General features: G+C 35.4%; 2 protein-coding genes and 1 long non-coding RNA gene across 4 annotated transcripts; 2 read left to right on the top strand and 1 right to left on the bottom strand.

Annotated features, from left to right (window-relative positions):
- The first annotated feature begins 10637 nt into the window (after nucleotides 1-10637).
- On the top strand, nucleotides 10638-45214 carry LOC136029553 (coiled-coil domain-containing protein 97-like). Its single transcript, XM_065708029.1, has 5 exons — nucleotides 10638-10657; nucleotides 28866-29101; nucleotides 37561-37790; nucleotides 40767-41009; nucleotides 45023-45214. The coding sequence occupies exons 2-5, from the start codon at nucleotides 28877-28879 to the stop codon at nucleotides 45102-45104; spliced, it is 780 nt and encodes a 259-aa protein (XP_065564101.1). The 5' UTR covers nucleotides 10638-10657; nucleotides 28866-28876; the 3' UTR covers nucleotides 45105-45214.
- Nucleotides 45215-46576: 1362 nt separating this feature from the next.
- On the bottom strand, nucleotides 46577-90985 carry LOC136029552 (uncharacterized). The gene is made up of 3 exons (XR_010618066.1): nucleotides 90638-90985; nucleotides 57949-58160; nucleotides 46577-46806 (listed from the first exon to the last, which is right to left on the bottom strand). It is a non-coding gene; the product is annotated as an uncharacterized LOC136029552 (long non-coding RNA).
- LOC136029551 (homeobox protein Nkx-2.2a-like) lies at nucleotides 67244-117091 on the top strand. 2 transcript variants are annotated; one of them, XM_065708028.1, is made up of 4 exons: nucleotides 67244-68088; nucleotides 105988-106130; nucleotides 108293-108427; nucleotides 113726-117091. In XM_065708028.1, the coding sequence occupies exons 1-4, from the start codon at nucleotides 68084-68086 to the stop codon at nucleotides 114475-114477; spliced, it is 1035 nt and encodes a 344-aa protein (XP_065564100.1). In that variant the 5' UTR covers nucleotides 67244-68083; the 3' UTR covers nucleotides 114478-117091. The 2 variants fall into 2 exon arrangements, with proteins under 2 accessions (XP_065564100.1, XP_065564099.1); XM_065708027.1 differs by lacking the exon at nucleotides 67244-68088 and adding an exon at nucleotides 104263-104371.
- Nucleotides 117092-124765: the final 7674 nt, after the last annotated feature.

Genomic DNA, 124765 nt, shown 5'->3' with positions numbered 1-124765 from the left:
AAAATCTTAGACTCCCTCTACTAGCTTATGAGTGAACTAGTCTCTCATATGATGTTGCTGTTTCTCCGCATGAAATTCCCCTTCTCTCAATAATGAAGAGGATAATACAAGGTGGTATCTTGTCACTAATAGCATTCAATAACATTATTGTAAGGCCGTAATCAAAGTGTCTAATGACTTATATTCTGCGTGGTATTGATTTGTCTTTGATTTGTCTTTTTGATTGGTTGTGCGGATGATATACTGAGCCTGAGCGTCTTTGTAGCGGCTAGAAGCTAATGCCCGTGCATCCTAGCCCAGTTAGTTGACATGTATGAAAATCTGAAAGCGGAACTTAGACCTCCTCTGCTATCAAATAAGTGAACTAGTCTTTTATATGATTTTGTCTCTTTTCCGAGTAAAGAAAGGGGTACGGCAAGATGCTGTCTCGTCATCGATAGAATTTAATAACAGTATCGTAAGGCAACAATCAAAATCACTTATGACTTATATTCTGCGTAGTATTGATTTGTCTTTGATTGGTTATGCGGATAATGTACTAAGCCTGAGCCGGTATTTGCACGGACTAAAAGCTAATTTCATCAAGTTAAAACATGTTTATATATATATATATATATATATATATATATATATATATATATATATATATATATATATATATATATATATATATATATATATATATATATATATATATATATATATAATAGCTGTTGGGGTGGCGCTTCGCGCCACACCAACACGTGCCCCCAAGCCCCCCCCCGAACGCGTAAGTCGTTACGGGCCATATTAGTTACGCGCCATTGTAGATCCCTGTGTCCCACCTGTGAATATTATTTTATTTTATTTAAGAATTAACCACGCTTCTTGACTACTAAGGTCCTTGCGTCGGCCCTGCAGTGCATTCCTGCAGCGTGATTCGATCTCTGGGTCCCATATTACCAAGCTAAGGTCGAATCCACTGCGCCACCACAGGACCAGACGAACAACTTATTTTTATATATATAGATATATCTGGCAAAAGTTGAAATTACTGATAAATTTCATAATAAAACTTAAAGTGTTTGGGCCAGTGCGATGCTGGTTGTACTCAGTGGAATGGCAAAAGTGAGGATTGCCACAAGCACATATACTAATATGATTATTTGATAAAATTACTTCTAATGAAAGTAACGATGTGATTTCCATTGAAATACCTGATGTAGATGTTGATAGAAGCTTACATGACATTGTGGTAAAAAATACGATACATGGACCTTGCGGTGAACTGAATAAAAATTCACCATGCATGGACAAAGGAAGGTGCACACAGCAAAATCCTCGTCTTTTAGTACCTAACAAAATTACCGGCAATGATGGATATCCTTTATATAGAAGAAGATCTACCAAAGATAGCGGAAAATCAGCAATCATAAAGTCGCGTAGCCGTTACATCAAAGTAGATAGCCAGTGGGTCGTTTCATATTCACCTTCGTTATCGAAAACATACAATACGCACATGAACGTGGAATATTGTAACTCCGTAAAGGCAATCAAATACATATGTAAATACGTCAACAAAGGCAGCGACATTGCAGTTTTTGGCTTGTAGTCCGAAATCAGTGATATCGATGAAGTCAGACAATATCAGACTTGGAGATACATAATCAGTAATGAAGTTGTGTGGTGAATTCTTTCATTTCCGGTGCATGAACGAAGTCCAGCTGTTATTCACTTAGCGGTACATTTACAGAACGGCCAACGTGTTTATTTTTCGGAATCCAACGACCAACAGAGAGCCCTGAATAAACCGGATACAACGTTAACTGCTTTCTTCGCGTTATGTCAAAATGATGCTTTTGCAAAACAACTGCTGTATTTTGAAGTGCCTACGTATTACCCATGGAAAGGTAATAAAAAATCATTTGAAAGTCAAAAACGGGGTGAATTAATCGACGGCCAGCCTAACATCTTCAAAGAAACACGATAGGATGAATCTACACCATTCACCCAAATCAATATGAATGCTTTTTTCTCCGCCTGCTTTTGGTTAATTTACGTGGCCCGACGTCCTTTGAGCATTTAAGAGCTGTAAACAGGACTGTACATGACAATTATCGTAGTGCATTCCAAGCTCTGAATGACCAACACTTGGATAATTGCATCAATGACGCATGCGAAACGTCAACTCCAAGTCATTTTCGTGCATAGTTGGGAATCATCTTGACAACTTGCTCTCATTCATCTCCTGCAAAGTTAACATCTGAACAAAAAGGCATTCATGATCAGACAATGCATTGTGTCGATAACCAAGTTGGAAAAATCTTCTTCTTGGATGCACCAGGAGGTAATGGTAAAACGTTTCTAATTAGATTGCTTCTTGCACCAATTATGTCCAGAAACGATATAGCTTTGGCCTTTGCGTCGTCCGGAATAGCCGCAACGTAGCTGCCTGGTGGAAGAAGTGCTCATTCCGCTTTGAAATTGCCTCTGAATATGCAACCAACAGAAACTCCAACTTGCAACATTTCCAAATCATTTGGAATGGGTAAAGTATTGCAGCAATACAAACTTATTGTTTGGCACGAGTGCACAATGGCGAACAAATAATCGCTCGAGGCTATCGAGCCATCATTGCAATATTTGCGAGGAAATTCTAAACCCTTTGGCAACACATTAATATTGCTTGGGGTAGGTTTCAGACAAACATTACCTACTATTTCTAGATCGACACCTGCGGATGAAATTAATGATTGCCTGAACAATTCTTATTTATGGGCACACGCAAATACATTAAAATTAACTATAAATATGAGGGTCCGATTGCAAAACGATCACTCTGGTGAAACATTTTCAGATTAATTGCTGGCAATTGGAAATAGATTGTTCCCAGTTGACTCAATTTCGGGACGTATACAACTGCCTCCTGAATTCTATAATTTAGTGACGTCGAAAAACTATTTGGTTGAAAAGGTATTTCCGAATATTCTAACCAATTATAAAAACCGTAAATGGCTAAGTAAACGAGTGATTCTGGCAGCCATGAACAAAGACGTCCGCGAAATCAACAATATTATTCTGACCAAGATTCGAGACCAGGCAGCCATTAAAATTCAGTCAACACAGTTCTGGAATCAATTTAAGCGGTTATCTATCCATCAGAATTTTTAAATTCTCTGGATCTCCCACCACACGTGCTACAACTAAAAATAGGCGTAAGAATATTACTGTGCGAAATATTAACCTATCAAAGCTTTGCAATGGTGCGCGACTTGCAGTAAAAAAAAATTGAAAACGTAATAGAGGCAACAATCTTGACAGGGCCTTCCGAGGGTGAGGCTGTTGTTATTCCTTGCATTCCCATGATTCCAACGGATCTGCCTTTTCAATTTAAAAGATTGCAATTCCCAATTCGATTAGCATTTGCAATCACCATCAACAAAACTCAAGGGCAATCATTAGAAAAATGCGGTATAGATCTTAATACGGATTTTTTTTTCCCATGGGCAATTATATGTTGCATGCTATAGAGTTGGTAAACCGGACAGTCTATTTATATGCACAGACAATGGGACTGCAAAAAATGTTGTATGTCCACAAGTTTTACGCAGTTAAACATTAGCACCTTGCATACGCGTTGTTTTAGGGGGGTAGGCTGAAGGCTCAGAGAAAAACTACCAAAAGAAAGCGTGTCGATGTATTACAAGAGCATGTATCACAAGAGCAACGCAAAACCTGGCTAGCGGCTGAAAGAGAAATTAAAAAAAAAATGCGTGTCGAGGAATTGCCAGAGTATATCAGAGGAATTACCGGTTATATATCCGTAAGTTTTACTTGGTTAAAAATTAGCACCTTGCAAACGTGTTGCCGGGGCACGTTCCGGAAAAAAAAAACTAAAAATTAAAGAAGAAAAATGAAATAAAAAGAAAGAAGAAAAAAACTAATTAAACTAAAAAAAGGTAAACAACTGAAAAAATACTAAAAAGAAAAAACTAAAAAAAACAACAAAAAAACAAAAAAAGAAAAAATATTAAAGTTAGAAAACAAGGGAATACAAGAATTCAAAAACCTTAAAAAGCAAAAGAAAACTTTGAAGCTTAATAGATATCATTGTCAGAAATTTGACTTGCTTTAGTGATCAAATATCTTTGAAAAAAACTGCAATAGAACACAAGGGACAATGAGAACCCATATATAGAAGCCTGCCGCTTGCCCTGCTGGGGCCCAGGGGGCGAAGCCGCCGGGACACAGCTAGTATTACGTAAATTTTAAACTCGAGGACAACTGTCCTGAAAATGCTCTGTCTTCACTTCAAGCTTAATAGCTCTTTGATCAGATCAAACCAAATCTAATACTTCCATATAAATCGATTCAGGTAAAAATTACGTAACACTAAGTGCATAATCTACAACACATGGAATTGGGCCCTTGGAGGCACGTTTTGTGGTATTTTTAAACAAATTGGGACCAAATCTCGTAAATCGGGAATTAATTCATATGACATTTCAACCTCAACACCGCCATAAGTATTAAAATCTCCGATCAAAACACACTCCAGATCACTATAACTTTCTACTATTAGCGACAATACATCTTATAAAATTTCCCAAGTATTTTCTCGACTATACGAACTATTCTGTCGAGGGATATACACACCACTCAAAAGTAATTGCTTCCCACATTTAAAACAAACACGCAGCCAAAGTTAGTTTTTAAATCTAGTATTAACTCTTTCATAACCATCAATAGGCGATAATTTAATCAAAACCAAAATATCGCCATAATGTTTATTATTTCTTGATGGTTTTTGGACCACCTGTTCAACCAAAACCTGGGGAAAGGTTTTATAGGAAAAAGATAATTCCATGTTTCAATAAACAAAATCACATCAAAGGAAAGTAAATCATCATACACATCAGGCAACTTATCATGAAATCCTTGTATGTTCCACAACACAACTCAGTATATGGCCCTTAATTTCCTATGCGTCAACACTCTCAGTCATTGCGCTAACATGACAAGCCTCTTCTTGGAGTAGCTTGTTCCCAGCCCTTGTTGGGAAAAAGGCAACATGGTAGTACTCGGGATTGCGACTGTTATATCTTTTAACATATATCACTGCTTATTATAACAAAATCACTAGAAAATCCACTGCAAGGTCTTCTGTTAAGTCCTTTTTCTTGGAGAATGGTTTTCTCTGGGTACCATATTACGAATACCTTGTACGATGTAGGTTATTAGAGTTAATGACAGCACCGGCAGGTCTTTTAGTTACCGATACTGCCTTATTAATCTATCAATGGTGTCACTGTCTCGGCATCACTATCTAACCCCATCGGGATAGTATTTGGGCCATTCGGAAGAATAGTGCTAAGAGGTGGACCAGCGTTTTAAACTGGCATCAAGTTATTCTTAATCTGAATAACAGCCTTCGCATCTTACCTAAATAGTCGGCCGTAGATAAACAGCTTGTGACTTCATAACTTTGCATCACACCCGTCGTTCTGTGCAAGATTCGTAATTTTCTTCGAGTGTTTACGGTCCTCCGTTTGTTTAGCCGTGTAATCTGGGGCCACCGATAGACCTATCCTTCTTAAAAAATGAACTATTTTTTAAAATGTAGTCTCTGATTTCGACCGAGTTTAGCTTCACTATTACTAGACCAGATTTCAATCTAAGAAAATCAACTGCATCACCACGATTTAGTTTGAGAGATGGCATTGCATGATTTAATAAACCCATTATTTGTTTGTTCACAGCATACTCGCCAAGGTATTGAGGAATATAATTATATGTGATCAATTTTGTCTTTCGTATGTGATTACTAATTTTTTTTTCTTCTAGTTCGTATGTGATCACTAGGTCAAATTTCACATTTTCCAGCTCTTCTTTAATCTCTTCAACTGACTTAGCATTGCTAGATAGTTGTGTACTAGTCTTATTTATCTCTGCTTGTAAGGCAGCAATGCTATCAATCCAATTAAATGGCCAATTAAATGGTATTAAATCCAATTTGAAATTAATGTCTCACAAAACAGGGCAGTTTACATTTACTCGGCCTCTAGTATTCAGTCTGCCATTTTCACACTTTGAATCTTATCAATGTACAAAAGTAGTCCTGAGTTTAATCTAGTATCATTACCAAGCAATAAATTATTTTTCTTGTCTTCGAAAAAGATAATCACAATATTGGCACAAAGCCACACACAGGTAAAAATTGGGTACACAAGCTGTCCAGATTTAATCATGTATTTTATCCGATTGAAATGCTCTTAACTCTCTGAGCTCTGAATCAATACTATTAGCCTATACATAATTAGTCTACTTACAAAGGGCGTTTTAAGTACTTTCATAGTACTTAGAGTAAGTAAAGCAACTAAAGCGAATAATTATTATCCCTAGAGGCCAAACGAAAATCTTGGACCATCAAATGTGACAAGACCAATCCGATATAATCGGATCTGACCAATCCAAGAGGCCAAGGTAAAGGATTTTTAACAAAGAGTCTAAAGTAGTGATAAAGAAAAATGAGGATATAGTAAGAATACTTGGCGTCAGTGGAAATTAAGAGTCAAAAACAAAAGTGAAAAACAAAAAAAAATATTCGGTCCGAAGATATTCGGCAGCAAGAATTAAAACAAGTGAAAAACAAATATAAAGATCAAAGTAACAATTGGTCACAATACATTTGACAAAATGGGGTAGAAAAAATCTATATATATATATATATATATATATATATATATATATATATATATATATATATATATATATATATATATATATATATATATATATATATATATATATGTATATATATATATATATATATATATATATATATATATATATATATATATATATATATATACTTTTTGTTTGCTTGTTATGTTCGTTTGTTACAAACAATATATATTAAAAAAAGAAAAAAACTAAAAAAAAAGAAAACACCAGAAAAAAAAGAAAAAAAAGAAAACCGAAAAAAAACTAAAAAAAAGAAAATAAACTTAAAAAAACTAAAAAAGAAAAAAGAAAAAAACTATACAAAATTAAAAATTAGCACCTTGCAAACGTGTTGCTGGGGCACACAGCGCTACAGCAAGGCGTGGCAGGGCTGTTACAACGGCGTGGCAGGGGTGTTACAACGTGTTGTTTGGGCATGCAGCGCCACAGTAACGCGTGACAGGAGTCAATCCGCGTACAGACTGACCGGCTGACACCCCTCGTGGGGGGTTCGAGGGGGGGACTAGCTGACAATCCACGTGTTGCTGGGATGTGCAGCACCCCAGCAATGCGTAACAGGGGTCAGCTAGTATATATATATATATATATATATATATATATATATATATATATATATATTTATGTATATGTGTGTGTGTATTTGTAACATTCAAAGAGTACCTGAAATTTTTGGTATTGAACTGCTTAACGCTTAGCTAAAGAGAGCTCATAGCCAAAGCTGGAGGTAAATAGATATTTTCCTCAGTTCCTCTCTGGGAAAACTGAGATAATACAAATTTGGGAAGCTTCTCTAAACCAGATTTGAAAAGAGGTGTGGAATGAGTTTTGATCCATTAACTGGTCCAATAAGTAATTTCGACACAGTTACAGCATTTGTCCACTGTTTTGTAAGAAAGTTTAAGTCAAACACATATTTTGGGGTGATAATCCAGTAGCTGCTTGACTGGAACCATCGTCTGCTTTTGAGCAGGCCACTTCCTGATAGATTTGGGCGTCTCTGTCTTGTTTTTGTTACTTGACTCTTGAGAAATATATTTTAACCCTTAACTGGCAAGGTGGGGTCTTTTAAACCCAGCTCACGATGCTTTGTTGATCTCTTACCACCAGGTATAGGTAGGAGGCTGATACCACAGATATTCTTTGGACCAGTTGAGCTCTAATTCGAAGTGAAAAAATCTTGAATTCGCTCGCAGGTACGTAGATATAGGGCTTTGGGGTCTGACAGACCTTACTTTGCAGTTTTTGTGACTTAGCAGATAAACGAATTTTAATTTGTACAAGCTTTTTAGAGAACAATTGCTTCCGTTTTAAGTTGTTTAAAATAATTAAAGTACTAAAAGTAAGTACTGATCAACAAACCTTATTTTTTATTAGAGCCTAAACTTGGACTAACTTTAGCTGATGCAACGCCCTTTCTTGGTCCGTGTGACTATTTTAATTTCACCTAAAAATGTTTTTCTTTGGTTTTGTGCCAAAATTCTATAATTTCTCAATTTGGGTAAAATAAGGAAACCAGATGAAAAAAATGGCGACTCTTCAATTGATAAAACCAAAAAAGTTTTATAAACATAACATAAAACATAACATAAAAAGTGTTATTAATGTAAACAACCTTAAACTATTTGTAAGCCCTTTAACACAATATCATAACAAAAGGAAGATAAAAGCAGTAAAATAAACAAAGGACCTAAATCATTATGAGCTCCCTTGTAAAAGTGTCCTGATTGTATTTATCTTAAAATAATAAAATTGGTCTTGCTAATTGACTTAAGACCATTGGCAAAATAAATTCCTTTGTTTTCAAACACATCAAAACCTAATAAAGAGTTATTTGATTTAACAGTCTCTACTGTGATCTTAACTATTTTTTTTTTTTGCAACACTTGGATCTCTCCCCAAAAATTTGGGAGTCATAATGAGTCAGAAGATGTAAATATTTTCTACCCAATCAATATCACAGTGTCCAAGTCAGTCAGTGAGAATCGGGAAAGGTCTCTTTGTAGCTGATGGAACTCTGCGGGGTGTTTTTCCACTATCATGAGCCCGCAGCAATTCCTGTATTTGGAAAACTATCTTTGGCTTAATAATAGGCACACACGCTACAAAAGAGGTGGATCTCTAGCTCATGTGAAAGAGTTTTTTGACCGATTTGTTGCAAAATACAAAGCAAATCACCCACCAGGCAAGTGCTTGATAATTGATAAATTTCTAATGGTCTATAGAGTATGATGCAAAAGTTGCACTTTCCCTTAAGACCCAACAAAATAAGGAATAAAAATTCAATGCCTATGGGTCTTGACGACATTTTTATTTGTCTAAAATCTTTGTTTACGAAGGAAAGAGAGCACTTATGGTTGAAATCCATAATGCTTCAATTCCAATATGAACTATCATCACCCTTGTCACTCATTTGAAGAGTACGAACTGCTACATCGCAACCAACAACTGGTTCACGCTTGTAGAGCTTATAGAAATGCCTAGACCCTTGGGAGTTACCTAAGTAGGCACAGTGAGAAAGAACAAACAGAAATTCCACCCATCTCGCTAGTCATTCAGGGGATTCCAACTCGTCCATTTTTGGGCTTATGGACCATCTGACCCTAGTGTCATTTGTTCCAAAGAAAAGCAAACAGTAATTCTTGCTTCACCGATGCACTTTTCATCAGATAGTAAACCAGATAGTAGCCTATGAGAGTAGTAAACCAGATATAATCATTACGTACAGTCTAACAGAAAGTGCAGTAGACTTTCTAAATCATAGGTGTTCTAATTACATGATTAGCTACCACATGAGAAGATAGTCTATGGCGATGTTCCATCATGGACATAGCGGGAGTCAATGACAAAGTTATCCTGAGCTACTCAAGACCCCAAGAAAATGAATAGACCCAAAAAAATGCAGATAAATCTAGGACAATGTTTTATCGACGAGCAACTACATTTTAGTATTTCTAATTAATATATCTGATTGTGTTGTAAGGAAAATGGAAATAAATTTAAAACAGTATTTTGTGTAATTTTTAAAAACTGGGGTCCAGCAGACCCCATCCTGCAGCTAGTGTAACCTTTTTTTCACCCTGCTAGTAAAGGGTTAATCTTTTTACTTTTCTGGGCATGCAGTTTTCCCCTTATTGGTTTCATGTAATGAGTGTTTACATTCTGTGTGCTAATTAATCATATTAAACGACAGATTAATTCTTGATAAAACTTAAAATTAACAAGGGCAAACTCAAACAAACTTGCACGCAGACAGCGCATAAAACTTTTGTGTAAAAAATCGAAAGCTGGCAAGATCCTAGTAAAAGAAAACTCTTTGCATTCATGGCCAAAATTTTAGGTTCTTAGTGTTTCCAGTGTGTTTCAATCTCCACTTCTAGAGCTTTTGATGATATAAGGTTTGTTTCAAAATTACGGGATTGTCATCTAGTACTTTTGACAACGTGCAAATTTAAAATTAATTGGTTATTTTGCTTTTGCGAAATTGCCAAATTAAGACTTCGTGTTCATATTTTAATTTTACTATATCATTGTACAATGTGTTTATTCAAATAAAAAGCAAAAAGACGGTTGTTTTTCTGGGGTTAGAGTTTGTAAATTTGTTTTACTGCCCCTCTGACATCCAAGGTAGTCCAATAGTAGTAATAATCTGTTCATCTTAATATGCACGCATTCAGGCCTTGAAGACTAGAAACACTGATTATAAAACTAATTACATATTTATTGTTCGTATGTTTCAAGCCAAGACAAAAATCTTATGTGCCTGGCAAGAAGGTTTTAATCTAGAGTCGGCACTAGATGAGCGGGTAAGAAATAGGGGAAATCAGTAAATGAAAAGACTGGTTGTAAAGTTAAAAACTTTTTACTGACAATGCTGTAAATTATGATTCAAAACTCTAAAACGTGAAAATTACAAAATATAGGATATCCACGAGGGGTATTGTGTGGAGTACAAGTACAGTTTCTCTATGCTGATTTTTCTCTCATGACTTTAGTACATAGGGTAAAATTCTACTTTAGTGACTTCTTGCTATCTCAGAAAGGGGTTAGGTTAGGAAAATGAAACTTTTGGCAATGGGTCTACAGGCCAAAGTAGGCTATAGGCTATCCTGGGAAGGTATTTTAAAGTACCCACCTCCACTCCTTCTACCTCTAGAGAGCTCTGAAATTTGCCTATACAACAGGTCTACACCTATTAAAATTTTGACAAAAAGCATTTTACCTTAGTTTCCAGTTACAAGTTGCTTTTTCTCTGCCTTAAGTTCTGAAAATGCAATTTCTGTTATTGGAATAGAATTCTGAGCCATATCAATAATTTTTAAAAAATTAGGAAATGTATTTGAATAATTTTAAAACCTTATAGCCTATAGCCTATTGGGATTGTGCAAAGTTGTGAAGCTGAAAACAATTTTGCTGTAGGCTACTTCATTCAAGCAGAAGATCTATTTTGCAAGGTTTCACTTTTATAACAGACATATTTTTAAAGGTCATGAAAGGTCAGGACCCTCTAGAGGGAGAGGTAGGTACTTCAAAATAGCCTACTTTCCTGGGACAAACCTTAGCCTGTAGACTCATCCCTGAAAGTTTCATTTTCCTAACCTAACTTCTTTCCAAGATAGCAAGAAGTTACTAAACTAGAAATTTACTATACATAGGCTAATAGTCAAATACATAAAATTTTAGTCCTGAAGCTTCTTGTTATTTTGGAGAGTATTTGAGTTAGGTGATTAAAACATTCAGGAATGTTTTTTTCTTCTAAGGGCCTGAAATGGACACTGGGAGGACATTACTAAGCTACTCTGTCCACCCTGTCCCTATGTCTTTATAATAGAAAGTTGTTTACTTGGCAGGTCTGTACCATATTTTACCTTAATTTTGAGTTTTCAACTTTTTTGATTTGCTTTTGGCTCTTAAAAATGATGTTAAAAGCCTTAAATGAGCTTCATATGAGAACTGACCTAAACTAACCTATACCCTCCCCCCCCCCCCAAATTACTGTGCAAATATATAACCCAACTAACACAAGCTGTCTAAAGTGTATATTACTGCATATAAGCATAGCAACATTCTGATGATTACATACTGTGTCTTTGTCATTACTAGAAAAGGGCATCCATTTTTTGGCTTTCTAAAATCCTCCTCCAATGAGTCTAAAAAGATATAAATTGGGCTTGCTTACAGGTAACATTACCATAGAGCAAATTATATTAGTCCATGAGCCCTGCAGGTAGCAGGATGAGGTCTGTATCCTATATTTATTCAACAAGGAGTGATAAAGTATCACTTTTTACTAAAGTATCATTGTTTAGCTTTCTAAAATCCTCCTCCAAAGAGACTAAAAAGATATAAAGTAGGCTTGCTTACAGGTAACATTGCCTATAGAGCAAAGCATATTAGTCCATGAGCCCTACAGGCAGCTGGGTGAGGTCTATATTCTACATGTATTCAACAAAGAGTGATAAAAGTAAAAAAAAGCTCAAACAAAGTTTATTAAATAAATATAGAATACAGACCCCTGCTGTCCACAGGGCTCATGGACTAATATGCTTTGCTCTGTAGGTAATGTTACCTGTAAGCAAGTCCATTTTATGCATTTTTAGTTTGCCCCATAGAGGAGGAGGGTCAACCAGAAATGGCTGCACTCCTAGATTTAGCATTTCTAAGTATTATAGTATAGAAACTTTGCAGCATAGTTTCCAGTTTAGACAGCTTGTGATGAAACTAAACATTTAAGTGTCTAGTTTAGACAGCTTGTAACATAACTAAACATTTACCACATATGCTATTTTGATTGTTAATACAGACAGATTAAACTGCTTTGGTCTTTAGTATTATTAAATAAAAAAAAACAAGTTTTTTCAACTGAAAGTAAGGAGTGACATCAAAACTTAAAACGCACAGAAATTACTTCGTATATGAAAGAGGCTGCTTCCTCATCAACGCCCCGCTCTTTACGCTAAAGTTTGACTCTTTCTCTCAATTCTTCTTTCTAAAACAGTAAAAAACTTTAGCGTAAAGAGCGGGGCATTGATGAGGAAGCAGCCTCTTTCATATACGAAGTAATTTCTGTGCGTTTTAAGTTTTGATGTCACTCCTTACTTTCAGTTGAAAAAACTTGTTTTTTTTTTATTTAATTTCTGAACGTTTTTGAATCAATGCATGTTTTGATTTTGGCTCTCCACAGAGGAATAATCAAAACGAAATTTGTATATTTTTTTTTTTGGCTCAATGGCTTTCTCATAACTTTGATTGAATGATTTTGAGAAAAAAAGAGCAGGGGACAAAGCCTAGTTGCCCCCCGATTTTTTGGTTAATTAAAAAGGCAACTAGAACTTTTAATTATTTACGAATCTTTTTATTGGTAAAAGATTTATGTAACTTATAAATTAGCTTACGTAAAGAACTTTTGTATTATCATGTTTTTATTACATATATGAGGGGATTCGCCCCATCGTCAGTACCTCGCTCTTTACACTAAAGCTTAAATTTTATCCCAATTCATTAAGAATGACCCCCTGAATCACAAAAGCCGTAGAATAAGTAGTTGAAATTACCGAAAATACTTTAGCGTAAAGAGTGAGGTATTAGAAGGAGGTGAGCCCCTCATATGGGTAATAATTTCTGTTTGTTTTAAGTTTTATTGCTGTTCCTTACTTCCAGCTGAAAAAGCTTTTTCACTTTTATTTTTTAATTGTTTTTTTTTTAAATAATGCTAGTAAATCCTGCTCTCCCTTCATGGAAATTTTCTTCTCCCATTACAAATTCTCGAAGGAAAGTTCCCAAAGCATATCCCCCTCTTCTCAACCCCTCCCCCAAATCAAAAAAATCCTCCTGAAAACGCCTGTATACTTCCCAATAACCATTACTATATGTAAGCACAGGTCAAAGTTTGTAACTTGTTGCCCCTCCCACGGGGACTGTGGAGGAGTAAGTCATCCCCAAAGACATAGTTATAAGGTTTTTCGACTACGCTGAATAAAATGGCTATCTCAGAATTTTGATCTTGACTGTGGGAAAATAATTAGCGTTGGAGGGGGCCTAGGTGCCCTCCAATTTTTTTGGTCACTTAAAAAGGGCACTAGAACTTTTCATTTCCGTTAGAATGAGCCCTCTTGCAACATTCTAGGACAACTGGGTCGATACGATCACCCCTGGGAAAAAAAAAAAAACAAAAAACAAATAAACACACATCCGTGATCTGCCTTCTGGCAAAAAATGCAAAATTCCACATTTTTGTAGATAGGAGCTCGAAAGTTCTACAGTAGGGTTCTCTGATACGCTGAATCTGATGGTGTGATTTTCGTTAAGATTCTATGACTTTTAGGGGGCGTTTCCCCCTATTTTCTAAAATAATGCAAATTTTCTCAGGCTCGTACCTTTTGATGGGTAAGACTAAACTTGATGAAACTTATATATTTAAAACCAGCATTAAAATGCGATTCTTTTGATGTAGCTATTGGTATCAAAATTCCATTTTTTAGAGTTTTGGTTACTATTGAGCCGGGTCGCTCCTTACTACAGTTTGTTACCACGAACTGTTTGATACTGCATCAAATTGTGGTATGATTGGATTTGTCATTCATAACTTTTCCTTAGTACAACCTTCTTTTCATAAAGATTGTGGCCCCTCTCCTCTGCAGGGAATAGTTAATTATCATAGTTAACAGGGAATAGTTAATTATAATGGAAACAACCCCAAAACATAATTCATAAAAAATTATATTTTATAGCTGAAAGTAAAAATTCAGTTATTATTTCCAGATTGTTTTCTTGTAAAGTTTTATATTATTTTCAGACTTATTTTTGTACAAAATTTAGTCTTTATTTCTGACCTTGCTATCCAATATATTTGTTTGAAGATTGATCAAACAGTTTGTGGTAATTATCTTAAATTGCAGATTGGAGTAATCTAAGGATTTCTCCTTGTAGAGCTCTAGAATTGAAAATTTGAGTTGAATCCAGGATTTCTTAGTGACCAGGTGCATTGTTCTGATCCTTAGGATCCCAGTTGAGTTCACACTCTCTAGTTGACCTTTCAGCATTTAGTCTTTGTTTAAAGATGTCCACAGATTTAGCAGTAACAGTTTTTTAAGAGAGCCTATTCTAAGTCTTTATGATTCTGGAAGAAAAGAATAGAGCATAGACTCTGGTAGGGTTGGCTGCCTAACATGTTTCAACTGATGACCTCTAGTTCTTGAGTTAGGACCAATAGTGGGAAATGATGTTGGGAGTGTATTAGCCTTCATTAACTTATAGGTTAAAATGGCATCACATCTGCTAATTAGGAAGGGGTTCAGAGAGAATATTTTGTATTTTACAGCTTAGGATCTATCTGAAAGAAAACATGTGTAAAGTTTACTTCAAATTTATTCAGTGATAAATGAATTACTGTGTTGTGATCAATCAAGTCAAATGCTTGAAAATATGAACATAGGATGAGGCCAAGAAGCATTTCCTCAGATGATAGAAAAATCTAGCATCAAATCAGTAAAACTACAATTTTAAAAAATCAATGTTTTATTCATATGAAATATTATTGTACATAATAATTGTCAAAATCTCTCATTGTTGAGAAAGTACCTGTAAATTTGACAAGTATGTTTTTGTCAGTAGACCCTTGAATTTTGATGCCATCTGTTTCTCATCTGTTTTATATGTTCAGTGAAGTTTCAGCAGAGTCTCCTATATTTTGACAGGGCCTTTTGCTATCTGTCAAAAATTTCAACAAGTTGCTACAAGACATTCTCAAAGAAATGAATCTTGTAATAGAAGCCAATATCTACATGTGAATTTGACTGAAGGAACATTTTAGTTTGTCTGGTATTCCATTAAATCAGACAAGAATTTCCAACACCTGGAACATAGTTTTATCAATATAATATTAGCTGCCATTTTAACTTAATTTTATCAAGAAAAAGCTAATATGGCTACATTTTACAGAAGATCAGATGTATCTTGATGCATTGGTACTGATCCCAACTTTTTTTTGAAAAAAAAAAACAAGTAGTGACAGTTTGAATATTACATAGCTAAAAAATTGTTGGGAGCTCATTTTGTGTTGAAAACAGAAACTGATTGAATTGAATATTCTTTTCTTATCTGAGTGTCTTGGATATAGTGTCCACTTTTTTCATTGTCAAAATATAACAAAGTCTTCAAGAGATGGTGTTCCAAGTCATGACTAAGCAGAGTTATCTTGTTTTGAAGGAAAATTTCAACAGTGGTCCCACTGTCAAATCATTGGTGCCTTTACCCTATAGGTCTTTTCTAGTGAACCATATTGTTCATTAACAGTGCTGACCAAAAATTAAAATAACATATTTTTTGATTGACAAAACTGGATCAACAGTGAACTCTGCAAGAGCACAAATTTTAGATTAGGCTATTATTGAGAATAAATGACAGTATTTTTCAAATTATTTTGAATATTGGGCTATTATAGTAAAATAACAAACATAATATTAAACTGTTTAATTCAATCATGTTTAATGGGATATTTTCACTGTTTTATAATTTCATAAATTTTAAGTTTTTTATAGACTTGCAAGATTTTTTGAATCAAAAGTTGAGTACTTTTTGGAGAGGAAAAGGGTGGATAATTCAAAAGAAATTATTAAAGTTTTCTAATCTTTAAGACCAAATAAAAATATGTCCCAAAATGATTTGGCTTGGTAACACTTCTTGCTTTTTATCATGGCTGTATGTGTATTCTTTGAAAATGTTATTTTTCTACTCCAAAGTTTTCCCAAGGATATTAAAGGACAATGTCTTTTAGAGGGATGGGGCTGGTGGTCTATCATAGGCACCACAATAGCACTGCCTAAGTAAAGAGCAATATGGCTACAATGAATTACTTATTTATTTATTCATTCTTTTTTGGTCTTAGACCAGGGCACTTTATATTGAAGGAGTTGTTGTTGGAACTTCAAAAAGGGTTCATTTGATTGGAAATTGAAAGGGCTATTGCCCTTTTTCATAGTCAAAAGTGATTAGAGGGCATTTAACCCCCCCCCTCCCATGTCCCTAATTCCCTAAACACATCCAATCAAAATTTTGAGATAGCTATTTTCTTCAACCTAGTTGAGAGGTCCAGGAATCATATATTTGAGGATGACAATCCCTCTTCCTTATAGCCCTCAGGTTAAGGGTTGTAAGTTATGCCCTGGGGGCATATACAATTTTTTTTAAGTGCTATTGTAGAAACTTCAAAAAGGGCTCATTAGATTGAAGTTGCGAGGGCTAGTACCCTTGTTGATAGTTGACAGAGATAAAATGATGAATGTTCCCCTCCTATGCCCATTATCACCATATTTATTTCTTATCGAAATTTTGATATGGCCATTTTGTTTCAACCTTAAAGTCCTAGGGGCATATAAGATTTGTATAGAAAACGTTGTTGCAGACATTTCAAAAAGGGCTAGGGCCCTTTTTAATAGTTGAAAGTGAGAGGAGGGCAAATCCCCCTCCAAGCTCACCAATTAACCCAAACGCTTCTAATGAAAATTTTGAAATAGCCATTTTTTTCAATACAGTAGAAACGTCTGGAAATTATGTTTTTGATGATGATGCCCATCACAGTCCCCAGGGCAAGGGTTGTAAGTTATGCCCTGGGGGCATATTAGGTTCTTACAGAAAGATTGGTCATATTAACTAAGCAGGGGGCTCATTGGATTGGTAATCAGAAGCTCTAGTAACCTTTTTAAGAGTCAAAGTGATCAGAGGGCAACTGCACACACACACACACACATGTTGTATTGTCCCAAACTGCATTTAATACAAATTTGAGATGACTATTTTATTTAAAATGGTCAAGCTATTGTATAACAAAGCCCTTAAAGTTGAAACAAACCCCCAGTGCAAGGGGCCAAAGGTTATAAGCTATCCTTGGTGGGCATTTAAGGTTTTTATGGAAAGGATGGTTATATAAACTTTAGAGGAGGCTCACATGGTTGAAAACTGGAAGTGCTAGTTATTTTTTAAGAGTTCAAAGGGATGGAGCACAACTAGTTCCCTCCCCTTGACTACTCTTTTCACCAAACGAATCTGATTGCAGTTGTGAGATATTGATTTTGCTCAAAATAGTCCAAAGAACATTTAACAACGCCTCTAGGGCTGTCACAACCCCCCAGTGCCCTGGGTATAGGGTTTTAAGTCATGCCCTGGGGCATATAAGGTGCTTATGTACATTTGATCTGATTTAGCCCAAATGACCCATCAACTCTGGCTGTGTGCTCAGTCAGAGTAAAAAAATTGGGTACCTGGAGAAATCTGGGGAAGGTAAGCAGGAAGAGTGTGTTAAAGTACAGGATAGTTGGCCCCCAAATTCCGATTGTAATTTCTGACTAAAGGGCCACAAAACAGAAATCAGCATCGTTGGTTTGGACCTTAAGGTTTTAGTGTTGTCTTACTTACTTACTACATTTGATTTGAAATTAGAAGCTATAGTATTTTTTTTAAGAGTCAAAAGCGATTTGAAGGCAACTAGGTTCTTCATGCTCATCATTTCCCCAAAGACATCCAATCAAAATTTGGAAATAGTAATTATGTTCATTGTTGTTGAAGGGTTAGTTTTTGAGGAGGACATCCCACAACTGCACCTCTCAGGGAAGGGTTTTAAGTCATACCCTAGGGACATATGATTTATATAAAAGGATGGTTGTATATACTTCAGAGGTGACTCATTAGATTGGTAATAAAAATTTCTAGTTCCAGTTTTAAGAGTCAAAGGGATCAGAGCACAGCTACTACCCCCCCCCCCCCCTTCCACACACATACACACACAAGTTGTATTTTCCCGAAACATATCCAATAGAATTTTTTTGACAGTCTACTTATTCAACATAGATGATCAGGTAACATGTTACCTCATCATTTTGTTTGAAGAAATAATGTTACAGCTTTCAAAACAGCTTTGGTTAGAACCTGTTTTTATGGAGGGTAGTATATAGAACCATAATATTTATGATGTTTATAATTTTTTTTTTACTTAGTGCCCCTAAAAAGAGTTTAATGAATTTGTCTCCATATGTATTCTGGTGTATTTGCTTATTTTTTGTAATTTTTTCAGCTCGTAATATTATTACTTATTGTTCTGTTTTCTGTTAATTTGTAATAAGACAGACCTGTGGCTTACTCCATTTTTTGTTTAAAAAAAAAAAAAAATAGTCCAAAGATCATATGACAAGGCTTATGGGGCTGATACAAACCAACAGAGCCTAGGGGTGAGGTTTGTTAGTTATGCTGCTGGGACATTAAATGTTTATCATGGAAGGATGGTTATTTAGCTTTAGAAGAGGCTCATTTGGTTGAAAATTGGAACTTCCAGTTCCTTTTGAAGAGTCAGAAGTGATGGAGGGTGTTTACCCCCCCCCCCCTTTCCCCAATAAACTCTCTTTTCACCAAACACATCTGATTGGAATTATGAGATAGCGATTTTGTTCAAAATAGTCTAAAGAATATATAAAAGCACCTGTACGTTGACACCCCCCCTAAACTTCAGATGGGCCTTATTTGATTTGAAATTGTATGTTATTGTGCCCTTTTTAAGAGTCAGCAGTTTGAGAGCCCCCCCCCCTTATGCTAATCATTTCTCTTAACATCTCCAATCAAAACTTGGACATAGCAATTTTTGTTCATTGTAGTGGAATGGGCTGATAACCCCCATGCCTTTTCACGACAAGAACATAACTTGTGTTTTACTGAAAACAAAACACGTTTTAAATTTTTTCTCCTTTTTTTAGTTTTTTAAGTAAAGAATTATCAAAATTTTAAGGAATAAATGTCAGCACATGTAAATTAAACTGACTATTCACGGCCATTTTTTTTTTTTTTTTGTATCTTTTTTCAGTAAAGTACAAGTTATGTTCTGGTCTTGGGAAGGAATGGGGGTTATAGCCCTACTCATGTTAAGTTTTGCTCCTTTTGAGTTTGACATGGCTATTTATTGTAATTTCTGTTTGTTTTAGTTTCATTTTCTTATTGACAGGGATTTTTGGTAGTTTTACACTTGGAAGATTATTTGACTCTATTTCTGCTCTTTTTTGGCTTTATGGAGCTCTTACTTTATCTTTGAAAAACTTGTTTCGTGGAAAAGTTTTTTAAATTAATTCTTTAAAAAGTCTTCTGAAGACAAAATTTGGCACATCTGCTAACATAAGTGCAGTGCTTTCCATGATTGGAATAATCCTTCCCTTCAAATGTTTGCAATGATTTCTCCTTATTTTTCAAGTGAACAATAAGATTACTGAGTTATCCTTTATGGCAATTTGAAGTGACATTTCTCAGACAGAAAATTACTGCAATTTCCATAGAGTTTCTACAGTAGAACTTGCACTCAAAAATAAGAAAACTTTAATGAAAAGCTTGACATGGTCTTTTGCAGTTGACAATGGATATCCAAAAAGACTAAGTGTAATAAGGTAAAGCTTCTGGGTAATGCAATCACTTTGGGTAATAAGTAAAAACTTTCGAAGCGTGTTGAGGAGGATGCTAAACTAACCAAAAGGTACCGTTTGCATACTACTATTTTTCTTACTAAAACTAATCCTGGTATTACAACTACTGCCACTACTGCTATAAGTACTACTCCATCTGAGGGTGTTGATATGTAACTTTCAGGGGATGTTGAGAGCAGAACATAAATCAAAACACGCTGTGTGAAGGCTTGTTTGTCAAAAGGACATATCAACATATTGCAGGAATGGCTTATGTAATTAAGGAGAAACTTTCAGAGAATGTTAAGGAGATGAGGAACAAGACCAACAGATACTATGTGTATGCATGTTCTCAAAAGTGTTTATCAGCAGTGTCTCAGGAACAACTGAGGCTATTAAGTTGAAACCATCAGCACAAGTTGAAGAGGATGTTGAACTAACCAAATGGCACCATGTGCATACTACTGCTGCTGCTATTACTACTAATACTAAGGATAAGGTTGTAAGGGTGGAACTTTCAAGGAATGTTAGGGGGGATGTTAAACTAAATAAAAAAAAAACTATGTGTATGCAGACTGCCAAAAAGGCGAATCAGCAATACCTCACAAATGGCTTGAGACAATAAATTGAGTCTTTCAAGGTATGTTGAACTAGCGAAAATGCACCAGGTGCATACTATTGCTACTGCTGCTACTGCTAATAATACTTCTAAGTCTAAGGGTATTAAGATGTAATTTTTAGGGGTGTTGAGCTAAATCAGAACATACTATATGGATGGAGGCTGTCAACAGGGTGCAACAGTTATAACTCAGAATTAGCTTAGGGTACTAAGTTAAAACTTTCAGTGTTTACTGAGAGGGGATGTTAAACTAATGAAAAAGTGCTGTGCATGATACTACTACTACTACTAATACTAAGCCTAAGATTACGAAGGTGAAACTTCCAGGGAATGTTGAGGGGAGTCATTGAACTAAATAAGAACACATATGTTCATACAGCTTTTCAAAAGGACATCTCAGGAACAGCTTTAGAGAATTGAAACTTTCAGGGCATGTTGTGAGGAATGTTGAACTAACCATAAGACAATATATGCATACTACTAGTAGCACTGCTATTTCTACTGCTATATCAACAACTACTGTGACTGCAAATATTTCTGACTTCAGCTGCTAGTAATTGTGACTGTGACAACTTTCGTTGATGGCTAATTGTGACTAAAACTACTTGCAATAATGATTAATAATGGCTTAAACTGTGACTACTTGTGGCTGCAGCTACTTGCAATCATGACTACTATCTGCTTTGACTACTTGTGACGTTGTCTACAGCTATTTGTGACTGTGGCTACAAGTGACTGCAGCTGACAATACGTCGACTGCTTGTGACCGTGACTTCTTGTGAATAGGAATTCTAACAATTTGCGACTTCGTGCGCCTGTGACTGTAATTGGCTGCAGCTAACTGCTTTGTCTGTGACAACTTGTGATTCTGATACTTGTTGCTGTGACTACTAGCAACTGCAAGTACTTGTAAATATGACTGAAACTACTTACTACTGTGACCGCGACTACTTGTGACCATAGTGATGACTACTTGCTATTGCCATTTAAACTACCAGGTGATTTTAACTGCAACTATTTGCAATTACATCAAATTATAACTGCAATTAGCTGTGATTGTATCTACTTGTAACTAAAATTACTCGCTACTATGATGGCGATTACTTGCGACTGTGATTGTCATTGTTTGCAACTCCAGTCAGTTGTAACTGTAACTGCAACTACTTGTGACCGCTAATACTTATTAATGTGACTTAGACTAATCGTGACTGTGATTACTTGCGACTGCAACTGCTCGTGACTATGACTACTTGCTACGGCAACTTCTCATGGCTTTGACTACTTTTACTGAAAGTGCAAATACTTTGGACTGCCTACGATTTTGACTGCTTGTGACTGTGACTACAACTACTGCAATTTCGATTTCTACTCCTACGTAAATCAAAACAGATCAATTGCATTAATGTTGTGAAAATGATGCTTTGATGCAATATCTGAGTAGCATGTTAGGATATCAAGTTGAAACTTCCAAGGAAAGTTAAGGGAGCTCCTGTATCCAGGTCGTAGACAGCATCTCTGTACAATATTGTAGGAAGAGCTTCTTCTTAGTTAGGCGAAATATGGGCTGTTCAGTCAAGACTATTCAGCCCTCTTCCTTCTATCTCTTTATAGGATGTGTTAAACTATTATATGTAGCTGCTAGTTGTATTTCTGGAGGGGCTCTTTGGATTTCAAGTGCTGGATAGTTGTGGTGTATGTTCCAAGTTTAGTACTGTTTGTGTAGGTTGGTTCTTTAGAGCTAGCTGCTCATTATGTATCTTGAAGTAGCTTTTTGGATTCCAGGAATTATCCAGATACATACTTCAAGTTCAGTGCTTTTTGAGCAGGTTATGTCAGCCAGGTTTTGGACTGATGATGAATTTTTTTGGGGTTTTAAGTACATTAACAGCTTGCTTTGAGAGGTATAATGTGCTGGTGTTAGCATATTACGTTCAAGTAGACAATGGTCAATTGTTTCATATCTTATATTGCAGCATATGCAAAATAGGGAGGAGGGATTTTGATCTGTTGAATTTGGAATTTGATGGGAGAATGCAGGTTTAGCCAATTTATATGATAGATATGAACTATATGATAGATTTTGGCATGATATTTATTTGAAAAAAAAGTTAAATTTTGTGCATTATTTGTCAAATGGGCCTCTATCTCTATTGATATATGTCTCTGAGGGGTGTGGGTCTCCTACTTGGCTGGTCATTATTTGGCAATTTTTTTTTTGCAATTTCATCAGCACAATGATTACCCACAATACCTAAGCGGCTTTGCATGTGCCTAAAATTTGTCACCTTTGGAAGTAAGTGTTCTGATTTAGTTCAACTTTTCCCTCAATATTCACTTAAATTTTCACCTTTATACCCTTAGTTGAGGTGGTAGGCTACTAGTATCATAGTAGGAGTAGTAGTAGTAGCAGTTACTGCTGTAGCAGTAGTATTGGCTGCTATAGTAGTATGCACATATGACCTTTTGGTCAGTTGGTCATGCCCTTTTGACCTTTTGGTCATGCCCTGGAAGTTTCAGCTTGATATGCTATGCTGTTCCTAAGATATTGCTGATATGTCCTTTAGATAAACTTTATGCACATAGTATGTCTTGATTTCGTTCAATTTTCCCAAAACATTTCCTTGATTTTTCACCCCAATAAACTCAACCATACTAGTAGTTGCTAAAAAGTGGTAGCTGTGGTAACAGTATTAGTAGTATTGACATTAGTGTTAGTGTGCAATTATTGCCGTTTTCATCAGTTGATCATCCTCTTATCATTTCCTGAAAGCTACAATTTAACATCCTCAGCCATTCCTGAATTATACCTTTTGACAACCTGTATGCACATTGTGTTATGGTTTTCATTGCCCAATTGTCAAACCAGACACAAAAACACACATCTCTCTCCAAATATCTTGAGCTTTAGACAATGGGAACAGAGAACTTAAGAAAAGCTTGATTCGGTGTTGCACTTTTATTTGGAACGATCTTCCTGGGGACTGTCCCTAAAAGTTTCTCTTTTGACTCCTTTAAAAGAATGTTCAACGGTTATCTAAAACTTCGTGATGGAACAATACAAAAGATTAGTGGCAAATCAGATACTTAAATATAACTGGTGCAGCGAATTTAGAAATAAAAGAAAAAATAAACAATTTGAGGTTATTAAGGTTACTTTAAGAAATGTTCCTAACAGGTACACTCCCCATTATGTTATCAAGTAAATGCTAAAAAAAATATAGAAGGCTCCCAAATTGTACTGAATCTAAAACTGAAAAGGACTGGAGTATCAGAGGCAACGCTCTAGTGTTGGCTGTAACAACCTATTAAAGAACCGTGAGCATTCACTGTATTTTTTCCCTAGGGTCACTTTGTATCTAAGTGATGGTCGATGGGGGCTCATTCGATTGGAAATTGGAAGTTCTAGTGTACTTTTTAAGAGCTTGAAGTGAATGAATGTCGGCAAGCCTCCTCCCATCACTTGCCCTCATTTGTACCAACCCTCATACCATAACTTTCAAAGACCTTGAGATAGATAAATCTTGAGATAGCCATTTTGTTTAAATTAGTATATAGGTTCAGTTAATTAGTCCCTGGAGATGACACGACACACACAGAACTAGGGCAAGGTTCGAAAACAATGCAAAGTGGTAATTATTCAAAATTAAGCTGTATAAGGAAAGAGTGGTGTTTTTACAATATCTCAGGAAAGGCTAATTGCATTAAGTTGAAACTTTTGAGGAATGCTGAGGGGCAATGCTTAATTGAGCTAAATGAAGAGACACTATGTACATTCTGGTTTTCAAAATGACATATCTGCAATATATCAGGAAAGTTTAAGGGTATTAATGTGGGACTTTCAGGGAATGGTGAGGGGGACTTTGATTTATATCAAAAGACACTGTCCCCCCTTGTTGTCAAAACGTTGTATCTGCAATATCTTAGGAGCAGCTAAAGTTATTTAGCTGAAAAATTCATGGCATGTTGAGAGGTATTTTAAACTAAATCAAATGCCGCAATTTTCGTCTCTAATGTTAACAGGGCATAACTGTAATTTGTCAGCAAAGGATGGGTGTATTAAGTGGAAACTGTGAGGGCATGTTGAGGGGTATTCTGTGCTTAATCAAGAGATATTATTTATATCCAGGCATCAAAGTGACACAAGTGCAAAATATCAAAAACAAAGAAGTGGGGAACTGAATAAAAAGTCACTGCAATGCTTCCAGGCTGTAAAAAGGGCGTGTGTGCTGTGTGTGTAAAAAGGGCGTGTGTGCTGTGTGTGTAAAAAGGGCGTGTGTGCTGTGTGTGTAAAAAGGGCGTGTGTGCGTGTGTGTTGTAAAAAGGGCGTGTGTGCTGTAAATCAGGAACACCTAAGGGTGTTATATCGAAATTTTTAGGGAATGTTGAGGGGGATGTTGAATTGAATCTTTAAAAACTATTTACATCAAGGTTGTCACAGTGACAATATTGGAAATATTCATAATAGTACTAAAATTGACCGGTGAAAAACGAGCAGGAATTAATTTGAAAAGAAAACCCTGCAGAACTGAAGTATCAAAGGAAAGTAATGCTATATGAAAATCCAAGGCAAACAAGATAAAAGATACTAATATGAATAAATAAATCTTTAAGCAAATAAGAATTAATATTGGTAATAAGATTAAACTCAAAACGGACAAAATTGCAGAAGGGACCACAAAAGTAGTGGTACTGTCCCTCTTTAAACTATCTAAACGTTATAACGTCATTTACGGTTTATAAAAATCGAATGTATTTTAAAACATTTTCTTTATAATTGCAATATTGGAAAACCAACCAAATTCAATCTCAAACTGTAGAAATTCTTAGGATTGTTCATCATTATAAGTTATACATTCATTTTATATTCTTAGTTTTCCCAATCGTCGTTTTGGAAAGTGAATTTCAAAAATGCATACTTTTTTCCATAAAAAATACTATGTGTAAACAATGAACGAATCGCCTCACTTACAGCCCTTGTTCTGAGGACTATGGGAAGGCTGAAGTCCCCAAAGACATAATTACTGAACCTTTCAACGATGCTGAACAATATAACTCTCTTAAAATTTTGGCCGGACGTGTTTTGAGAACTGATATGCTTATGGGGGCTGATTGCCTCTATTCACTTTTGACTCTTAAAAAGGGCACTAAAACTTCTGAATTCCAATCAATTGAGTTACATCCGATCCAAAGTTTATACAAACACCCGTTCCATAAAAACCTTATGTGCCCTTGGGCATAATTTACATTTTTGCCCATCGGCTCTGGGAAATTGTATCCCACCTCTAAGACATTTTTATATGATTTTTGGACTATTGGTAACTAAATGGCTATCCCACAATTCCAATTGAATGCGTTTTGGAAAATATAGTGTTGGGGAGGGCTAGTTGCTCTCCATCATGTTTGAATCTTGGAACAAGAAATATATCCTTCCAATCAAATGAGCCACTTTCGTAGTTCCAAGACCACCCATTCCATAAAAATCTTATATGGCCCTAGGACTATAACTTAGAATCCTTACCCCCCAGACTCTGGGGGATTCTGCCAACCTCAAAGGCCTTGCTATATGATCTTTAGGCTATTTTTGAGAAAATGGAACTCTCAAATTTCTATCAGATATATTTTGGGAAAATACGACGAGGAATGGCTGCCCCCCATCACTTTGACTCTTAAAAAGTGAACTAGGACATCTAATCTCCAACCCAATGAGCAAACTCCGGAAGTTATACGACTACCCTTTCCATAAAAAACCCTATTTGCCCCATGGGCATAACTTACAACCCTTGTGCTGAGGGCTTTTGGGGGGGATTTCATCCTCAAAGATATACTTTCCATACCTTTTAACTTTCTTACTTTAGACCTTAGATCCCCCTGTGCGTCCAGAGGCGCTTAGGGCGTCCAAGAAGAGTCGCCAGTCATTTTTCATCGCTATGACCGCCCAGACATCTTCCCATTTAACTTTCAACTACGCTGAACAAAGTGGCAGTCACAGAATTTTGATCAGGCGTGTTTTAAGAATTGATGGTGGTGGGGGGGGGAGAGTTTATTACCCTCCAATCTCTTTTGACTATTAAAACTAGCCCTTTGAATTTCTAATCGAATGAGTGTTTTCAATTTTTTTTTTTACAACAAATAGCCATCTAGAAATTTCTATAAGATGCATTTCGAGAAAATACGAGGTTTGGCGCGGGTATCCACCCTCCGGGTACTTTGAATCTTAAGAAGGGTGCTAGAACTCCTGATTACCAATCCAGTGAGCCCCCTCTGAAGTTCATACGACCACCCTTTCTATAAAAAAAACCTTATATGCCCCTAGGGCATAATTTACACCCTTATTCTAAGGTCTGTGGGGGGGGGTGGCTGTCATCCTCAAAGACATACTTTCTGGGTCTTTTAACGACGCTGAACAAAGTGGCTATTTCAAAATTTTTATTGAATGCGATTGGGGAAATGGTGGTGGGGGTTGGTTGGTTGCCCTCCAATCACTTTCAACTATTAAAAAGGGCACTAGCCCTTTCAATTTCCAATGAATGAGTCCTATTCAAAGTTTCTACGACAACAAATGGCTATCATAAAGTTTCTATCATATGCATTTTGGGAAAACATGAGGTGTGGGGGGTTGTCTATCAGATGCATTTCGAGAAAATACGAGGTTTGGCGCGGGTATCCACCCTCCGATTACTTTGAATCTTAAGAAGGGTACTGAACTTCTGATTACCAATCCAATGAGCCCCCTCCGAAGTTCATACGACCACCCTTTCTATAAAAAATCTTATATGCCCCTAGGGCATAGTATACACCCTTATTCTAAGGTCTGTGGGGGGGCTGTCATCCTCAAAGACATACTTTCCGGGTCTTCTAGCGACGCTGAACAAAATAGCTATTTCAAAATTTTTATTGAATGTGACGTGGGAAAAGTAATGTTATATGAAAATCAAAGGCAAACAAGATAAAAGACAATAGATACTGATATGAATAAATAAATCTTTAAGCGAATAAGAATTAATATTGATAATAAGATTAAACTCAAAACGGACAAAATTGCAGAAGGGACCACAAAAGTAGTGGTACTGTCCCTCTTCAAACTATCTAAACGTTATTACGTCATTTACGCTTTATAAAAATCGAATGTATTTTAAAACGTTTTCTTTATAATTGCAATATTGAAAAACCAACCAAATTCAATCTCAAAATTTAGAAATTCTTAGGATTGTTCCTCATTATATGTTATACATTCATTTTATATTCTTTAGTTTTATCCAATCATTTTGATTATTATGGTGATTGTTTAAACTATTATTTTTTGCTGTTTTTTGTACAAGTTAAAAACTGGTCCAATATACATGAAGTTTTCAATAATTCGCAAATTTCGCAATAGCCTTCAGGGGGGCAGTAGCCTACTCCTTTTTGTTCTAATTACTGTCCGTTCGAAGTTTGACTTGATTATTCATTTCGTTTTTTACCTGTTTCAGGATTTATTTATTCATCTATATTAGTATCTATTATTTCTATGTTTGTTATGATTATTCTTTATAATTTCTAGTAATTGCAATATTTAATTATTGTAGGGCTATTGTTGTTCATCTTAGGTTTTCAAATGGTTCTTGAACATCATTCTTGATTTCTTTTTTTTTTAATCATTATATTAAAAAGTTGTGCAATAAATCTAATAAGTGTCATTTCGAACAAACTGGAAACATGCTGAGATTTACTAAGGTTCAAGGTTCAATCGGGTTTAATTAAAAAAAGGAAATAACTAAACTTAAAGTACACTGCTCTGTGACAAAACTCACGTTGAGACCCATAGTACTGTTCTTCAATATGTAGGTATTCAAAAAGATAATGGAATTATGTCAGCGTGTTGCTTCAGCAGTTTGTTTCTTTATTGCGGACAACCCATCATGTAACCAGCAGTGATTCACGCTGATATTATGGTCGGCATTAATATGGGGTATTAAAGCATGATCGGTATTACTACGGGGAATTTTCTGGGGAGGGGAATTTTTCTTAAATTTCCTATCTTTTGAGAAATAAAATCTCAAATCGGAAAATAAAATCTGAATTTGACCAATTCACTCCAAGCATTCTTCTTTTAGAAACATTGGACATGGACTTTGAACAAGCCAAGAATTCAATTATTGGCCATGTTTCTCAGATTGACATACCTCTGAAAAGTCAGCAAAGAGGAGAACCTGACTTAACTCCTCAGGAAAAATGGGGAATCATCCAAGAATTGTTGGAACAGAAACCAGCTTTTTTTCTCAGCAGATTTAGTCGTTTTCTATCTTTAGAACATTTGAAGTATTTTGAAAAACATGCTGATGACTATGAGGTAAGTTTTCATTGCTTCATTTGAACTTACTACGCCAAGTTAAATCTATTCTTCCTTCAATAGTTGTGCCTTTAATAAAACTTGTTAATCTTTCATTTAAATATGTTGTTCTTCAGAATGCTCTCAAGCGTGCTCAGATTATTGTTCTGTATAAAAGTAGACCAAGAAATGATCCAGCAAATTATCAACCAATTTCAATTTTATCAGTATTTAGTAAAATCTTCGAAAAGGCTATGCTTTCTCGTCTCTTTCCTTGTCTAAAATCTCAGAAATTTCTTCACGATTTTCAATTTGGTTTTCGAATGAAGCACTCCACTGAACATGCCTGTATAACCCTTTTTAATTTTTTACATTCTGCATTAGATTCGGGATCAGTTCCGGCTTCTATATTCCTCGATATTCGTAAGGTATTCGATTCCTTAACCCATGAAATTCTTCTATCGAAGATGTTTCCTTTTGGTATTAGGGGTAATGTATTTTCTTGGTTTCAATCGTATTTGAATCATAGGTTAATTTCTGTCGATCCACTTTTCCGTTCACCGTCACAAGTGAGTTTTGGCGTCCCTCATGGATCAGTTTTAGGACGTGTGCTATTTTTGATCTATGTAAATGATCTTTTTATGCAGTAAAAAAGCAGAAACTCATTAATTGCTGTATATTCTGTCATCATAAGCCTTCCCTTGCCCATAGTGCCAACTATAGTTCGCCATCTTCTGATGTCCCTGTTTGTTTTGCTGATAACAGCACACTTGGCACTTCGGGAAATTGTGAATCTGAGCGTCGATTAAATTTGGAAAATTTGGTTGAGAGAGTAATTTTATGGCTTGATGCTAATTATCTTACCCTAAATTTTTCCAGTTTTTTGATAATTTCGCATGTTTCTCAGATTTATCCCCAGTTATCAGAAATTCATCAGCCAAATGGGATAATTCATAGATCTAAAGATCGATACGTTCGTTTTTAGGCATTCTTGTTATGAAATCTTTCAAACGACACATTGATTTGATCAAAATGAAGACATGCAGGAGTCTCGGTATTTTAAGGAAACTTAAACATATTTTCCCTGGATCAAATTTGAAGATCCTTTTTCACTGCTTGATCCAATCTTACGTTTCTTACTGTCCACTAGGATGTCACAGTTGGTTGTCACAGGATGTCACAGATGTCACAGTTGATTGACATCCAGTATGGATGTCAACCTTTCCTACATTGTTAAAACCACTCCCTAAGGTTTACAATACAGCTAGAAACCTCATTAAGGAAACTAATCGTTCAAGAGGTGTTCCATTACTTGATCTTGAGTCATTATATATTCTTTTGTGTGCACTTTTTACTTTTCTCAGCTTTACTGTGACCTCCCCCACCCCCTAAGTGTTCTGCCATCTTTTACCTCTGATCAGAATAATTATAATCTTCGCAATACAGAAAATCATATTCAAGTTTCTTTTGCTCCTTGTGTAAGGTCATATTTTAATCCTTTAATTGCGAGTCATATTTTGTGAAATATTTACATTTTCGTTTCTTCTCCTTTTTGCTCTTCTCTCTATGACCAAGTGATTATTTTTTTCCTTTTTTTTCTCTGACTAAGTGACTCGTTTGTCTTCCCCCTTCTTTACAGGCCAAAGAGCCTTTGGGGGAATAGTAAAATGTAACAGCCTATTGTATGTGCATTTCATGATGAATAAATCTTATGATTAATATGATTAGTATATGATTAATGATTAATATGTGTTCGTAAAATACTACTTTCTCTTTCAGTAGCTTTATGTTACTGGTAAATGGCTCTGATTAGTTGAAAGTGATGTCAATCGATCATTTACGTCCAATCAAAGCCCATTTCACAGTCCTTCTGTGAAACCATAGCACTGACTTAGAAAAGAATATTGTGTCTCATTTATTAATATTTATTTTATTTTTGCTTGCAATTGGAGGGGTCATCATCTAGAATGGCTTGTTGAATATAGTTTGTAAAGTGCTCAATTGATTGAGAATTATAAGTTCTAGTGCTCTTTTCAAGGGTCGAAACCGATTGAGACACCACCCTTTGGTCATTGTGTGGCCCCACACGGCACTATGTCAAAATTTTGAGACAGTCATTTTGATCTAATCCGTCAAGATACCTAAGAAAAGTATCTCCAGGGTTACATGATAAATACGGCCCGAGTGATAGGGGCCCTGCCTAAAATATGCAACTAGGCAATATAAAGCAAAGGCTTGTATATAGGCTTAGTAAAAAAAGAAGACGTTTTACACATTTTTGTGGTTGAAGTTGCATGATTTACCTGATCAGAGGGTAAACTGACCCAATTTAACTCGTTATATCCTGCTGGTGCCTGTGAAGCCTTGCGTGTCGTGAGACAAAATTTTAATAATAACCATAGTAGTTGAAATATTCAAAAGGTAAAAAAATACTCTTTTGGAGATGACTTGATAAGTGATGGCATAGCCATAAGTACATCAAGGTTATTTAAATAGTCCACGTAAAACAGAAGATTTTTGAATGGATTTTGACTGAAAAACCTTGGATTTTCATAGGAAGATGAACCCCAAAGTGATGTCTTTGGCCCCTATAGCTTTCCCTCTATCCCCAAATTTATTACGAGGTCCTTTTGTATCTTCTTTTCTTCCCTGATCCCTTGGAGACCATTCGGTCAATGATGTGAAAATTCGGTCTCTAACCTGCTCTGGTAAACAGCGCGTACGCTCTATCTCTATTCCCATGTGGTGAGCAGTACATCTGCCCCATTTTTAACCCCCTGCAATAAACAGTGTATACAGTCCTCTGTTGATTCCCTTCGGTCAACAATGTTTACACGATATCTCTGACTCTTTCTGTCAGCAATGCATAACCTGTCTCCAGCCCCTTTGGTAAACGATGTGCATGCTCTGTCACAGACCTCTTCTCGTAAACAGTGAGAATTATCCCACTCTAGCCACATTTGGCTAGTAATGAATATATCTCTGACCCCTGACCAGTAATGTCCGTGATCCCTCTTGGTCACCAGTGCAGACATTGTGCGAAATCACTTTTTTCAAGCTAAATCACCATTTGTCATCACATCTCACTTTTCAATAATTTATGAAACATAAGCTGGCTACAGTAGTGCAACTTTACGTTGATTCATTACCAGTAAATCTTAGATTAAAATCAGCAAAAGTGATTGACATCCCCTGCCTTCATAGTCTTTTTGTGTCTCATTTTGGCCTGTCTTAAATACTTTGTATTCTAAGACACTCCCAAATAAATGAAGTTTTTTGGACACTTGTTCTTGGTAGACTCTAAAACTAAAATTTAATTTTTCTATATTCCATGGCAGATTAACCAATGGAATACTTATAAACTGGCTTAAAATGGGCTTTCGTCTAACTCGCTTAAAAATTTCATTCTGGAGAACCAATCAAATTTTTAATAGCCTAGCCTAGGTTTTTTGTTCAGCATTTTACAGTGAACTATCTTGCCCACTCACAACCCATCCAAAAAAGTTTATAGTTTTGCTTTAAAGTTCTTATGTTCAGCTATTTCAATTGCTAAATCAATTGGTAAATTGTGTGGAGGAGTGAGACCATCTGATGATTGGTCTGGTAGTAGTAGTGGTGGTAGTTGTAGTAGCATTAGTAGCATGCATATATTGCCTTTTGATCATCTCCTTTGTCATTTCTTGAATTTTCCAAGTTAATATACTCATTTATTCCTGTGTTACACCCTTTTGACAATCCGTATACACATAAAATGTTTTGTTTTAATTCAACACTCCCCTCAACATTCTCTGACAGGCTCACCTGAATGCCTTCGTCCTTTTGGAAAGTGAATTTCAAAAATACATACATTTCAATAAAAAATACTATGTGTAAACAATGAACTAATTGTCTCACTTACAGCCCTTGTCCTGAGGACTGTGGGAAGGCTGACGTCCCCAAAGACATAATTACTGGACCTTTCAACAATGCTGAACAAAACAACTCTCTTAAAATTTTGACCGGATGTTTTGGGAAATAATAGGCTTACGCGGGCTGATTACCTCCATTCACTGACTCTTAAAAAGAGCACTAAAACTTCTGAATTCCAATCAAATGAGTTTCATCCAATCTCAAAGTTTATACAAACACCCGTTCCATAAAAACCTTATGTGCCCTTGGGCATAGTTTACATTTTTTGCCGATGGGCTCTGGGGGAATGTGTCCGACCTAAAGACAGTTTTATATGATTTTTGGACTATTGGTAACTAAATGGCTCACCCACAGCTCCAATTGAAAGCCTTTCGGAAAAATATAGTGTGAGGGAGGGGGAGGGCTTGTTGCTGTCTATTATGTTTGACTATTAAAAGGGAACAAGAAATATACACTTCCATTCAAATGAGCCACTTCTATAGTTCCATGACCATCCCTTCCATAAGAATCTTATATGCCCCTGGGACTATAACTTACAATCCTTACACCCAGGCTCCTGGACCCCCAGAAAATGACTATCTCAAAATTTCAACCAGACCCCCGGAGAATGGCTATCTCTAAATTTCTATTTTATATATTTGGGAAAAATACGATGGGGGATGGCTGCCCCCATCACTTTGACTCTTAAAAAGTGAATTAGGACATCTTATCTCTAATCCAATGAGCGCACTCCGGAATTTATACGACCATCCTTTCCATAAAAACCTCATGTGCCCCATGGGCATAACTTACAACCCCTGCGCTGAGGGCTTTGAGGGGGATTTTATCCTCAAAAACATACTCTCCAGACCTTTCAACTTCCTTACCTTAGACCTTAGATTCTCCTGTGCGTCCAGAGGCGCTTAGGGCATCCAAGATGAGTTGCCAGTCATATCTCATCGCTATGGCCGCCCAGACATCTTCCCATTCAACTTTCAACTATGCTGAACAAAATGGCTATCGCAGAATTTTGATAAGATATTTTTTGAGAATCAATGGTCGTGGGGGGGCTTGTTACCCTCCAATTAATTCTGCCTATTAAAACTAGCCTTTTAAATTTCTAATCGAGCACTTTTCGAATTTTCTTCGGCAACAAATAGCCATCTTGGAATTTCTATCGCATGTATTTCGAGAAAGTACGAGGTTTGGGGTGGGTGTCCACCCTCCGATTACTTTGAATCTTAAAAAGGGCACTAGAACTTCTGATTACCAATCCAATGAGCCCCTCCGAAGTTCATACGACCACCCTTTCTATAAAAACCTTTTATTCCCCTTAGGGCATAACTTAAAACCCTTGTCCTAAGAGCTGTGGGGGGCTGTCATCCTCAAAGACATAATTTCCGGGTCTATTAACGACGCTGAACAAAATGGCTATCTCAAAATTTTATTGAATGTGATTGGGAAAATGGTGGGGGGGCTGATTGCCCTCCAATCACTTTCCATTATTAAAAAGGGCACTAGCCCTTTCAATTTCCAATCGAATGAGCCCTATTCAAAGTTTCTATGACAACAAATGATTATCGCAAAATTTCTATCGTATGCATTTTGGGAAAATATGAGGTTTGGGGGGGGGGGTCGTCCTCCCTCCGATAAGCTTGAATCCTAAAAAGGGCACTAAAACTTCTGATTATCAATCCAATGATCCTCCTCCGAAGTTCCTACGACCGCCCTTTCTATAAAAACTTTATACGCCCCTAGGGCATAATTTACAACACTTGCCCGGAGGGCTGTGGGGGGGGTGTCGTCCTCAAAGACATAATATCTGCACCCTTCAACTACGTTGAATAAAGGGGCTATCTCTAAATTTTTATTGGATGTGTTAGGGGAAATGGTGGGCCTAGGAGAAGTTTAGTTGTCCTCCAATCACTTTCGACTATTAAAATGGGTTAATAATGCTGCCTGTTATTAGTTTTAAAAAAATTTCTTGCCATAAGTCAAGTTTTTCAAAGAAAAGTAAAGAGTTCTATTAAACCGAAAATGAGCAGAAAAAATGTCAAATAATTTTACGATCATAAATCTTCCACAAATTGCCATTAATAAGAAAATGAAATCCAAAACGAACAGAAATTAAAATTAATAACCGATTCAAACTTAAAACGAGCATAAATTAACATGATTAGGGATGACAACCTTCATGCCTTCTGAAGATCAGAACTAATTTGTACTTTACTAAAAACTAAATGCATCAAATGTTTTGGCTTTTTTAACTTTAATAAACAAAAAATTACGAAGGCATTAAGAAATAAATATCAGTGTGTGTATGTTAAACGGTCAACCCACTTTCATTTGTTTTATTTTAGTGAAGTTCGAATTATATTCTGGTCTTCAGAAGGCAAGGGGTGTGTCAGCCCAACTCCTGTCAGTTTCTGCTCATTTGGAGTTTGACTCGGTTATTTATTGTAATTTTGCTCGTTTTGGGTTTTATTTATTTATGGATGATAGTTTGTGGTAGTTTTATTTTTTGGACTTAATTTCTGCTCATTTTTTCGTCTAATGAAGCCCTTTACTTTTCTCTTAAAAACTTTTTTTAAATAATTGCTGTTCGGTTTTTATTGACATAATCTTTTTCCTGGAAAAAGAAATTAATATTTTAAATTTTTCAACAATTTTTAACAACATACACCCTTTTGAAAATGTGGGTAGAGATAATATTGTTTAATTTAATTTTACACCTCCTCTGGTCGACCTGAAAAAAACTTAAATACAATTTCTGAAAATTCGCATCTATGCGCTTTGACAACCTGGATACACATACATTCTTTTTATTTACTTAAATTGTAAAAGCAAATATAATAATAGTAGTAGCCCCGAAAGTTTCAAACTAATATCCTGAGTTGTTCTTGGGATATTGCTGAGTTGTCTTATTGGCAACCAGTATGCACACAGTGCCTTTTGATTTAGCTTTAAAGCAACGTTTGGCTTTTAAGCATAATGAAGAATTGCATAACGGGGGGAGGGGGGTCGAAATACCCAATTTCCTTAGGGACATAGTTATTGAACCGTTCAACCATGCTGAACAAAATGGTTATCTCAAAATTCTAATTGGACAGAAAATTAGTAAACTTGGGAAGAAGGCTGCTTACCTTTCGATCACTTTTGACTCTTAAAAGCGGAACTAGAACTGTTAATTTCCAATCAGATTAGCTCTTTTAAAAGTTTTATGTCACTGCTATCTGCACTGCTCCGGCTATGATATTACTTATATGATCTTTTGAAAACCTGCATGTATATAGCTTTTTCCTTTAACTGAAACTTTCCCTAGACGTTCCCTAAAAGTTTCACCTTGATATCCTTTGTGTCATTAATTCCAGCAATTGTAGTGGTAGTATTAATAGTCTACACATAATGCCTCCTGGCTAGTTCAAGATCCACCACATCTTACCCTAAAAGTCCAATTTGATAATTTAAGCCATTCTTGAGTTCGAGAGAAGTTTAGAGAAGTTTATTATCAAATACAAGATAATACAAAATACAATTCAAAATTGAATTACAATACACTTATTCCCACTCGAAAGGCTCCATGGCCAATATTACTGTGTCACCCTTTTGACAATCTAATTGTTCATAGTTTGTCTTGGTCATGTTCAAAATCCACCTAAATATTCCTTGAAAGCTGCACTTTAATTCCCCTAGCTTGCGTTGTAACAATAGTTGTAGCAGCATGCACATAGCACCTTTGGGTTTTTTCAACATCCCACTCGGCACGCACTAAAAGTTTCAACTGATAGCATAAACTGTTCCTGAAGCATTGCTGTTGCGTCCTCTTGACAGCCCTGTATCTGCATGGTGTGTTTCGATTTAGTTTAATAATGTTTCAATATTGCCACATTTTTGTGCCTTAATACCCTTAGCTTTAGTAGCAGCAGCAGTAGTATCAGTAGTAATAGAAGCAGCTTTAGTAGTAGTAGAATTAACAGTAGTAGCCTTAGTTTTAGTAGAATATTAGTAGCAACAGTAGTAAAAGGAGTAGCAGCAGTAGTAGTATGAGTAGAAGCGGTAGCATTAGGGTGCAAATACTGTCTTTTGTTTAGTTTAACATCCCCCACAACAAGCCTTGTAAGTTTCAACTTGACACACCAAACCGTTCCTGAAATATTGCTGATAAGTCCTTTTGACAACCTGTATACATATGGCGTGTTGTGGTTCAGTTCACTCTCCTCAATACTCACTGAAAACTTCAGCTTCACACCCTTAGGCATAGTTGTAATAGTAGTTACAGTAGTAGTATTAGCACTAGAAATGATGCTACGATGTATTTCAAATACCTGTGAAAATTTATGAAAATAAAGAATAAACAGAAAAATTCATTACCAGAAGAAAATATTGTTTTTAACCCAAAAGAACTCCAAAATGGTGTCAGGATATAAATTGCGAATTTTTTACTAAATCATTTCTTAATATCACTGAAAACTTCTGAACTTTAACGAATACCGTTTACTTATTAAACAATGAGTAATGATCACTTACTTATTACTTATTAATTAATTATTACTATTAATTATTACTTATTTATTAATTCTCTTCTGTTTTAGGTTCTCTTTCACCTAAAAGAAGCACGGAAACTAAAAGAAACTCCCAAGCAAAATGTGACAATAAAAAACAGGCGCTATGATGCCTTGAAGCGACTTCTACAAGAAGGTGAATATTTTAGTGAAGAGCAAATGAGGAAACGGAATCCTCTTCTCTATGAATCTCTCGTGGGGCAGTATCTTACAGAAGAAGAAAAAGAGCAAGCGGAAAAAATCGATATGTCCAATTGCAGGTTCGACGTTCCTCCTTTTCAATGAAAATATCGCAATGCCAGTAATTTACACTATGGTTCCACAGACGCGTTCCTGCAATAAGACACCTGTTGTTGCATTTTTTTCTCAGTTTTTTCCCATTTGCAGTTTTGACGAATATACCCCCCTCCCCCTCTCCTCACCGTGAGTTCTATCTCAGTTGCTTCTGTTTCTAAAATTAACAGTGTAAATTAATTGAGGAGCTTTTATCTGGTTGTACATATGCTTTTTTATAATTATAAGTCATCAATATTACCATGAAGTTTGTTATAATAGTTGCATAATATTGGCATAAATTAAGTATTATTTAGGGCATATTAGAATATCTAGTGTAGCGCTTATAAGAATGGCAATGGTGAAATGTATCTGTATTTTCTCCCTTGCGGAAAAAAGTTCCTGGTGATAATAAACCCTGAGTGGTACCTTTTTGTTAGCTGTGGTCCCTATTATTTCTTAATAATAGGATCACCATTCACAGGATCTTTCGATGGTTTTCCCATAAGATATGGCACTATTTTCAAAAGAATACGTCGCCTATTTTGGTTTGTTGTCATCTAAAATGGAGAGAAATCTCGTAGAACGTTCTTAATAGGTAGTAAATTTTAATGAGCATTAGGAAAAAATTACTGTTAATAAAACAGCCAGTAGCCAATGAGTCAATCGAATTACACTAAGAGATTACAGCAAATAGCTACAGACCTAACTTTAAGAGAACTTTAAATGCCTTTTGGAGGATTCTTAAGGACTCATTAAATCATTTTTGGAAAATATAGGATTTTCGACCATTTGTTTTGAAGTAGAACTACTACAGGCTGATTTTTAACGGAAAATGTTTATTGAAAATGTTGGACGTTTTGAATTCTTTTTTTTTTTTTTTTTTTTTTTTTTTTTTTTTTTTTTTTTTTTTTTTTTTTTTTTTTTTTTTTGGTCAAAAGCTAGTTCTTGCATTACCTTTTATTTGGTCAAAAGCAATTCGATTACTTTGGTTATGTTTTAATGTCATTTCATTGATGTTTTATAAGAGTAATTAAATCAGTTTTTAATTAATGGTTAACATTTCAAAAGATACCAGATGTTTATTGTATACTAAATCAAACGCTTGCTCCAAGAACAAAAGTATTTCATCAGCTTTTTTTTACTAAGATAAGGGTCCAAGGGCCGAGTTCTCCAAAAATTTTCTGGTGCCCCATTCTGTTTTTTTTTACCCTTTTAATAAAACAAACTTGTCAATTTGGTTAATTATCACATTGTCGAAGCCCAAGGTTTTGATGTAGGTCTGCCTTTGCCCGGCTAGACAGTTAAGGAACCAAAAACAAAGCAAAACACTCCTCGTCCTCACCCATGCAAAAAATCACCATAACAGCAGAAAATATCCCTTTATCAAGGTTTCTTATCCTCAGTTTCCTTTTTATTAGATTTATTTATTATCCTCATGTTTCTAATATTTTCATATTTTTTTTTCCTAAGAAGGGCTACAGTCTAGAGTAAGACCTTTACCCTACATCGTCCTACAATACAACGCTCATGTTAATTTTTGAATAAATAAAAATAATAATGAATGTAAACTAACTAGAATTATTTCAAAGGGAAACGGAGCAATAAACCTGTGTCGTAATGTCATAGTTGTATGCGCCCCACCCAGGAAAATTTGAAGACAAGTTTAACTCGACTTTTCGTCTCCACATGGAATGGTCTCATAGCAGAAATAGCCCCGGAAAATTCCTTTTTAAGGCGTTCAAGAAAAGCTTTAATAAATACCTCAAACGTAAAAAATGAGGTACTTACCAGGATTAGCGGCATATCATCACTTGTAATGGAATCTTGAAGTCGGTAATTAAAAAAAAATACTCAAAATAAAAAAGTTTTCAAAGTTCCGTCATAAAAATCGATTATATTTGCCATGAAAAGTATGTGCAAATTCTCAGAGATTTTACTTCTCTGTAGTGGGAGAAGCAAACTTTCTAATCAGAAATAGAAAGGGGCTACAGACTCGCCTCAATGAAGTCATCTGTCGTCGCGTGACTCTCTCATAGCCTAGCTTAAAAGCAATTGGAACCAAAAAAGGAAACACACCACTGCTGTCAAAAAAACGATTTTTCTTTTTTTTTCAAGAAGTGGTTTTTCCAGATTTGGTCAAATTTTTTTGACCTTGGTGATTTAGCTTTCAATTCAACCCGCCGCCATTTTCAAGGAGTTTCAAACTCTTGTTCAGAACTCTCTAAAACATATTTTCATAATAAACTTTTACTAATAAGACAAACCAATATGATAGCGGTCATTCGTGAATCTTCTTTGAATTAAAAATCAATATCACTGCTCAAATTTTTTTTCTAAACACATTTTTTAATTTTTGATTCCTATAGGCTGTAGTTGTCTCTTTATTAGTTAGCGGCCGCTGTTGTAACTATGAAAACTGAGCACCCTAGTTTCAGATATAGGTCCTCGTCAAAGTAAGTTCAAAAAGATCCATGGGGGAAATTTTAAGTCTTAATGGTAATCGAGGCGTCGTATATATTCCCAGGAATTTCTTAGCTATTAGCTATAGTTACATAACAATTTAACTATTAGAAAAAGCCTTATTTCTTTTTTGAAATAAAGTTATTGTTTTAATTTAAAACTTTCTTTGTTCTATTTAGAGGCATCATTTCTATTGTCCTAATTTGACTAATAACCACAGTTTAGATATACAATACAGTTATGAAAACTCCTATCTTGCCCATGAGAAGCTTTTGGTACTGAGCTCTGAACTTGGCGCCTCCTAGATCGTACTACAACACCATAGGCGGGAACGCAATTTTGTTTTGTTTGTCCAATTGCTCCGAATTTTAGATTCAGACTGCCAGTTTCCTGTCTCCAGCCGCTAGCATCGCTACTGCGCACTGTGTCCCAAAAATAAATCGATTTTTCATAATATTGTATATCTAAGCTGTGCTAATAACCTACTGAACTTTTTGCAGCTTTGTTAACATACTGATGCAGCACATTGATCGAGATGAAGAATCATCTTTTCGGCGCCGTCAGCAAGAGGTTGAAGAAGCTGCTTTTGAAGAGGAAGAAGAGGATGATGAAGCAGAAATGGAACTAACCGAAGAAAATAAAGAAGAAATAAACGAAGAAGAAAGAGGAATGTTGAGGGATGAGTTTGTGTCAACAATGTACAGGAATTTTCTGGAAGGAAGAGATACAGACTTTGACTATGCGTAAGTATTAATATATGCCAATTTCAGGCTACTAATGAAAACACCAAACATTATTAGCAGAGTCTTGGTGTTATAGAGTAAATGTCATTTTGAATTTTCTACACTAAGCTTAGTTTTGCAGTACTTCACTGCAATACCAGTGCTGCTTGATAAATCTTCTGCCTATAGTTGCCCTGTATGAAACAATCAAATTCATTATATTCGTGGGGTTTCAGTATGAGCTTAAATTTATAATCCAACTAATCTAGATTAATTTTGAGCTATAAATGTCCTAATTTTCAACTAGTATAAAAGAAGATAAGGTAAAGAACCCGGTTCAAGGCAGCGGCGCTGATTTCCGTTTTTGTGTTCGTTAAGAAAAGAAGTAAGTGGGGAGCTGGGGACTAGCCATCCCGTGCTTTCGTACATCCTTCCTGTATATCTTCCGATAATTCACCAGGCACCAATTTATACCTAGTTCTACCCTGGATAAGCCTATAGGGTTATCCCAATGACCGGTGTCCCAAAGCAAATAATCAACGACACCAGGCCTTGAGCTCTAGACCTAAAGAGCAAAGGATTAAAAATTTAGCGCACTAATCTCTCGGCTGAGACAGCTAAATCGGTGTAACTACCAAGTGAAGTTCAACTGACTGTTAATCACATTAAGAGAAGTATAATTGTAGTAAGTACTTTTGTTTGTATATGAGAGTAGAAGATGCTCGTTAAAGATTAATTGCCCTAGGTAACACCCTAAGATATATATTTTAGAGTACTATAAATATTTGCAAATGGGTTCCTGAATCGGTAGAATATAGTTCAAGAGGATTAAAAATAAAGGAATTTGAGTTGTCAGGCGATGAATACAAGTAATAATGAATCAGTTACACCGACAATAATAATTCTACTAATAAGGAGGGATGGCAGGGGTAAGATAGTAAGGATTGTACTTCTTGATATTGATATTGACAACAACTGAGATTTTTGGTAATATAGTTCAGGTCAACTGCAAGTCATTTTCGAATGAGGCAGGAAGAGCTAATAGGAAAACATTCAAAGGAAGTGATAATTTTGTGAGTGGGATTAAAGCCTGAACTGAGTGTGGTGAAGGACCAGCGTGCGTAACTATGTTTTCCTCAGTTGGCTTAAAGGCAGGATGGGTTTGTTGCAGTATTATTGAGGCATTGTAGCTATTGCTGGCAACCTACGATTTTATTGGTATTATCTTATCTGGGTGCTACCCTCCTTCAGTACGCCAAGTTTTCCTTCGGGAAGTGCTGTGTTTTCACTAACTTTTTTGATTTTTAGTTTGGGGTTTCGGATAAAATTTGTCTTGGGGGATTTCAAAATAAGATGGCGATTTTATGTACAAATGTGAACTCTTCAAACCTCCGAAAGGTCATTTTTTATAATGCTATACACTTCTTGAATTTTAATACACTATAAGTATTTTAATTTAATATTATTTTAATAGACTGTAAGTATATGGAATAGAAACATTTCTGTTACAAATGTACAAATGTGAACTCTTAAAACCTCTGAAAGGTCATTTTTTATAATGCTATACACTTCTTGAATTTTAATACTCTATAAGTATTTTAATTTAATATTATTTTAATAGACTGTAAGTATATAGAATAGAAACATTTCTTGCTTGCTGCTAGATGCTACACTACTTAGTTGCTATAGTAACCAAGTAACGAGGGGTGGGGTATGATGATTCGTACTCTAAGAAATGAGTTGAAATAGTAATGATAAATGAACAATGACGATTTTTAACATTGCCGCTAATGCTAGGAATAAGTATAGCTGAAAAGGTGACGTTGGGTAACGAGAAGATCGAGCAAGTGGCCAGCTTCGCTTGCCTAGGCAGTGTTATTAGTAAAGACCATGTGCAAAGGTGATGTTGGGTAGCGAGAAGATCGAGCAAGTGGCCAGCTTCACTTGCCTAGGCAGTGTTATTAGTAAAGACCATTGGCAAAGATAACGTTGGGTAACGAGAAGATGGAGCAAGCGGCCAGCTTCACTTGCCTAGGCAGTGTTATTAGTAAAGACCATGTGCAAAGGTGATGTTGGGTAGCGAGAAGATCGAGCAAGTGGCCAGCTTCACTTGCCTAGGCAGTGTTATTAGTAAAGACCATTGGCAAAGATGACGTTGGGTAACGAGAAGTAGAGCAAGCGGCCAGCTTCACTTGCCTAAGCAGTGTTATTAGTAAACACCATGGGCAAAAGTGGGAATAAGTATAGCTGAAAAGGTGACGTTGGGTAACAAGAAGATGGAGCAAGTGGCCAGCTTCGCTTGCCTAGGCAGTGTTATTAGTAAAGACCATGGGTCCAAGGAGGATGATAGAGGTCAAATAGCCAAAGCTCAGGCTGTTTTTTCACAGTTGAAAAAAAGTTCGGAAGAATATCTAGACAAGTCGGTTAACCAAGATTAGAATATTGGAAACTACAGTGATACCAGTGGTCAAGTACGACTCTGAAGCTGGGAGATCTGAAAAATGGAGGAGGTTTTGCTAGATGTGTTCCAGAGAAATTGCTTACGATTAGTTTTGGGTACCCAAAAGATTGACCGTATCCCAAACAGTAGGCTGTACGAAAAGTATGGTTCAATACCGCTTTCTAAGGCATAATGAGGAAAGGTTGAGATGGCTAGGGCACGTCCTGCGGATGACAGATTGTTAAAGGTAGTCCTTGTCGGCCAGCTGCCTAGGGCCAAACTAAAAGCATGTCCTCCTCAGTTAGGGTGGAAGTATGTTGTAAAGAAATATTCCATTAAAAAGGGAACTACCTGGGAGGGTGTAAAGAAGGAGGCTATAGATAGATTGGGATAGAGAACAAGCGTGCGTAGCTGTGTTGGCCTCAGGCGGCTTGCTGCTGAAGTGAGTTGTTATTAGTAGTAGTGGTAGCAGTATTAGTAGAAAAAAAAAGCAAGAAGAGATCGCCGAACAATATTTTATGGGCCAATGGGTAGGGAGAGGTATTCAAACGGTTACCAATAGCCCTGATAGTTATTTTTTATTATTTCAAGTTTTACTTCGCTACTAAAAATACACCCACAAAAAGATCATGTCAGTATACGTACTAACAAATCCGTAATTGGGGACGTGACTAGTGGCGTCAGTTCACAGAAATTAGATGGGGGACCATTTTTTTTTTAATCTCGGGGGTGGGGTGGATTTCTATTATTTTTCTATTTCTAAGTGAAAGTACCAAAAAAGCCAACTTTCAATGAAAATAGCTAAAAGTGTTTTTATAAATCTTGGGGGGGGGGGGGGGGTGGGCTTGAGGAGGGGTCAAACACCCTCCTCCTCCTTTCTCAATTGACACATTTGGCCTAGTGGATTCTTTACAGTCAAGCTATAAGAAATTTGTACACTAATTTACAACATTCATACAGTAAACTTATCGAATTACAAAGTTTACATTTGTTCAAAGTTTTAGTGCTCAAATAGTTATATCGTTCTGGTCTTGATGATTTTTTTTCTTTCGACTCAAATGACTGTTTCGTCCGAATACCCTGTGTATTACAACCTAACCAGTTTATCCCTTTAATGATTGAAATTGTCTAATACTTCATTTTAACCTTGACTTAAAAAATATATGACTGCCCAATTATGTCCTTTATTTCACCTTTCATGTTTAGATTTCTGTTTCCGTTTTTATTTTTCTTCAGCAATTTCCTTCCCTGTTCTTTTTATCTAATTACTCTCCTTGTGTATTTGAACTTGTCGATCTTCAGAAGGTTTGGAACAAATTGTCCTGCTTTATGCTTTAAAATATTTAGAATGAAATAAAGTGAGAATTAGTATGAATAACCATAAAGTGAGAAATAGTGATAATGATAAAAAAAATGATTCGAGAGTTATTTTAAAAAAAATAGAAGGAGATTCAAATTGAGGAGTAATAGAAAAAAAATTGATGGAATGGAGAAAAAAAGAATTATTCATTCCTTATTTTTGTTTCAAACCTGATGTTGTTCTGAAACTTTATAGTAATTTAAGGGTGTTTATTTACAGTCTATCCTCTTCCAGATCTGTGGATTACAATGCCGAATACGATAACTTGGAAATTAGAGCACGTGATGAAGAAGAAAAATATTTCGATGAAGATTGAAGTTTGCTTCACTTTTGGCTTTAATTTAATTCCTTTTCTCTTTTTTTGTCTGTTTTGCGTAACTAGATTTAAAATTGTTTTGCAATGAATTAAAATTATTTGATTTATAATTCAAGCTGTTTTTTAATCGGGCAATCAGTTGAAATTTTAAACGTGTTTTTTTTTTTTTAATTAAAAAGTTTGGAAGAATAGAAAGGTATGTCCGCGAACCAAGAATAAAATATTAGAAGCTACAGTGACGACAGTAGTCAAGTCTACGGATTCTTTTGGGTAACAGTCTGACTGACCATATTTCAAAATAGTAACGTGAGCAAAAAATGCGGCTTCATCCAGCTTCGTTGTGCTATAATGAAAGAAAAGTTGGGATAGTTAGAACAATTTCTGCGGATGAAGTATGACAGATTGGCGAATATCCTCCTTTTCGGCCAACCATCAAGGGCCCAACAAAAATCGACTCATCCCCCGAATGGGGTTGGAAGAGATTGTAAGGAAGATTCAAAGCAAATCGGAACTTCTTGGGAGTGTATAAAGAGGGAGGCTTTGAATAGATTGGGATTGAGGAAATACATTTGTACCTGTGTTGGTCATGGATGGCTTGGTTTCACTGTGAGTTGGTAGTAGTAGTAGTCTCCACCGAAATGATTTTATAGGACTTCTGAGCTGGATAAAGACAATTCCGAAAGCCTGTCTTGAAATAGTAGAATCTAAAATATAACATGAAAAGTAAACATTTAACAAAGTGGCAATGTTACGCCTTCTTCATATTTAATTTAAGCAAGAATTTACAACTTATGATTGGCGAATCCCTTGAGTTCGTGTTTTTTCCATCACCTACTCCCTTAAAAGAGCTTGTCAGTCTCCAACGAGTTTTTTCTTGTATTTCCCTAAGACCCGTCATAATTAAAAAGAAAGTTTCTTCCGTCTAGTCTGGTCTTAATCTTGTCTCTGATTTTGTATTGTCAAGGCTTTTCAATAGTCTAGTATCATTTTGTCGAGGCACCATATGATTTGTAAAATTTTACAAATCATATAAAAAAATTATTTTTTAATTTTAACGGATAACGGATTAAAGCCTAATCCGTTTTGCACCCCTTGTTTTCACTTATATTTATAAATTCTCGAGAAAAAATAATCTATTATTTAGGCCATTTTGAAAACGAATTGGGAATTATATTTATTTTTGTCAACTTCCGTCTAGTCTGGTCTTAATCTTGTTTCTGATTTTGTATTGTCAAGGCTTTTCAATAGTCTAGTATCATTTTGTCGAGGCACCATATGATTTGTAAAATTTTATCTTTTGTTACTCCAATGCATCTTTAAAAAAAACTTATTTTAAATTCTTAGATATTTATCATTATTGTTTTTGAAATTTATTGTTTGTTTTTTTACCTAGACTTCTATTTGCAGTTATGCTGTTCTTGGTAGTCGCAGGCGCCATATTAAATAAAAAGAAACATTGGTGAGAAATCAGATAAAAATAAGCTGAAATATATTTCACCAAAGAGTTTCAGAAGGTCTGCTGAAGTTTTGTTTGCTTAATGGAAATGTCAAACAACTGACGGACTTGTGTTGTGTGTTGCAGCTCCATTTGAATATGTGCATTTAATACAGTTCCTTCAAATGCATTCACACTCAACATCTATGGATGTCCGATGCGTTTCAAATGGCCCAAGAACTTGCTTTGCTATATACATTTCATCAGCTTCCAAATTCGAAGAGTATAAAATAAATAAATAAAGTCAACAAGGTGGCAATATAGGTCAAAAGTTAAACATAAGACACATGCTTCAATTAAGTTTAATACAAATTAAATAAAACTCGGTAAAACATCAATTAAACGATGCAAAAGTTAAGGATACTGATGTCAACTTTAAATGCATAACTTGGTTTTATTCATATTGATTTATCTTCAAGGATTTTGCTGAGCATTTTTTTTATTTTTATTTTTTTGCGATAAAGTATGAAATTCCTTTAGGTTATATCATGGAGACAATAACAAAATCCTATATTTACTTTGATAACGGAAACCTATCGTAAATATCATTAGGGAAAAAAAACTCAAAGGTGTTTTGTTTGCTTATAACTCAAGAAGAAGCTCTATGGATTAGAAGATTATGTTTCAACGTGAGTGTTGGCTTCCTTTTATTGCATTTACTTTGATAACGAAAAAGCTTATGATAAATAATATCAAGGAAAAACTTAAAATTATTCATTGTTCGCTTATAGCTCAAAAAAGATTTAGGTTTTACAGCTCCAATGACAGTAAAGATGAAATCTGATTGTTTGAATTGGTTATGTGGAAATCTACACAGCCATTTTTATCTATAAAAATTGGGAAAAGTTGGGAATTTGATTTTGTATTTAAAAGACATGTGCAGTTAATGGTAGTAGCGGGCACCACATTAAAAAAAAAAAAAAAAAAAAAAAAAAAAAAAAAAAAAAAAAAAAAAAAAAAAAAAAAAAAAATGTTGATAAGAAATCAGCAAAGAATAAGCTAGAATTATTAGCATCAAACAGCTTAAGAAGGTGCAGGTTTCCTTTGTTGGGGCAGTTGTCTTTGGGAATGAACGGATTGTTAATATTTAAATTTTTACGGGCGAAGAGTGTTATCGAATTTGACTAATTAATTTTGCTTATTTATTCGGTGCGACGTGGCAACACTGAGGAAAATTTGGTGCTGTCCTAAAAATTCAGTGATTTTGCATAATGAAAATTCTTGTATTAAGGTATGGATGGACTTGAGATGGTTCCAGGAGACAAAAATGTGGTACTTGCATGATATAGCCCTTACCGTTCAAGTTGTTTATTCCTTGATGCATTATTGTTTCGTTTTTTTCATTAGTTTCTTTCAGCTTTTCGTGAGACAAAACAAATAGAAGTGACAGAATAGATGGAAAATTTATAATTTGGACGGTTTGAAGTTATGAAAGAGTTTTTTTTGTTCATAATATGCAGAATTATTTTACCTAACACATAAGGCATGCAGACCCGCCATGCTTTACCCCACCCCCTTAATGTCAAAAATGTATTGCCCAAATTTGTTTCTAAAGTATTATAATTGTATCATACTTAGGTATATTTCATTAGGATTGAGCGTCAGAGAAAGATATTAGAAGAATATTTGGACATACAATCTCATACAAGTACCAAAAATGCTTTTTATTTTGATGTCTTTAGTACCTTAAATAGATTATGTTTCAGTATGAGTGTTGGACTTCTTTTATTGCATCGGATTAACGACGGCTCTTGACTACTAAGGTTCTTGTATCGGCCTTGCAGGGGGTTGCTAGTGTTAAGTTTGAACTCTGGGTCTTGTGTCACCAAGCTGAGATACCCACTGTGCCACCATAGGACTTGGCTTTCATTTTAAAAATTTATTCTATTTTTCATATATTTTGCGATAAGGTATACAGAAGGCACCATGTTTAAAAACAAGAAATTTGGATAAAAAGTCAGAAAAATTAAGCTAAAAGATTTCGCACCGAAGAGTTTAAGGAGATGGAGCTTTCCTTTGAAGGGGTAGTTATCTTTGGGAAGTAACGGATCGTTAATGTTGAAGTTGTACTAATGAAAAGCGTTGTCAAGTCTGACTAATTAGTTTTTTTATTATTTTCTTGGTCCGGCGTGGGAATACTGGGGAAAATTACGTGCTGCCCTAAGAAGCTTATAATTTTGAAACGACCAAAAGAAAAGTTTTATAAAATGCTTCCAGATATGAATAGTCTAACAAAAAGTCACAAAAAAGCTTATAATAAAGAATATCAAGGAAAAAACTAAAAGTTACTTTTTGTTAGCTTATAGCTCAAAAAAAGATTTAGTTTTTAAAGCGTCAAGGAGACAGAGATCCCGAAGACAGAGGCGTCATTTGGGGGGGGGGGGTCAGGGGTGGGCAAACGCCCACCCCAGATTTTTCGGGGGGCCCAAGCTTCCACCGCAAATAGCCCTTTTCCGGCCATAATTATCCGTTATGTCCAACAATCCATTCTGTTCAAATGATTTGAACTAACTCTACGCCTATTAGCCAAAGAGCGTAATTACCTGACGACCCTTGGGGTAATTACGCTATTTGCTATTAATCATTGTAAACTCAGAAAGTAGGTTAGATTCATAATAAAAGTCTCAAGTTCTGTCAAATGCCCCATACCCACCCCAAGATTTGGCCCAAATGGCGCCTCTGCAAGGAGGGTATAAATGACGCCTGAATGTTTGAGTTGGTTAAGGGGAAATCTATTCAGGCAATTGCATATTTGAAAATGAGTAAACATTGAGAATAAATGGGTTGCTGATATTTGAATTTTTAAGTAAGAGTAGTATTTCAAATTTGACTAATTAGTTTTGTTTATTTATTTAATTGGTTCAACGTGGCAACATTGAAAATTTATTGTTTCCCTAAATATTTCATAATTTTGATATGGCCAAAATAGTTGGGTTTTTTTAAATCACCGTTTTTAGGTATAAATAAACTTGAAATGGCTCCAGGAGACAAAAGTTATTTTCATTTTGATGAACTCGGTAACTTAAAAGACAGTGTTTCAATGCGAGGGTTGCCTAAAAATAAAAAATAATACTTTTCATATGTTTTGCGATAAGTATGAAAATAATAGTTGTCTTATTATAGGGAGACACGGATAAAATCTTAATCCTTCAACGTGGCAACACTGAAAATTTGTTGCCTCCCTAAAAATTTCATAATTTTGATACGGCCAAAAGAAATTTTTTATAAGATCACTGATTTCAGATACAAATAGACTTAAGATCGCTCCAGAAGATAAAATTGTTTTCATTTTGATGTCCTTGGTAATTTAAAAGATTATGTTTCAATGTGAGTGTTGCCTTAAAAAAAATCGTGCTTTTCATGTGTTTTGAGATAAGTGTGAAAATAATAGTTTTCTTATTATAGGGAGACACGGATAAAATCTTAATCTGTCAACGTGGCAACACTGAAAATTTGTTGCCTCCCTAAAAATTTCATAATTTTGATACGGCCAAAAGAAATTTTTTATAAGGTCACTGATTTCAGATATAAATAGACTTAAGATCGCTCCAGATGATAAAATTGTTTTCATTTTGATGTCCTTGGTAATTTAAAAGATTATGTTTCAATGTGAGTGTTGCCTTAAAAAAATCATGCTTTTCATGTGTTTTGCGATAAGTATGAAAATAATTGTTGTCATATTATAAGGAGACATGAATAAAATCCTGTATTTACTTTGATAACGAAAAGGCTATGATAAATAATACCAAGGAAAAAACTGGAAGCTATTTTTGTTAGCTTATAGCTCAAGAAGACGATTTAGGGTTTAAAAGATTATGTTTGAAAGAGAGTACTGGTAAGATATTAGTTTCAGTGATTTGCACGATCTCGAATTTGATATTTCCTGGCTGGATTGTATCATGAATGATGCAACCGGTGCGAATATGTAAGTTTACTTGAATGCTAGAAATAAAATGAAAATGTAATTTTCACGCAATTCATTTGAGTAATTAAAATAATGGGCAGTATCGGTAAAAAATATGCCGTCTACGTTTGCTTGTATTGCAAGAATACACATGATCTGATATGTGAATCCACCATAATCAGAAATGTTTCCGCTGAACGGAATGCTGGAAATTTCTGTACTTCCCTCCTGATTGGATATGTTATTTGTGTTTTATTGTCATTTATTTTTTTTCCAGAAGTGATTGTATTTATCTAGTTTTCACTTCCAAAAAGATTTAATTTTTACAGTCATGAAGCATAAAGGTGTCAAATATATTGGTTTTTCGTATTCGAAATTAAATTAAAAATATTGAATTGAAATTTTTATTTGATTTTCTTATTCTTAGTTTTAATGTTTTATTTTGAACAAACTACTTTGATAATGTGTTACTTTTTACAAACGCTGAGTATAAGGTATTACACATTGTGGTGTTTGATTACCAAGTTCAAAACTGTCGATATTGTTAAAAAATATCCGTCCAACGCTAACTGAATTTGGTACCATTTAAGAAGTGGCACCGAAAGTGCCCTTTTTAGTGCTATATTGCACTTATGGATAGTAAAATTGATATAAAAAAAACACGTAGATATGAGCATTAGGTTTAAAATGAGCTATTCCGGGATATGCTTTTAAAAAATGAGTGCATCACATTTGCTTAAATAGTTGATTATCTGAAAAGTAATGATAAAAAGGGACAAACCATGATTGCATAAAAAAAAATCGAATGCATGATGATATAATTTGAATTCCACCGCTGAACTAACAGAACCACGACTCTAATAATGTAATTTAATATTTGGGTGTTTATAGGACTTTAATTGCTGAGCTTATTAGGGGGGCCTGGAGGAGGAACATACGAGGGTTGTCCTTCAGACCTCCAGTTAAAGATTTTGGACCATATTTATTACAATGACACTGTCTTATACTTCCAAGATTTTCCCCTTTAGAAGTGGCACCGAAAGTGTTGTTTTCAGTGTTATATCTCACTTACGAATTATGGAACTGACAAAAAGCATGTAGATATGAGCAAAAGTTTTCAAGTGAGCCATTAAAGATCACTCTAAAAAGTTCATGCGCCCCACTAGTCCCAGCTTTCCCACTCGAGACATGGCATCTAAAGTGCCGTTTTTAGTGCCATTTGGAACTGGCAGATGGTGGAATTGATATGGAGAACGTAGATATGAACAATATTTTTTTTATAAGAGCTATCAAAAACCTATCGGAGATGTTCTGGTAGCCCGCTAGCCCCACCCCTTGAGAAACGACATACAACCAGCCTTTTTCCGTGGCATTTGCGGATGGTGGAATTTATATAAGCCACGTATATATGAGAAATAGCTTCTGGATGAGCTCTTAAGTATCTCCCTATGATGTTTTGACAACCCGCTAAGCCTGGAGAAAAGAAGAAAAAGAGACCGTTTTATCCTTTTTTAGCTTTTAGTTACTATGGGCTGTGGTTCGATCTTTACTAGGTTGCAGCTAATGCTTCAACCATGACAAATGAGTTCATTGCAATTTCTCCCCAGAAAGTTGTTAATATTGAAATCTGTGAAATCTAATAGATGGTAAAATTTGTAAAACCCTAGTAAATATAAGCAATAGCCATTAAACATCTATCTGCGATGGTGTAGTAGCCTGCTAATGTTTCAGTAGGTTACTGATGAGCAGACGATTTGTCAAACTTACTAAGGGGGCTGTGAGGGGGAGTTTAAGGGAGGGGTTCTTGTAAACCTCCTGTTAAGGGTTCTGTTACATAACTATTACAATAGTACCTGTGTTGTAATTCGGAGCTTTCCACTTAAGAAGTGGCACCAAAAGTGTTGTTTTCAATGCTATATCGCACTTACGAATGGTAGTTATAATCTACTAAAATAATAAATATTTCTGTAATTTTGATTGGAGCTTGATTTTCTTTCAAGATTAAATGCATAATAATTAAATATATTATTTATTAAACAAACTGATCACTTTGCCAGGAATCCTTGTCGTTTAAAATTTACTGTATTTTGTTCCGTTTTACATGCAATTTAATTGCTTTTTTATTTGAGAGTTTTTTTCCTAAAAGTATTTAAAAATAAATTTATTCCTGCGAAAAAATTTCCTGAAATATATTCCCTGTCAACCAACCACCACTGCTATTTTGGCGTCTGCCCCTCCCCCTGGAAAATGTTCTACTGGCGCCTTTGGATAAGACTAAACTTACTGAAATTTATATATTCGGAATCAGCATAACAAGCCAATTCTTTTGTTATATCTATTGGTATCAAAATCCGTTTTCTTAGAGTTTCGGTTACTATTGAGCCGGGTCACTCCTTACTTACAGTTCTTTACCACGATCTGTCCGATTACCCATAAAAATCCAAACAGAGATCATTGAAATTTTGAACGCTTTTTCTGCGTTACCAAAAGTATTGTATTCATAAGACTTTACAGTTTTATGAAATGTAATTAAACAAATAGAAAAGGTTTTTCAACTAAAGTAAGGAGCAAGTTTAAAACTTGAAACAAGCTGAAATTACTCTGTGCATAAGGGGGACTGTCCCTTTCTCAGCACCTTGCTTATTAAACAAAAGTTTTTTAATGCTTTGATTTTTTTTTAAATTGTAATTTTTTTTAAGAATTTGGACAAAAATCAAATTTCACAGTAAAGAGTAAGGAGATAAGGAGGAGACAGCACCCTTCATATGAAAAATAATCTGTTCAGATAGGCTTCAAATCTGTTCCTTGCTTTCAGGTTATAAGCTGCTTGTTTTTTATTTAATTTCTGATTGTTTTCTAAATCAGACCCTTGCATAACCAAGATATAATTTGAGGTACCGTCCCTCAAATCCCTGGTCAATTGCTTTTAAAACGTGTAAATCAACGATTATATGTTGATAAGTACCGTCCTACGCTGAGATTTGCAATTTCAATTTTGGATAAAATTTGAATATAAATAAAAAATTGGCGATGAATAGCAATTTTGGTAAAAATTCCTTGTTAATATTACTACTAAAGAATTTCGGTTGGATTAAAAGGAGTATTATCGTTTGTATGGATAGAAATTACGTGAGAATTTTGATCTTCTACATAACTGAAGACATCACAACCTCATCGATTAATACATAACACACATTTGTTTACATACATTGAAGTACGTCATACAAATCGAAAAAGAAAAATATTATCATTTAAAATTGTTGAAAAGTACGTTCCTAGTAATGTTTGCCACCCCAAAGAAATTTCCTGGCGGGGTTGATGATGAACTGCTTTGCCTTTTCCACCTCTGTGCTGGTAGATATGGGAACATAACAATTTAGCAGCGTAGAGAATCATTTTAATTAATGCCCACTCCCCCTACCTCTTTCAACATTTATCTGAAGCCTCATGAAGAGTAATCAGTTTGTCCATTAAAATGTACTTTTTAGGAATCTACCCTAAACAATTACTCGCCCCATCCCCTCATTATAGCTGATACGCAATTACAGATTACCAAACGTAGCCTAATTTCATTACAAATAAAGTGAATCAACTTGGTTGAATCCAGTATTGCCACCATGTGGCATTATTTGTTTTGTAACTGGGAACCTAAAATATTGCTCTTGATACTTTTAAATTAATTAGCTTTTCAGAATTTTAAATTGATTGTAAATTCGTCCTCTTTGGGGTAAAGTCATAGTTTGGTGCCCTAAAATGGCACAAAACAAGACTTTTCCCGGGTCCAATCTGTATGCTCACTTAAAAAAGAACTTTAAATTGACATTTGAATGAGCTCCCTCCTAATTATCTTGGACCTTTGGTTTGATACAATCACCTCTGGGAAAAAACAAAACAAATAAACATGCATCGACGATGTTACTTCTGAAAAAAAAAGCGAAATGGCACATTTTGAAGATTGGAGCTTGAAACCTCTACGATAGGGTTCTCTGATATAATGTATCTTATAAAAAGGATTTTCAATGCGCTTGCTTTTTGGAGGTTGTTTCCCCTATTTTCAAAAATCAGGCACATTTTCTCAGATTTTTGGTTCTGGGTGGGTAACAATAAACTGAAAGAATTTTATAAATATTTAGAATAAGCATAAAAAGCCAATACTACCGGTGTAGCAATTGTCATGAGCATTACATCTCTAGTTTTGATGAATATTGGACCAAGTCACTTTTACTTCCATTTTTTTATCACAAACTGTTAGATAAGATCCTCCTGTGAAGAATTTTTTTAACCTGTTCATTTTATTTAGTCGAATAGGACAATAAAAAGAACGAGAGTCAATTTGACAGCTGGATAATTAAGTTTAAATTTTGTTTTTCTTTCACAATTTATTTGTTTTTTTAATCTCTGAATATATAAGGGATTTACGTTCGAAAGTGAGAATTGTTCTGTTATGAAAAAGGTACATTTTACATGGTTGTTATAAAATCAAAACGTGTTTTCTATGCAGATAGAATGATTTTTGAGCATCTATACTCCTTCTGTAAACTATTCTAAGGCATAGGAAATTCCATAAGGACAACGTCTACATTTGTTATAATCTACCAAAGCAATAAACATTTCTGTAGTTTGGTTTGAGGTTGATTTTCTGTTAAGATTAAATGTACAATAATTAAATATATTATCTATTAAATAAATTGATCCCTTTGCCAGGAATTTTTGTCGTTTAAAATTTACTCTATTTTGTTTCATTTTGTATGCAATTTAATTTCTCTTTTTATTTAAGTCTTTTTATGAAGGCATTTAAAAATAAACTTATTCCTAAGAAAAAATACCCTGAAATACATACCCTTTCACCCAACCACCACTGCTATTTTAGCGTCTGCCTCCCCTCTGGAAAGTTTTCTGCTGGCGCCCTTGCAAGACAGTGAAATAAATAAAATAATGTACTCCAGATAGTTATGTTTCAATTCCGAAGCCCTTATAAAAGGAGAGAAAAAACCAGAGCAAAGCAATTTAAAGATAAGTGAAAAAATTCATATTCTTTAACAGCTATTGTAGCACTAAAAATGAACGAGCAAATAATGCTGCTTTTACAATCACAAGAGAAAAAGAAAAAAAAGAAAAAAAGTTGCTTGTTAAATACACTTATAAAATATGGCTACCGGATACCAGATAGATCCTGAATGGTAGTGGAATAGTTTTGACTTCAAATAAAGATAGTTTGGCTTATTAAAGGCCTTATATATAGTCGGTAGTTTGACATCAAATATAGCAGACAAATAGTCTGCTTGATTTCAAGGGAAATATACCAATGTAAAATGCACGTGCTGATGACTTCTTAAGTCTTTATTTCTGTAATAAAAGTACTAAACGATTTTTAATAGCCCCATGGTAGTGGCCGTCACTGGTCCCAACAGCTGCCATCTATAAGATACCAAATAACTACTGAAATCTGTTGAAAACATGCGAGGAAAAAAACTGGGTATAGGCATTTACTCTGACTGATTTTACATTTGGAATATCTATTCTACAACTAAGACCAGGCAACGCTAAGTTTGACAAGAAACGACAACTCAACATAATTGCGGGATTTCTCTGTTGTTGTTGGTTGCTTTGTTTTTTTTTCCAAACCTGTGTCAAGTGCTGGAGATTTTCAAAGCAAAAACCGTTCATTTATAGGCCCCAATTTCAAATTCTCCTTGGAAAAATTTTCGTTGCGTTAATATAAAGGAAAATTCTATCCCCTGGTTCCATTACGGCTCTAGTTGTATCATTATTTGCTACAACAGCTCAGTAAAACACCTTTAAAATTACGTAATTTTCTGATTGCTGTGTCAAGAGTTTGTTCGTTGTGCAATAGTTCATATTCTATCTCTTCAAATAATAAATCAGCAATTAATTTAGAAAATGGGAAGATCTGGGTATGTTTTGATTGAAAAACGCCCTTTTGTGTTTTTTTCAGTGTAAGAATAAAAAAATCGCCCCCCCACCTTTGATTTTGAAAAATACGTTTTGCCACTTCCTGATAATGTTCCTTCAAAAAACTATTTTAAGGCGGGCTGCTGGGCTATAGCTACTGCTAAAACCATAACACACCTTCACAAAAAACTTCTAGGTGTTTCCAAAAGAAAGTGATTTCCAGTTCTGAATTGTTGTGTTTATTCCCAAAAATTTTTCTGACAAATTTTAATTTTGGGTAGCTATATTATTTTCTGTGTGGGAACCAGAAAAATCTAGTGTTTTGCTGAGAAAAGGTTCACCCAACAAGAAGTTTGCTCCTACCCCTCACAAACAATTATTAATGCTTAGTATAAACGCGTTCATTTAAATGAAGAAAGAATGAGGAGTAAAATGAATTCCCGCACACCCTCCTCTACCACGTTTATCTGAAGGATTTCACAGAAACAACTGAAAAATTTTGAATGTAAAAAAAATGCAATCTTTGAGACTCCGGGTAGTATCCCACCTTTCCTCCTCCGTCACAGAAAGATTTGATGACCTCCCCCTTAAAAGCTGGTCTGCAAGCATGCAGTACGCTATGTGATTTAATCACGTATCAAATGAACCAACACGTTTAAATGAAGCTTCTAAATTAGTATCTATAATAACTGTTGATTTTATGATGGGCTTTTTATCTATTTAAAAACGGAAATGAGCCGTTCTGCTGCCATCTGGAATTTCAAACGCTGGCTGCTTTTGAGGCGGCATTTTATTTGTTTCAGACTGATTGGCTACCTCAGAATATGTTCTTTTTGGGCCTTCACTTAGTACTTAACAGTTCGATACGGTCGTCCCCAAAACAAAATCCTGCCCTCTCTTTGTAAAAAAAACCTTAAATATCTTTACGTCGTAGCTGGAGAGCTAAAACCCATTCAGGGTTCTCAGCTATTTTAAATTTGATAAAAATTTTATCAAGACCGTAGCTTCTGATGAGCGTTCCCCACGCCCCTTTCTTGTAAAATGCTATTTTCTGTAGTCACTCTTTACTTTCCATTCATTACCACTGATAATAAACTCTGATCATGCGCATGATAATACTCCTCTGCATTCTACTATAATTAAAAGAGTGGCATATGCAGTTTTGGTCAAAATTTAATACTAATTTAATGTTAAATGTATATTAATTTAATTAAATTTAATGTTAATTTAATTAATTTTCCGAGGGAAGTAAAGAGCGAAGTTGAAACTTAAAACGAACAAAATTATTTATTCCCAGTCTATCTAACATATATCAATAAAACTATTGCAAATAGATAAACTGGTAATATTTTCCTATGTTTGCTGGATTACAGAAAACTAGCGCTTCATTGAAAACACAAAAGGCAAGCATAAAAAGCGAGAATTTTGATTTATGAGTCGAAAGTAAATGCGTAGGCTCACAACAAAAATCTAACCTATAATGCTTTTAATAGTCTTACAGGAGCTGTGATATCAGTAACTTTCTTACTTACTTAGACTTATGTCCTCCCACGCCTGAAGGCGCATAAGGCAGCAGCAGTGGTTCGCCACGACGAACTGTCCTGAGCCATCGACCAAAACTCCTCCATCAAAGACTTCGCCAACTTCGCCTCCTCTTCTAACATCTTGCCAATGGTTATTTTGGGTCTCCCTGACTTGCGGAGGCCAGGGGATAAAAACTGTAATCATACAGCTAGTCCCAAGCCTGGAAAAAGGAGGAGGGTTGGTTGGAGGGCTAGTAACCCGCCACCGTAAAAACCGATTACTCAAGAAACAGCAGCAGATAGCCTCAGTAACTTTCAGTATACAATTAAAATTGTCTACAAAATTTAGCCATAAAAATAAAATGTTTATTTTCATTAAACAGCATACAAAATAATGGATTGATTTATCAGTTAACATGTTGGTTTCACCCAGTATTACTTGAAACGAAGAACATATCAATCGTAATATGAATTCTGGGAATCCAGTTATTTCTCTCTAAAGAATGGAGAATTTCAAGTTGTGATAAAAATTCTAATTATAATGTGATAATAATAATGTGTCTAATATGTAATGATGTGTCTAAATAGAAAATGTGTCTAGTAATGTGATAATAATTTTTGGTCGTTTTAAGTTTCAACTTCGCTTTTACTTCCCTCGGAAAAACTTTTTTTTTTAATTAATCTTTGCTCGTTTTTGATTAAAATTGAATTTAGAAACAACACAGCCATGATCTTTTTTATTTATACGAAATAATTTCACTTCATTTAAACATTAATGTTGGTCCTTAGTTTCAGCTGAAAACTTTTTATTTTATAATTTCTAATCACCTCAAGTGATTAGAAAGAACGAAGGTGAACGAAGAAGCTGTACAAGAATTGAAGGAAAAAATAAGTTTAGAGTGGAGAAAAAAAAAAAAATCAAAACATAGCGTCGTTTCTCTTTGTAATTTTTGTTAAAAAAAGAAATAGATCTTTAATTCTTTGTTTAAAAAATTAAATGTAGTAGCACTGAAGAAAGTAGCTCTAGTTGAGTAGCTTTGATAAAAAAGGTTAACTAAGCGGACAGGTTGGCATATCGACATGCTTGTGGAAAATGTTGCTAGCTCAACAGAAATGTTTCTTTAAACTTAGTGAGTCATTTAACTTGTCCATATATAGAAAAGCCACTCATTACTTAGAAATGAATCAAAATTTCAAAAAAAAGATGATTTCTTGTCTAGGTACGATAAATAGTATTATAAACTAAGTTTGTTTTCATTTCAAAATTTTGGGAAGAATTACCTGAATTCTAGTGCACAACTGTTTTCATTGGTCTTTCTTCCTCTTTGGATGCACAATCTTACGTATGGAGAGAATGTTACAGTGGAATTTTCAAGTAGATAATTTGAATAATCCTTTTTTTATTATACAACTTTTAGTAGTTCTGAAACCACACACCTGCACTTCTCCAACCACTAAGTGGCAGGGGATTGGGGTCAAGGATGTAATCTGCTATGGGGCAGATGGGGCAAATGCCCCCTCCCAGGCCTTGGTTTTCCCCCAGATCCCAGTCCCCCCTAATGAAATTTACTTTTTCCAAAAATGTAGTCAAAACTAAGATAAGCCTGCATAATTCAAGCATCCATTCAGACAGGTCAATTTTCTTTAGTACATCTTTATATTTTTTTATTTCTATATGGCTCGATTTCCAGTTTTCTCTGTAATTTTCACTTGATTTGAGAGAACTGCCTCCAACTTTGATACCTCTTCCCAAAAGATTTTGACAACATTACGCCATTCGTTTTTGGTACGAATTTATTGATTCACTAAGAATATTGTTCCAAACCATGAGCTGGATGACCTCTATTTTCCTTTTGAATCCAAATGCTTGACAAAATACCTTCCCAGGACATACTTTAAGAAGTGAGTGCGTCACAGTTACAAAAACAGTGAAATTGTCTGAAAATGATCATGTACAAGGGATAAAACCGTAATTGAAAAAAAAAAACAAGCAGAAATCGAACGCAAGTCACTCTAATTTAAAGTCCAGCGCTGAACTAACAGAACCACGTCTCTAATACGTAATTTAATATATTGGTGTTTGTACCTTAATTGCGTAGCTTATTAAGTAGGTGTGAAGGAGGAATATACGGGAGTTGTTTTTGCAAACCTTCAGTTAAGGGAATTGAACCACAATTGTTACGATGATATTGTTTTATACTTCCAAGCTTTTCTACTTAAGAAGTGACACCGAAAGATGTTGTTTAAGTGTTATATCACACTTACGGATGGCGGAACTGATAAAAATCACGTAGACATGAGCAATAGCTTTCAAAAGAGCTATTAAACGTCATTTTAAAAAAATTTGGTAGGGCACTAGCCCCAGTTTTTTCACTTGAGACATGGCACCAAAAGTCCCTTTTTAGTGCCATTTTGAGCTTGCTGATGGTGAAATTTATTGGAAGGATTTAGATATGAGCAATATCTTTCATATGAGCTATTGAAAATATGTTTAAGATACATGCGATACTAATAGGCGCAATAACAATACGCCCATACCGATACGCGTGATTTCAATAGGTCCGACACTGATAGAGCGTACAGCCCTTTTCTCATGAACTATGGAGGGTCATATCATCACCAAAACCATAGATAGTGGATCTTTGAATTATGTTGAACAAAATAGCTATCTCAAAATTTTGATTGGATAACTTTGGGGGAGGGAGCTTTTAGGCAGGGTAACTACCCCCCTAATTCTTTTTGGTCACTTACAAAAGGCATTAGAAAATTTAATGTCCGTTCAAATGAGTGATTAAACATCCCTCTATGATGTTCTGGTCAGTTCAAATGTCCGTTAATGTCCGTTCAAATGAGCGATTAAACATCTCTCTATGATGTTCTGGTCAGTTGGTAGGCCTGGTGAAAAAAGGAGACACATCAGTGCTACCCATTCAAAAAAAGTGATTTTTTGGTGTTCAGAGTAGAGGACTGTAATTGTCCTAAAACAGTTTCGGCCATGCTATGCCTCTGATAGGGTGTCGACGAAGTCTCTCCATTCGTCCTAAAACGGTGACGTCTTCCCGTTCTGGTAACAATGAAGTATCAGCCGTCCACAGATGTCGGTTGAAATTCAGCCGCAAAGTGTACTTTGGACGATCTCATCTTTTCTGCCGCCAAGTAAATCTGTCTTCTTCAGGCGACGGATTAAGTAGACAGTACTTCATTCAGTACTTTCTGAATGAATATTCTACTTTATTTCTCTTGTGAATTTTAGTAGCCTAAATATACCCATAAATGTAAAAAAAATGGGAGACGCAATCACTTTACAAAATAAACCAAAGAAAAAAAAAATATAAATTGCCGGCCTATCCTTCCAAGTTTTGAAAGTTTACTTTAATTCGAGGGGAGGGCAATCTTCATCGAACAACGCCTTTTGGGAGCATTTTCTTTCAGAAAATTGAAAAAAAGAAAACTCCCTCCTATCACCAAGATATTGACAAATACAATTTTGTTCCCCCCTAAATTTTTGTTTATTGGCTCCATTGGAAGCAGCTGATTCTGCTTCTGAATAACTCTCGTTGTATGAAAAAATTCAGGAAACCACTTGTCAATTACCTGATAAACTAGTAATATTTCACGCTCTCAAGTATTCTGTAACCTTAAATTGCAGTGATTGTAAAATAACTTTAATCCCAGCAAAGTGGACTACTCAAAATTTGAGAATCTAATATTGGAAACCGCGAGATCCTTGAAATGCTACCCGAATTATAACCATAACAGCATCAAATAACAATCCCGTCCTCTCGACCCTAAGCGATAAACCTGGAGAGTAGACTGATCCATTTGGGTATAAAAATTTAGACAAGCACTTAAAACCCTAACCCCGCGTTTCCTAATCTCCGAGTTTGACATTTTGTCACACCTGCCAACCATCTGAGTGTATTAACTAAAGGATACAGTATTAACACTCTACCACCCCTATAAGATACATTCACAGTAGGAACATTTCACGGATAGTTAGATGCAAATAGCTGAAAAGCATCCCATTTCCGGTTACCTACTTCTGAAATCCATTGAGTTTTATTTGAGTTTCAGATTATTTGAATTTTTTCTTTGGGGATTGAGGTTTGAATGTGAACTGGGTTTGTATACTAACCAGGGCTACCCCCTGAAAAGTGAAGCAATTGGGGGGTGGGGGATTTCAAGTAAGGACAGAAAATCTTAGGAGTGACAGCTTTGGAAAAAAAGAACAATATTCGGTAAAAAGATATGAGATGAGTATCCAAGATTTATATGGACGGACTTCAGGGCTAGGAAGCTCTCTGAGGAAGGTTTTTTTTTTCAAGCGTACGATAGCGGGCCGAGGCAGACATGTTCAAAGGAGAGCTCTTCAGAACTTAGACCAGGGTTGCCAGTTCTTGCAAATGCAGGGGGAGGGTGCAAGGATTTTATCGTTCTTTAAATGAAGATACAATAAAACGTCTTCAAAATCTAAGGTGGGGATAGTTTTGTTATTTGTTCAGTGAAAATATGACAAAATTTATTCTTCAAGATCTGGGGCAGCACCTGCCCCCATCCCCTAATTAGCCCTCCTAAACTGAACTCTCCCATAAAATACAAGTGTTCTCATGGTTCCTTTGACTGTTCATATGATTAACTTTTGATCACTGTTTTGAAATTCATCTTCTACCCCCCGACCCAAAAAACGACACGTACACATGGGCTGATAGGCTGAATCCTCCCTACCTGCAGTTTATGTTTAAATTACTTGTTGTTGTTTTTCCGAAATAATAAGTACTTAAGGCAACTTTTTAAGAATATTGATCCAAAAACTTTATTCGAGCCTCCCCTTCCTTTTGCTGTTAAACTATGATCCTGTGTTTTATACGATTTCCAATACTTTTTAGAAACTCCTAGGGATCTTTTTCCCCTAGCTATCCGAAAAATGCTATAGTGCAATAGGAGGCACAAAAAGAGTCAGATGCCAAGTGATCCCACATTCTAGTCAATTCTATCGCTGTTCTCTTGCTTTCTGCCCTGAATCTAAAATCTTGGTTAATATTTCTATCACGGGCTTGAATAACGTTTTCCTCTGTCTTATCCGCGATGAAATTCTTGGTACATGATAATTAAACGAGCCACACTCAAGAATTACGCTTAGGTTAGATCTGAGAAAACCGGTTTCATAATCACAAAGACAAGTGACAGAATAGATGTGAAACATATTATTTGGGCTATATATTTGCACATTAGACGTAAGAGGGGGAAAACTAATTAGACAGCGTGAAGTTAGAAAACAATTCTTGCTTCATAATATGCAGAATAATCGTAGGTAACACATTTTGTATGCAGACCCGCATTACTTTTCCGCCACCCTCTTAATGTGCAAATATATAGCCCAAATTATATATTTCCCATCTACTCTGTCACTTGTCTTTGTGGCTATGAAACATGTTTTCTCATATCTAATCCAAGCGTAATTCTTGAATGTTTTTTAGTTTAATTAACAAATACCAAATTCTTGTGTAATGTCACCTTCCCAAGGAAAAAGTAAATCGACGACCCTGCTACTTGCAAACCAAATACACTACTCTTTAATTTCACAGGTTGGCTGGCCCCCAACCCCCCATTGCACTTCCTGGCTGAAGGGCCAAGAAACGGAGATCAGCACCGCCGGTACGGACTGTAAAGTCTAAATTCCGCATCCTTTACCTTTTTTTTATATAAACATCTTGTTCAATCAGTACCAGCGTATATCAAGGAATTAACAAAGTAATAATAAGAATATTAGCTAATGAATTGGCTATCTCAGTGTTTTGCTTTTAGAGAAGGGACACTTGAACTCTGAGAAATAATCAATTATAGAGCCCTCGGTAAAATTTGGCATATCACCAGCAATTCCAAGGTGGTGTTTTTCTGTAGCAGTTCTTTTCACTCGATGACAGTTGATAGAAAATGGAGAATTTTTATCGATAGCTGTTTCCCATATTCTTCTATTGTAAATGGTGAACAGTAGCCTTGATCAACTTGAACCGGCGATTCACATGGCAATTTCAAAGCGTCTTGTACTAGCATTAGAGTTCTTATTTTCATTCGGCTCATTCTTTGCGGCAGAAATTTTAATTCTCTGATGATCTGTTCAGCTTTTTTTTTTTTTTTTTTCTTTTTTTTTTTTTTTTTTTTTTTTTAATTAAGGTGTTAGATTTTACATGTCAGTGATGTCAATCATAAATGGATGCATTTAAATGTTTGTGATCGGGGTCGTAATTTACTATGGGGCAAAGGGCAATGGCCCCTGGACTCTAGATTGTGCCCAAAACTAAGATAAGCCGACATTATTCAAGCATCCACAGAAACGTATCAGTTTTCTCTAGTATACCCTTGCCTTTATGGAACTATATCCCATTTTTCCTGTCTCCTTTGACTCGGGAAAATTGGCCAGAACTTTGAAAACGTTGGCGTTCTGAAAGGCTGACGAAGATTTATTCATCGTTTACCATAGGAATTAATCCGCCTAGGAAGAAACAAAAAACACGTTGTCCTCGAACATGGCGGGGAGTGGTCACAAAGAAAGGTTTAGAGGAAAATTTCTACTTTATGGGTTGGGGAGGGGGGTAAAGAGTGAAGTTTTTAAGAGGTCAGGGTGAAGGTGCATCTGTATTGGCCTCTGGTAGCTTGGTGCTGCATTGAGTAGTTGCTTGTAGTAGTCCAAGCACTTAGCTCCCTAGTCAATTCTTTTTCAGAGGCGGCAACTCGGTCAAAGACAAAGTTATCAGTTTTCTTTGTCACTTCAACTAAACAAACATGAGAAAGTTAAACTTAAGGGTTTTCTCGCTCAAAATCACGATTAGGCACAAGCTATCCTTAGCGAATCTTCTTGTAAGTATTTACACAATATAATTTTTTTTTATTTATTAACCGGCAGTTTGGTGTCTGCACGCTACTTATTCTCCAGACTCTGTTTAAACTGGTTACAACTACCTAATAGTTCACTGAATCGCTAAAGAACAATCCGAGTGGTTAGTCCCTTGGTCTAATTTATGCACTCTCACGCGCTCCGATTACAGCTGCATCTAGTCTTTTGGGGGAAATTTTTGACTTCGGAACACAAATATGTAAAGTATTTGAAGGGACTGCAGTCAGCAAGTATGTCTTATAGAAATAAGTTTCTGATTGTTGAGTAGAATATTTTTTGCTCTATTTTTTGATACCCTACAACAACATTGTCAAGTGCAGCAATCTAGAATGCAAACATGTTTTATAATTATTTTGGAATTATAAAAAAATAATTTTCGGTTTTAAGATTTGATTAGATCAAAATATTCACCAGATTCCTTGAGAGGTATGGGAAGTTTCCTTGAGAGCCTGTCCTGCCTTAATGTATATATTTGAAAACTTTAACATTAGATTCTATCTCCATTTTAGCTTGCTAAACTCCATTTTAGTCTTGACTCCTGTAATGAAGCTGGTGCGTATTTAATTAGCTTAAATACTATACAATTATTTCCTATTCATCCATCTTAGTATTATTTAAGACAATTAATACACAATTATAAAATTCGAAAACACCCCATAATTTCCACTGTCTTTGCGTTTCTATAGGGCTTGCCTTTTTTCTCCTTCTACCCAAAAAGTTTGGTATACACTCTTGACGTAAATACCAGATTTTAAGTCTTAAATCTTAGGATTGTCCCATCAAAATTTTCACCTATGGCATAATACAAATTTTGAAGCTGTAAACCCAACAAGCAGGTTCAAACTGCAGCTGACCAAAGCTTTTCAAAGGACATTTCAGGGGGCCAATAGGTTCACGCCTGCAATGCGGGGTTCGCAGCAGGGATTGTACTAAGCTGCCGACAAGTAATTAGAGAAATAAGGCTTAATCTTATGACTGGACCACACACGGAATCCCAACTCGACGCCATGCTGTCTACCATGTTCTGACTGCCGGTTTGACCTATTTACTATTTCAAAAACAGGAATACCACATCCTGGGTGGGTTGTTGGTCACAGAGACTTGCTAAAAAGGTATTTTGGATTAAAATTTGGGTGACAAACCAATCAGAGATTCTTATCAAGTATATATTTCAACAAGTCTAAAAAAAAAAATTAGAAACGCATGTTTAGCAACAAAAAACAAAAATCGACAGATATGCCATTACGGGTAGGTAGAGGAACGGGTGTGGCTCAAATAGACATTTATGCTGCAGTACCTTAGAAGGTGATACGTCAATTGTTTTTACTGAATTGGGTGTTTTAAAATTCCTATTTATAATAATACGCCGTATCGATTATTTTCATCAAATTTCTCGTATGTTAGCCTACTTGTTTCTTGACCTACTTATTTTTTTTCTTTCTAAAATGCATCATATTCCTTTTATCAATTTTTGAAATTATTATGACAAATTCGTAAAAAATTAAAAAAAAAAACTGAATAGTAAATTAGGTGAATTTTTGAATGGTAAATACAGTGGTGTCAACTCACAAAAATTTCGGGGAGGAGGAATTTCGTTGATTTTTTCCATGGAAATACAGGAAAAGGGCATTTTTCTATGAATATATTTTTAAATCTATTTAAAGCATTTTTCAAAATATGAGGGGACAACAATATAAGGGTGGAACTGGCCCCTCCATTTGATGTACTAGCCTCAATTCTTTGAAATGAGTTGTTCCCCTCTGAACATTGAATCTTGAGTTGGAACTACTAGGCCAAGGCCCACTGGACAAAGAAACCTTACGTAATGAACCTTCTAACAATGTTAAAAAAAATTTTCATGAAATTATAGAGTGAGACTGAAAATGAAAACAACCAAAATTATAGTCTCTAAGCCTGTGCTTACATGCAGGATTTTATGGTTAAAGTCCTGGGGGGGGGGCAAAGCTGGGGCCAATCTTCCCAAGTCAAGTGAAACTCACAGTGAAAATTGAAAAACGAGCCATATATTACCTTAAAGGTAGAGATATACTAAAAAAAAAAACTGAACCGTTTCCGTGGATGCTTATATTAGGTAGACTCATCTTAGTTTTGTCAAGATTCTTGAACAAACCAAATTTCAGCTGGAGGGGCAAACTGGGTTTGGGGTGGAACAAACCAAGGTCCTAGAGGGGCAGTTGAATCTTGCCCCATAGCAAATTATCCCCTGCATAGAAGTAAATAAGAAACTTGTTAGTTTTGAGCCACTCAGGCACGTACGGAGGATTTTTTTCGGGGGGGGGGGCAAAAACTTCGAAACAGCAGATATAAAGTAGTATTTATTTTATTTAGTAATGCAAAAAGCACGTATATCGTAAAATACAGACTAACTTTAATCTGTAGTATTGTAGCGGATGGGGGGGGGGGGAAGAAGACTGAAGCCTCAAAAGTACGTTCTAGGCTCGGGTTATGTTCATAGCGATTTAGAACCAGTGATTAATCTATTATATCCCACTGAAAGGGATATTTTAGGGTTAACAGTGCAGTATGGATGCTGTGGGGGGTAGTTCTTTTATTGCAAAAACGTAGATTTTAATTAAAAATGACAGTTTCCAAAATTGATCCATTAAAAGCTGTACTTTATCCTGAAGAGGGGGGGGATAAAAGCCCTAACATCAAGGATAATTCTATTTTGCCGTGGAAAGCAAACTCTCTTTACAAAAAAAAAAAAAAAAAAAAAAAAAATAACAGCACAATTGCTAATTACTTCAAAGAGGGTAAAAAGTTAGACAGAAGATGGGTTAATAATTGGGCAGTGACATGATCGGATAATGGCATGCTGTAAAATCCCCGAAAAAGGCTTCACACATGTATCTAGATTCTTAATAAATGTCCTACTTTTGCCAGAAATCCCAAAAAACCATGGGGAAATTTAACATTTCACAAAGTTTCGGGGGGGGGGGGTGGGCCCGAAGCCTCCCCCCTGCGTACGTGCCAGGAGCCACTAAATCTTTGGAAATGAAATTGCCTATTGCAACCATATATCACGGAGATGTTAATAAGGATTTATATTAGCAAACTTTTTGTTCTACTTTTTTTGTGTTTTTGTGTTTGTCTGTTTTTGTTTTTTGAAAGTGTGTTTGATTTTTTTTTTTTTTTTTTTATTTCAGTCATGTTTCTATTTTGCTGTGGATAGATATTTTGTCAAAGTCGAAAAATTCACTCACTCCCAGCGTTATCCTTCTTAATATCATGAGGTATGAAATGTCGTAATTATTTCGCGTTTAAACTTTCATTTCGTTGATAATTTCTTTAACCTGTAACTAAAGAGTGTCGACAGGATAGGTGGCTATAGCCTTTACCCGTAAATACTTTTTCCAATTGTTAGGTCAAAAGATCCTTTTCAGTTGTCAGGTCACCGGGGACACCTGTCCTCTATGAATATGATTTCAATTCTGATCCATTCAAGTGGGACTTCATGGCTTGTTGTTTAGATTAAGAGGATTTTGATAATATTTTAAATCCAATTGAAAAGGTTCGATTTGCTATTAAAATCTGTCAATCAATTTAAGAAGCCTGGTTGAAGCAGGCAACATCTAAATTGGTTAAAGCAATGCTATTTTTTTTTAAATCAAAGCTATGCATAGAAAGCCTTTTTTAAACACTAAACCATTTGTATATCCGGTGTCTCAGAGAGGAGCGGATAAAACTTCGAAATCCCTCGCTAAGGAGGCTGAAATCCAGACAGTCTCCATTGTAGGCCCTTCTTCGGCAGGTGAGAAGGTAGGAGAGGGGGGCTTGAAAAATTAAAAATTACTAAATTATTCAGAAGATATAAGAAATATGATAAAAAATGCCTATACATTTATCAACACAAAAATCTAAATAGAATGACCTACATACAGGCACGTACGTAGGAATTTTTTTCGGGGGGACACAAAACCTTCGAAACAACAGATATAAAGTAGCACTTTTTTTTATTTAGTAACTAAATAAATGCAAAAACACGTATATCGGAAAATACAGATTAACTTTAATTTGTAGTATTGTAGCGGATGGGGGGGGGGGAAGAAGACTGAAGCCTCAAAAGTACGATTTAGGCTCAGGTAATGTTTATAGTGATTTAGAGCCAGTGATGAATCTATTATATCCCACTGAAAGGGAGATTTTAGGATTAACAGTGCAATATGGGTTTTGTGGGGGGTAGTTCTTCTATTGCGAAAACGTCGATTTCAATGACAAATGATAGTTTCCAAAATTGATCCATTAAAAGCTGTACTTTATCCTGAAAAGGGGGAATAAAGCCCTAATATCAAGGATAATTCTATTTTGTTGTGGATAGCAAACTCTCTTTACGAAAAAAACAAAACAAAAAAAAACAGTACAATCGCTAATTACCTCAAAGAGGGTAAAAAGTTAGACAGAAAATGGGTTAATAATTGGGCAGTGACTTGACCAGATAATTGATGCTGTAAAATCCCAAAAAACAGGCTTCAAACATGCATCTACATTCTTAATAAATGTCCTTTTGTCAGAAATCCCAAGAAACCGTGGGGAAATTAAACATTTCACAAAATTTCGGGGCGGGGGGCTGGGCCCGAAGGCCCCCCCTGCGTACGTGCCAGTCTACATAGAATCATCCACATTAAATAACAATTTAAAATCTGTATAATATTTACATAAAATCTACACAAAGCAGTATATTTATGCAAAACAGTATGCATCACAATAATCTTGAGGCTTTCAGGAGAAGAATGGGACAAAGCTCTACCTTCCTGTGAATGTTCAACTATATTTTATGCTTCATTAATTTCTTATATTTGTCCAGCCCCTCTTAATCTTCCTTTTCTATGATTAGAGGGCAAAGAAATATTATCCGTAGAAACCATGAGCTCCGGTTATAAGACCCCTCGAAATGTCGCAGCAACTGCGACCCGCGAGTCATGCTTGTGCAGCTTCAAGTGTTTTACGGAGACAGTTTATGTATGTTTCATTATTCATCTTTCGTTTGTAATCGGGAGACAGAGGTGAGCTCCCAATAAAATATACCCCTAAGCCCCTAAATTATATTTGGCCCAACGGAGCAAATCACAAGAACCAAACTAGTAATCAAAGTACTGAGCAACGATAAACTGAACGGACTGAAGACTACTTTTTGCGATCCTTTAGGTCACAAAGCTTCTACTAAGCATCAACAAAAATTTTGTTTCTATTGACTGTGTGACAACTTCAGAGAGTTTCCTAGATTACAGAACGCCTGTAAAACGGTCGCAAGGCCTAAATATTAAGTGACACTTGCTTCTTTTGTAGATACTGTTGGGTCATACTCGGATCCCACTAAATGCGAACCTAAATCTACTACTACTACTACTACTACTAATAACTCAATGCAGCACCAAGCCGCCTGAGGCCCACACAGTCACGCACGCTCCTCCTCCAACCTAACCTATTTAAAGCCTCCCTCTTTACACCCTCCCAGGAAGTTCCCATTTCCTTTAAATCTTTATTTATGACATCCTCCAAACCCAGACAAGGACGACCTGCTTTCCGTGTAGCCCTAGACGGTTGGCCAAAAAGGACAATCTTCGGTAATCTGTCATCCTTCATCCGTAGAACGTGGCCTAGCCATCTCAACCTTTCTTTCATTATAGCCCCAGAAAGCGGGATTGAACCATACTTTTCGTACAACCTACTGTTTGAAATACGGTCAGTCAGCCGGGTACCCAAAACAATCCGTAGGCAATTTCTCTGGAAAACATCTAGTAAATTTTCATCTGCTTTTCGGAGTGCCCATGCTTCAGAGCCATATTTGACCACTGTCATCACTGTAGCTTCCAATATTCTAATCTTGGTATGTAGACTTATCTTTCTATTCTTCCAAACTTTTTTTTAACTGTGAAAAAACACCCTGAGCTTTAGCTATTCTACTTTTAACATCTTCACTGCTCCCACCATCTTTACTAATAATGCTACCAAGGTAACTGAAGCTCCCAACCTGATCAATCTTTTCGTTACCTAATGTCACCTGTTCATCTTCACTTATTCCTAGCCTTAGTGACTTAGTCTTCTTAACATTAATTTTCAAGCCTATTTTAGCACCCTGAACTCGTAAAACCTCTAAAAATTCATTCATTTTGCTCACACTTTCATCTAATATGCTTAAATCATCAGCATAATCTAAGTCCAGGAGCGTTCTTCTTCCCCATTTGATTCCATGGTCTCCAATTGCCTTTCCTGTGCTCCTTAAGACGAAGTCCATCAAAATGATCCATATAAAGGGGGATAGAACACAACCCTGCTTAACTCCTGATTAATACAAAACCAGTTGCTAACCTCATTTCCTACCTTAACCGCAGCAGTATTATTCTCGTACATAGCGCAAATCACTTTAATGTATTTTTCTGGTATACCACATAACGATAAGACCTTTGTTAACGCTGTTCTATCAACAGAATCGAAAGCTTGCTCATAATCGATAAAACTAAGGACCAAAGGTGTTTGACAACGAAGGGACTTCTCAATTATTAACCTAAGAGTGAAAACATGGTCGACACATCCTCTACCTTTTCTAAAACCGCATTGTTCTTCCCTTAAAACTTTGTCTACAGCATGTCTCAGTCTAAAAAGTATCATATTACTCAGTAATTTGCTACCTAAAGAGACCAGACCAATGCCTCGATAATTACGACACTCACTCTTGTCATCTTTCTTATACAGTGGTTTAATTAAGGTTTTCCTAAAATCATTGGGTACTTCCCCTTTTTCAAAAATCATGTTCATAATCTTCAGTAGCTTATTCCTAACCTCAGAGCCACCATATTTAAGAAACTCATTAATCATACTATCAACACCTGTGGCCTTATTATTTTTTAATCCTTTTAGTACTGTCGCTAATTCTTCCTCACTAAACAAATCTTCCTTCACATCCAAGGTATCACAAACTTTTTCATTTTCATCTATATCTTTTCCTGCAACTGTATCTCGGTTTAGCACATTCTCAAAATGTTCCACCCATCTTTCTTCAACTTTTTCCTTATCACTAATTGTGGCCCCATTACTATCTTTAACTGGGACTAGTCCGGATTGACTACTCCCTTTCAATTTATTAACATGCCAGTATAATATTTTACTATTATGCCGTCTAGCCGCATCTTCCAGATCCTCAGCAATTTTATCCATCGCCTCCATTTCACATCTCCTTAGTTCATATTTTAATGCTTTCTCCACTTTCTTTACATTCCTTTTGTTTTCATACGACCTATCACTCAGATAATTCTTATACAAACCCCTTCTACTCTCTATTAAACCTAAAGCTTTTTCACTAACATTCCTAGTTGCAGTCTTAGCACTCTTCCCTAGGACACCATCAGCAACTTCACAAATTGTTTTTCTGAAATTATTCCATCCATCTTCCACGTTGTCAAATTTTAAACCCTCAAGTTTAGTACTGTTCCTGGAGCCCTTGTACTAGATGTGGATGACAAGAGTGTAGCTTTTCTTACGGGTAGAATCGAGCAAGGTCCTAACCTGGACTATGGGTGGTGACCGTTGCCGGGCCATCTGATAATTAGGCTGATAAAATATGATTTTGAGACACCACTAACCTCCCTCCCACCACAAAATAGGTTATACCAGGCTCAAGTCCATAAAAAACACCAAGCCTAGCTTTTACTTCTGACCAAGCTTCGTTGGGATTTGATACTTTCTTCTGGCAGTTTTGTTATCAATGATTCAAGAACTACCGCTCTTCTTTGCCACAGATCCCAAATCACTCCCAAACTCTGAAGAAGTTTAGCAAGGGTACTGGTAGAGTTCTGGCCACCCTTCAGGTATACATCGTCACGACTAGAATTTAAGTATCTCTCTACTTCAGGTATCTTAAGTTAGTCCTTGACCTCAGAAGACACAGCTATGAAACTATTTGTCATTACTCGTTAGCTGAGATGTAGTGATAGGAGGAGATACGGTCAGACGTTCCACCTGAAAAGGCCAGATTTGGTCCGGCTCCTGAAAACGCTGAAGGTGAATTTACTTGAACTTTCTACGTAGTTTGGTTGATTTTGGACAACCTGCTCCAGGAGATGTCCTGATTAAAAGAAAAAAAAAGCATACCTTGCCCATTCCTCACGTAGGCAGGATCAGTCCATTATCATGAAATAACGCAAGTGGGACTCAAATTTCTACTTATTAATACATTTTGTAGAGATTCAATAAGACATTCTGTTGGAAATTATGATGGTGGATAAGGTATTAATGGCCCCTCCCCCCTGGAAGTCTGTTTTGGGTACATACCCTTTAAAAGACACAGACTTTGCATTTATGCTTACTTTCTATCAATTTTTGCTCCAGCAGCCCCATTCTGGTAGAAGAACCCTTTAAAATGCTTTAGAGTGTCTCCCCCTCCCTCTGAAAGAGATCGGAATGTATCTTAATACCCAAAATGAATAGATAAGACACAAGTTCTTACTTCCTACCCCTTAGGGTTTGGTTTGCCGATCCCTTCTTTTGGGAACCTAGAAGAAACTCTAAGAATGTTGCCACTACATGGTCCCTAAGGAATTTATTTTTAGAAGTAGGACAGTGGTGATTTTTCTCCTTTACACGTTTTGTTAAGACGAACAAGAAATTCTGGAAAATCTTTGAATATTATCTATTGCTGATTTTGAGCTACAACCAAGAAAAAAAAATATACGCAGTAGTATTGGCTTACAACACAACTAGCCTAAAAGCTAAATAGATAGTGATAAATACACACAGTACTGTATTTCGAGGGAGTCCAGGAGGCCCGAGTTTGTCAATATCCCTTAGAAATAGGTTAAATCTAAGAAATTTATTTATATATGGTCTACTCGGCAGGGGGAAGAAGGAAGGAACCAAATTCTTCATCATGTGAAAATGCCTGATGACGAAAATTGTAAATGTTCTTAAGGTAAAATTCTCATTTAGGGGTTCTTGCTATTGCGGAAATTAGTTGAATGAACCTGGTAGCTATTGCTGAGTTACTCTGTCTACCCTTTTCTTTTTTTCTATATTTAGGAAATTGCAACATGACAGGTTCGTCTGAATTCTTACAGAAAAAAAGTTTTGCCTAAAGTTTATGTTTTCAATAATTTTTTCATTGGCTTTAGTTTTGGAAAATGCAATTTCTGTTATTTCAGTAGATGTTTAAGCCATCCACAGGTTTTCTAAATTTAACGAATGAATCTATGGATTTTTTTTTTAACCGTATAAATCAAGACCGAGCAAAGACACGAGGGTCGAAACGCTTTTCTTGTGCTTCATTTGAGCACAAAATCTATTTGTATGGACTTGCTTTTTTAATATAAAGATCGTTGAAGGTAATCAAAGGCCAGTGCCCTATGGAGAGAGAAGGAATGGAGAGAGGTACTTCAACATAATTTCACAGGAGACGATTGAGGCTCTGGATGTGTTCCTGGGAGTTGCATTCACCTAACTCAACTTCTCTCCCAGATAGAAAAAAAAACAATCTAAACCAGAATTTTACTGTGTTTATTTATTCATCTGCTTTGTGAAAAATCATCTAAAAAAAGCCTTTTAAAGTTTTATGGGACTTTCAGAAATTATATACACCCTTATCATGGCAAGTAATCAATATACTGAAAAGTGCTGACACAAACTATCGAAATAATTTTTCTGAGTGCCTTTAAGAACAAAAAGGGTCTAAAGTTTAAGTAAACAGACTGTCAACTTCAAAGTCTAATACCATAGACGACCATACACAAAAATTTAAATTACAATCTGAATATTTGCAATTCAATTACGCACAATCACCTTAGCATCTTGTATGCATAGCGTTTGATATACACACCTAATGGCCTGTCGCAGGAATATCTTGCACTTCTTCTCGTTAAGTCGACATTACGATATCAAAATCGGTCGCTTCTCTTATTATGGAGATTAAAAGCCAGTTGATCTGTCCAAAGTGACATTTTGAACCATTGGAATTAAAGATGTTTTTGTGCCTTCAAATATTTACTAAAAACCCTTATTATTTGATGTATATAAAGTTCTTTTAAAAGCCTTGCGTTTTCTTTAGGTAAGATACCTTTTTTGTGACTTTTCCTTTTTCACAAGAATAGGTTGGCAAAGCTTCAGAAGTAATAAGTGAGAGCTTTGTCGGCTTTATGACATTAATTGTTAATGAGAACAGGCATGTACACAGAAAATTATTTGGGGGGGGGGTTGTCAGATTAAAAAAAAAAAATTATAGGGGAAGTGAGTGGAAATAGGTTTCTATGGGGAAGATAATTCTGGAGTGAACTTTCACGAGAATTTTTATCACTGGGAGGATTTAAAAGAGTTCAGAAGTGAGCTTTGTCGGCTTTATGACATTAATTGTTAATGAGAACAGGCATGTACACAGAAAATTATTTGGGGGGGGGGTTGTCAAATTAAAAAATTAAATTATAGGGGAAGTGAGTGGAAATAGGTTTCTATGGGGAAGAAAATTCTGGAGTGAACTTTCACGAGAATTCTTATCACTGGGAGGATTTAAAAGAGTTCCTATACGAAGTTTTTTATTTGTCTTGTTTTTTCGCTGTCTCAATTTTGCATACGGATATGTTCCGGAAGAATCATACGGGGGGAAATTTTCAACAGGTTCAGAATTGTCTGGGGAATGTCTTAGTGGGGAGATTTTCCGCGGGATGAATTCTCCATGGGAGAATTCATTTTGTTTTATAGATTGTTTTCCTTAAGGGGGATGGAGTGAATGATCTCTCTAATGTCATGATTCTCAAACTTTGGCTTAAAAACTGTTATGGTTTTTTCATTATTTTTTGCGGTATTTTCATTGAAAATTAAAAAAAAAAGACAAGTGTGCCCTTCCTAGATTTTGAAAAAAATAGATCCTCTTCCATAAAATTTGTAAATTGACACCAATTTCCCCTAATTTTTGGCCCTATCCCCCTATATCTTGAAAAAAAACCACCTCTCTTAGGGATTTTTCATTGAAAATGATTGTTTTTGGCATTTTCATAGAAAAAACTGACAAAATGCCAAGATTGTCCTGTCTAGATTTTGAGGCATAAATTTTGCCTCCTCTACAGGGATATATTTTTATCAAAGGTATTTTTTTGGGGGGAAGGGGATAAAAAAACTTTAAGAAGTGCATCAAAAATCTGTTTTAGAAATCTGTTTTTAACAAAAGTCTATTTTTGTTACATTTTTATAAGTTAGATAAGCATTTCAGGGAGGAGACCCCTAGCCTCCTGGATATGGCCTTGATCATTTCTCCTAAATTTGTGAAATGACTCAACTACTTTTATTGGTGCAGTTTTCAAAAAGCTTTTCAAGTAAACTCGACATTTTTCTGCGCAGGCATTTAGATCAGTAAAAATTTTCTGCGGAATTCCACTTGCAACTTGAAGTTGTGAATGTGCACCTTTTTGGTGCTTTCAATTATGGTTAACGAACATTAAAAAGAAATTCTGATTCCCCATTGCTTAACTTCTTATGTATTGATTTGAAACACTTTACAACACAGATACTATGTGCATTTGTAATCATGTCCTATTGCTGTGTTTCTCTAAAATTTATTTATGTGCTTCACCAACAAAAAGCACTTAATTTGTTTGTCTTGAGAGATCGAAAACCTATATACACCTTGCAGTGTTCCGAATGACTGCCACCAGTATTTAAGCTAGAATTCCATTTCCGAGGGGCTAAAATCATTTTGGAGGGAAGCCCAAATAGTTTAAACGTCTTTACCAATGCAGCATTTACTAAATATTGCATATTTTAGTTTGTTTTGTCTTCAATTTGTGTGATTTCTCTCTCTCCCAACAAAAGTCGCTTCTCCAAACGGTATGCGAAGAGAAGGGACGATTTACCACATAATTGCTAAACACCTCTATAAATGTGTTTTTGCAAATTGTCTGTGTTTTTAAAGTATTTTGGTGAAATGTGACATTTTTGGAAGATGAAACTTTGCTTATTCTATGCTCTCTCTCTTAGAACAATTTGTGAGTCATGGTGAGTTTAAGTGAGTCCGCTTCTATATTTGTCAATAGTTCTAGATAATGAATTTTTGCTTAGGAAAAAAAAAATTAAGATTAAATAGAATTCGTTGGAAACTATCTAAGAAAATTGAAAACATAACAAATATGATTTGGAATTGTGAGTGGTAAAAAGAAGCCGCATTTTGAGCGAGTTAGAGGAGTCGGAAGTCCATCACAACTTTGTGATAAAGCAACTGCAGGGGCGGATCCAGGAGTGTGGCCGGGGGGACCTTAGGCCCCCCAAAGACATTTCTGGTACCCTCATTCGCATTCCGTTCTTTTTTTACTCCTTTTTTAAGTATACTTGTCAATTTGATTAATTATGTATAGGTGATTAACCCAATTAACAACAAAAAGCAAAGCTTTCCTATGAATGTAAAGATCAAAGTTGAAACTTAAAATGAACAAAAATAATTTTTCTTCAGCCGGTTTAGTAAATATCTGCAAAATTGGCATAAAAATCTTTGATTGCTGCAAAGATTTTTCTACGAACATGGAACTTTCCCCTACTTCACAAAAATAGAAACACCTATTGAAGATAAAACTAGTATCTTCAACACGTTTCATAAACGTGGTAACACAGTTATAGCTATTTGTCTATTCACAATGACATATTGAAAATTAAGTCTTGTAGCTAAAAGTTCAAAATGGATTTAAAAAAATATGGACGCGAGCATAGAATGGATAAAAGACGAAGACTGATGGCTGAATGTGCAAGGGGATCGAAGGATATTTCCTGATATTTTGGTTCAATATCCGAAAATACCCGGAAATCGAAAGGTAGATTTTGACTAATAATAGAGCCCCTCCATCCTCAAAAAATCCTTAATTTTCGTTTTGTGACTAATTTTTAAAATAAACTTTTTAATTTGGTGCCCACCTCGAGTCATATCGGCGCCCTTGGTTCAGCAACCCCCTTACCCAAGATTTTTCCTTTGAAAAAGAGAAATTAGACGATTCATACATTAGTGATTCAGATATGAAACTACTCTTACGATTAGTTTACGAATCATTTCGGCATAAAATTATAAGATAAACCTCGTTTTCATGAAAAATTAATCATATAATTGATCTTGCTTGCTAGATCTTCATCTTCAGAATGTGTTTTCTTTTTTTTTTTGGCAGATTTGTTTTATTCTCTTTCTTGTGAGCCCGTCGATTGAGGGTATGGTGTCTGGGCTTCAATGATTGGGATATGACAAGGCAACTTACAACATTAATTTATGTTGAGGAGTAGTTTTTTTGAACTGCCCCTGTCTACTCCCCACTCAAAAAATTTCTTAATTTTAGTTTTGGGACTAATTTTGTGACATCTTCAGATTGTGTTTTCTTTTCTTCTTTTTTGGGCAGATTTGTTTTATTCTCTTTCTTAAGAGCCCATCGATTTAGGGTACGGTTTCTGGGAGTCATTGATAGGGGTATGATAAGGATGGGTCACGGGAGGGGAGACACATTATAAAGGGGGTTTGAGAAATATTTTGGACATTTGAGTTTGTCGGGTGGGATTTGAGATAGCTAATTCACATGCCCTATCTTATTCAGCTTCCTGACTGTAGTAAGATGCAGGGTAAAATACTATATTCCTAGGACAAAATCCTTGTGGAATGTCGTCTATGTTATCCGAACATAATGCAGAAGTTAGAAACTACCCAGATTGATAAGGTCGACGCAGGCTGGCTGATTCACAAGTATCAATTATCTCAAGTTCTATGGTCCCTTCAAGACAACTTGAAAGACAACTGATTTTTTTTTTTATTACCTTTGTCTCCCTCCCTTTCGTCATTGACTACCCTAATATTATCCCCATATATTGTTTATTATTATCCCGAAATTATGGGGGATAAATAGATAATGACCATATCAAAAGGCACTGTAAGTATGGGTGCCAATAAGAACCTCAGCAATGTATCGAGAACGACAGGGAGATTTAATTTGAAGCTTTTTTGGCTACTATTACTACATCTGCTCTTACAATTTAAATAAATGAAAGAGTGTAAGTGTCTCCTGGTTGTCAGTGTCAAAAATTCCAGTTTGTCAAAAATTCTTTGGCAATGATAATAAATTTTATTTTCCCCATTAATTGATTTTTTTTTTATCCAACTCTAAAGAGAAAAAAAATTAGTCTGTCCACTCATTCAAAAAGTCTCAATGAAGCCATAGTAATTTATTCACCAAAGAATCTGCTGGCGTCTGTTAACTGCTATAGGAACGCATTCTATTGCTATAGAAAAATATTATTGGCTTTCAAAGAGGTTTCTTTGTCATTTTACATAAGCACCAACCAGATTCACACAAAAGAACTGGTCTGACGAAAGCGTTATCTACAACCCCACCCCCTATCATTACGCTCGAATCAGATTGGCGCCGTTGGTCCAGTACCCCCCCCCCCCAAGATTTTTCTCTAGATCCACCCTGAGAAACTGTGAGGTGTTTGGTTCAACATATTGGTCGCAAAACTTAAACTCTTGAGGAGTGGTAACCCTGTCGCAAGTTGTAGTAGTATTACGACACATAATTAAGTTGTTATTTTTTGCGCTAATAACCAAATGTTGAAGGTGGTTTGATAACTGGTTCTTCAAACAGTTTGGTCTTCAGCACACTTATCCTTACCAACATCAAGGGAAGCTAAACTCACATTTCTTAGAAGACCTAACGTGGAGTGATGTCTTTAATTATGCACAGGCTCATTATAATGTATATTTTGGCATGGTAGTAGGCTGATGGCCGAACTGATTGCTAATTACTGAATTGTGATTATGAACCTTTATTTCCCACGCATGGCTATCTTCACAAAATCTCTAAGAGTCCCAAAGGGGATTCAAATATGGCATTCTCAAAAACTTGAGACATTCTGCTCAAGATCAGAATTTACTATGTGAAAGTCAGACATGTGCTAATTAATGCCTTGGTTTTACCTGTTTCTTCTTTTTATGAAAATAAAAAAGAAATTAACCAAAAAATGGGTTTTTCAAAGAAGAGTAAAGAGCTAAATTATTCTTAAGATGAGCAGAAATAAAGACTTAAAATGACTTTAATGAAAAAAATTAAAAAGACCAGAAATTACCATAAAATGAAACCCAAAACGAATAGAAATTAAAACAAATAATCATATAAACATAAAAATAACAGAGCCTGATTTAGATGAATAAGGAAATCCTAAAACGAGTAAAAATCAAATTGAATGCTCTAGTCAAACTTATCATTAGAAAAATCAATATAAACATAAGTTTAGCTACCGCCCCTCCCTTAACTTGTGTTTTATTAAAAACTGCATGTGTTTTTCAAAATATCTTTCATCTTTAGACTTTGATCTTTCGATATATCAACGAAAAATAAAATAATTCACTGTATTAATCAAGATAACTGTAAAGAACTAGTGAAAGTAACTGAATATTCAATATTAAATTATATTTATTCCTGGAAATCTAAACAGTTCAATATTTATTTAACTATATATTTTTTTTTCCAAAGTAAAAACATAAAAGATGTTCATGAATTTTTTCATTTAACTTTAAATGACATAAATGGCTTTAAAACTTTTTAACTTGTATTAGTGACATACGAAAACAGGCATTTGAATAAAGTATTGATTTCTGTTTGTTGAGCCAACCAGTACCATCTCAAATATTTGTTGTATTTACGTAGGGTACCTCATTTTATTTTCAAAGCGAATTTTATCACCTTTTACATTTAAATATTGAAACACTTTTTGGGCATTAAGGTGTCTCTTGTTTACACTTGATATATTAATCAAAAACTGATTGTAAAAGTATAGCCTTCACTGTTGTAGACTGGGCGTCGGTACTGTAAAATTTTTGTATGAATGTCGGAAATAAATTTCGGTGTGTGTTTGGTCGTTATAAATAACATTCAAAAATTGTTTTAATTTCTCTTTAATTAGATGTATTACTAGGCTGGTGATAAAAAATAATCATTTTTACTTTACCGCACAGCAAAAGTTTTTTTTTTCTTGCTCTATAGGAAATTACAATACCAGGTACTCAATTAGAAACTATAGACAGAGCAATGCGTAAGTCTTCTAATTTTGGTGTAGTTGAAATGGCATTTTCATCCCAACTTCTAACCGCAGATGTGAGAAGTACATTCATCTAGTTAGGGGGCCCAATAAAAAGCAAATTTTACCTATCACTCCCTATTCACGTCACTTTACAATCCATCAAACGACTAAACAGAAGCCATACCCAGGGTTTCTATTCAAAACGAATTTGCCGCAACACTATTGCTGGACAATCTACCAAGTAATTTCTACCATGGGTGGCTTTTTTCAAGCATGAATAGCATATTCAATCAATCATAGATAAAAGTGAAAAATAATTCAGCGGTGTTCTTTCATACAAACCGACATATTATCATTCACATATATTTCTTTATGGGGTCACTTGGTTACTGAGAATCAGGCACGTACAAATTTATTTTTAGGTGACACGGCATTTGAGTTGGAGTAAATAAAGGAATTGACCAACAGTTAAGGAATATTATGAACAATGTGGGACATTATAGGGAAGATGGTAAATCCCGAGACTTTATGGGGGGTGTGATAGCGACCTGGTAATTTCTTACTTTGTGTTTTGGCTTGCTAGGAATGAGCACAAGAAAGTAAGTGGCTGGGAGTTATAGCTCTTTCCATGTTATAAAAGGCGTATTCTGCCTCCCTTCTAGATTCTGAAAAATATATCTTGTCCTTCCCCCTAAATTTCTGGGAAGTCTCCAAAGCTTATTAGTGAATAGCTGAAATTTTTTTTTACTAGCCTACAGCAATCAAAACCATTTGGTAGTTTTGAGGGGTTTACTCAATAATTACCTTTAAAAATTATTAATTGGAATTTTTTTTGTATAAGGTAAATGTAAGTAAGCCTCGATTCAATTTGGTCAGCTCAAATACTAATTCAAAGAAAGCCCTTTTGTTCTCAAGACATTGAAAAATACCTTTCATCCCTACCCCATTGCCCTTGTGTTTGAGTATTGGTTCTCTTAAGTATCAGGAAAACAAGCCAAACTTCTCCCTAAAGAGGAGGGTTTTGAGGGGTACAGCGCCCGTCACATGCAGGATAATATTACTTTTATTCTAAGGGAAAACTAGTCTTTTAATCTAATGCCGTTTCAGGCCATCCTAAGCGCAAGAAAGGTTACCAGGAAGGTTAGCCTTGGATTACAAAGAGTTAAGAGAGGTGAACTCTCGCGATTTACTAATGCTTCAAGTAAAAGGGCTCATAAAGATGGATCTGCTATTAGAAATGAAAAGGAATTTTCTTAAATAATAAGGAGCCAAATTCCACTTTTTACTCTGAAGTTCAACTTTTTATTACAGTTCTTTGTAGTTAAACATTTACTTTTACCGGTCAAAACTATTGTTCAGCAATAAAAGGGGCCTTCAGCCCCCTCAGAACCATTTTTGCACAATTTGGCCAGCTATATTCCGTGTAAATTCAGAGGTTATATCCTCCGTTAGTATTTATTTGAAGTTCTCTCATGGAAAAATTGAAGAAACAGGGCTAAAAATCCATCTTTGAGGCGTTAGGTACCCCCTCCTCTCATACAAAATTTTGATTCTCTTATACTTATAGTTATACGGTTAATTCTAAATAGTGGCTAATTTTGATTCTTTTTATGCTGAATAGTTAGAACTTTCTTGCTAGAGCTCATGATATTGCCATTTTTTCTCATAGATAGTTGGGAATACTTGTTTCTGTCAATGAAGCGCGTTCTCACAAAGGCCAAGGAATGTATACAGAATCGTTATTTTCGTTCCAAACGAAAATAGGGATCAAAAGGATAAATGTATAGCACCAAGTTTCAGAGGACTAAAACCAAGGGAAAAAACATGCATCTTTAATCCTCTTTTCGGGAAAAATATAAAAAGAATTGTAGTGGCATTGGAGTTTTCAGACATTTTGAATTGTATTGCACAATCACGGTTGCAGTATTAGATGCGACCTATTAAAAAGCTAACCCTAAATCATAGTAACTGTAAACGTAAATATACATTCTGAAAAAAAAAAAACAACTATCAGGTGAGGAAGAATCGCCATTTGAAGCTCTGATGCAGGAATAATAACTACTATTTCCGTTAATCTTAATCATAAAAGTTATTTGCGAAAAGAAACTTATGGGAGTTTCAAAAATAGTCTAACAATCTCGAAAATGGCATTGGGTTGAAATGAAAACTGCATTGTTAGAATTGTAAGTACTAGCGTAGGGTACGATACTTCCGTGAATATATCATTTGTATAACCGGTTCACATCTCATTAGCATACTCCAACAGGCACACAATTAGCACAGTACAAGAGATAAATATTTTGTATACTTACATGAGCATATATTCACGTCATGACAATTATGTGAATAATTTTTTTATTTGGGTTGAATGAAACTGGTCCTATGCCACGCGCTTGGGTAAAGTAAACCGGACGCATTTTATAATACGAATCGAATTTTTATGAATAAAAAAGTGACAAATCTGTTACTCATTTTTTTCCTATGCCATGCACTTGGGTAAAGTAAACTGACGAACTTACGTTCCCCATTGAATCTATTGCTATGGGATTCTTTTAGAGGGAACTTCTGGTCATCCATATCTCACCACCAAGGGGCCTTATATACCCCTCCCAGATTTTTGCCCCCTTTTTTGGACTTAGAATTTTTTTTGGGGGGGGGGGACTTAAAATTTCTGGGGGCTTTGTTTTTTGTTTTCCATGTCTTAGAATGACATGTAATCTGGTGATATAATTGCCTCAATTGAAATTAGAATCAAAATAAATAGTAATATTTGTTTAAATAGGGATTTGAGAGAATACTCACTTAATGCTTTAAATACGAATTTAATGAAAAATGATTTATCAAATTTTATTTCAAAACCAGTAAACAATACAGCTCAGCCTGTTATGAACAGACCTCCTAGACTGGATGCCAAAAAAGGCAAGATTAGCTTTAAGAGCTTGTTGGTAAATGTGTTTTATTCCATTTGAACGAATTGTCTTTTTCACTTCTTTTGATGTACCAGTCCTCGTTAAACTTTCCTGAAGTAATAATGCTAGGACTGTTCTGAGTTCTTTTATATTCTTCATTTTTCATTTGTTTTGCTGAGGACGGCTCTTGGATATAGCGTCGAAATAATCATTTAAAGTTGCATTCCGGTAAATAAACCGATAAATAATATTTAATAGGATTATTTTGTTGCATTTTGTTCATGTGTACGTGTTATTGTTTTTTATATATAAGAATGGCTAGGTGGATAATCATGTGATGTTATGTTTAGATTTTTATTTATAAGATATAAATCATAATATGAATTTGCAGCACAAGTCCATAGGACTTTCTATTTGCTGCAATAATTTATTAGTTTTGTCATTTTTATTTATGTTTATATTGTGGATAAAAATAAAACATACCTACCTACCTACCTACCACTGTCTTATATAAAGGATTTCCCTATTGTTCTATTTGTTGTTTTTTAGTTTTCCATTGGAAAAACGTAGCTTCGAAAAATTTAGCTGTAACATTCAATTTGGTATGAACCAAACAATAAAAATCTTAACGAACGTGTCCGCTACACTTAAGCTCTCCTGTCTGACCGTAATGCAGTTTAATAGCAAGAGTATTTATTAGCTGACCACTTTCCTTAAGTTAATCTGAGACGTGTCTGAGAAGGCACGAATGGGCCTATCACAAATTCGGATAGTTTTCTCAATTGACCAAGGGAGACACCATCTCTAATCCTTATTGAATGTAGTCGAAGTTTTGTTATCAAAAACCCTTTGAATGCTGACACCGATTTAATCCGAAGCATTTCAGTATAATCATAATTAATGCCTTCCGCTCTTAAAGCCTCATATTAAGAGCCTCTTAGCTCAGGGGATGGTAACTTTGTATAAAAATTTTGAAAATAAATTGTTTTCTTGAACGATTATTATTTATTTGTTTATTTGTTATCTCAGATTATTTATTTGTCAGAAGTCATCTTTGTTTTTACGATGAAATCTAATTTGGATTTTGCCGTCTATATTCCATTAAAGAAAAATATACAGCAAATAGTCTACATAGTTTTAGTCATAGTTTTAGTACATAGTTTAGTTTTATTGTAAGTGTTTTATTGTTTTTATTTTTTCTTTGCTGAAGACGGCCCTTAGATATAGGGCCGAAATATTCAAATAGGTTTTGTTGGTTCACTGTCTTGGGAAAAAAAGTCCTCATTATTCTCTCTTTTGTTGTTATAGTTTTAGTCGAGCAGAATTTTTGTCTTTTTAGCGAAAAAAGCATAAATAGACTACAGACAGATCTGATCCTTAGGTGGCATGTTAGATTACTTAGTTTTATATATTTAATAGACCGTTCTTTATTTAATAAACAGCCTAAATTAACGGTTCATTTTTACAGACTAATTTCACGGTTCTTTTGTTTACAGATCTATGTTTAGAAAAGAATGGTATACTGCAACTCAGTATGGCCTATGAGAATATAAATATGTTTTTAATACTTCTCAGAATTTTTCATGGATAACATTTCAGCCTTTTCGGGGTAAATACTTGAATGCAGCGCTTACTGTGGTAATGTCATTGAACAATTTCCATCAAGACCACATCCCAGTGTTGGGAAGTTCAATTCTATTCCTAAAATTATTCTTCATTTGTAAATGGCAATGACGAGCAACTTTAAAATTAATAAGTTTCGAGTTATTTTAATGGGCATAAACAATACATTTTATTGCTGCAAATATTGTTATTTTTATTTTTTCTATTTGACATTGGTTTTTAATAAAAAACTTAACATGAAAACATCCCCTCTAAATGCAACAACACGATATGGAGGAGGGACAACCAAACAAATCCGCAAAAAATACTTAACATTAACCGCAGAAGGGGTTTTAAGACGAAACACTACTACAACATCATATACCCTATTACCACACCTCTTACCAACTTAACACTTAATATTCAACTCCTTCCTAAACACACCTCCATCCGAAACTTTGTTTCTTTGGATAGTAAGTTTCTATTAATGCTCTGTGCTTACATCTTGTTACCTGGACATGTTCGATTCAATAATCCCTTAAATGTGAGGGAGGCTTTTACTCCATCCTTCAACCCCATTTTTAAATTCCAGTTTAATACTTCTGGCTTTGAGAATGGTAATTCTCCTTGAAAATTGCACCTCTCCAATGATTATCAGGAAATTATTTAAATATCAACAATTAATTAAAGGGTCCCCGTGGTTTTCATCTTTCCCGTGGTTTTCAAGGTGAAGTCTAAGATTGAATCTTATTTTTAGGGGGATCCCCATTGACACTGACAAGAAAGAGAAGGCATTGCCCATGTTCAGAAAGAGAACTTATAAATGACAAATTTTCCCATTTAAATATCAGTGAAAACCTCTCCACTTTTCGTACCAGTAATCAAATGAACGCAATCCTTTTTGTTACTATTTATTTCTGCCATAAGAGGGGAGCTCTTCCACTGCATTACTCATATTACAGGCTTGTCAAAAATGTTCAGGAATAAAAGGAAACTTTGCATGGATATTTTAATTTCCTAAAACGTAACATTTTCTTAAAAAATTAAAAAATAAAATCTACGAAAATATACTTTGCCACATCTTGCGTAGATCCTTATAAACAATTAAGACACTATTTTACAGAGAATATACTTTTATTTCTTTTTTGCTACACGATGTTTCAAGTGAGAAAATATGAATTTTGTTCGTTTAGTTACTGGCTATTGGGTTATCTGCAGGGTTGCCACCCGGTAAAAAAATCAATAGATTTTGATGATTTCTCGGTTGATTTCATGATTTTCTTCAATATATGATTTATGTGTTGATTTATTGATTTTTTTTGTTTTAAAAAATATAAAAAATAACTAGAAATAGTTATAAATCACTAGCGGTGGCAACCCAGGTTATCTGTTGTAAGCCCTTCAACCTTTAATGGTTATGGCCAGGTATTGATTCAAGTTGAAATACCATCTAGGATCAGCAAAGCTCTACAATGTGGCTCATTTTGCTAATAAGACTTCAAAAAATATTTTTTGCTATGATTCACTTATGCATTTGGATCAGAATAAAGGTTACCAAGCAGCTCTTTTGAATTTGAATTGTTGCAGCTCATGCGTTGCATACAATTATTTGACAGGTCTTAGTTACAGTGGCTTCAATCAAGGGAGTAGGGATTTGACTCTCCACTTTTTGCCCCCACCCATAAATTTTGAAATACACTTTTTTGGCATATTTTTATTGAAGAAAGATTTTTTTTTCATTGAAAAAATGACAAACTTGCCCACCCTGGATTTTAAAAAACACCTTCTACCTTGCCTTCCTAAATTTTCGTGAATTGACGCTACTTCTTCGTTGCAATGTAAATAATATAGATCATTGATAATATAGATGCATAATAATATACGTAAATAATATAGATCTATTGGGTTTACAGAAACTTGGCAAAAAAAAACATAGCGAAACACCCTTAAACATTCCATCATATTAGAATAAAATAGGTTTGGCTCTAAGTATGTTGGAATGGTGGCTTATATGAGGTCAAGTCTTAAGACCACGGTAGGGGAGGATCTGTGCCATCGTTGCCAACGCTTTGAGATAAAATGTAACGGTTTTCCAACAACATTGAACAAAAGAGCATTCTTTATGATACAGCTGTATTCATAAATTTAATGTTTTAATTTGATTGAGGTGTGTTAAGGAAGGAATTGAGTATTGAGTTTTAGGCTAGTTGTTGCAGAGTACAGGATGCTGTAGTTGTGTCTTGTTTTAAACCCTTCTAAGGTTTAATTTTTCTTGGATTTTGTTTGGTTATCCCTCCTCCATATCATGCTGCGGCAGTTGGAGGGGATGTGTCTATGTTAATTTTTTGCTAATAATTGATATTAAGTAAATTAATTAATTAATTAATTATGCGTCAGTTTCTATTTCACGGATAAGAATACTAGAATAAGCTGAGAAGCAGGTAACCTCTTTTTTTAAACTCATATTTTTCATCCTCTTCGAAGTTAATTTTGAGTACTGTTTTTCGTATTAGGATTAATCTGAAATTCGCGGAGATTTCTTTCAGTGTCACGTTTATGTTCGAAACAAATCCTTTTTCTTTTGCTTCGTCTCTAAAAGGTGACTAAAGGAGCTTTGAAAATCTCGACAAAATAAAATTGACGAAGCGAAGACAGCCCAAATGTTCCGAAATATACCAATGTATTATGCTGGACTAGAACCCCACAATTGTACCAAAAGAGTACACCATGTTGGCAAAACTTGATCTTTGGGTTTATATAGCCAACGCTTGAGCTGTTGTTTGAGACTCTGGTCTTAGAAATTAAAGCCCAGACCCGTAAATGTTAAATATGATAGTTTATAAGCTTCAGTATGTACTAAATATTAGTTAAAGTTTTTTTTTAAACTTAAAAAAAGCTTATTATTCTAATTAAATTATTTGATTATTGCTAAAGTGTTTCATGAGTCATTATTAAATAACTGGAACAAAAAGTCAAGTCTTGGCGTTAAGAGCGAGCTATTGAGGAGGGGCAACCTCCTCTTTTAATGATGCTCCTTACTTTCAGTTGAATTTTTTTTAATTTAATATCTGTAGCTGTTGTGCTTTGATCTACAGTTTTCAAAGCCGTATCCAGGGGATTTAGGGGGTTTGAATTTCCCCGAAATGTTTGTCGGACTCGTAAAAATGTAACAAAATTGCATATTTCAAAAACAAATTTTTGATGTATTTTGTCAAAGTCATTTTCAATTTTTTTCGAAAACCTGCAGGATTTTCGAAAAGGGGGAAAACCCCCCAAAGAGAAGTATTCTCAAAGATAGTATTACCAAAGAATTTAACCGTATGAGAAAAACCTACTGTAGAGGCTTCAACCTCCTACCTACAAAAATGGAGAATTTTGCATTTTTCCCAGGAGAAAGATCATGTAAATGTTTTTTCTTTTTCTTTTTTTTTATTTCCTGGGGTGCGATCATGTTAAAGCAATGGCCATAGGATGTCGGGAGAGAGCTCATTTGAAAAAAAAATCCAGTATAGTTTTTCAGTGATCTAAAGATTATGACATGGAAAAGTGGTATCTGCCATTTTATGGCACCAAACTACAATTTCAACGCAAAAAGGACCAAATTACCACTGATTGACAAGTCTGAGAAAACGAATTGGTCTAGAAGAATTAAAAAAATTTATATTTAGTTCCCCAGTTGCAGAGGAAGTAATGCTCCATGGTGGATTTTGAAAAATAACGCACTCAATACAAGATAAATGCTTAATATAGACTTCTATCTTAATGCTGGATTTGGCTCTTTCAACTCATTTGATCACCTCCAAGTAATTAGCTCCTCTGAAGAAAGAGTGGCGAGCCATTGTATTGATGGAGGGAGGGGTATTGTATGTCTAAAAGAACACATTTCAAAACAAAGTTGTCAAACTCTACATGAACTCTCAGATAAATGTAGAAAAAGGAGCACGTGTGACTGTTGGGAGGGGAGAGAATTAATTTGTCCTTTACCTTGGTGAGACATTTGAAAAATAAATCAGATATTAAATAAAAACACAAGTTTTTTCAAACAAAAGTAAGAAGCATAATTAAAAAGGGTCGTTGAATTTGAATGAGAAGTAGTTTTAAATTGATGTAAGACTTTAGCATAGCGTTCGAGGGGTGGACGAAGGGGCAGCCCACCCAAACATACGGAATGATTTCTGTTTCACAAAGTGTGGTGACAAAGTTGGTGAATGATATGTAATTTTAATTGTTACTTTTTGTGAAAAGGGCTTCACTGGATTGAAAAGGAGAAGTAGAGCTGGTACTAATCCCTGAAACTCATGAATAACATTTATTACATTCATTCAGAAGAGACATTCATTAAATAATAATAGCACCTTATGAATAGTACCTATCAGATTGACTGTGAAATTTCCAAACAGCTTTTGAAATTTTTAAAGGAAATAAATATTGCATCATATCATATAAAACTGCATTAAATAAATTTCAGAAAGCCATAACGGAATTACATGGGCAAGTGGAAACTCTTTTAGGGCGTGGAAGATTGTCTGATTTATTCTTTGTGATGGAGATGTTGCTATAAATATGAAAAAAATCCTTTAGCTTTAGCTTTATTATTACCAGGTATATACGAAGGGAAAGGGGCATCAGATAAGATGGAGGGAGCCCACTCTTTCCACCCCCATTGATATGTCTGATTGAAATTAGAAAACATAATTTTTTACTTTTAGTGCGTCTACAGATAAAAATACTTTTCCTTTAAGTGTTTAGCACAATATTCCCATATGCTGATCTATTTCAGTATCATAAAATGTCACGGCCCTGTGAATATTGTGAATGAAAAATTTAATGAATATTACACTACGGCATGAAATTTTTCCATATAGTATGGATAGTTGCAGTCACTCGACTCTTCATTCTTTGATTAAAGAGTAGTCTAACTTACCATGGTAAATTTGGCTATTGGAGTATACATTCCATTATGCTTTTTATTCTATTTTTTGTGGTATTCAGTTTCAAAGTCGTCTTTATGAATTTTATCTTTGCCATTGGAACCAGCGTGACACATTTTTTCTTTTATATTGTGAGGATAAAGCAACAGATTTATCATTTTAATCTGCTTATCTAGAATCTTCTTCAAGTAGTGCTCTAGCACGCATGCCAATTATTCTTATTCCTCTATGAAAGACATAAAACCAAATTACTTGTATTTAATCTCAAAGTAACAAAGTAGCAACCTTTTTGAATGGTTTTAAGACGAAATGAGCTTAAGACTTACCAAAACAAAAGTACATCAGCGCCCTCGCAAGATTGTTGGAACTATATTCCACGTCGCACGATGACCAGGATAAGTTCCTACGTCCGTGCCTGATCAAAAATCAGCTCAACCCAACAATATCCCCCTAAAACATTTTAATTCTTTGAAACAGTTCCTGACATAACGAACTATAAGTAAAGAATGACCTTATTCAATGAAATTAAAAATATAAAAAACTAAATTTTGAACCCAATACATGCATAAAAACACACAAATTTTACAATCACACTTTCTTGTCCTCCACTTTAATCTGTTTTAATCTTCACTCTTTACCCACCTCCCGCAAAGCTTCAATTTCCTTTAAATGCTTTCTTGTGGTGTCTTTCCGTACCCCGTCTGGGGTATCGTTAGAAATCTCTTATCCACAAAACTTGGTCAAACAAACTTAGCCTTTCTTTCGGTATAACCCTAGAAAGTGGGATCAAATACTTTTTTTCCACAGCTTGCTATTTGGTGTGCCACCAGTCAAACGGTCTTCTAAGACCATGCTTCGACAATTTTTTTGGAAAACTTAGAATAAATCTTGCTCGGACTTTCGAAGCGTCCCTTTTTCAGAACCTTTCGAACCTTTCGACTTTCGAAGCGTCCATTTTTCATTTGACCACTGTCAATACCTTGGTTTCCAATATTCTAAACTTATTTTGCAGACACGTCTTACTATTCTTCCAAACTTTCTCAACTGCGAACCTTAACCTAGGCTTGGCTTATACCCTGTGTCTTGGCTTTTATACTTTTACCTCTTCACCGCATCCATCACCTTTACTAATATTAACTTAAAAATATTCCAAAATGAAGTTTTTCAAATAAAAGCAAAGAACTAAATTAGATTCTACATCAGTGAATAAAGGAGACCCGCAACGAACGACTATTTTAGGTTTAAATTGATTATTTGCTGTATTACAAGTTATTTTTGTTTGGATATCATTTGTTCATGGATAGTGATTTTCTTTGTTCTGAGGTCAAATCATCACTTGACTTTACTTTTTCTTGTCTTTGGTTCAATTTAGCTCTTTACTTTTCTTTGAAAACCCTCTTTTATGGAAAACAGTTTTTAAATTAATTTTTTCTTCGTTTTAATTGAAATTATTTTTTTCCAATGGCTAATAAAATCATATTAAAAAAAAAATGGGTTTTATGCATAAGATTTTGGCTTGCTATTTACATTTTGAGGAAAATTTTGTCATCCTGGAAGCCATCCTACCAGCGTTACAATCTTCAGTTTAGACGAACATTGATTGACCACTTTTATTACAAGAATATATTCGGTTATGTTTGATTTAAATGCTTGTTCGTTTTAGAAAATACATATAAGCTCATTTATCAAGCAGAGTTTGATTTGCTGTTTGAAAAATAAGAATAAACACAACTTTGAGAATTCATGCAGATTTGTTTCCGGTTGAGGCTCCTTTGGCTCTGAAACTTTGAGGTGTATTTTTTTCTGAAATTTTAATCTAATTAACAAAATAAAATAGTATTTCTGACTAAGAATCAATGCAACCACCTTTTTCCTTCAAATGTTTCTTGTCCGTGATAAGCTCCCTTTCGTCCCCCAATTAAAAACTAAAATTTACTCCCGTCCAACATTACCCTAAGGTTTCAGTTGTGTCTTTTAAGCCATTAATTTATAACCTTAGCCGCACTTAATATAATGTAGATACACCCTTGTGGAAATATGGATTAACATAGTGTCTCTTGATTTTGTTGAACACCCCCTTGACTTTCCAGAAATTTTCAGCTTAATATCCAAACCGTTCCAGATGCACCCTCTTGACAGCCTGGATGCATTAGTGTCTTTTTATTTATTTCAATATCTTCTCAAAGTTCCCTGGAAGTTTCAATTTAACAGGCCTACTCTTAGCCTTCCCTGAGAAACTGCAAATGCAACCATTTGACTACCCGGATACACATACTTCCTTTTGATTACCGGATACACCCTTTTGAAAACCTGGATGCTCATAGTGTCCTTTGATTCAGTTCAACATCCACATAAAACATACCCTGAAAATTGCGACCTAGCACCCATAGCCGTCCTTCAGATATTGCAGATACACCCTTTTGGGAATCTGGACAAACTTATTATCTTTGGTTTGGTTTCACACCCCTCCCCCCTCAACATCCCCTGAAAGTTTAAACTTAATACTCTTGGCCTTTCCTGATATTCTGTAGATATAGCCTTTTGACTGTCTGGATGCACCTAGTGTCTTTTGATTAGTTCAGCATCCCCCTTGACACTCCCTGAAAGTTTCACCTTAATACCCTTAGTCTTATCGGGCAGTTAGGATCAAGCTTGTCGTTCTTCCCAGTAATGAAACTTATATGTAAAAAAATCGTATGTATGCAAAATGGCTATCTCAAATTTTTCTTAGAATGTATTTGGGGACATGGGGGGGGAGGGGTTATAAAAAGGTGCATGAGGAAAGCTGGTTGCCCTCTGATCACTTTCAACTCTGAAGTGGGGTATTAGAGCTTTCATTTTCCAATGAAATAAGCCCTCTCTGAAGTTTCTATAACCACACCTTCCACAGGAAGTGGCCTGGTAAATGAATACCTTGAAGCCATATCGCTCACTACTTAGGCAGCGTTGCTGCGTTGCCGATGAATAATACCCAGGTAAGAAAATCTTTTCACTTGATTGATTTTTTCCTTGCCTAGCATCACCTCTTCTCCCTCATTTATTCAGATTTTCAGTGACTTAACGTTAATTTCAAACCTGTTTTCGCACCCTCGGGCCCGAGATACACTCAGTGTTTTTTACTGAGTGTTTGTTTTACCGAGCGTTTTTTGCCGTTGATTCTCTTGTGCACACACTCTGGGCGGTAAACATTCTACCATCGCAGCCTCAGTCGATCATAAAAGATCTGATAGATCCATAAAATCCCTATTTATCACAGTAATATACCTCTAACTTCATAACAGCCATATTAAAAAAGGACTATTTACCCCACTATCGAAAACTGGGGCATTTTCTTTTTTACCTTATTATCGCTAGTACCGTCGCTCGTACTTTCTCTTTTTTATTAGTATTTTTTTTCTTTTTACAACTATTTTCACTTTTATATTAAACCAGGAATGATTTTTTGAGTTTTACCAACCTTTCCCTCTAAGAATATTTTAGTTTTTTAGAGAGCTTTTAGTTTTTAGCTTTTAGTTTGTCTAAAGGCTTTTAGCTTTTAGTTTTGAGAAACAAGGATGCATATGGTCAAAATGCATCTGATATCCTTAGCAATACTAAATCATTTTAAAGAACTTAATAGAAATTGGTCCATAATAGAAACTGGGGCACCCTTATGTGGGGCAGTAAATATAGGTGGGGGAGGAAGAAGGTCTCTCAATGTGCACTCAAAGGGGCCCATCTGCGTGTGAACACGTCCCATGATCTACAAACCTTCTCCCAGTAATTGTTAAAATTGCATGGTGGTGATGCAGAACACCATCGCGGGAGGATCCTCTATAGTAGGACAACTGCGACGAGTAAGATCCAGATCTATGAACACGGATCTCTGCAAAGGGCTGCCTCGATCCTTTTGGGTACCTGTAAGATTGGAGCTCTTGTGGTGAACTATATTCCCGGTTGAGGAGGGCACCCCTCGAGGAAATTAAAGCCTAGTCTACTAAACGACACAGCATTTGCACAGGATTTTGATTAATGGATATTTCTTCTCGGTTTGGTCTGTATTAGTGGGCGTTTTCGGACTGAAAATCTTCTACCTAGCTAATTTACCTACTATGGACCTCTTCCTTGTAGTAGCATAATATTTGTAGGCATGAATATATAATAAATCGGAGGTAATAAGCTTGAGACTGTCTGTGCAGGATTTCAACCATGTTGTGACCAAGATGGGCCAAGGATTGCACAAAGCCTTTATTCTACTGGAGGTCCCAGGGACTTCTTGCTGTCCAGTTCTAAGCTTGCTTAAGCAATTCGGTGTAGACTTGAGAAGATGTGTTGGTCCCCATCCTGCACTGGTATCCGCTTTTCCTGAGGCCAAAATAATTTCGATAACTTAAAGAATTTGATATTTACAACTTGGAATACTACAACGTTAAAAAATGGCGATCTTGTCAACATTTTGACAGACGAATTCAGACGATTCGAACTGGAATTATTAGGAGTTTCAGAAACTCATATCCCAGTGGTGGTCGCAAGAAAATATAGGGTATGGAATGTGTTTACTCGGGCAGGAAGTGTGGAGTACATGGACAGGGAGTAGGACTCATGATGAAAAAGAAAGCTGCTAACTCTTGTTTAGGCTGGAAAGGCATGAATAATAGAATACTAATCGCTCACTCTATGACTAAAAACTTCAGGGTATCAGTTATAGTAGTATATGTCCCTGTAGAACCGACTGATGGAGATACTAATGTCTCAAATGAATTTTTCTTACAGTTACAGGAGCAAATAGACAGGGTCCCAGGCAAAAATATGGTGTTTTTATTAGGAGATTTTAACGACCAGGTCGGTAGAAATAGGGATAGATGTTATCCTGACCTAGGGAAATTTGGTGTAGGAAAAGAAAACAGCAATTGCTACAGACTGTTGCAATTTTGTAGGTATAAGAATAGAGTTATAACCAATACGGTATTTGGTCATAAAATGGCCCATAAGTTGACATGATATTCACGTTATGGTAAGACAGCAAACCTTAGTGATTATGTTATTGTAAACCGAGGACCGGTAGGATCAATTTAATATACTAGGGGATATTGGGGTGCTGTTATTGATGTTAAAAGTAAAGATCACCATCTGGTAGTGTCTAGGGTAAATTTAAAGCTGAAATTCTGAAAATAGCTACCTCCTGGAAAGCTATGATGCTAGTAGACCCCAGGATGAGAGTTTGAGAGGAAATTCCCTGAAACAGTTGAATACTATGCTGGAGAGCTTAAAATTTGACAATGTTGAAAGGTCGAATAACTTTAGGAAAGCCATTTTTGAAGTTGCTGATGGTTTCATGGATAAGAAAGTTAGGACCGCAGCTAGGAATATAAGTGAAAAAGCTTTATGTTTACTTGAGAGAAGGGGCTTGTGCAAGAATCATCTGAGTGATAGATAGTATGAAAATAAAAGGAATGTAAAGAAAGTGGAGAAAGCTTTAAAAATAAGAATTAAGGGGATGTGAAGTGGAGACCCAGTTGAATATATGAACGGGGCCACAATTAGTGACAAGGAAATGGTTAAAGAGAGATGGGCAGGACAATTTGAGAATAGGCTAAACCGAGATAGAGTTGCATGAAAGGATATAGAGGAAAATGAAAAAGTTTCTGATACCTTGGATAGTGACAATACTAAAAGGATTAAAAAATAAGGCTCCATATGCTGATAGAGTGGTAATCGAGTTTCTTAAATATGGTAACTCTGAGGTTAGAAATAAGCTACCGAAGATTATGAAGATGATTTTAGAAAAAGGGGATGTACCTAGCGATTTAGAAAAATCTTAATCAAACCACTGTATAAGTAAAGTGATAAAAATAAGTGTGGTAATTATCGAGGGGATTAGTCTGATCTTCGCAGGTAGTAAATTACTTATTAATATGATACTTTTTAGACTGAGAGATGTTGTAGACAAAGTTTTAAGGGAAGAACTGCGCGGCCTTAGAAAAGGAAGACGATGTGTCGACCAATTTTTACTCTTAGGTTAATAATTGAGAAGTGCCTGAGTCATCAAACACCTTTGGTCCTAATTCTCATAGATTATGAGCAAGCGTTCAATTCTGTTGATAGAAGAGCTTTAGCAAAGTTTTTACCCTTGTATGGTATACTAGACAAATACTTGAAAGTGACTAGTGCTATATAGGAGAATAACATTGCTGAGGCTATGGTAGGAATTGAGGTGAGAAGCTGGTTTTGTATTAAATCAGGAGTTAAGCAGGATTGTGTTTTATCGCCCTTTATATGGATCATTTTGATGGATTTTGTCTTAAGAAGTGCAGGAAAGGCAATGGGAGACCACGGAATCAAATGGGGGGGGGGAACTCTTCTGGACTTAGATTATACTGATGATTTAAGTACCCTAGATGAAAGTTTCAGCAAAATGAATGAAGTTTTAGAGGTTTTGCGATTTCAAGGGGCTAGAATAGGTTTGAAAATAACTGTTAAGAAGACAAAGTCACTAAGGCTAGGAATAAGTGAAGATGAAAAGGTGACGTTGGGTAACGAAAAGATTGATCAGATGGACAGCTTCACTTACCTTGGTAGTATTATTAGTAAAGACGGTGGGAGTAGTGAAGATGTTAAAAGTAGAATAGCCTGGGCTCAGGGTGTTTTTTTTTTTTCACAGTTAAAAAATTTCGAAGAACAGGAAAATAAGTGTGCAAACCAAGATTAGAATATTGGAAACTACATTGATGACAGTTGTCAAGTATGGCTCTGAAGCACGGGCGCTCCGAAAAGCAGATGAAGATTTGTTAGATATTTTCCAGGGATTGTTCTGAGTACCCGGCTGACATATCGTATTTCGAACAGTAGGCTGTATGAAAAGTGTGGTTCAATCCCGCTTTCTAGGACTATAATGGGAGAAAAATTGAGATGGCTAGGGCACGTCTTGTGGATGAAGGATGATAGATTGTCAAAGATTGTCCTTTTCGGCGAACATTATAGGGCTAAACGGAAAGCAGTTCGTTCACGTTCGGGATCGGAGGATGTCATAAAGAAAGATTTGAAGGAAATGGAACTTCCTGGGGGCTATGATGGGGAAGCTTAGACTCGATTGAAATGGAGAAGGAGTGTGCGTAGTTGTGTTGGCCTCAGGCGGCCTAGTGCTTCGGTGAGTTGTTAGTAGTAATAGTAGTATGACTCATAGTATAAACCTATCATCGTACTAAGTAATGTGCCTCCTAAATACAACAAACTGATTTCTTTATAATTACCGTACTATATTTTATCACCATTCTTATGGAGGAGTTTAATCAAAGTTTTCCTAAAATCACAAGGAATTTCAGTATTTTATCTCTAGCTTCACAACCGCCATATTAAAAAAAAAAAAACTGATTTACCACACAATCGTACCTTGGGCCTAACTTTGTTTTAATACTTTTAGTGTTGTTTCTAATCCTTACTCATAAAATGAATCTTCTTTCAGTTCCAAAGTGCCGCAGATTTTTTCTTTCTTTTCTGCAGTGTTTCTTGTAACTTCTTCACGGTTTAGCACATTCTAAAAATGTTCTGTCCATCTTTCTTTATGCCTTTCCTTGTCACTGATTATAGTCTTGTTCCAATCTTTACCTGAAGCAAGTTCAGATCGGCTATTCCTTTAACATGTTTTTTAACTATCTTGTTAGTTCATATTTTAATGCTCTCTTTACTTTGTTTACATTCCTCTTATTTTCATATGAATAATCACTTCAATACTTCTTGTACTGACACCTCCTCTTTTCTACTAAATTTAAAGCATTTTCACTAATATTCTAAGCTGCGTTTCTTACCTTCCTCTCTGAGATACCATCTGCTAATTCACGAACTATTTTCCTAAAACTATTCCATCCTTCTTCTACATTGTCAAATCTTAGATACTTTAATTTAATATTCAACTATTTTTGGATAGTTTATGCAAAAACTCTTTGGTAAAAATTTAGTTGTTCTATAGGGTTGCGAGCCGGTGCACTCCAATATTCGGCATTAACCCAATCGGTTACCATAGAAACCACCCTCAAACGAACTGCTGCAGATGTGTGCCATTAAATCCCTTTTTAACCATTGCTAGGCGTAAATTACAGACTATATTGGGAATATTGCTTAGGGGATGGTAAACACCAAGGGGCAAATATCTCTCACCATCCCTCTAAAAAAAGAAGTACAAATAAGAGTAAAAGAGGGGACATTATTTTCAGTGTAATGAAATTAATATTTATCTCCAGTCGGATCTTAATCGGAAATTTTACTTCCCCTTCACCTATTGCCAAAATACAAAACTGAGATGGTGTCTCTCTCAGGCAAAAAATTTTTTGTTTCCATATAGTCTTTTTGTCATGATTTTTTTCTGGAAGTGGCTGGGAATGAGAACTGGTACAAGCACAATTGGTTCAGCAGCCCCAAGCATTTTTTTGGATCACCAGCCCCCCACAAAGATTCAAGTTTCGCAAATCACCCTTTAATTTTATATAATTTCAATACTTTTGGTTGTTTAAACAAAATGCTTCCCCCCCCCCCTGTGAAATAAAAAAAAATGTGTTCGTCTCTACCTAGAAGCCTTGTAAGATATTTTGAAAGTTTTCAATAGTTGTCAGTCTATTCTCTAAGGGTTTGAAATCTCTCTAGGTTTGAATATTTAGATAATCCGGTAAAGTCCGGCGACAAGCTGTCTAGCATATTTTATCCCAGACAAAACGAAAGGGTATGCTTAGCCTACCCAGATTGAATACCCTTTAACAGTCATTAGGTAGCCTTTTGGTGCCAAGCTGTCTGGCGGAGTAGTTTTTATTGTAAAGGGTTTCAACAAGGTTGATATATCCATTGGGAGTTCTCGGGTTGTACCCAGGTCAGGCTAAAATCAGATTTAAGCCTAAATAAGGCCTCCACTTGTCTAACGTTTCAATTGTCATAATTTGATTATTTATCGTATCCTTTTTCTTGCGAGTAAGTAAATAAATACCAAAACAAGCATTTGAATAAGGATCAATAGATATAGATTCTTTCGTTGCGATACATTAGCGCAAAATTGTCTGTACGGGGGTTCTAACTGACGAAAATGTATGAGGAGGGGGAATGCATTTTTTAAAATATAGGGGGATTAATTTTGCAGTGTTTTATGTTTTCAATGAAAATAAAAAATCAATTCCATGAAAATATTAAATCATAAATAGCGTTTCCTCGTGAGAGTAGGAGTAACCTTAAAACTGGAAATGAACCCTAAAAGCTAAGGGGCCTTTTCCCCCTCACAAGATACCTTCCATTCCCTCCCCCCTCTAAAAAAATACACAATAGGAGAGACAATCTTAGCTGAAAAAGTTATTTTCAAACGAAAGTAAAGAGCGACGTGGAAACTTAAACTGACCAGGAATTATCTTGAAAAGGAGGCTCTGACCCTCATTCGAATCATTTTATTTGTGTCCAGGAAAGGGACAAATGTTGCTTTAGCACGACACAACCAAATTTTTTTCCACTAGAGAGTGACGTGAAAACTTGAAATGAACGAGCACTCTCCTATGAATTACGGGGTTTCAGTCTCACCGTATGGTAACCTCTGTTGTATCGGTAAACAAATAAGGACACCATCTTAATTAGCTAAAAATAACACTTTTCTCTTGGAAATAGAGCAACCTTAAAAGTTGAAATCGACCTGAGCCCTCGGACGAAACCCTAAATTTCAATGAATTTCTGGGGACTTGATATTCAATTCGTCACTAAGATTCACTTTTTGAATTATTGATCCCATCTCCATTTTTTTTTAAATTTTGCACATGTGCCTCCCTGAAACCTTCCTACTAATGTAGGTTTCAGTAAGTTTACACTTTATGATGCAATTCTCATCAGTATCACACCCGAGGGTTCTCTTCCTTTTGTTAATGACGCAAACTCCAGGATCCTAATTATTTTCATATTTAATTCCAAACTTAACGATTTCTTATATATCTGGAAGCATTAAAAATATTAAATTCCTTTTAGACGTCAACTAAAAAGAATGCTTCAAATAGGAGTAAAGAGCATCACTAAAACCTTAACGAGCAGAGACTATCCTAAACATGACGGGGCTTACTGCTTCCCTAAACCTTTACACTTTACGCTAAAGTTTAGCATGCACTTTAATGATTTTCTTGTAGATTTTCAAGCATTTTCTTCTTAGCACTTCAAAAACGAATGTGCTCCGTCTGGTATAAGTTCCTATGTTTAAAATGCAAAATATAAAGAAAACACATGCAATGACCAACCCGTTTTGTTTGTTGCATTTTGATCAGCTTTTAGTATAGTTAAACTTAAGGCAATTTCTGTTCGTGCTAAATTTGGAAGTTGTTCTTTATTGTCACGTGAGAAAACTTTTATTTAAGTTCGTTTTTGATTGTTTATATCCAGTAAACGCCACTGAAATTCGTTAGTAATTTCAGTTCGATTTAAGGTATTTGAAAATTGAGTGCCATCACTTAAATAGTTTTGAGTCGACTCACATACAGCTTGAACTGGATTGCGATCCCTCAATGCGTAAAACTAATATCATAAAAGAGGTAAAAGCATAATCTACCGCATGCTTGTGAATCCTACCTATTAAATTGCATTCCATCAAGGGTGTATACAAAATTTTTGTTCAGGGAGGAGGGTAGTACACAAATACTTTTGTAAACGCTTTGAAAGTTTTTGTGTATGCATTCTTGTTCCGTTATTAAAATCGGAGGGGGGGGGGATGGGGAGTTCAAACCCTTTAATTCCCTGGATAGGCCATGTATTTCATTCATTCTATATTGTCTACTGCAGTGGTTCTCAAACTTATCTAAATATTGTACCCCTTTTACCCAGAAAATATTTTAGGTACCCCTTTTCAGTTATTGGTAACAAGTAAGCTATAACTGAAATATAGATAAAATTGCCAGTTCTAAAATTAAAGGGTTGTTTTTTTTTGTTGGCCGACCGCGTAACCCCTAAAACTTTTTGCGTACCCATAAGGGGTAAGCGTACCACAGTTTGAGAACCACTGCTTTACCGAATTAGAAAAATCTGGAAAGTTGTCAGTAAATTTTTTCGCAAACAAAATGAAATGAAGATATAGACAAGCAGAGATAATATTTCATATAAGACAGTAGAAAACAACAAAAGAAATCCTTTTTTCGCTATTAATGATAAAGTGCCTCTTATTATAAAAATTATGGACTTTGTTATTATTATTAGTAAAGAAAACTTGATAGTTATTTCCCACTCTCTTATTCGAAAAATTATACCCACTTATGTATATTTTTATTTCATTTTTTTTTGTAAATGGAAAGGCATTGCGGTCTGAGAAATGGTTTAATTTATTCGCTTATACTTTTCATTTCTTTATGTTAAATATTCTTCTTTGGGACAAGCAATAGGATTACTGTGTTTTGTTGTAATAGATACATATTTCATCGTTTACATCAAAGACAAAGAGAAAGGGCCAATACCCAGACGAAAAGATGAGAGGAATTCGGATGCTAGAAAACGGGAATTTATTCTGGGTATACCGGGAGCAAACATCAAAGAAAATTGTCGATATTTTGCATGGATGTAAGTGAAAGATTCACCAAGGTCAAGGAGGGCGGTACCCTCCTCGATCCTTCTCTGAAGCTCCAACCTGAATAAGCCCTTTTCAGGGATTGACATAGTGCCGTCAGTTAAGAAAAACCCGTCAGTTTAGGGGAGAAGAGCTAAGCAAATTTATTTTTCAAAATCTAGCGTTGCAATTTTTCTGATTTTTTACCCCATGGAAGTACCAAAAGAGGCGTTTTTCTGTGAAACTGCTCCCAAAAGTGATATTTGTCAAAATCTCAGGTTTAGCAAATGTCCCTCAAGCTCCCAAATTAAACCCACAGACACCAGTTTAGAGGCACAGGGGCAGGTTTGGAATGAAGACTTGATGTCCACCTTTGAAGGAAAGCATAAAAAACTCCTGGTCGGTTTATCTCATTTGGAGAGGGGAAATAGTGGTCCCTCCCTAGAAAATTTTGAAAAGAGACCACTAAAATCCCTCCTCCCTATATTTTGCAAAATATTCCGTCTACCAAATAATTTCAGTAAATTGCGCCAATACTTCTTGTATTCTCGAACACCACTAGTTTTTGATCAAACAGTTTGTGGTTACAATCAGTAAGTAAGGAGTGACCCGGCTCAATAGTAAACAAAACTCTAAAAAACAGAATTTTTATACTAACTGCATTTTTATGCTGATTTCAAGTACATAAATTTTTATCCAGTTTAGTTCTACTCATCAAAAGTTATGAGCCTAAGAAAATTTGCCTTGTCTTTGAAAAAAGGAGGAAACAGCCCATGAAAGTCATAGACATTTAATAAAAATCACATCATCAGATTCAGGGTGTCAGAGAACCCTACGTTAGAAGTTGTAAGCCCCCATCTGCAAAAATGTGGAATTTTGTATTTTGTTTTGCCAGAAGAAAGATCATGGATGTGGGTTTACTTTTTTTCCCAGGGGTGATCGTATTGACCCAGTGGTCCTAGAATATCGCGAGAGGGCTCACAGGTTTGCCCCCTCGTCAATTACTCGCTCTTTACGCTAAAGTTTTTTTTTAGTATTTAAAAAGAGCAATTTATTTTAATTAAACGGCCTTTGTGATTCAGGGGTCATTCTTAAAGAATTCGAACACAATTCGAACTTTAGTGGAGAGAGCGAGGGATTGACAATGGGTTATCCCCACTCTCAGATACATAATAATTTCTGTTCGTTTTAATTTTTATTGTTGCTTCTTACTTTAAGTTGAAAAAATTATTACTTTTAATTTAAGAATAAGAAAGTATCTGTTCAAAGCTTTGCAGTATTTCAATGGGGCCAAGTCTTCATCGAGCAAAATTTGTTAGGGACTCGAAAAAGAGGATTTATATACATAGCATAGGGCATTTATGAAATTTTTGCAGATCATGGTATTTTGGAGGGTTGAAAGTGGGGTTTTAATTCTTGCCTGAACAGACATGTCTGACTAAATCTAAATTCAATTTAAATGTATATAAATGTAAATTAGCTCATTTGAAAATTATTGGAGCAACTTGCAGTAAGCAGTTGTAATTATTCAAACTGTGCGCAGTCTCCGGGGAGCGTGTGCTGAAAGAGATGCTCTAGGCTCATGCTTCCAGAAATCTGAAGATTGTTCGACATTATATTCATCCTTTTTACTCTTCGTATTCCCCCCACCCTCCAAAAATAAATTCATGACAACGTGCTTCCAGTCTCCTTCTCGTTTTTAATCCCAAATAAAATACCCATTCCCCTATAATCCCAAAAATTAATCGTAAAATTAATCGTTGAAAATAATTAGAGCAACTTGCAGCAAGCAGATGTAATTATTCAGACTATGCGCAGTCTCCGGAGAGCGTGTGCTGAAAGAGATGCTCTGGGCTCATCCTTCTAGAAATCTGAATATTGTTCGACATTATATTCATCCTTTTTACTCTTCGTATTCCCCCCACCCTCCAAAAATAAATTCATGACAACATGCTTCCAGTCTCCTTCTCGTTTTTAATCCCAAATAAAATACCCATTCCCCTATAATCCCAAAAATTAATCGTTTAAGAGTTTTACATAAGATAAGCGCTTAAAACGACGCTCCCCTCTTACCCAAATCTCTGCATAAACATTCAAACCTCTCCACCAGCCCTGTCTATTCGAGCATACTCTCTAAATCGTTTTGAATCAAGAAAAAAAAACTACATCCTTCCCTAATTCCTCTTCGGTAGCAACAGTTTCTGCCCTCATAAATCACTTATTTGCTCTTCTGTAATGGAAATCAGCTTATTGTTATGGAAAAGTATCTGTAATCCTCGAAGCAATAGCTAGAATCTGATTGGCTGTTAGCTTGTTACTGGCTTATCCACTCACAGCAAAGAGTTGGTCGATGTTAGCCACTCAGACCTCAAGAAGAGATCTTAAGGAGCATACTTAGGTTTCTATTCAGTTACTGAGTACCTTGGTCTTAACAGTGCGGTTAAATATCTCACGAGTTCTACATGTTCTTTTAAGTTAGGATGTTAATTGCAGATCATATGGAGAGAAAGGGGAAAGAGGTCTCCATGAAGTCGAGAAAAACGTAAGTGCCAATCAAGTGATTCGTGAATTGTATGCAAAATTGTCGTAAATTAAATGTAGCATACAACTTCAAATTATGCTACTTATTCGAAAATATAAAAACGGTATATTTAGAGTTTACTGGTTTTTCCGCTAACCTGGGAAGTTGTTGAGCTACGGGAATAAGACTTTCAGGAATGAACCTAAGCCCAAAAGACATTTTCAAGTTCCTATGCCAACTCCTTTTTTTGGATCATAACTTTTCTTGAACTGAGAAATTTAGCGCTGGCGGAATCAAACTTAAGAAATAGACTTATAGCCCAAGTAAGGGTATGATAAAGTACTGTTAACCTCATCCAGGATTTACTTCTCAACTTATTAAATTCGAAAGATTCTCATAAAAATATTACCCCTAACTTTGAACAAAAATCAAATATAGTTTAGAACCCAGCACCATTCTTGGGAACCGTTCTGTCCTGGCTTACAGTAGATCTTCATGCCATATTTAGTGGGCTCTTAGGCTTAATCTGAAATCTTATTTCATGAGCTAAGATTGGTAATAGAACTGCCTTTGCAAGATCTGTAAAGCCCCACAAGGAAGGAAGGGGGGAAGTCTGAGCTTCAAAGCAACTTCCCAGGGAATAATTGGATTGCATTTCCATTTTGAAACTTTCATGGATCCAGCTCGACGACTTTCCAAATTTGCAAAAAGTCTCTCAGCAAGATTTATACTGCAGATTGTTTGGTTGAGGCTCAGTTTTTATTATTATATTATACTGTTTTAAATACATGGATAAGCAAAATTTTTTTTATCTGTCAATACGAGGGACTTAATTTTTTTTCCGCAACTATTTAAGTTGCATAGAAGTAATTCATTCAGCTGAATTGTTTCACGATTGGATAAAACCATCTAGTTCGAGATTTTTTCGGGGGAAGGAGGACTGAGTATTCTAGGGGCAGAACTGTTCCCCTGGACCCATTGCTAAAAGTATTAACTTCTGAATATCTTTTCATGATTTTCTTTCTAGTATGTTTTATGAAGTTCCTTAGGTACATGCCTGGGGAAATAATGGTTCAATGAAACTGAAAGGTATGACTCTATGTATGTATATCAACTATCGCAAGTATCATTTATGTTTGAAAACTGTTTTTTTTTTCATTGGAAGAATGGAATCAAACATAATAAATTCCATCCACAAATTTAAAAAAATAAATTCCCCCGCCTCCTTAATTTCTATGAATTGATGCCATTGAATGTAACGTGTAATTGTTAGTGTAAATGGGAAGAACTTGACTCAGGTTCTAGGAATTTTCGTAATTCACATTAAGATTTCATGCAAAATTACCTCTTTTGCCGGTTGTTACAAAGATATCCATTTACAGATATCGTTGTTGAATTGGCTTTTAGTCTAGCACGGTATCAAACCTACTTTAAAATTAGTGGTGTACTCTAGTAATAGTTTTATTATAAAAATATTGTGTAGTAAAACAGGGAAATAACAAGGACATTATATATAATCACATACACAGTTGCTAACATGTGCAAATATACTTACTAAAATCTGTGTAACAGAAATGTGTCAGATTGATTATCTGGATATGGTATAGCTTGCAATAATGTTCCATAATTTTTTCTAGATTCTGTGACTCAAAGGCCAGCGGCCAGAAAGTGTCCGGATTCTCTGTAAGGGACATTTTAGATCTTCCCGCGCACGGGTCTGAAGCTCCGAAAACGTTAACCGACGTGGAGCAACTCTTACCGACGGAATCATCAACTGAAGGTAGGCAAATTTAACGTTTATTTATTATTAGAATGGGGAAACATTAAAAACGGAACTATTTACTTGAAGATAATAGTGTCTTGATCATAGAATATAAGTTTGTTTTCCAGATTGACTTCGGACTCGCCCATTAGATAGGGCTAATTATGACGGGATTGGTCATTTTGTTTGGATGAGTGGTCGCCATGGGCATTTAGGGGGTTGTTTATTTAATAATGGGGTTGATAAGTAATCGATAAATTTTAAAATATGATTAATTTATGGATCTTTTACAGATGGAATCATTTACTGTGGCTTAGTTAGTCCAATTTTGTTTTTAGTTGGATTGTAAAACTTCCAAACAGGAATAGGAAATTTATAGACAACACCATCCTGATGGTAGAGTATATACGTTTTTCTTTTAATTGACGTTAAACTTGCCCTTTCAGTAGGGCTATGGGTAATGTGATTGGTCCTTTTCCGTACACATGTAGTCGGTGTGGGTATTTAAGGCAAAGTTTGTTGAATAATAGGGACGATAAATAATTGGTGAATTTTAGCCAATGTGTTGCAACTCTTGCCGACGGAATAATCGATTAAGAGATAGTAAATTCAATTTTTGTTCTTAGAAAGAATTGTAGACTAAAAGAATAAATGGAATGCAAAATTTGAAGATAGTATAAGATTGATCATAGATTATGTAAGTGTTTACCAGACAGACATTGAATTTGCGCGTTAAGTGGGGCTATAGGTGATGGGGTCGGACATCTTCTTTGAACATGTAGTAGACAGAGGCGCCATTTGGGGGGGGGGGTCAGGGGAGGCAAATGCCCACCCCAGATTTTCCAGGGGGCCCAAGCTTCCACCACAAAGGGCCCTTTTCCGGCCATAATTATTCATTATGTCCAACATAATCCATTCTGTTCAAATGATTTGAACTAACTGCACGCCTATTAGCCAAAGAGCGTAATTACCTGACGACCCTTGGGGTAATTACGCTATTTACTATTAATCATTGTAAACTTTGAAAGTAGGTTAGATTCATAATAAAAGTCTCAAGTTCTGTCAAATGCCCCATGCCCACCCCAAGATTTGACCCAAATGGCGCCTCTGGTAGTAGACGAGAGCATTTAGGGAGAAGTTTGTTTAGTAATAGTGAAGATTAGTTTTCGGTTGAATTTAACCTATGTATTACAGTTCTTACCAGAATTACCGACTAAGGCTATTTGACTCAATTTATGCTTTAGGCAGTAATTAAAAAACTGAAAATGAAAAAATAGAATACAAAACTTGAAGATAATATAATTTTGATCAAAGAATATATAGGTGTTTTCCAGGCAGACATCAATTTTTCCCGTTAAGTCTAAAGGTGATGGGGTTAGACATTTTCTTTTAACATGTAGTTGGCGTGGACATTTAAGGGGAGTTTTGTTGAGCAATAGAAATGATTAGTAGTCAGTACAATTTAACCTAAGTTTTCTAATTCTTACCAAAATTACCCATTAAAGACTAGTAAATCCAAATTTTGTTTTTCCTGATTTTTTTTTTTTTTTTTTTGATGGACATCGAAGTTATCCGTTAAGTTTGGTTATGGGTGATGGAACTGGACATCCTTTTTTATCTTGTAGTTGATTTTAGCATTTGAGGGAAAGTGTATTTAATAATGAGGATGACAAGTAGCTTCTAGGTATTCTTAGATTAACAAAACTAGATATTTGATAACCATAGAGAGTTTGTTTTTTACCATAGCATTTCCTTATACTATTCTTAGAAAGTCATCTCATGAGTAGAATAGGCTCAGACTCTACTTTTTTTCATTATATATATATATATATATATATATATATATATATATATATATATATATATATATATATATATATATATATATTTAAGGATACTGCAATCAAAAATGTACGCACGCAAAAAAAACACCCTGAACCTTTATCGTCAGTGAGCGATTCTGTTAGAATAAAAACTAGCAAAATATTTTCTTCTTTACTTTTCTCTGTTGTTGATCTTATGGACTAGAATTAATTTATCTCCTGAACAGCTGAAAGGAACCGTGAATATGTTTAAATTCCTTCTAGCATTCTTAAAGAAGATATTGTATGTTTGCAGTATGCTCAGGCTTGACCTATCCTTTTCATTTACAGGGCTTAATTTCTCTTTTTCTTTTTAAGGGCTCAGAGCTAAATTGGATATTAGCTCTCAACAAAAGGATACATATTCCTCAAGTATGGTCTCATTTGAAAGCCCTCGTTTCAAAAGTCAGTTAGACCAGAATATTGTAGCACATCAATGGATGGACTCTCAAGGTACGAAACCTAAACTGCTTTTGTTTATTATTAATATTATTCTCGCGATGCACAGTAGCATCAACACTCAAAAATGAAGGGGGCAGATCAAAATGATTTTTCAAAATCTCTCGAAATCATAATATAAATGCAAACAATCTCAACACAGGGGGCGGGGGGCGGGTAGATGGCGAAAAACCTAGGGGAGCAAATGCCCCCCCCCCCTTCCCAATTGATGTGCCTGACAGTGGAGACAGTAAATTGTTCTATTTCTTGTAATTAGTTTTTCCGCAGTCCATCAATTTCTTATAATTTGTTCATTAGTTTTTCCGCAGTTCACTTCTATTCGACTTCGGACCACTCAGGATTCGGCCTTGAACGAGGTTAGAAACCGATTAAATATTGATCTATTAGCCTCAGCTGAAATAAAAATAATCAAGTAAGCGTAAACCAGTAGCTTTATCACAGCTACATGTAGCTTTGGAAATTTCCCCAACATTTGATGCTGCTCATGATAAAAGGAGTTTCGATAAGGCAAAATATCGTATTCCGGACGTGACCGTATTTCAGATATGAGCGCAACAACTTGGGATTACGGCTAGGATTAGTTTACAACAGTATTAGTAAAAATAATACAAACCTATTTTGGACAACGGTATAATTTAAGTTAGTTTAGTCCGAAGTAGGTGCTAAATTATTTGTCAAGTATTGTTAAATTAAGCAGTTGTTTAATTTTTCTAAAAGTATTACAGGTGAAAAGTGTGTAATTTTTGTAGATATTTAATATTAACGGGCTGAAGTGTATACCCCCCTATCTACTTCTTTGATTTACATTCAGAGTTTTGCTTAAAAATTAAAGGAAGAAGTTTTCGAGAAATAGTTATTTACCCTACCTCTCTTAGTGATCCCCTTGTCCTACGAATCATATGAGTGGTGGTTGAAAAAAAAGATTGGTTTCCAAACCCATATGCAAAGAAACCTCCAGTTTCATGCCCCCGAATTTTCATGATTTTTTTTTATTTCACGTGATTTGGCTGTTCTCAGCGAACTTGCCACTACAATGGAATAAATTTCTCTCGAAGTAAGTTATTGCACGCCTTTCTGAATAGTGTATTGCCTTACTATCCAGCACGGTTAGTTAAATAGCTAATATGATGTTACCAAATGTTTGTATAAAGTAAATGCGGGGATGTGCCTCCTTTCCAAAGCCTCGTGATTTCTATTTTTCTTGTAATTCTCCGATACGGCTACGTTTTGTCTGCGTTATGCATACGGCTACGTTATGTTTTATAATTTTGTATTTTTTGTCAGAAGGCAGATAACGGATGGGTGTTTATTTGTTTGTTTTTTTGTTGTTTTTTTTCCAGGGGTGATCGTATCGACACAGTGGTCCTAGAATGTTGTGAGAGGGTTCATTCTAACGGAAATGAAAAGTTCTAGTGCCCTTTTTAAGTGACCAAAAAAATCGGAGGGCACCTAGGCCCCGTCGCACGCTAATTATTTTCCCAAAGTCACCGGATCAAAATTCTGAGATAGCCATTTTATTCAGCGTAGTCGAAAATCCTAACAACTATGCTTTTTGGGATGACCTACTCCCCCACAGTCCCTGTGGGAGGGGCTACAAGTTACTAACACTGACCAGTGCTTACATATAGTAATGGTTATTGGGAAGTGTACAGACGTTTTCTGGGGCGTTTTCATTTGGTTGGGGACAGGGTTTGAGATGAGGGGGATATGTTGGGGGAACTTTTCATGGAGGAATTTGTCATGGGGGAAGGAAATTTCCATGAAGGGAGCGCAGGATTTTCTAGCATTATTTAAAAAAAAACAAGAAAAAATAAATATGACAAAGTTTTTCAACTGAAAGGAACAGAATATTCCTGTTATTATTTTCCTGTAAATATTAATTCCTGTAAGTATTCCATAATAATTTCTGTTAAAAGGAACAGAAATTATTACGCATATGAGGGGCTCACCTCCTCCTAATACCTCGCTCTTTACGCTAAAGTATTTTTAGAAGTTTCAACTATTTATTCTACGGCTTTTGTTATTCAGGGGTCATTCTTAAGAAATTGGGACACAATTTAAGGTTTAGCGTGAAGAGTGCGGTACTGACGAGGGGGTGAACCCCCTCATATATGTAATAAAAATATGAGAATACAGAAGTTTCTTTACGTAAGCTAATTTGTAAGTTGCGTATATCTTTCACTAATAAAATTTATTTTTACTAATAATTTTACTAATAAAAACATTCATAAAAAATTAAAGGTTCTAGTTGCCTTTTTAAGTAAGCAAAAATCGGAGGGCAACTAGACCTCTATCCCCGCTTTTGTTTTCCTCAAAATCACTCGATCAAAACTATGAGAAAACCATTTAGCCCCCCCCCCCAAAAAAGAGGCAAATTTCGTTTTAATTATTCATCTGCGGAGAGCATAAATCAAAACATGCATTGATTCAAAAACGTTCAGATATTAAATTAAATAAAAACAAGTGTTTTTTAGCTTAAAGTAAGGAGTGACATTAAAACATAAAACGAACAGAAATTACTTCAAAAATGAAAGGGGCTGCTTCCTCATCAACGCCCCGCTCTTCACGCTAAAGTCCGACTCTTTCTCTTAACTCTATTTTTAAAACAGTAAAAAACTTTAGCGTAAAGAGCAGGGCGTTCACGAGGAAGCAGTCCCTTTCATATACGAAGTAATTTCTGTTCGTTTTAAGTTTTAATGTCACTCCTTACTTACAGTTATTTTTTTTTCAATTTAATTCTTAAGAAAACTTTGGTTTTCTGAGAATCCTCGAAGAAAGCTTTCAACTAAGTTTGGTGTTTAGCTTCGAATTAATCAACTGAGGTATTTTAATTAGCCTATCCCTAGGAAAAAAAGTGGAAAAAACAATAAATTTTCAAATGCACTCTGTGCATGCCGTCACAGTTTCATATACATGGGCATTTTGTATTTGAGAATGATAGTGCTCTTTTGCTCATTTTCTCTTCTCCCTTGGTCGGTAACCAAGCTTTGCAAGACCCAGCCAAATATTACTATCTCTCCAAAGGAAGCTGTCTATCAAAACCTCTCACAAGACTTGATAATTGGTACTATTTGAAGTTTTGACAATCGACGGTCTCTAGAGAATTAAGAGACAGAAGACTAACCTAAATTCAATTTTGAAGCTCGATATTTTCAAGTTCACTTAATCACAGCCTTATGCATAACGTACACAAAGGAGACGTGCATCCTCTCAAAAGTTTCATGATTTTTATTTTCTTGTTGCGGGCAAATTCTAACAACATTTTTTTTGTCAACTTTTTCTGTTACATTCGATTTATTAATTTCTTTCAGACACTTTCTAGTATATTTAAGAAAGCTATTGACAGCACAATTTTAGTTCCACATAATGTAACATGCGATTTGAACTTTTTAATTTGGCTTGGAATCCATCTGAAGATGGGGCTCGTCCTTGAAGTCCATCTATGCCAATAAATACGTCCCTTTCCTCAAAAGTGAGGGATTTGGGGATGCCAGATAAAATCTTGACTGTATTAGAAATACCAGAGGGCACCCCGAAATCAAGAGCGTATCCAGGATTTTTTTCCCGGGGAGGGGGTGGAGGGGTTTTACAAAAACTACTTAAAAACACATAAAAAAAACTATTTGTATTCATTTTCTTTACGTCTTTACCAGTCTAACAAACATTTTTGGGGGAGGGGTCAAAGCCTCTAACCTTGTCTCCCTGGATACGGCCTTGTTCACATTAACAAACGATTAAAATCACTAAGCTCTGGCTAAAAGCTTGATTATCTATCATTGTTATCTATCTATCTATTATCTATCTTATTTATCTTATTTATTATAATTTATTATAATATCTTATTTATTATCTATCTATCAAAGCTTATTCATAAATGTTTCCCACGAAACAAAGTTTTTATTTTACTCTGACCCTCAAATTGCTTTATTGTATGCGTGTCATTAGGATGCCTTGCCTCACTAAAGCGTTATCTTAAGGTGTTGCTTGTACCAGTGGCGTGATTTTATATGGAGCAGGGGGGCAACTGCCATAACGAGACCTCGGTTTGCCCCGCAGGACCTCATCTTGCCCCCCAGCTGAAATTTAGTCTCTCCCAAAATCTTGTCAAAACTAAGATAAACCTACGTGATTCAAGTATCAACATAAACAGATCAGTTTTTTAGTACACATTTACCTTGCTAGTACTATAAAGTACCTTTGTAATATTTCTATAGTAATAAATAGTACTTTTATGGACCAAATGGCTTTTTTTAGTTTTTACTAAAACCATTTTTACTTCACGTAGATAATAGGTTTCATCCTTATTTTGAACTGTTATATTTTTACTTGATTTTGGAAAATTGGCTCCAGCTCCCCCTCCCCAGGATTTTGACATAATGAAGCCACTAGCTAGTATACTACCGATTTACGTTGAATCAATAAAATGATTAACATCAATAAAAAGAATGAGAAATTTATGAGAATTTACGAATCAGAAATGTTCATAAAATAGTCGTACTTGTTTATACAGTTTTTTTTTAACCTTTATTAGTTCTTGATGTCTTTACTGTTATACCTACTTATCAGTTCGCTGACTTTATGTATATAGTCTGCATTTTAGTGGATATTAATAAAATTCAACAAACCCGTGTGTGTATAAATAAGTGATTTTGGACTAGAGAGTTTGTTGAATCTGTATCCTGCTTTTATAGCCGTCCTAAGGTTAGCCACATTCAAAATCATAAACTTACTAATCAAGTTACCCAGGGTGGCAAAGGGGGAGGAATGATGACTTTAAAATAGGCTTAGTAGGACTAAAAACTATTAGTATTACTCGCAGTCAAATACTACCCAGCAGAACTAGAAATATTCAAAACAGCCTAAATTTTATTTATAAAAGTATGTATGTCATTTGACGTTCTATATCTTAGCTAGATTCAACCAGAAAATATTTAAAATTAGCTATATTTTTTGCTTTTAAACTTTACTAATTGATTATCATATTGTAAGACTAAATGCAGAGCATGCTCAAGTTTTTAAATGTGTTGAAATTTTGCTACTGTCTCATTTTGGTAAAACTAATTATTTTATCTGAGACACAATCTAAAGTAAGATTAAGAAAATATTTCAAAAGTGAAAAGTAAGTGGTATCCTGATATAGGTATTTATAATTAGTTTTATTATTTTCCTGGCTAATACTAGGCGGTGTTGTTGGTTTTTTTCCAGATGGACTTGAGTTTCCTCGCATCAGCTTTGCCCTCTTTTCGCATAATCTTACCATTATTTTTAAATTTATTTTAGTTATGTTTTTAGAATTTCGTTCGCTGCAAGCACTGCAAGAAGTAACATCACGGCTGTCACGTTCGCCGTCGGAAGGAAGACCCAGTCCGACACATACACCTAACCCTCAGGCTCAGTCAGAGCTGCATCATATTGACTTGCATTCTGAGTCAGATAGACTTGACTCAGATATGGATAATATTGATGTGCTTAGTTTAAGTGATAAAGATTATATTTCAGAAACTGAATCTGACGATAAAAATTCGGGCAAAACTGAAGGAGCCCAAAAGAAGCGTAAACGACGAGTTTTGTTTTCTAAAGCTCAAACTTTTGAATTAGAACGACGTTTTCGACAGCAAAAGTATTTATCTGCACCCGAAAGAGAGCACCTTGCAAGTATAATACGTCTTACTCCAACTCAAGTGAAAATTTGGTTTCAAAACCATAGATACAAAACAAAAAGAGCAAGGGTTGAAAAGGGATTGAACCCTGAAATGTCATCAAACAGTTTTCAACCTCCACGAAGAGTTGCAGTTCCAGTTTTAGTCAGGGACGGACGGCCTTGTCCCTCTTCGGGCCAAAAAATTGATTTTCCCTTGACCCCACAGCAAGCAGCAGTTTGTCTAAATGCTTTTACTAGCCTAGGAATTGCTATGAATCCATTTGGACTAAATATGGCAGATTTAGCAGCAATGCAATCTCACTCGCAGGTCAATTTAAGCCAAGTGATGTCTGGACAGAGTTCTCACAATTTGAATGGTATTGTACACCCTAGATGGTGGTGAAAAAAGTGCTTAGAATGTAAAGTTGTATAGTTCATAATTTATATTTCTAGTTATTTTCAGTTTCAGCGTTCGTGACGTATATCCTGCCAATTAATTCAACTTAGTACATTATATAGGTTTCTCAAATATCTCTAGCAGAAGCAATCGGCTATGATAATTATAAGGGCCAAATTCACCGTTTTTGTAACTTTTCAGGAGAGTCAAAAAATGAAAAAAGTTTGTCGGCTGTGGTCGCTATAAGGAATGGGGCTAAAGGAAATATAAGGAACACATTCTAAACCAAAACTTTATTCTTTTTTGGGTGATATAGATCAAATTCAAATATTCCGAGCGAATTTAAAATTATTTCGTTTTACGGCATATTTTTTCTTAAAGCTAATTTTACGTTTCCTTTTTCCTCAAGATAAAATGATCCTCTTCTGTCAAAAGTATTGTGAGCGAATTAAAAATTAATCCATTTTATGGGTTTTGTCTCCTTTTTCTTTGACAAAAAAAGAGACAAATGCCTGGTCCCCACGTTATAGCTCCATAATATAATATTCTTGTGTCAAAACTGGCATATCTCTCTTTTCTATCTTCGTAACATTACAAAATAGGACAATTCTGACTTCACCATTCGATTCCACGTTCTGAATTTACCCACTTCAGATACATAACTAATTTCCAACCAAAATTATCACGGTCGCAATTTGTCCTACCTAAAATTGTTACTATTAACTTAAGATAAGGTGACACTATTTCTTTTACTAATTCTTATGCTTGTTGCAGTTTCCCTGTTTCATTTCTATTCGTTTTCTTTTTGTTTTCTATCGTAGAAAAGAATCCCGTCCCCTTTTGCGTCAACTTGTAGTTTAAATCGTGTAAAATGAAGTTTTTGACTTTTCCTTAGAGTTGTTGGCCAAGGAAATACAAGAATCAATAGATTATATTAGACAACATTTAAAAAAAAAAAACCTCCTTTTTAAATTTTCCGCAAGTCTATAAACCCCAGTAATTCCCTCTATTTCATTTTCTGTGATGCTGCGGGAAAAGCACTGTCTTTGGCTACTTTTTCAATCGCTCCGCCAAACTGGAAAACTATACATACGTATATGTAGGCTTATATTTTAAACTAGATTATAAAGTTTATATTTTGAAATTATGTTCACATGGTACCTGAATTCTTCCTCATAAAATTTTTGAATAAAGTATATATTTATTTAAAATTTTGAATAAAATTTAAATCAAGTGAAATTAGGTTTAAAATGCTTGTTGAAAAATTCACTCTAAGCTGTTTTACTGAACGTTAGAAAATTAATACGTCAAAATGTGACGAAAATTTAATGCAAAACTGCTCTCTAGCAGGCTCGGATGAAATTAATTTTAATTGGAGCCATTGCATTGTACTTACACTGAGGCTGATTTTAACTTAGAATCGGGACTAGTACTTTTTCTTTAGTGTGAGCAAGCCATTTCAGTCGTTGCTGTTTCACCTCTAAACAACCGACCAATAGCGACTAAAATACTGGAGCACCCACTATATTTAAGTACATCCACAAGACAGAATACAAAACAGTAGTACCCACTAAAATTGGTGCTTTGGTTGCTGGACTGGTGCTCTTTGAGGTCGAAACTCGGCGTAGCAGTTACCTAATTTTGAGACCAAAAGGTTTCCAAAGTCGGGATAGCAGCTTGCTAAATCTGTTATCCCAAAAAACCTAATGAAAAAAATTCCTTTCGGGCATTTTTAAATTGAGGTTTGATGGATGGGGGAAAATCTCTTTCCAGTGCTTATTCTTGGTTAGAACGACTCCTGATACTTTGTAGCAGACATAAGTATTTTTTTTTTATTTATGGCTCTTCGGGGTAAAGGTATTTTATAAACGATGATTTATTCCCTTTTCTCTTTGATCTATATTATTGATCTGTATTTTCCTTAAAAAAGCATCAGTTTTTGCTATCTTCCAATCGATACTCATTGTAAGTTTTACATCATGTTATCTACATTACTGTACCGATTTTCGAAGCGCCAAAATTAACCTTTCCGTATATCTGATTTTACAACTTCATATTTTATGGAAACCATAATTAGCTCAAAATAAAGTTTTAATACAAAAAATTTAATTTAAAAAATTTTTAACTCAAAATAATGATCAAAAATTCATTTTCGCCCGGCTGCACTTCAGAACTGCTTTTGCAGCGTTTCCATAGTACTTAGCTAACTTTCCGTATTCAGTTTTCACTTTTAGCTTTTTCATCGAACGATCTTATTTTGTAAGGATGTATATAGTATTTTTTTTTGTTTTTTTATATTTCCAATGTATTGTATAAAACGAGTTAGAGTAGGAGATAATTGTTGATACTGTTTTGTCCTGAATATAACAGCAACTAAATTATTCTAGTCAACAACTTGATTTTTTTTGTTCTTATCAGACTCTCGGAGCTTTGAAGTAAAGTTCAGGAAATAGCTTTCAGTCAATATTGGAATGACGACTTGTAGGCATATGACCTTTATATAGTAGATTCTTAATACAGAAGTTGTTATGTAGCTTAGATTGAAGTTTCCAATGTCTTATTTTATTGCGATTTTCTTTTGTCAAAATTGATAATTTATGTAATAAACATGATATAAGAAGTGTTATTTTAATGATAGATTTCATCTTTGGTGGATTAGACATGGTGTTTTTGGAGCAAAATGGAATTTGGTATAGAAAGAGTGGCTTAAAATGGTGTGCGGCGGTACCAGAAATGCAGTTCTGTACTAATTTTAAGCAAAATAAAATCATATTGATGAAGAAGAATTAATCACCGAGAAAGAGAGTACTTTTGTGTACAAAATGCTGTGATTGAAAACCTCTCGTTCTTTAGTTGGCTTAATATTTCTGACAAAAGAACCAATCAGGTTTTTAAAAAGGAGGACTCATTTTCTAGTATTTCTTTATGTATTTAATTTTCTGTCTAGATTTATCACTCCCTATTAATGCTCCCCTCCTTTAGTTAATCCAGTTTTAAAAAGGCGGGTCCAGTTTCTCATAAATTATTTAATTGGCTTGAGAAAATACGTCAAAAAGTGAACCAATGAAATTAAACAAAACTTTGAACACAGAAGTATAAGACAGTATTCTCTCTTCTTCTCTATGGTTCAAATTAAATGTGTCAAAAGGAGATTGGTGTCAGAGCCCTCCTATATGTCATTCTCTTTTTTTTGCATTTATATTTGAAGCGAATGCCATAACAAGCGTTCTAAGTGAATGAGAGCTAGAAAGCAGATTTTGATACTGTACAAATATAAAAAGCATTATCAAATTAGTTCCATTCCCCGACGGTAAGTGAGAATCTCATTCATGGATTTTTAAATGATTTAGGATTAAACAGTTTGTGATAACCAACTGTAAGTTAGGGGCTTCTTGGGCTAGTAGTAACGGAAGATCTAACAAAAAGGGAATTTTGATGACAATTAATGCATCAAAAGTACTGAATTTTTATGCTGATTCCAAATATATAAGTTTAAAGTTACCCATCAACATCTACTAGCTTGAGAAAATTTGCCTGTAAACACCCCAAAAGCTAAGCGATTCTGATGAAAATCACACCAATAAATTAAGTATATCTGAAAGCCAACCCTTATGTAGAGGTTTCAAGCTTCCAATAAAAATGTAGAATTTTGCATTTTTTACCAGAAAAAAGATAACGGATGCGTGGTCATTTCTTTTGTTTATTTTTTTCTCAGAGGACCAAGTGTTTACCCTTGTTTTTTAACAGAGGACCAAACCTTTGTTTTTTAACAGAGGACCAAACCTTTGTTTTTTAACAAAGGTATGGTCACCAAAGCCATTGGTGACCTTATCCATTTCCAAATCCCAAACCCAGTCATCATCACTATCACTTTCAACTTTGACATGTTTTGATTCTCGCTGCCCAGGTTGATTTTCATTGACTCGCTTACATGCTCGGTGTCGCATGTCTTCTAATCCTGTGTGTCTTTACTTTTCATTTTTGACACACCGCCGCTGTTTTTCTAACCGCGTGTGTATTTACTCTTCATTTTTGTTTTTGATTCGCCGGTGCTGCATGTCTTCTAAACACATACTCACATACTCGGTATCTCATGTTTTCTAACCATGTGTGTCTTGGCTCTTCATTTTCATTTTTGACACGCTCTAATTGTGGTTTCCGCATCTCGGTGTCGTGTGTCTTCTAACCATGCGTGTCTTTGTTCTTCATTTTCATTTTTGACACGCTCTAATTGTCGTTTTCGTATATCTTCTAACTACCCGTGTCTTTGCTCCTCATTTTCATTTTTGACAAATTTTTTGGATTTTGATTACTTCGGAAAATTTAGCAATGGCCTTTGCTTTAGCTGTTCGTTCTAGTGTTGTCGCAATTGATGGTCCGGGTTGTCGATTCTCATATCTTATTACATTTGATAGTTCAGGTGTTGGTTCCAAAGAATCATCATTTATAGTAACTGCAACTGCAAATTTTCCTTTTTTAGGCCTTACAACGGACATTGTACATTTTCATTGACAAAACAACAGAATTGGTAAATTCAGAAATTGCCCCTGGTTCCTGAAAAATAAATTTCCCCCTCTCTACATTCTTTCCATTGAAGTCGCAGTCTGTTTTTTGCAATAAGGCCAGGTTACTGGATAGCCCTTCAAAAATTAAATTACGCTGCTTATTATAGCACATCAATTTCATTTTAATGGATTCTCACCACTACATATTCTCTGTGAGGAATAGTACATAATACAGTGGCGTCAATTTGGGAGGGGGTTGTGAGGGAATGTTCCTCCCTGGATTTTTCCACCTTCTCCAAAGACTTTCAAGAATTGACACCAATGTCAATTCGTCTGAGAGGACGCGGGTTCGAATCCCAGTGTACCCAATTCTTCAGTTTGGGACGGGGGTCAGTGGCGTGACTCTGTAAGCTTAGCTAGAGTCGACCCAGCTCTAAATGGGTACCTGGAGAAATCTGGGGAAGGTAAACAGGAAGGGTGTGCGAAAGCACAGGATGGCTGGCCCCCAACCCCCCATTGCACTTCCTGGCTGAAGGGCCAAGAAACGGAGATCAGCACCGCCGGTACGGACTGTAAAGTCTAATGCCGTATCCTTATCCTTAGGTTGAATAGCGTATTGCGCTATGTTTCAAAGAGTAAGGAAAACTTTGAGAGGAAAATCAACTTCGTCTCTGAGAAAAACAAGTAACACCATCTAGCCTTACCCAGCAAAATCACGAAGGTAATTATAAAAAACTAAGTAAAAACGTTAGTTTTACTTTGGCTTTACATTAGGTCGAATACCAAATTCAAGGAATTGAAAAACGGTCAGAAGTTTTACGCATGTAATTCGTTTTTTTCTAAACTTCAGATCTGCAAACTAAAATATTAAAACATATATCAAATAAATATTAAGCTTAGATATATTCAAAAGTCAAGTAAATATTCAAAAGAGTTAAAAACAAAAGAATATACCAGCTTTAAGGAAATTTCAGACTGGACCCAAAGCAATATTTACATCTTTATATATCAGTCATACACAGATTACCATAATAGGGTAGATGTTGTCCCCTTCTGAACTACATACGAATAACGGGATTTGCCTTCATGGTGCTCATAAAATTGGCTTTAATCACATATTCAGAGGCTCTTCCGGTTTACTTGCATTCAATCTCCACCCCTTATTCCGCCCCCAATGACCGATGTAGCCTTGGCTTAAACTCTAAGATTACTCATTTTGATATTTTGGGGTCTTTTTTTTACTCATTTCTCATTAACCGCTATTTTTAATGCAGCTTAAGGTTTAAAAAAACAGCAACTCAACGTTTAGTCTAGACTATATCCAGATGTTAGGATAGGGAGGGTTCTGGGATGAAATCAAACTGGGAGCACCTCTGAAAATCTAATAATTAAATTTTATAAATGCACAGTTTGTTATCCACCCAGAATTTATAGTTTTTAGCCGAGGACCAGATCCAGCCAAGGGGAAGATGAAGGGGCCAGAATAAAATTAAACTAAAATTGCCTCTTCTAAGATTGCCAATTTCTGTTTGTTATTTTAGTATAAAGTTCATATAGGGATAAAAATTACGCTGTCATCACCCTATTTTAATAAATTACAATTAAATTCAATTAAACTTCTTGATTGTTCTTTTATCCTGATATGTACTGCTACAGTCCTAGTGGCACCAGCAGCTTCCTATTTCCTTTGGTCTCTGCTCTAAGGTACAGAAACCTTTCTTCTAACTCTCATGGGTTAAGTCTGTTCGTTCTTGTGGACAGAAATTCCCCAAGTAGACACGTGCTTCCAAACCATTTTTCTGGAGTTGTTTGACATACTGCTATCTTGTTTTGGTCAAAAAGGCCACTGTAGTTTATCACTGGTCTTACACTCGATTACACATCCATTGAAAAGACCAAGCTGCTAATGAAACCGAATACAAAAGAGATTTCCATTATATATGACAGTAACTATTCCATCATCTACTGGTCCTTCTTACCGTGAGACAAAACGAGGCAATGAAAAGCCATTGTTTTTTTTGCGTGCCATAACCACTTCCTCGTGTTTAAAATTTGGATGTTTTCACTAGGATGTGGGGTATTTGGGAAAATATCATGTAGATAAGTTCAAAATTTTAGTTTTCTTTAAAATGAACATTCAAATTGGATTAGAAAAAAGAGAAAATCATCTTTTAACGTAGCAATCATTTCCTTTTAGAAAAGTTGATACATATGAAATTAAAAAAAAACCTTTGAGACCTGATTATCTTTATTCTTTTCTACGAGAAGAGGGTAATTCGTTCTTGTCATCCTTGTGCGCTTTAGTAGAGGTCAGTGGTAGAGATTTTTATCTACGCTACAGCAGAGATTTTTTCTGTTACCCTCAATCCTTATTTTGCTGTTTTTCACTCTTTTTTAAGAATACATTTGTCACATTGGTCAATTACTGGCAATTGTCAAATTGGTCAATTATCCTTGCCACAATAGAACCCCCCTCACGCCAAGATTTTGCTCTAGATCCACACCTGACAGAGGTACGAACTAACAATATTTATTCCCAGGTTTCAAGGGCGCCGGCAGAAACTTTTCCAAGGGGGAGGCAGACGCCAAAATAGCAGTGATGGTTTGGTGATAGGGAATATATTTTAGGATATATTTTTCGAATGAATAATTTTTTTTTTACTTTTGAACGACAGGGATTCCTGCAAAAGAGATCAATTTAATTGACCAATAATATTTTCGATTATTATGCATTTAATCTTAAAAGAAAATCAAACTCAAACCAAAATTACGAAAGATTTATTGAATCCATAGGTTGTAACAGATATAGACTTGTCTTTATGTAATTTCCTACCTCTTATATTTTACAGAAGGAGTAGAGACACTCAAAAATCATCCTGCCTGTACAGATATCAAGTTTCGATTTTATAACAGCCATTTAAAATGTACTTCTTTCATAACAAGGCAATTTTCCCCCTCGAAATTGAATCCCTTACATATACAGACATTAAAAAAAAATAGCAAAATAAATACAAAATTTAAACTTACTATCCAGCTGTCAAATTGACCCTCTCTCTTTTTGTTGTCCTATTCAACTGAATAAAATGAACAGTTCAAAAAAAAATTCGTCACAAGAGAATCTTATCGAATAGACATAACTGAATTAAAAACTTTTTGTAAAATTTTAAAAAAAACTGGAATTAAAAAGTGACTTCGAACAGTATTCACCAAAAGTAATAATAGAATTCTCATGACAGTTGCTATACTAGTAGTATTGTCTTTTTATGCTGATTAAATTACAAAACAAGTTTTTTAACTAAAAGTAAGGAGCAACATTAAAACTTAAAATGAACAGAAATTACCCCGTATATGAAGGGGGCTGTTCCCACTTCAACGCCCTGCTGTTTACGCTAAGGGGCAATATGCGCATACTTCGAAAAGGCAATATGCGCATACTTCCTTATATGAAATTACTTCGTATATGAAAGGGGCTTTTCCTCTTCAACGCCCCGCTCTTTATGCTAAAGTTTGACTCTTTCTCTTAACTCTATCTCTTAAAACAGTAAAAAACTTTAGCGTAAAGAGCGGGGCGTTGAAGAGGAAAAGCCCCTTTCATATACGGAGTAATTTCATATAAGGAAGTATGCGCATATTGCCTTTTCGTCAGTTGTACATCCCCCTCATCATGCCCTAAAAGTTTCCACTTAATATTCTTAAGCCATTCATAAAATTAAAAATCTTTATTTCGATCTGAATGTTTCTATTTCTCATAATATCGGAAAAAAACGTTATAACCGAGATTACCGAAAAAAATGAATTCAATTCAAAGAAGATGCCTGCAGTATACTGATATGCTGCAGTATTGAACTAGCTCTCAAAGGGATTACACCTGTTTGAACTTTTGAATTGTTTGAACTTGATTTCTTAGCCATGAATTAATCCAGTTACTACAGAAATTGTGCAATCTGATACTTGAATTTATCACACAATCAGATTTTTGGCGTTTTGAATTGAGAAAACTAGATACGATAGCCAAGTGTGGTGTGTAGAGTAAATTGGATATAATTTGCCTGTGCGTTAATTACACTTTTTAGTGTAGAGAAGGATTAGCAGTTGGGATGACGTCGCACAGTTTGGACTGATTGCTCACTTGGATACATTAGTGAGGCTCGGCCCTCACGGAAAGATAAGTTTCTTTCACTTTATAATCTTTCATTTACTAGGCATGAATCCTGCGAACATTAAAATCGGTGATTTATTCCTAGCCAAATTTGCAGGCTATCCCCTCTGGCCAATTCGAATCCTAGAGGTAATGAGGACGAATACCAGATACTGCAAATTTGCTGTTTTTTGCTACGGCAAAAAAAGGGGGCTGTTCCCTCTTCAACGCCCTGCTCTTTGCGCTAAAGTTTGACTCTTTCTCTCAACTCTAATTTTTAAAACAGTAAAAACTTTAGCGTAAAGAGCAGGGCGTTGAAGAGGGAACAGCCCTTTTCATATACGGGGTAATTTCTGTTCGTTTTAAATTTTAATGTTGCTCCTTACTTTCAGTTAAAAAAAACTTGTTTTTTAATTTAATTTCTGAACGTTTTTTAGTTAATCCTTGTTTTAATTTCGGCTCTCCGCAGATGAATAATTAAAGTGAAATTTGCATATTTATTTATTTGGCTAAATGGCTTTCCAATAGTTCTGATCGAATGATTTTGAGAAAAAAGGAGGGGGGGGAGGCCCAGTTACCCTCCAATTTTTTGGGTACTTAAAAAGGCAACTAGAACTTTTAGTTTTTTACGAACGTTTTCATTAGTAAAAGATATATGTAACTTACGAATTAAATTACATAACAAACTTCTATATTCGTTCGTTTTTATTATCTATATGAGAGGGTTCACCCACTCGTCAATACCTCGCTCTTTACACTAAAGCTTAAATTTTGTCCCCTGAATCACAAAGGCCGTAGAATAAATAGTTGAAATTACTAAAAATGCTTTAGCGTAAAGACTGAGGTATTAGGAGGAGGTGAACCCCTTACAGGCGTAATATTTTCTGTTCGTTTTCATTTTTAATGCTACTCCTTACTTTCAGTTGAAAAAACTTTTGCGTATTTATTTTTTCATTGTTTTTTTAAATAATGCTAAAAAATGCTGCGCCCCCTTTATGGAAATCTTCTTCCCCATGACAAATTCCTCCATGGAAAGTATCCCCCACACACCCCCTCTTATCAACCCCCCCAGTCAAAAAATCACCCTGAAAACGTCTGTACACTCCCCAAAAACCATCACTATAGTTCGTCCTCAAAGACATATTTATAAGGTTTTTCAACTATGCTGAATAAAATGGCTATTTCAGAATTTTGATCCGACGACTTTGGGAAAAAATGAGCGTGGGAGGGGGCATAGGTGCCCTCCAATTTTTTCGGTCACCTAAATAGGGCACTAGAACTTTTCATTTCCGTTCGAATGAGCCCTCTCGCAAAATTCTAGGACCACTGGGTCGATGCGATCACCCCTGGGAAAACAAAAAACAAAAAACAAACAAACAAATAAACACGCATCCGTGATTTGTCTTCTGGCAAAAAATACAAAATTCCACATTTTTGTAGATAGGAGCTTGAAACTTGTACAGTAGGATTCTCTGATACGCTGAATCTGATGGTGTGATTTTCGTTAATATTCTATGACTTTTAGGGGGTGTTTCCCCCTATTTTCTAAAATAGGGCAAATTTTCTCAGGCTCGTAACTTCTGATTGGTAGAACTAAACTTTGATGAAACTTATATATTTGAAATCAGCATTAAAATGCGATTCCTTTGAT

The sequence above is a fragment of the Artemia franciscana genome, chromosome 7, assembly GCF_032884065.1.
Source record: "Artemia franciscana chromosome 7, ASM3288406v1, whole genome shotgun sequence".
Lineage (NCBI taxonomy): Eukaryota > Metazoa > Arthropoda > Branchiopoda > Anostraca > Artemiidae > Artemia > Artemia franciscana.
The sequence above is the reverse complement of the archived record's forward strand: the minus strand, read 5'-3'. Positions and strand labels throughout refer to the sequence as shown.

Coding starts and splice junctions, on each gene's coding strand:
- LOC136029553 (XM_065708029.1), top strand. CDS start 28,877: ATGGACTTTGAACAAGCCAAGAATTCAATTATTGGCCATGTTTCTCAG. Junction 29,102..37,560: donor AACATGCTGATGACTATGAG/GTAAGTTTTCAT, acceptor CTTCTGTTTTAG/GTTCTCTTTCACCTAAAAGA. Junction 37,791..40,766: donor ATCGATATGTCCAATTGCAG/GTTCGACGTTCC, acceptor AACTTTTTGCAG/CTTTGTTAACATACTGATGC.
- LOC136029551 (XM_065708027.1), top strand. CDS start 104,310: ATGTTAATTGCAGATCATATGGAGAGAAAGGGGAAAGAGGTCTCCATG. Junction 104,372..105,987: donor TCCATGAAGTCGAGAAAAAC/GTAAGTGCCAAT, acceptor AATTTTTTCTAG/ATTCTGTGACTCAAAGGCCA. Junction 106,131..108,292: donor GACGGAATCATCAACTGAAG/GTAGGCAAATTT, acceptor TTTCTTTTTAAG/GGCTCAGAGCTAAATTGGAT.